Raw genomic sequence first — 128,959 nt, forward strand, 5'->3', positions numbered from 1 at the left:
AGTAAATAGGGTGGGTGGAATAGAAGGGAGGTAAGAGCGACGGAAAAGCGGAAATTGTGCAGATGGCAACATCTGACCCCAAATTCTCCTTAACTTCCTGGAAGCCCCTGCCCTACTTAAGCCTGGACATTCTTAAACCTCAAAAGGAAGGAAGCCCACATTTCTAAGGGATGAGTCACAGTGGCTCATTATTCTTCCTCTTTCTGCCCCTTTCCGTTTTTGTTCAATGTAAGAGTTTCCAGCTCTAGAATTTCTAGTTACCAACCCAATAACCTGAAGATGATTCAAGAGAAGAGAAAGTGACCGAAGGCCCTAATGTGCAACAAATAAATGGGACCATTGATTTCAGACACACTTTTCTAAATCTCTATGTTTGAAAAGTTCTAATTTAATAAGGCTAAGACAGTATAAATAGGCAGCAAGGCCATTTTAAGAATATTATTCTCCATCTTGCTTGGCAATACAGAGCTACTTAAAAGCACATTGAGACATTATTTTTTTAAAGAAACAAAACCTAAAACAAGTTCAACGTCCATCCACTTTGGAAAAGAGCAAAACTGAACAGCTTCTCCACCAGCCTAGAGATCTCTAGGCTTCTCCCCAAATTCCTAATTGGCACTTTCATTTGGAAATTACGGTCCCAAGTTGGATAACTCGGAACAGCTGATAACAGGAAGATATGCTCAGCATTAGCTTTGGCCAAAGACTGATAGCCCCATTTCCCTCAATTCTCAAACATGGCAAGGAACATTAGAGAGACAATGTGAAATAGCAAATATAATACAGTTGATTTTTCTTATTTTTATTACATTTATAAGTCTTCTCTAACTTCAATGTGTGGGGGTGTGATAGTTTATATCATCTTTCTCGCGGTATTCTACATAGAGGCTGGGTTTAAGGGAACTGTACTGCAAATATTCTGGAGAGCACTCAGTTTACAGAATATAGAACAACAGAGTTGGAAGGGACCTTGGAGGTCCTCTAATCCAACCCCTACTCAAGCAGGAGGCCCTACACCATTCCAGACAAATAGCTATCCAGTCCCTTCTTAAAAATCTTCAGTGATGGAGCTCTCCTTGATAAGTTTCCATACATTACTTCTTGTTCTGTCCTCAGGTACTTTGGAGAATACATGACAAAACACTTCACCAAGACACACAAATTCATTTGTTTAATTTTTGCCATTTTGCTATTACTTATTTACACTAATTTTCAGGGCCATAGCATGGTGGATTGCTTAAGAGAAAAAATATTCCTATAAAGACTTGCACTGAACCCAGGCAAATTAAATTGAATGCTCAAATTATCTTGAAGAGAGATGGTAATTATCTCTATTATCAAAATGTTCAAAGTGATTCAAGAAAGTCCAGCCAGAGAATCATTTTCCTGTGTGGCTCAGAAATGTCCCCTTTAACATAGGCTGCAATAAAAATGACCTTTTTAGGTACAACCAGCCGGGATTAATATGTACTTGTGTCATTGAGTTCTACTGGCTGATGAAGAAATTTCCATACTAGGATTCAACACCATCTATTTTGGGAGGAAAGCTACAGATACAAAGAGAAGTAGGTGAAAAGTTCCTAATTCACTTAAAATGTTTTTTTAATCTTCTTGAAATTCTCTACATGTTTTTGCAGCCCACAAGATGACCCAATGCTTGTATGAAGCAAAGACTCTTAACATATTGTAATTCACTCCTTTTAATTTTCTATTTAAAATTTTGATCTATATAAAATTAATTGCATGAATATCCCACACACCCCCCCCCACACCCCCTGTAGCACCAAAGTGTTTCTGTGGCAAAGGATTTGCTGGTGTTATCACCATTGCCTGGGGATGCCCAGTTGGGAGCTCCTTTGACATCTCCGTGAAGTTGCCCACTATAACTGTTACTGAAGGAACCTGGTGGCTCATGGAGGTTAGAACGCTGGGCTGATGATCAGCAGGCTCACGTGTGAGAACCATTGCTGGTGAGGTGAGCTTGTCATGAGCTCCAGCTGACCCAGGAGTTTGAAAGTGAGCAACTGCGAGTAGATTAATGGGTAATGGGAATACATCAAGATACCGTATTTTTTGGAGTATAAGATGCACCTTTCCCCCCAAAAAAGGATGAAAATCTGGGTGCATCTTGTACACTGAATACAGCATTTTTGGCCTCCCAAAACCCCACCTCCGTGAATTTCGTTTTTCTCAAAAATGGGTGCACAAAGGGTTTGGGTGGTTTGCAAAGTGCTCCTGGAGGCTGGGGAGAGCAAAAACAAGTGAAAAACAGGCCATTTGTTGCTTGTTTTTGCCCTCCCCAGCCCCCAGGAGCACTCTACAAGCCTCCCAAAGCCTACGCATGCCCAGGTCTTTGCAAAAAACAAGGTGTGCAGAGGCTTTGAAAGGCCTGCAGAGTGCAAAAACTTTTTTTTTAAAAATTACCTCTTCAAAATCTTGGTGTGTCTTATTCTCCGGTGCGTTTTATAGCCCAAAAATGCGGTAAATAATTGTTCTTGGTTTTAATGAGGGAAATTAGTAATGATTTGGAGGGTGAAATAGTCATGCTTCAGCAAAAACAGTAGCACAAATAAGTAAATAAGCTTTTTTCTGGCCACTGCAGAAATTATAAACCTGCCCCCCTCTCGAAATTTATTTAAGCTAAAAAATAAAAAAATAAAAATAAAATATCACCATCCACCGATGTAGTAATTATTCCAGTCATGTTATACCATGTGGCATAGCCATGTTGGTACTACCACTAATTTATTTTGCTTTCTGTCTGAGACCATGGAGTCTTTGATTAGTCAGGATATAGAAATACAGGTATAATCAGATCAAGGGTCTATAAGGTAGCTACAAAATGAAAACACATGCAAACACAGACCCCTGACACAGAATGTCAGCCTTGTGCAGCTTCCTAAGCAAACATTTAAGAAAAAAAAATCAAATTTGTAGACACTTTCAATTAAACAGCTGTTTCTGGGGATTGGCTTAAAAAAAAAAACCATCAGTCAGCTCACTTCCCCTTCAAATACCACAATTGCCATCTAGAGTAGTATCTTGCTTGCCTTGCCAAACGACAGAGCCGGTAACTCATACTGCAACATTTTTTGATGATTCGGTAGCTTTGGGCAAGCTTTAAAACTGCTACAGCAGCTAATCTTAGCTGAAAATTGGGATATATCTAGAATCAATAAATGTTAGGGATATAAGACTTCAAAGACTTGTATTACCATCTCCGCAGAATACCCTTTGGATGAATGGAAGCCCCATGCATTTTATCTGTGTTACAGCAGACAGCAAGTCTCTTCTGCCAAAGCTTAACCAAATTGCCAGAAATAAAGAATATACAGTGTGTCAGACCTGGAATTCATCTTTTACATTGGGCCTTCAGGCCTGCCACAATTTCTACTGTGGGGAAAAGGGAGGAGGGATTATATGGAGTATGGGTGATATACAGTCAAAATAACATTCTTTTCTCGGAGAGTCAAGGACATCTTGACCTGCAGCTGCCGATGGGGTGATTGGCAGGTATCTCCAGTTTTGGACAGTGCCTGATTGGACCATGTGATGGACATATAGGTGCAGGGAAGGGACTTGAACTTTCACTTGGGTGAGGAAAACTTGGAAACTTTCAGATTTGGGTTTTCCCAGATGTGTCAATATGACATCTCTAATTAAATGAAACTTTTGAAGAAACTCAAGCCTCGGAGTCTTCTTTTTTGGGGGGGTGTTACATGGAAGCATGACACATAGCATATTGGCAGATAAAATGCAAGTTGAAACTACTTTATGCTGGATGAAATAGTCCTAGACAGGGTTAGGATAAAAAGTACTGTAGCAGTAAAACTAGCACTGTTTATTTTACTTAAAAATTATAAAATTTTCTTTTGGAGAAATTTGCTTTTCTTGCCCAATGGACTATATCCTGCAAGAGATATACCATTCCACAACAGGAGTAATTGGCATTGGACACAGAATCTTATACTCTCACCATCTTACTTTCATTTATCTAAACTCTGATTATCGTGGAAAATAGATAACACAATGTGTAATACACAGTATCTCGAAAGTTGTGTGTGGATCTCTAATACCCTATTTGTTTTCAAAGTAGCCTAACAAAAGCAGATTTGAAAGAGAATTACATGAATTCAGTATAAAGAGCAAATGACATAATTGTCCATAAAACTTAGATGGTAAAGCCAAGTGCAACTATAAACTTAATGGGCAGCTTTCAGCAAATCAGTTATCCATTTATATCCGGTTAAACATGGCTAAGGAATTTTGATTTTCATTCCTTTGATGAAAGTTGGGATACAAATTGCATGTTTTCTAAACATTTTTCAGGAAAGAATTATGCAAATAATTTATGCATAATTTTTCATGCAATAAACACATTCATTACAGCATTTAATACGCATAAGAGTTTTCAGGAAAAATTTCCTGTGTAAATGGGTATGATTTCAATAAGCATTTCATCTCAAGATTCTTAATTATTGTTTTTGTTACTATAAATAATACAATATTTGATGTGAGTTAAAGGGAACCATGAAATTCCCACTTCTCATTTTTTTAAAACAATCACCTAAAATATATACTACTCTGAATTCTCAAAACCTGTCTGAAGAGAAACATTTTCATAGAAAAAAATTACCTTGGAAAATGTTTTGATCGACATTTCTGGATACAAATATTGACAATACAATGGGGCAAAAAAGTATTTAGTCAGTCACCAATTGTGCAAGTTCTCCCACTTAAAAAGATGAGAGAGGACTGTAATTGACATCATAGGTAGACCTCAACTATGAGAGACAAAATGAGAAAACAAATCCAGACAATCACATTGTCTGATTTGGAAAGAATTTTTTTGCAAATTATGGTGGAAAATAAGTATTTGGTCACCTACAAACAAACAAGATTTCTGACTCTCACAGACCTGTAACTTCTTCTTTAAGAGGCTCCTCTGTCCTCCACTCATTTACCTGTATTAATGGCACCTGTTTGAACTTGTTAGCAGTACAAAAGACACCTGTCCACAATCTCAAACAGTCACACTCCAAACTCCACTATGGTGAAGACCAAAGAGCTGTCGAAGGATATCAGAAACAAAATTGTAGACCTGCACCAGGCTGGGAAGACTGAATCTGCAATAGGCAAGCAGCTTGGTGTGAAGAAATCAACTGTGGGAGCAATAATTAAAAAATGGAAGACGTACAAGACCACTGATAATCTCCCTCGATCTGGGGCTCCACGCAAGATCTCACCCATGGGGTCAAAATGATCACAAGAACGGTGAGCAAAAATCCCGGAACCACACGGGGGGAACTAGTGAATGACCTGCAGAGAGCTGGAACCAACGTAACAAAGGCTACCATCAGTAACACACTACGCCACTAGGGACTCAGATCCTGCAGTGCCAGACATGTCCCCCTGCTTAAGCCAGTACACGTCCGGGCCCATCTGAAGTTTGCTAGAGAGCATTTGGGTGGTCCCGAAGAGGATTGGGAGAATGTCATATGGTCAGATGAAACCAAAGTAGAACTGTTTGGTAGAAACACAACTCGTCGTGTTTGGAGGAGAGAGATTGCTGAGTTGCATCCAAAGAACACCATACCTACTGTGAAGCACGGGGGTGGCAACATCATGCTTTGGGGTTATTTCTCTGCAAAGGGACCAGGACGACTGATCTGTGTACAGGAAAGAATGAATGGGGCCATGTATCGTGAGATTTTGAGTGCAAACCTCCTTCCATCAGCAAGGACATTGAAGATGAAACGTGGCGGGGTCTTTCAGCAATGATCCCAAACACACTGCCCGGGCAACGAAGGAGTGACTTTGTAAGAAGCATTTCAAGCTCCTGGAGTGGCCTAGCCAGTCTCCAGATCTCAACCCCACAGAAAATCTTTGGAGGGAGTTGAAAGTCCGTGTTGCCCAGCGACAGCCCCAAAACATCACTGCTCTAGAGGAGATCTGCATGGAGGAATGGGCCAACATACCAGCAACAGTGTGTGCCAACCTTGTGAAGACTTACAGAAAACGTTTGACCTCTGTCATTGCCAACAAAGGATATATAACAAAGTATTGAGATGAACTTTTGATATTGACCGAATACTTATTTTCCACCATAATTTGCAAAAAAAAATTCTTTCCAAATCAGACAATGTGATTGTCTGGATTTGTTTTCTCATTTTGTCTCTCATAGTTGAGGTCTACCTATGTCAATTACAGTCCTCTCTCATCTTTTTAAGTGGGAGAACTTGCACAATTGGTGGCTGACTAAATACTTTTTTGCCCCACTGTAAATAAAGGGAAATATTCTTTTGATACCTTGATGATAAACAACTGATGATGGAGCCAATTACTTAGAAAAAAAATCAAGTAAAATTGTTATTTCTTACAATAGTTTAAAGACTGGAACATTTTCCCTGTGGAAAAAAAAAGGGTAAAGCAAACCACTCTATTAACCTAGAAAACAAAAGCAAGCAAAAGAGAAAGCATGTTCTTTAAAATGCTTAAGATACCTTTTTTAAATACAAAACCTTACCTATAGTATGGGGAAGGAAATCTTTACACACCTCCCATACTGGAGAAGATGTAAATGCAGTTAACAGGCATCAGATCTAGAACAGAATGATTTCTACTAACATGAAATTTGCTCTCTTGCTTGCTTAGCTTCAAAAGTGAGTCAGACAAAGATTCAAATGCAGTACTCTAGCTATAACTCATGACAGTTACATGAAACAGCCATGTTCGCAGGTAAACTGTTGAGAAAGACAGTGTGAACTGGGCACTAGGGGAGCTGTAGTCTACCATATTTTGAAGGCACCAGATTGGGTAAAATTAAAATAAGGCTGCTTATTTTATAAGCTAAAATAAAGCCTATTTGCTGCTTTTCTTTTCACATCTCATACATCGTGGCACACTCTTCTGTCTTGATGGAATAATTTCTACATCCTGAAACCAATGACAATCAAAAAATGCAGAAAAAAAATACTTTTTTTCTAGAAATCTCAAGGAATTCCAAAATAAGGAAATGAAAATTGATTATTGGAAAGAATTACTGTTAATAACATATTTAATCCTTGGTTGTGGGGGAGAGGAAGAATAAGAGAGGCAGTAAATATTCATTATGTTACAAAATCCAGGCAGTTCAACTATTTGAATTTTAAAGTATCCATAAGTTTTGATGATCTCCCAATCACATTCTTTCCCAGCTGGGATCCTTGAGATGTCAAAAAGATTCCATTTCTTACTTTCCTTAAGAGAATTGGAAGATATTGTGTTGGGAAAAACTAGTCAAAAGTATGAACTTGTGTCGTATGTTTGGTACAATACTATTCTGTTAAAATATTGTTAGTGTAGGTTTAATTTGTTGCCTGCCAAATTCATTAAGTATAATACTTACTCCTAAAAATGAAATATTTTTTAAAAAAATCCTTAAAACAATTTTAAAAAAAACTTTCAAAATTCAGCCTGCCCCACCCCCACAACTCTTTTTTATCATCCATCACCTAGTCATGATTATATAGCAAATTAGTTTTACATGACTCGGTGAAGGTTGAGCACACATGAAACACAAATAAGTCCACAAAAAAACAAAGCAGACTAAGTATGCAGTCTGGATGTACAATTACACTTCAAAGTCAATGTTGCAGTAGGGATTCCCAGCTGTCATACTAGAAATGATTGATGATTGTAAAACATTTCCAATTTGAAGATTCTGTGAAAATAATTTGATGTTCTTCTAGCATTTTTTAAAAACATTTTTCATTGTCAGTTACCTAAATATCACAGCTGTTGCCTCATTCCATTATGTCCCAAATTTGCATGAACAAAGCTAAACCATGTAATCTAAGAGACCTAGAGCAGTGTTTCTCAACCTTAGCAACTTGAAGATGTCCGGACTTCAACTCCCAGAATTCCCCAGCCAGCATTCGCTGGCTGGGGAATTCTGGGAGTTGAAGTCCGGACATCTTCAAGTTGCCAAGGTTGAGAAACACTGACCTAGAGACCACAGGGCCCTGAAGGTAACTGACAAAACTGACTCCAGGTAAGGTAGCCACTGAGAGAATATATAATGTCTTAAACAATCTGAACACAAGGAGAAATCAAGCTCTCTCTAACTTCCTCTCTTTTCTTGAAACTGAAATTGCAAGGAGGAATTTAGGAAGCAAATGCATTTTAGGCTGGTACTGTACAGGTAGTCTTTGACCATAATTGAGCCCAAAATTTTTATTGCTAAGTGAAACATTTGTTAAATGAGTTTTGCCCCATTTTATGATCTCTTTTGCCGCAGTTGTTAAGTGAATCACTATAGGTGTTAAGTTAGTAACATGGTTGTTAAGAGAATCTTAACCCATTGACTTTGCTGGTTCAGGTGGTCACAAAAGGGGAATCACATAACCCTGGGACACTACAATGGTCATAAATGTGACTCAGTTGTCAAACATCTGAATGTAAATCATGGCATCATGGGGATGCTGCAACAGTTGTGTGTGTGAAAAATGGTCATGTCACTTTTTTCAGTGCCGCTGTAACTTTGAATGGTCACTAAATGCTGTAAGTCAAGGACTAGCCATATTTATTTTTTACCTACTGTATTTCCAAATCAGGCCAGACTAAAAGTAAAGGAGGCAAATGAGAAATAACGTGTGTGTGTGTATTTGTGTGTGTGTTTGTGTGTGTATATATACACAATATATATACACACACAAACACATACACACAAACACATACACACAAACACACACACACACACACACACTATAGCTGGAAGATATTTTGGACAGGTGAATAAAAGTGTGGAAGCCTGAGGAAAAACTATGGTTGAAATTTTCCCTTAGCCATAAAGGCTGTGTATTATTATCTTAAACCTTCATCAATATTACAAGGTTGTTATGAAAACATGGGAGAGTGAGAGAACATGTATTTCATCTTATGGTTCTGAAAGAAATATAGCAAATGCAATAATAGTTACTTTTTAAATTAATTGAACTAATAATGCATCTGTGCTTATCATTCTTCAACAGTGGACAGCCATGTAACACTGAAGAACTGATATGAAAGCAATTCAGAAGCCTGCAGTTTTTTGAAGAGCATCTGTTTTATCAATGATATACTATCTCTGAATACAGACATTCGACTAAGAACTGTATTGATTAATAACCGCTGACAGGCTGTTCTAATCTATATTCAAAGCTATCAAAAGGTAGCAGTTACTATCAAAGCACACTGTAATAATGGATTTATAGCATGAAGCAGCATTTCTTTGCACCTCTGAATAGTCTATCAATCCATTTCATTTTATTCTCGATTTGTATTACACATTCTAATGTGCTCCATTCTCATAAATCACCTCTATTTAAAACTTAACCTGCGTGATCAAATTTGCAGGAGGTTCATTGATATAAATTCTTTTTATTTCAATCAAAAATAAAACCCTCACTTCTTCCCAACTATTTGGCACTTGCCTCACATACCCAATATTGGCCTAAATTCATCCTTATGGGAGCGCGTTCCTTCTCCTGCTGGATACACACCTGTCTTTGCAAGAGCTGATTTCTGAGCTCAGACTCGACTCTCAGAACTGAAAGAGCAAACTCCAGCCAACAGGAAATGGGAGTTGAGACACACTGTCCACACATTATATAAAGGCAATTCCTTTCCTTAAGACTCCACCCTTCTCTCCCGTTCATACCTTGACCTGCCAATGGCAGTTTACTTACTTGGAGAGTGTAGGGGGGGTTTCGATCTTCCAGGCCGCAGAGAGGTTGGGGCTCACACCAATTGATCTGTGAACAGCAGGCCACCACCACCACCGGAGACCCCCCTCCTCCCTCCCCCCAGGGTCCCTAGTGAGCGTTTTAGACCCCCCACTTCCCCCAGCCAGGGGGCATAGCCGGTGCCCTCCTTTGAAAACCGGGGGGGAACCTCGGCAGACCAGTTGAGTAAGCAAGCTTCGTTTCCAAACGGAGAGACGAAGCCGGGCACAAGAAGAGCAGAAACGTCAGGGGACAGGCGGGAGCGGACAGACGGACCTGCTCCTTGGAGGGAAGGAGAAGCCGGAAAGAATGGGAACCTCCGGGAGGGAAGCTAGAACGGACTGAGTTCAAGGGTCACGAAGGCAAGGAGGTCAGGGAGGCCACTTCTCCAGGGAGGAGGCTTCGCAGGATCAGGAGTCACAGGCTGGACTCGGGGGGGGGGGGCAGAATGGAGGAGGAAGAGAAAGACCGTTCAAGCTTCTTCCCTGTGGAAAACCTCGGCCAGACCCCCGTCTGAAGACAAACCCCACCCCCCCTTTTCGGGCTCTCTTCCCCCGTCTCCCAGGCAATGCAGAGAAATCTGGCCCAAGGGAATGCCGCTCTACCACACCAGGACTCTATGGCCCTTCCGAAGGCTTTCGGCCCCTCTCAAGCCCGCGGAGTAGATGCGGCACTAGCGACGGCGGCAGCAGCGGCGCCGGGAGGACGGCCCGCAAATCGGAAGCGGAAGCCGATTTGGCCTGTTTCCGCCTCCAGGTGGTGCCCATTTCCGCCCTCATCTTTCTCCATGTTGAGTGGCCGGTTACTTCCCGCATCATAGAGAATCGGACCAAGCCAAAATGAGCCGGGACCAAAAAACAAACCAAACCACAAAGGGAGGGAAGAAAATACAAACGGTCGAATCTGGTAATATAGATTTTTTTTAAAAAAATAAACGTTTTACGTTTAATTGCACATAAAAATCTTACTTTTCATTTCTTCCTATGTATGCATTCTGGTTAGGTGGCAAAAAATCCCTATTTTTAACCACCACCACCCAAAAATCTCCGAAATAGCAAAACCTTTACTAAGAAACAATAGCCCAACATTAAAACATTAATTTCAATAAGTTTCCTCCACGGCAAACCCTGCCAACCGAAATGGCATTGTGTAAATTTGCAAGAAGTCAGAAAACATAGCTACTTGCAATGAGGCGCCGCTCCAGTAAGAGTCGTAGTTGTTCCTGTGGTTATTCTGCACTTCTTCCCAAACTCCAATTTATTAACATTGGTACCTACTCGCTCAAATGGTGAGCCCCACCCCAGGGAAACACCAATCAGAAATGCGGCCTGTGATGAGCAGTAACCAATCCCAAATCACCTTCTAAATTTTAAAGGAACAGCACTAGCATTTTCCTGCATATTAATATAAAGGTAAGTTTGGACTGGATCCATGAAGAAAATAACAATCTCTTGAGTCCCATCTTCTGCCTGTACCTATAAATGCAATATTTTGATAAAGGCAAGAGACTACTCCAAATCATAACTCTGAATCTCTTTTATTTTTATCTTACAGATTCAGCAAATTTTCCATTAAATGTAAAGAAAACTTAGTTTATTGTTAACATTAGTTTGTACCCAACCCATAAAAATCACCCCATTTGGCATGTTAAGTGGTAGCATATACTTCCCCCCCTCCCCCAAAATCCAATAGTCTGATTGACTACAAATATGTTTATTGGAGCCGGAGAATACTGGTTGAATAGAAAAGTTTTCCTGCTGTGTATGTAATTCTACAAACTAGGCACATACAAAAGAATGGTATAGCTGGAGTGATTATAAAGGATCTTGTAAGCATATATACATAGAAAATAATACAATGGAATTTTCTGCTTTAGATATTTTGTTAAAAGCTCGGGGCCCTGTCTAAAAATACTAATTTTCTGAGAAATCTAAAGCAAATAAAAATTATTAGTCATCTCCTCCCATTGCAGCCAAACTGAAGGTACAATCCTAACAAGTAACAAAAACCCACAATAAATTGAACCCATTCAATGAAAAGGGATACTGATATCAGGGAGATGAATGTCAACATCATTCATCTAAGGGAGGCGTGTTGTGAAAACCTGCCGAGATAAAGCTTCCCTTGGATAGAAATTCCAAATCATAGCTAGTTACATTTCATATTTGTCCCTAGGATTTCTTAAAGTCACTGACCTTTTAAAAAGCCAGTATAAATTTTGTTCTATTTAGGTTATAGCAACTGCAGCTTTAATCCTGGCTACCTATCTGTTAGGCCTGGTGATTAACATTAGTCCAGAAGATTAGATTTTTCTCTTAATTCTATTTCACATTGCTGTGCCTGTAAGGATAACATTTGGGAAGAGACGTTTTTCCTATTCTGAATTTCTTAAAAGCAGAATTTTTATAAAAATGCTATAAAATATATTTAAGAAAAACATAAGACAAAAAAATGCATGTTAAAATTCCATTGCTTTAAAGATTTATAGCCTTTATGTGCTCTACTTTAGCAGTCATAGACCTTAATAGGTAAGCATTTCCCATTACTTTGTTACTCTGCAGTAAGAAATATATTTGCCCACCTATAATTCTCAGATGATCAATTTGTCTAGCTTTCCTATTTGAAACTGTTATATTTTAAAAAAACCTTGTTTTCTCCTTAAAATTGTAATAAGAGTATCTGTCTATATTAATCTATTCCTAGTTTTAAGCAATTACCTACAACCGTGATGGCAAACCTATGGCACGTGTGCCACAGGTATCATGCAGAGCCCTCTGTGGGCATGCCAGCCCTCACCACAGCCCACTCTACCACGCATGTACACGCACCTCCCACCAGCCAGTCTTTGGGTCTATGTTGCGTATGTGAGGGGCGGGGCGCATATACAGGGACAGGGTGATTGCATTGCATTTTGGGGCCTCACATGATTGCCCCCATACCCAATTTTGGCTTCCAGGTTGGTGTAGGCGGCTTTCCAAGCCCAAAATTGGGCATTGCATTATGGGTGTGGGCACATGCTTTTGGCACACGACGACAAAAAAGTTAGCCATCACTGGCCTACAATATACTGTTTGTGGATGTACTTGTAATACATGTGAGAAAATAAATTTATATGATTATATAAAGTCTATCCAGTAACAGAACTAAGTAGCTCACCTTATAGTAATACCAGATGTTAGAGTATAAAATTAAGAAGCTATGGAAGAAGCTGTTTTCCTGTTTTCCCACTTCTATGTTCACAGAAACAAAGCAAAACAAAACTCAATAGAGGCACTTTCAAATAATCATAGCAACATGAAATTCCCTGTTAAGGTGAATTTAATATGTAATATCAATATGAGCACACATATCATCAGGCTGACTAAATTCAGCATTCATTAATTTAAAAAAATTGCAAATACTGAGAAAGGTCAACTAAGTTTTTAATTAGTTATTAATATTAGTTACTTCATATGTAAGCTTTGGTATTTTGGAGGCAGAGTAATTGCAAATGTTTGCATCAGTCCCTGTTGGGAATTTTCAAGGGTCATGCTGCAGTTGTACACATTCCAACACATTACTAAACTCCATTGAGCATTATAATCTTTAATTTACTATCCTGTTTTGTGAAAAAGTTCTAAGCTCAATTTTTTTTAGCTGAGGCAACAGTTTTTAAAAAGCCTTTACATAAACTACAGTGGCATGTTGCTAAATAAATCAGAATTCAGTAATAACTACAAATTCTGCAGCAAATAGTTTTAATCCTTGCAGCTTGAACAGATTGTGTAAGAGATCATGTTAATTTCATTATTTCTATTGCTAGTCATTGATATGGGCCACCATTATATTAGGCAGTGAAGTATTGCCATAGAAATGTTGGAAGGCTTATTCAGCAATTCCTCAGGATAAAGTTGTCAGCATGAATTTACCAGTCTTAACTATGCACCTGTACCTCTTAAGGGGAAGAAATAGTTTTGTGGAAAGGAGTTGAATGAAAATGATTTTTGGGAAGTTTATAGATCCAGAGTACCATGTACTGGCATTTCATTCAGCTCAAGGTTACCAAGAGCTCAGTCTCCTGTACTTTAAACCAATGGAACGCTTGTGCAACAACTTCTACAAATACAACATTGCACTGACCTAAGGAATACAAACTATTTGCATCCAAACATAGTCCCACAAAAACAGCATCTGAGAAATCTGTAGTCACAGATTTGTCAATTTCTACATTACAGAAGTAGTGTGCAGAATTCTTCTGGCAGAATTCAAAGATGGTAGATAGCCTAATTAAAAATAATAACTTCCATCTTCTATTCTTAAAATTCAACCAGCATTACACTTGTACAGGTAGTTCTCCTTTAATGATCATTTGTTCAGCAACCAGTTACACATGATACTTACAACTGGTTCTCATAATTGCAACCCTCAGAGCATCCCCACAATCATGTGATCATGATCCAGGTGCTTGATGCCTATCTTGTAATTATGACAATGCAACATTGTATGGTAACATGATTGCCATTTGCAATTTTCACTGCCAGCTTTTGACAAACTCAATGGAGAACTCAGCAGGAAGTTGCAAATGGTGATCACCTGATGTTGCATTTAATGCCAACTAACAAACGTGCCAGAACTAAGTGTTAGTCATGTGACATTGCATTTAGTGACAAATTCTGATTCCTATAACCATCATTAAGTAAGGATTACCGTACATTAATGATAGGTTTTGATATTGTTAGCATCTTTGTTGATAAATTTCCCTTTGAAAAGCATATTAAATCATCTTAATTTATCCCAAAGGTGCTTTTTCAGGAGGCAACTGGACTTTGTTTTTGCTTTTGAAGATGTTTCATTTGCATAGTTTTAGAGGGTTGTTGAAGCAAAAGGATGCAAATGACCAGCTGTCTGCCAGGACTATAAATCCTTCCATTCCCCATCATCCGGAGAGAACTGAAGAAGCTTCTTGGATGAGAATGGAAACGCCTTCAAAAAAAAAAAAAAAACAAGAAAGTCCAGTTGCTGCCTAAAAAAGCACTTTCAGGACAACCATGACCTGGATGACTGAGACTCTCTACAGACATCTTAGTTTACAATCAGAGATTTAAAATTGAGGAAGTTGCCCCAATGACACCAGGGAATTGGAAAAAAAAATGTTTAATTATGAGAGACAACACTAGAGAAATAGTTGTCCATACACATAGCGTAGAAGAAAGGAAAATACAACAAAAAACAGGCCCACTCTTTTGACAGCAAAACTCCTTTTAGCAAAAAATCTGAAACATCAGAGAAAGGAGGGGAAATATGGGATAAGAGACAACATTTGTACTACAGAGTAAACATCATTGGGAAACCAGTGGGGTGCATGGGTGGGTGGGCTGATGGTAGGTTTAGAAAAGGAAGGAACTGGGACAAATGGAAAGGGAGGGGGGGAAATACAGATTTTGGCCATAAAATATAAACAGGCTATGCTGCTAAAGGAGCCTCTCCGGCCAGCGAGTTGCCCCTGCCTCCACAAAAACCCTTCAAGGATGGTTCAAGGGCTGGGCTACCAGAAGTCTCGGCGATGATAGGAGTCAGGATCGCAGTACTTGGTCACAACGACCCGGTTTGCAAACTTTCGTCCAGTGAGGCCTTGCATGGCCTTCTGACAGTCAAAGACAGATGTGAACTCCACAAATATCTACAAGAAGAGTGAGGGGACAAAAGAGAAAACAATTAGTGGTACATTTTTAAAAATTGACAATTAAGGGATTCAACTCTGGGCCAGATCATACATATAAGGATTTGACTAGGAAAATAAATTGTAGCAACTGTACTTTTATTGTAATCTGATTCTCATGTTTCTTCCATGCATCCAGTCTAATTTTCTTACCATACTAAATTTGTAGCTAGCTGCCTTTATGAACTGATCACAACCTTACTAATCTTAAAGCTACTCAGTTTTACGCTGACTGATTTAAAACAAGCAACACTTAGCCAATCCTTAACAACTAAACATGCATGTAAGATCACCAGGGAATACCCAGTGTGCAAATGTCTGTGACGATCCAATATAACGGATGAAGCTTCCAGGATAGGAAACGAAACGTCTTATTTTTCCTCAAAAAATCATTCCAGTTGTCTTTTTCAAAATAAAAACCATTTTTGATACCCAGTCTGCAACCAAATGGCTTACTTAACAAAACCTCTACTGCCTTTTCAATTTACTTTATAGAAATGGGATACCAGAAGGTTCTGCAAAGGCAAAAAACATAAAACCATTCTTGGACACTAAGCCACACTTTTCATGAAATCCTGATTTGGATTCCCATAATTCAATTTTTTCATTCCATAGTAGATAGGTTTGTGCTTTAGAGCAGAGCCATCTGATTGAACCCTTCTATGTCCCATGTATACCTTAGAGCTCATGGAGCCAAATAAGAACAGAGGCATTCTATGTTAAGAGAACAATAGCTATCCCGCCAACCCTACAACCATTAAGTACCTTTCCACAGCCAGGAACCTCGACTCCATCAACAGGCCGGGGGATTTCAATGGATTTGACAACACCATACTTGCTACACTCATCACGGACATCCTCAACAATCTCTTCATATTCCTCATCATCCAGGAGTTCCTCAGGTAATACCATATTCATGAGGCACAGCACCTCAGTTGGATGACCACCCATCTGTACTTGTGAACTCATGAGACCCGGTACCTGTAGGGTCACTGGGGTCTGGTTTATTGTACTCTGGGGGGGTGGGCAGCAAGAGAAGAGAGAGAAAGCCACAGACAGAAGAATTCAGTGACACAACCATTTAAACTGTCATTTCCAAACACGCACCAAAATCCTGTATTTGTTTCTTTACAAGCTTTGATTTTAATTTCTGGAAGAATTCAGAGTATCTGTTTCTTCAATCTCAAATATACCAAACAGCTACTATTAATACTATTTTAAAACCAAATCTCAAAATCTGAAACTCTGGAAAGTGTTACTTCTCTGTCAACGAAATAACCAGTTTATGGTTTCTTATGACTGGTAGAAATAAGCAAAGCAGAAATAATAATTTCTGATTCTCAAAAATGTAATAACTTTTGGATATATACTGTAATTCTTCGGGTAGATATTGGTTACTTTGGAAACTGCTTTTTTAGTTCACCAGAAATCAGCATGATGCCCTATTCTTCTAATATATGGCTTCAATGCATCAGCTGATCATGCCAGCACCTATATCTTTATAAAGACACTATTTATTTCTGCAGGTATTTTCATTTTAGGTTTCAAATTATCCTGGGTCAATGTGCATATCCAGCTAAATAGGTTTAATATAAAAATAAGAATTAGATTCAGAAATAAATGTCATGCAAATATTTTATTATTACAACTCTCCTGTACAGACATACAGAAAATAAAGTCTATGCACTAGAGACCTTTATAAAAACTAAAAAGGCCGTTCACCATCTGAACAAAAGTCTTTTAGAATATCATGAAGCTTCCTGGAATACTCAATTAGAAATTGGTGGTAGCAGCTGAAGGGAGGGAGTGAAAGTGCTGGAAAGACAATGGGGATAGTCAAGCCAGGACAGCTGCACTGGGAGCTTCTGGGTAGAGGAGGAGAGAAAGAAGGCAGCACACACCAGCCTTGTCTATCTCATTTGGATTCTGTTTAGTCTGAAACCCAGAGGCAGTAAAGATGTTTTGATATTGCCAAGCCAAAGGTGACATGAAAGTCACAGCTGTTCCAAATTTGAAGAATTTCCCTTACTTCATGCACACATATTTCCAGGATAACCTAAAAGACTTGGGAACCTTGTTTGGCCTGAAATTGCTTCTCTCTCGTTAAGCAAGGCAAGACATGAGTAGTTCCCTTATGCCTGCAACCCTTAGCATTTGATAGTATTAACAAGATCAATCTTCTAACTTTCAGAAACCAAACCTGAAAAATACACCCTGGAAGGGTTTTTCCTTGGTACCATTTCTCCCTCATCCCAATCCCTTTCCTTCCTTACCAGAGTAGCATTCTTGGCTCCCACGCTGGCTCTCTGCACTAAAAGCTTCTTGTCACCCAGCTGCATGCCGTTCAACCCTGCGATGGCCTGCGAGGGCAAAACAAAAGTGAATCCAGACACTTCAAAACTTGAGCCTCTGAGGCCACCAACCATACACCCCTCTGCCCCAGGCTCTAAAACATCCACACATTCATACACAAAAAGTAGCTTCTTTTATGCCCCCTCCCCACCAGATTCCTACCTGAACTGCCCTGCTCTTGGATTTAATACCACATTTAGTTATTTACCTGCCGGGCCTCAAAATCATCATGTTTTTAAAAAATAGATCTTGTTGGAAGGGATTAAGATGAGTCAACAAGACTGTCTGCATGAAGGAGAAGAGCAAAGGTGAGATTTCAGCCTCAGCCAAATGTTGCCAACAAAGACAGAAAATTCTAAAAGGATGCAGATGAGACCACATATTTTTCAGAATGAGAATTCCACTGATTTGAAGTTGTCATGCTTTGGGAATTTACATTTTACCAGTTCAGCCCCAATAAAGAATTTAATATCATGTTTTACAATATTGAGAATTTGGTTTCCACACAGACCAATTTTAGAAGCAAGATTATGAGGCCAAATAATTTCCCAGCTACAATATAGAAACAGAGTTAAGTTATCAATTAAATAAAAAGCGGGCAAGCAAATTTACTAATCCTTTTCTGCACAGAAGAATCCAGTGGATGAAGGGCTGGTTCAGCCAGGGATGGAGCAAAATATGTATGAAACTACAACTTGGCCAAAATAATTCAAGTTATGATCTAGAACTTGCATTCATAACTGTGTAACTTCAAAATATACACATGGGCATAAATTTTCAGCATCTAATTTTCTGAGATAATTTTTTTTAGAGAAAGTAAGAGTATAAGACACAGAATCAAGATGGGGGGAGAGGACAGTTTTAAAAATGGTTATATACCAATGTTACAATTATATACTTGTCTAGTTAGAAAGTAATTTTCATTTATTCAGATGACATAATCCCACTCTTCTTTCCTTTAATGGCACTTGACCAGGATTGTCCCTTTTCCCCAAAAATGCTAAGTATAGCATTGTCTCAATATTTTATCTGCATTTAGGTCTTCTTGGCGCACATAACATCTGTTAGCATCTAATTTGTAAAGCATATATAAATTAGAAGCTATATCAACAGCAGAAGGGAATGGGTTGATGCGGCAGTTTCCAATTAATGTAGAAGACTTCATTTAAAATCTCATCCAAGGAGACAACTCAATAAACACTTCTTAAAACTGTATGGGCAAAATGAAAGTTGTAACTTGAGCTATACATTTAAAAATCTGTGGAGTTTATAAAAAGTCTAATTCTCCTGAAATATCAAGTATCTCTCTATCACGTTCTCTATTAGGTTAGCTAAAATAAACTTTATTTAATAGAGTTTCTCAGATACTTGCTCCTTCAGATGATTTCTTGAAGCAAGAGTCAAATTGGGATTATTGGTAGCATTTGATTTAATGTAAATGAAATTTCATTAGAAAATGTTTTCCATGTAATCAATAATGTCTTTTTATTGCATTACAAATAGCAATTTGAGGGCAACCTTAGAATGATCCATATGTTTATCTATGACTTTCGTGGGCCCAATGTCTCTGTAGAATTATTTTTCCAATTATGGCATTTATTTTAATATCTAACCAAAAGTAAATTACCTGAAGTTCAAGCAAGCTGTACTGCTTCCTAATATAATATAAAATATTATATATGTAATATAAAATTTAAATTTTTAAAAAATCAGAAAATCCTGTTAGCCTTTTCAAAGCCTGCAATTTGTGGGATATCACTGGGCTGAATACTTTCACTCCTCCAGTATTAATACAGGGGTTCCCAACCTGGGGTGTGAGATGATATTCCAGGGGATGGGAAAACCTGGGTTATGAAGTTTCAAAATTAGTGTATATGCATAATTATATGCAAATTATATGCACATAATTATTTATTTTTGTAATGGGTTTGAGAATATATCAGAAGTGTTCTAGGGGTGTGGGGTATAGAAAAGGTTGGGAACCCTGTATTAATACATGGATGATATTCAGTTGTGCAGCTCAATAAAGCAAGCTAGGTTATTCTGGTGTCTGGAGGCTCTGGGGAGGAACATGTCAAATTCAATCCTATCGAGAGTAGCTGTCAATATTTGGACTCTCCCAGTTCCAGGGATTTTTGATTCTGGATGGGATCAAACTATCCCTTTGTGGATTGGTGCACAATATCCAGTCTTCCTGGACTTGCAATTCCTGTTCAAGGAGCAGGTAGCCACTGTAAGCAGGAAGGTGTTTGCACAAGTTTTGGTTAGGAGGCACCTGTTTCCGAATCATGAGGCTCTCCTCACAGTCATGCACACCTTGACTATCTAGTGAACAGATTGTTACAATCTGCACTATACGAGGCTGCGCTTAATGATTAATCAGAAACTACAATTGGTCTACTTTGCAGTGACAAGCCACAACGGGCAAACATTATGCCCCTGTAACAAATCCCTTTGCTTTATGAGCTGGACTGATTATCAGTAAATTCAAGATGCTAGTTATTAACCATAAATCTCCACAAGGCATAGGTTGTATCCGAGAGGCCATCCATCTCTTACAGCATCTACTACTCAGATTTGGCTTGCTTTGGGTTCCACTGTTCAAGCAATGTTATCTTGCAGGAAATGAACTTTCAGTTACTGAACCTACCCTTTAGAACAGGATCCCCCAGAGATTCATACAGCTTTCACCTGACCCACCTTCAAGTGAACTCTAAAATCTTGGCTCTTTTCCCAGGTTAGGATATTGACAGGCCCCTTTGGCCTGGGAATAACACAGAAAATGTCTTATGTATGCTTTCTTGGGGCTACTGTTACTCTTTTTATAATATTGTTGTCTTCTTAATCTATGAAACCATTTTGGAGATTGGTGGTCTAGGAGGTTAGAGAGGTAAATATCCATCATTCTCAGATTTACAATCTGGTTTTGGATCTCATCCAAGATTTTAGCTTTTGCTAAAAACTCATAGCTTTCTCCTTGATGCAGAGAGACCAATAGAGGGGAAGGGAGAGCATGGGAAAACACACACTTCCCAAGTAGCATGTGGGAAGAAAGACTGCATGGGACAAAAAGCAGGTGTGGGGGAGGATATATTTAAAAAAAACATGTATCCATATATACTAACAATGGCACTCAATTACAAAGAAACACATGCATAACCCTGATGGAGATCAACCCAAAAACAAGAGCTTATGCTCTGCATGCAAAGTTACCACCGACACGCTCTGAACCTTACTGGGAATTGTGGGGTGTTTCCTCTCCACCACAGGTCCCCCCTCTCCAACAAGCCAAGGGGAATCTGAGGTGCTTTTCCTTTGTTTTATTGTTAAACTATAAATGTCAATACTTGCATTTTACAACTCCCATTGGAGTTAGCAAGCATGTCTGCTGGTTACGGGCCTGTTCCTCCTTCCCCCGCTGTAACACAAAGCTCAGCGGGAGAAAGGAAACATAGTTATTAGGGGTGCAGAACAGAGAATTTACTGGGGGTAGGGAAATGGGTGAAATGCACTACGGACCCGGCTCTTCCCTGACTGGTGAGGGGAGGGCTTCTTACCGGCTCTCGGTCGGGCACGGCGGCCAGGGTCTTCGCAAAAAGGCCGAAGCCTTCTCCGACTAACATTCGGGGAGAGTTGTTGTTTTTTTGGGGGGAACAAAAAGCAGAAGTGATCAGAACACTAACTCGATGGTGTCTGCCGCTAAGTCAGCAGCTGTGCTGTAAAGGAGAGAAAAGCTGGCACCCCCTAAAGGGGAGGAGGAGAGAAAAAAACACCCCACCTGCTCAAAGGACAAAGAACCCCCCTCATCCCACGGGAAGATCGGCGGGCCGCTGCAGAGCAAAAATGAAAAGAGGATGAACAAGGGAGGCTGGCCTTACCTGGTCTGTGACATTGATGTCCACGTATTCACAGAAGGCATAACCTTTTGACAGGCCAGTGGCACTGTCCTTCACCAGGTTGAAAGCCTTCAGTGGCCCAAAGGAAGTGAGCAACTCCTTGACCTGGTGGAGAAGGAAGAATCAATGTCAACGATTGTCATCATACCAATTAATCACCAAATCTTCATAGTAGCATGGTATTATGAAGAATTAAAGTAGTCTTTAAAGACTTATCTGGCTTTCGTAAGGTTATAAAAATTAGTAAATACCTCAGAAATATTTCCCATAAAATGCTGGATCAAACTGGCTATTAACTGGCTTTATCAAAGAATTACAGTGAGTACGAAACATGTCACAGCTGGTTAAAAATTAAGAATGGAGAATGAAACGCTTGCCCACGTTATCCTGAATCGTGTCATATTCCAAGACTGACCTGATCATCATTAAGATAGTTTGGCAGACCCCCAATGAACAGTTTATGAGCAGAATCTGGGACCACTGTGGAAACGACACCTAAAAGAAGGAAGCGGGTCGACATGGCAGGAAAACACATGAAATTATCCATATGCTGCATACAACATGCTAAATTTTCCTCTCTTTGTATATTATATAATCATCACTTTTAATTCACCAAAAGTCTGATAAACCCACCTGGCACATAAACTGATGGGTTTTCAGACATGCCAGGAAGTGGTTGATAATCATGGGGGCGTCTGATTTTCAGTGACTGTCCCTGGAAAATGATCCCATCAAAAGCCATGGCCTGTGTTGTTTCATCCACAGAACGGAACTGGAGCAGAGAAAAGGGAGGGGTTAGAGGGGGAATGGGGAAAACCAGTGTCATTGTCTCTTATAGAATATATGGCTAGTAGTATAAATCTTATAGTATAAAGAATATATGGCTACTACTCAGGATCAAGAAGCAAAATAGGCATCTCTAATTAAATTCTAGGCTTATATGAGGTCAGATGATCAGTGTCCAATTAGGAAAACAGTAGACTCTTCACAGTTCAATGTATATATCTTGCAAAATTTACAAGGAATGAAATTTTCACCAATAAACTTCTAGATTCTAGAATACTTAGAACAAGGAAGCTATTATTTTGTACACCCAAGGAAACATGGCCTAAGCTGAAGTGGAGATTTATGCATTTATCCATGAAGCATTTAGAGTAAATAAAATACAAAAAAATGAAGTTAGATGTCAAAGAAGCTCAAGAAACTCAGTCAGATGGAATTTAAGCTTCACATAACCACTACTTGTTTGTACAATGTTTTAAATGCAGACATTCAGCAAAGAGTACCATCAGCAAGAGATGCCTTTAATTGGAATAATTAAATGAAACAAGTTTGCAGCACAATTGGAGTGCTCAAATTAGTCCCAAATTCTAGAAAATAATGCTGTTAAAAGAATTTGACAACTGAACAAATAAGTAAGGCACTATTATTTCTAGAATGTCCTGTATCCAATAAAGTTCAATCCCTCTATCTCCTGGGTTTTCTATTTCATATATTGGAAAAGAATGAATATCTTTCCATCTGGTTTTGCAGTATTTGCATAAATTACTATTATAAATGTTTCCTCTCCTGCTATCACATTACTCTATGAAAATCTTTTCTAAAAACTGAATTTAGCCTTTGAATTAAATGTATTAACCTGTAGCAGGGTGGATTAACCTTACACCATCAACCTCACAATTCTGGCCACAATAAAACAAACAAAAAGAGAATAATAGCAATAGCAGACTTAAATACCGCTTCACAGTGCTTTACAGCCCTCTCTAGCAGTTTACAGAGTCAGCATATTGCCCCCAACAATCTGGGGAAGGATGGAAAGCTGAGTCAACCTTAGCTTGGTGAGAGTTGAACTGTCAATTTGCAGGCAGCTGGCAGTCAGCAGAAGTAGCCTGCAGTACTGCACTTTAACAACTGCACCACTGTGGTTCATATAACTCTTATAGAGCCTCATACAAAGCCAAGCTTTAGAACTCACGAACATGAGTTACAACTATGTTATATTTTGAACATTTAATAAGTCTACATGAAAGAAATAATTTTATGCATTTCCTTTGATTTCTCCAGAATCATAATCATGCGAGTAAATCAGTGGTGTTTTAAATCTGTCCTGAGTCACTTATAAACTCACCTCCAGAAAAGCGAAGTTCTTATCCTGGTTAATTTGCACAGCCAAGACAGGATTACCGGGAGCCTGAGTAAGGCCACCAAGGCGCATCTGGGCATTGAAGAAATCCATCATTGCTTCCTATTGAAATCATGGAAAGAGATGCAAAGAATAGATGTATGATACAAGCTGGAATGACAGCCTGGACCACAAATAGATTACAAAACAACATTTCCTACTTGCCTGCTATGATGGTAGCAAACTGTGAAGCTATGAGGATTGCAGTCCCATACAATATTCACTTAAAGAGAAATGGAAAACTCTTTGGTCTTTTTTTTCTTTTTGGTAGGGATAATTAAATAACAAGCAACCATATTTATTTCTCTGGTCATTTAGGTTTTAATACATCTCTCTCTATTAGATATAAGCACCACTGACCTGCAGTCAGGACTGCAAATAAATATGCTGCCCAGGGTCTAGTGGAGTAGCAGTGATAACAAATTTAATGAAATGAAATAATAACGCCCATTCCCATTTCTGAATGTCTAAATCAGAATTCAATGCTTCAGGCCAACAATGTTGATCAAATATAAATATCAAGAAGACAAATTTAGAAGATGCCCTGAGAAGAGATACTATATTAAACTGAGCAACTCACTGACTCAATGTAGTCACTTTGGCTCATAATAAAAAGCAAGAAATGATCTTTAAAAACAGCATCCCCTTATCTGTATCACATAGAGAAAAAGTTGAGCTGCTTTTTCTGTATATTCAGCACAGCTTCAAGAAAACATTTAACCAATTTTGGCCCTAGTTCTAAGGATGGATATGTCTCTATGCACCCAACTTCAAAAATATGGAAAGCAGTAACCCCAAATCAAACATTTTTCTTTTTAAAGACAAACACTAAAATGTGTGGGAAAAAGACATGATGTGATAGGAATATTTAGAATATCATTTCAGTCTAGGGCACAATCCCCATCAGTATATCTAGAAGCTACCAGTTCAGGGAAAGCAAAAATTCATTTCATGCGAATCATCAATGAAAAGCACCACAGACAGTACTCCAAAAGTTTGTAACTGAAATACAAATCATTAAGATGCCAAGTCATAATAAGTTTGAGCATGGCTGCATTTAATGAGGTTCAGTTGGCTCTCCCAACTTAAACTTCCAGTATTCCCTTTGCAATCCTCAAATTCAACGGCAAAATGTCAAATATGTAGTTTTGATCCAAAAATGGCAAAATAAGACTGGAAGTGGTGGAATTCCTCTATAGTGAGGCATTCCCATTTCCATTCATACCCCATCTCTTTAAAAATAAAAAAGAAGAAACAAATATTAAACCAGGATGCTTTTCTGGTAGTGTCACTGAAATTGAGCACTTTTGCAGCCAAAAGTTTCAAGGCTGAGCAGAGGTAACAGAATGAGCTAACAAGTACCTCAGTGATTCCAAAAGGGATATTGCCAACATAGAGACGACGAGCTTGTCGCGTCATTTGACTGCCGACTACAGGCACAGGTGTAGGGGTTACTGCCAGCCCATCTGGAGTCATGGTTGGTAGTAGGGCTGTAGCTGGAATTTGTCCCGCAGCTAGAAATGAAAAAAAAAAGTATACTGAAAGTTATCAGCTCTGATTCTCCTGATAAAAACATTATATATTGGGAAAGTCTTGATATAAATACACAGGATTCAGGATATGCAAAATATTCCATTATGAAACATGCCAATCCCAAACAGCCCATTTTGTGTTACAGAAGTGGCTTAAAATAGACATTCAGAATAGCTTATCCTGGAGTAAGAACATTTTGAAGAGCCTTAAACAATCTGTAGCAACAATGAGAATTAAGGTGTTATTAAAACGTATATGGAACGGTGAAGAAGAGAACTAGCAATCCAAACACTTTTCAAAAAAGGTAAGTGTTAATTTTGTTATTTCATCAGTAAAGAATAACTAGCTATTCATCAGCAAAGATCACAGCTATCTTTTTCTATTATGCACAGTAACCCATCAGCCCAAAATGAACCAGATATAGGAAAAACGTTCCCAAGTTGAAACAGAACTTTCTGACCACAACATGGATGTTATAAGGTCAAATTGGGGAACTCCTAGGCTGAGCCATTTTAGCAGCATTTCTGCCTTTAAAACCATGTGTTTATTTATTTACTTGATTTTTATCTTTATATCTTTATAAGAAACTGAAGGCAGCCAACATACCATATTTTTCAGAGTATAACCTTTCCCCCCCACCAAAAAGGGTGAAAATCTGGGTGCGTCTTATACACTGAATATAGCATTTTTGGCCACCTGAAACCCCAATACACACATCCCATTTTTCGCAAAAATGGAGACACAGAGGCTTTGTGAGGCCTGTACAATGCTCCTGGTGACTGGTGAGGGGAAGAACAAGCAAAAAATGGCTCTGTTTATCGCAACTAACAAGGCATGCAAAGGGTTTGGGAGGCCTGCAGAGTGCTCCTGGGGGCTGTGGATGGCAAAAACTTTTTTTAAAATTCACCTCTTCAAAATCTTGGTGCGTCTTATAGTCCAAAAATATTTCTTCCTCCTATTTTCCCAACAACTCTGTGAGGTGAGTTGGGATGAGAGTGAATGATCCAAAATCACCCAGCCAGCTTTCATGCCTTAGGTAGGACTAAAAACTCAAAGAATTTCCTATTTCCAGACCAGCACCTTAACCATTATATCAAACTTGTTCACTCATGCTCACTGCCTCTTCCTTCTAAGCAACATAGCTACAAAACTGCCAGTGTGTGGTTTAAGATTAACATTACACAGCTCTGCTGCTGAAAAAACAGCAGCCAAAATTAAATATGGATTTCGTCTAGGATTAGTAAAACCTAAATGTTTTGTCACATAAACCACAGAACCACCTCTAAGCCATACTCTGTGATTAATAAAATTACAGAAGTAGTGGTTAAAAATGTGCTTATTCTTAAATCACAAACAATGTTATGGCTATGACTTGCAGAGGTAGCAGATATGCCTTCAACTGACATTTAATAGTTTACGGTTTGACATACCATTTTAGCTCTTATGCACTCTTGTGGCACATAGGTACATTTCAGAAATGATCTATTAGACATGATCGTTCACCCAGCCAAGGACAACTGATGTCCTTTCCCTTTTTCCCATCCAGATTTATTTTGTTTACCATCTCTGTTCTTCTGTTTTATACTGTTTCAGTATTTCTAGTTTTAAAATCTTTTTAACAATTTACAAACCATACAGAGTTGCTGATAGCCAGCAGCTTTTCAATGTAATAAATTATTACCCCATTTTAAATTCGCATTATGGTATTTTTATGTATGGTTTGTAATATGATGGAAGGGCCATAACTATAATTATTGTGACTCAAGACACAAAAATCCAAAGACTAGTAAAAAGAATGTGAGATGGAAAATCTTTACCCACCAATAAAAGTTACAATATATTGATAGTCAAATCCATGGATGTTAACTCAACAGCAAGCCTTACAGAGACTGGTGAGACATGTTTTGAGGCAACATAGATGAGACACAAGGGGAGGCCCAGGTGCATGTGCAATGAACCAACTGGTGAGTAGGCCCATTTATACTCTCTATTACTGACCTGCTCATGGTTCAAACTGCCATGGAAAGGACAGAGAGATCACAACTGCTCACTTTAGGAGATTTTTTAAAATTATTCAAGTTGCCTAGCCCTGTTGTAAAACTGAGTGAATCAAGATGACCTAAACAAAGAAGAGCCTACCCTGCATGGCTTTATACTGCATGGGTGTAATGTGCTCAAAACCTGGAGGAGGGACATCCCAATACTTGCGGATTTTCTTCTTCTTCTCATGCCGAGGAGATCGGCTGTAGTAGGGTGCAAGAGTAAAAGGTTAGTTGGAAGAAAGAAAAAAAAACATATTTAATTTACTGCAATCTTAAAATTAAAATGAATTCCTACTGAAGTCTATGTTTATTCCCGTTGGGATATATCTTAATATCCAAGGTCAATGTTTATAATACAATAATCCCTACAATGAATTCTGATTCCTGCATTGCTTCCCTTAATTTTAGAGGGTTTTTTTTTAGTGAAGCCTCCTATGGCTTTTAGTTGCCCCTGCCAGCACCAGGAAGAACTGGCAATACTCACGTTAGAGGACCTGACAGGCTCAGAGGAGATCTGAAAAACAAAAACAAAATTGTTTTTTGTCCTTTCCTATTTAAAGCAGAAAAACATTCACAGATATTTAATCACAAATATTAATTTAATAACTGTCAATCTTGCATCCACGAGCAGAGGTGCAACCTAGGTAGGCAAATGAGCAGTCTAAACCACGGTGGCGCAATGGCTAGAGTGCAGTACTGCAGGCTACTTCTGCTGACTGCCAGGTGTCTGCAATTTGGCAGTTCAAATCTCCCCGGCTCAAAGTTGACTCAGCCTTCCATCCTTCCAAGGTGGGTAAAATGTGGATCCATATTGGGGGCAATATGCTGACTATGTAAACCACTTAGATAGGGCTGTAAAGCACTGTAAAGTGATACATTTGCTAAGTACTATTGCTAAGAAAAAAAATTCCAGAAAGAACTTTATTCATTTATTATTGTGGCATATTGTATTTCTAACTGGGTTTAAAAAGTGCCCAAGCACAAATACCTAGGTCATGTGTATTCATCACTAAAGACATTAATCAGTAAGGAAAAGTATGTTATTAATAATCAAACCACAGTGGTACAGTGGTTAGAATGCAGTACTGCAGGCTAATTTTGCTGCCTGTTGGCTGCTTGCAATTTGGCAGATCAAATCTCATCAGGTTCAAGATTTTTTAAAAATATTTTTATTGCAAAGTTTTTAACGTATTTATTAACAAAGTGTTGTCTAAATCTTTTCTTGTTCATCATCTCATATACACAATCCATTTTGCATCATTCTTTCCAATTTTAGCCAATTATTCTCTTTCCATATTTTTATCTTAAACTTTTCTTAATACATAAATATCTCTAATCTCCCTTAATTTCTAATCTCTTACAATAACATCAACTCCATCGCTAAATATGTTTTTCAAATTCTCCATTCCACTCTTTAACATTTCATCTTCATCTCTTAATTAAAATTGTCTTAAAGTTAAACCAAATTGCCATTTCACATTTCATCTGTTGGTCTGTTTTGCTGTAAGCAACATACATCAAATTCAATTTTAACATAAAAAACTTAATTAATTATCCACCATTAATAATGTTGTTATAATTCTCTTACATCTTAATTAACTATCCACCATTAATAATATTAATACAATTCCCTTTAATCTACTAATATGTACCTTATTTCCCTTTCTCCTCTTTAACCATTTGCTCTTGGTCTCCCAAAAATTCCACTTCTTATTAATTTTCTCCTTTTATCCCATTCTCTTAACTTTTTTTTCTTTTTATAATTATTATCTTTTCTTCTGAATCCTTTTTCTCACTTTTAATTTTATTGTTTGAGTAGTTTTCCCCAGGAAATTTAGTTTTCAGATAAATCACTATTCTGCATAATTCTAAATGGCAAAAGATTCTATGTGTCTGAGGTTTTGCCTAAGATTCTCTACTCAGTATAAAAATATCTTGTTGAGGATCCATACCTGCGCCTCCTGCGATCTCGTGAAACACTGCGCTGATCCCTGTTGCGCCTCTCACGGCTACGACTGCGACGTTTCCTGTCACGACTCCGTGAACGACTGTGGCTGCGTTTACGATGACGATTCTCTTTATCCCGTTCTAAAGGCAACAGGATAGAACACAGTGAGCTATCCAGTTGTTGCTTCAGAACAGAGAACATATCTCTTTTTGCCGCAAACCATTTCATTTCCCTAAAAGAGTGAGCTGGTGTTTTTTTGGCTTTCAAAGGAGAACATTTAAGAAAATAAACATTGCCAAGAAGAAACTGATACCATGATTGGATCATGTCTGTTGGATAACCATCTGGAATTGCTTAATTGCCCCTGGGAAATGGCAACAACAAATAGATCAAAAGGGAGAAATAGAGACATTTGTTTTAGAATTTCTCAAAGGTAAAACTGCACACAACTATCTTAACGTTTTATCTCCAAATCTAGCAAGCAGAATGTTTCTATAGTCTAATTTGGAAACCCTTGATAAAAACCTTGAGACACATATTCCCAAGAAGCAAAAAATGAGATAACCTAAATAAAATATGGTGTCAACAATTTGATTAATTTCTTTAAAAATTAAAACCAAGTAGTCTTTTGTTTTCTATTTTAAAAAACACCAAGGAAAATTTAGGAGACCTAATAATTCTGCAGATTTTTGAAACTTCTAAATATGAACACTACATTAAAAAACAAAATAAAACATGAGGAAAAATGCATCAAATGATATGATGTATGCTTCTAAAATACAGCAACAACTATAATTACAAGAATGCAGGATTTTATTTTGACAAAACTAACACTGCATTCCAATAGTTTGGAACTACTACGAGACCCATAATAGGAATAATATGGAATAGAATTAGCTATAAAACAATAGATCTTTAAACAAAGAACTCAAATTTTGGAGACTGATGCAGCTGTGCTGGACACAAACAATGTTTTAGAACAAGAACAAAATGCTATTTGTGTGGCCAATGAGACTGTTTTAAGATTCATTGGTAACAGGGTTACCATACAATACAGAAATTTCTATGTTAAAAACATTCATGCAAACCAGAAAGACCTAATGGAAGTGAAAATAGGGAAGCTTCAATTTTAACTAAGGATTTATAACATCGTTTTTAAAGAACAATATGACTTCTCTTCTATTTCTATATATTAAGTCATATAATCCAAACTACCAGTAGGTCCAGTGTTATCATTAGACCTACAGTACTAAACATTCTTATGCCTACCAAGAAAGCTTAAACAAGAACCCAGATTTCTTCCATTTGGTATATTCAAGATATCCAACATAGACCCGTTTAAAAAGAAATGGAGTGAATTCTAAAAAAACCATGGATGTTTGTATTTTCAGAAAGGGCAGCACTGGTTTATTTCAAAGGAAATCCATTCTGGAGAGAAGGGAGGCAGCTCTGAATTATACTGTGGAACAGTAGAACATGAATAATTTGCACTTAGAGCTACAGCATATCTTTTGATTCAATCCTAGCAAACAGGCAGTGCATGATAACAAATTTGGCTTAGGAGTCTGAATTACTGTGATTCCCACCAAGTGGAAATAGGTATTGTCAATAGGGAGTAAAATCAGTACTGTAGCCTAATCCAAATATTTTGATTGATACTGCTAAGATATTATGAAATGTTGTCTGAAAGAAGCATACACATATTGTATACAAATAGTTTCAACTTACAACCATTCATTTAGTGACCATTCCAAGTTTCAGTGCCACTGAAAAAATGACATATGATCAATTTTCAATGGCATTGATTAGAATGGCCATAAGTCAAAGTCTACTTGTATACGACATGTATATCTTTCTTTCAGAAAACACTTTATAATATCTTACAATAGGCTTTCCTTGTATCAATCAAAATATTTGGATTAAGCTAGTCAATGACCTTTGCATTGTCCTGGGGTAATGCAATCACCATTTGTAACCTTCCCAGCCATCTTCCGACAAGCAAAGTCAACAGGGAAAGCCAAATCACTTCATGATTGCAACTTCAGTGATACAACTGTGGCAAAAAGGGTCATTAAATGAGGCAAAACTCATTTAATAACTGCCTTAATGGAAATTTGGGGCTCAATTGTGGTCGTTGGTTGAGAACTATCTGTAGTGTACAATATTTCTTTTTTTTTTTAAGAGTTGTTATTTTTTTTTTTATTGATTTTTTTTTTTACAAATACAATCATGGAATTTATTTCCCCCCTCCCCCTAAATATATATAATAATATATATATTATTATATATATATAATAATATATAATAATATTTCTTGTTTAAACCTCTGGCATCTCCAACTCAGAGAAGGCACCCTCCCCCATCTGAAATCCCCTCAGAACTGCATTTATGGCATGTTGTATAAATCAAGTCAGGTTGGAATTTATAAGCTGTGGCTAAGGAAACCAGTTGTTCAAATTGTAGTAGGACAGCCCCAAGGTGATGTGAACTATCCAGTTTATCCCTGGTGCAAAAGAACAGTTGTGCCACGGTAGATGCAGTCCCACACACTCAACCCTCGAATGTAGGCCTAGTAATGCTGCTAGTTCTCAACTTACAATCCAGAGATAGGATCCATTTTTGTTTTAATGTTAATATTCTTCATATGAAAGTGGAGAATTGGAAGAAGAGATTGGGCAACCCTTTTGTCTGAAATGGTACAGCTTCTGCTTCAGCAGGGGGTTGGACTAGAAGACCTCCAAGGTCCCTTCCAATTCTGGGATCCCTCTGGGATCCTGCATTCAGTTTTGGTCACCACGATGTAAAAAAGATGTGGAGACTCTAGAAAGAGTGCATAGAAGAGCAACAAAGATGATTAGGGGACTGGAGGATAAAACATATGAAGAACGGTTGCTGGAACTGAGTATGTCTAGTTTGATGAAAAGGACTAGAGGAGACATGATAGCAGTGGTTTCCACAAAGAGGGAGTTAAACTATTCTCCAAAGCACCTAAGGACAAGAAGCAATGGGTGGAAACTAATCAACTAAGAAGCAACTAAGAACTGAGGAGAAATTTCCTGACAATTAGAACAATTAATCAGTGGAACAACTTGCCTCCAAAAGTTGTGAATGCCCCAACACTGTAAGTTTTTAAGAAGAGATTGAACAGCCATTTACTTGAAGTGGTGTAGGGTTTCCTGTCTAAGCAGGGGGTTGAACTAGAAGACCGCCAAGGTCCCTTCCAACTGTTATTCTATTCTATTCTATTTTTTATTCTATTGTACAGTTGAGCCCCCAGGCCACATGGCCATAGTAACGCAGAGAAGCAGCTGCCCGCGGACCTAGGAAGCCAGGCCACCACTCGCTTCCCTCTTCCACCATGGCGCCCCAGGAAAGAGGCCGAGCAGATGTTGCCCAATTTGCAGCTAGCCCCGCACGCTCCGCGGATCGCCTTTCTTCCGCCCTTCCCAAGCGCCGGCCTTGACTACCCGCTAAGCTCCAGGAAGGGGAGGGGGCGCTCCACGTGCGTTGTCCAACTCTGGATACCCTCCCCCCCCCACTCCCGAAAAACTGTGGGCTTCCCCACTGCACACCTTTCCTTCTCCTCCTCCTCCTCCCCGTTCTCCTTTTTAAACGTACGCCGCCAACGGTCCCGGGGAGCGCGCGGCCTCGCTTCCCCCCCCCCCCGCGAACCACCTCGCGCCAAATTAGGCGGAGGGAGGGGGGATAGTTAAAGAAGAGGTGGCGGCCGGGCGCACGAGGATACCCAACCCTTCTCTTAAACGGGGCCAGCCGATGGGCCGCGCCGAAAACCAGCCATGTGGGAAGAACGGAACGGGCAGCGGTGAAAAGGGGAGAGCCGCCGCCGCTATACCTCGTACTTCTTTTTTTTCTCCGTCTGCCGTTGAACCCGAGCGACTTGCTTGCCCCGCAACCACGCTGGCTTACCCTGTTTGTTTTCATTTAGCTGCCGCTCAAACTCGTCGAAGTCCGACATGGCTAAGGAGGAGGAGGACGTCCCTCGATCCGGCCTAGCTACGGTCGCACGGTGGTGGCGCTTTCCAGCCCAGGTCCTCCTCACGCAGTAGGCCGCAACAGCGCCTTCTCTGGGAGTTCGGCAACTTCCGGTGGCTGCTTCGGATGTGAACGGAAACTCTCGGCTATCTCCGGAATGCCTTTCGAAAAGCGACTGGCTTTCCCCGCTGTCTACTCCCCTCCCACGAATCATCACAGAAGCCCTCCGGGAAAGGCTGCCTCTCTAGGAAAGTTTCGGATTCCTACGGAAAGACTCGGATCCTCTTTGTAACGTCATTTCCTTTGTCTTAAAAACTATCGTACGCCTGACGCATGCCTTTGTATTCCCGCTTAAAACCAAAAAAATTAAAAAGCCATGGCTCGTTAAAAATAAAGTATTTCCGCCGGATGTTGCTCGAGTGCTTCCAGGGCATTTTTGTTTTACAGTGCGCTTGTGCGGTGGTTGAGCTTTAGACGTCAGTGTACAAAATAGCGGAAGAACGAGAGTTGTCTTTTTCCCCTCATTGTTTTCAATTGTGGAATATACTATAAACTCTGAATAATTTCACATGCTGGCCTTACATAGCACACTGTCGTTAAAAAAAAGACGAAGATACCTAACGCTGCATGGATGCAGCTATATTTGCAGGCATATTAAATAACCTACATTATATGATTCCCTCCTCCTCTCCAAATTCGGTGCGTGTCGAGTGTCAAGCGAATTCAGAAAATATGGTTCATTTTATCTTGTTTAATAGCCTTGTTTAAACATACGAGCACATACAAGGATGGAAAGTTAAAATGTAGACAACGCACATCAGGTAGATTTTTGTGTTAAGGTTACCAGGTGGCCCTGAACTTTTACCAAAATGCTTGCAGTGTACGAATGCAATTTATAAACAGTATTCTTTCTAGGCCAACTGTTCTAATATAAAAAGCACTGCTATTTCCCCTCTTTTCACAAGGATCGTGCTAATTAATACTATAGGCAGATAATTGATTGGTTTTTATATGAGGAGGTCCTTGGTGCTCTATGAGCTTGCTTGTTTTCTTCCAGATGTTTCATTATCCTAACTAGGAAACATCATCATTGTTTCCTATATTTGGTTTTTATATTTTTGAAGGGGAGCAGACATGTTCCTGAAGCTTGTGAAACCTGGGGGGTTTCCCTGGAAATCTAGCTTAATTTTGTCTATAGCACCACCTTGTGCTACTTTATGGTGCACTTTCCTGCATATTTTCTTAAGAGAATTATATTTTCATCCTTTCATTGAATTTTTTCAGCATGAAAGTTTCCCCTTTTCTTTATGAATGTTTAGCAAATTCAAAAATATTACTTATTTCTTTTTTTCTAATGCACCACTTATTGTCAATTGTTTCTTGAACTTACTATGCTCTAATTTTAAACATATTTTCAATCGTTTAGGAAACTTTGAAGTGATATATACTATTAAACACTTTTAAATCCCATCTTTGTACAAATTTAACTGGGAAAATAACCAGTGTTCCCATCTTCCCAAGGGAAAACCAACTGAACAAGTCCAAATGTAATCCAGGAACTCTCGGAAAATGAAGGAAATTGGATCTCTCCACTCTAATAGCTCATACATTTGTTTTCCCATGCTATATATTTGTCCCATTTTGTAATGTTATACAAGGTTATGTAAAAAAATACAAAGTGCAGAATGTTATATCAAAATGTTCTCTTTAATTTAAATTGTGTTTCAATAAAATGTTTAATATTTTCTTTTTAATTTCTTTTTTTTAACACAGAAAAAACATTGGAGAGAAAGAAATTACAGGCACAGTGAGAACAGTTTTCTAATTATACTGAATAAAAAGGAAGCGGCCTCAAGGAATGCAACATATAATTCAAGTCCTTGCATTCAACTTTCTCACTAACATACTGAGAGAGGCAAAAAATAGTATAAAATTGCCAGCAGAAAAATCCAGTTGTGAGCTTGGAGTAGGACAATAGCTAGGGAAAAGGTTTAGGCAATACCTTCCAAAACTAAATGTGGTAAAAAAAATGTGGTAGGGCACAGGGTATGAATATTTTGGGGAGACAATAGGAAAGCAGAGGCAGCTCAATTCTGCAATTCTTCCAATCATAGTAACACTGTAGAGAAAATGGAATAAATGTAACCACAACAGCAGCAAAAAAGGGAATTGGTGCAGTACCAGTAGCACCTGCTAACAGCTCAGGAAACACAGAAAAGGTTTTCAAGGAAGGAGAGGTAAAACTACAGAAGTGCGTTATGCAACTTTATCTTCCCTCTTCCAGCTTAGAAATGAATAACTTCTATTGGTCATAGTGATTTGGCTCTCACTGAGGCACTCTCTTAGGTTACTGTCATTTAACCTACTATAAATTATTAGGTGGTTTCCCTTAAGGAAAGGCCAAATCATCCTAACTAGCAAAGTTGGGGACGTACTGCTTCTGAGAGAGATATTTTTGCAAACTTTTACCATCTTGTTATATCATTTATTTGACATACCGCAAATGACATTTTGCGGTTTATTTTTTTTAATTTAAAAAATGTGTGGCTTTATATTTTATGTGCAAGGCTATAATTACCATCAGTTAATAAACCAACAGAGCCACAGTGGCGCAGTGGTTAGAACGCAGTACTGCAGGCTACTTCTGTTGCCTGCTGGCTGCCTGCAGTTTGGCAGTTCGAACCTCACCAAGGTTCAAGGTTGACTCAGCCTTCCATCCTTCCAAGGTGGGTAAAATGAGGACCCGGATTGTTGGGGGCAATATGTTGACTCTGTAAACCGCTTAGAGAAGGCCGTAAAGCACTGTGAAGTGGTATATAAGTCTAAGTGCTAATGCTAACATGTTAGCTGTTTCAAGTTACCTGTGCAACAATTACAACCAATCAATCTATCCATGATGTTATTGATTGTGGGATGGGACACATCATGGTTGTTAGCTCCTTTGTCATTGTTTTTCCTCTAGCCAAACTCTCAGGAGGGAGAATGAAAACAATCCCGCAGCTGTGGGAAAGCCTTTAAAGATGGAAGCATAGATGGGCAGATCTATAGTCAAATAATAATCCTAGGAAACCACTTCCAGACCCTTTTTGTAAAGATACAATGGCCCTACCTGTGAAACAGTGGATTCATTCAGTATTTAAACCTAGGAAAAGTTGGGAGATTGTTGGGCATCAGGGTAGAAAACTCAAGGAAACCCTGTGAGAGTTTGGTGAGAATTTGGCTCTCCAATATTTCGCATCTTCAGGGCAGTTGTTTGTTGCAGCAATGATCATCTAGGTTGGAAGAGAGAAAGGCCAAGTGAATCACACCTGGCCAGGGAGATGGGATACTCAAGAGCACTCACCTGGGTTACCCGGCTCAATTTCCTCCAAATCACAAAGGTGTGATACCACACATCACACTTTTATTTTAATAGGGATAATGGATGGGGTCGGAGGGGGCAGGATGTACAGAGAAAGAGAGCTCAAAGGACTGGCAACATAGGTTCCAGCAGTACTTATGTTGCTCCAGGAGAAGATTCATCGCTTGTAGCATTCAGCGATTGGCAGAAGTTGCTTGGGTGGCACAGCAGGAGAAGGGACAGAGTTGCCAGCAACTAAGCCAGGAGAGTCCATTTTCGTCTTGAAGCGGTAAGTGATGGGCAGTAGAAGCTTGCTTTTCTTGAGGGCCTGGACTTTTTTGAGTGTCTCATCATCTAGCGCCATGAAACATCGTCGGGAATATTCAAGCAGACGTTCCTTAGATGGGTCAAACTCACCCACTTCAGCCAATTTTTCAGGAGCAACAATAAGGAGCTCTGCTATGGGGGTGGTCAAGGCCACAGTGTTACGATCCACCCGATGATGTTCAAAGGCCCGACTCATGCTTTGCATCTTCTGGAAAGTGCACAGGATCTTCTTATAGCGGCAGAGGACTCCATCCACATCCTTGACTGTATGGCAAGTTTAAATTCAGGTGGCCAATACCATGGAGGATGGAGACAAACAGCAGTGTAATTGAACAGCAAAATGCAGAAAGAGAACAGCAGCGCCCCATGAACACCAGACATCATGAAAGCCAAGATGAAAGAAATGAAAAATTAAGGCAAGAAAGCAACAAGTTAGGATGGAGAAGGCAGATAAGGACATGATGTGGAAGGGTTATAATAGGCCATATACATCAGCAGCACAGGCAAAGCAAAGGGCAGAAAATAAATCAGGCATCAGGTTAATATATACATTTGTAGTTGAAAACATCAACAGATATGAAAAGACAAAAGATAGGGACGGAGGATAGGTTGCAAAAAGAAGGAAAGAAAAGTCAAGCAGGAAGCATATATCACAATTTTCAAGATCAGAAATAGTAGGAAATAAGATGGTGAGCAGTTTAGGGATGGGTCAAAGAAAGAGGGAAGGGAAGGGCAAGATGAGGAAGGGAGGGAGAGAAGAGAATAGATTATATCTGTTTACCAAGACTTGAGGCTTTGATAGGAGAAGATTTGAATAAACTAAATAAAAATTCCCTGTTTCTATACATCTTAACAAGATATCTCTTACAAACATTTTAACGAAAGCTTCCACAATACCTGGCACGGCCCGTACTGGTTGAGGCTGGTTGAGAAGAATGTAAAATGTCTGAGATGCTCGGCTGTCTATCCTTGCAATACTGTAGAGCAGGGCTGTCAAACTAGCAGCCCAAGGGCCAGATGCGTGGTGCGCTGGCCACACCCACACACCGTTAGCAAAGGGGGGGAAAGTCCTGATATGTCATGTGATGATGCTGTGATGACCCAAGTTTGACACCCCTGCTGTAGAGATCCTTATTTTTCACTCTAGAATCTCCTTTCTACTTCTTCCTTTCTTTCCTCAAAATAAAAAAGATCTATATCTATCTATCTATCTATCTATCTATCTATCTATCTATCTATCTATCTATCTATCATCTATCATCCATCTATCTATCTATCTATCTATCTATCTATCTATCTATCTATCTATCTATCTATCTATCTATCTATCTATCTATCTAGAGAGAGTGTTTGTTCCAGCATAACTCTGAAACACCTCCAGCAATTTCAACCAAATTTGGTACACAGAGGATTTAATCTCTGGAGACAAATACTGGAGGGGGGGTGGTAAAACACCCCTAAAACCTCTTGGGATGTGTGTTCTGTTAAGATACAGCCTGTTGTACCTTAGATTTAAATGTATTACATTTAAATCTAATTTCAATTTTTTTTTATTTTTCTTCTTCCTGTACCTTTTGTGCTAGATTTTTTTAGATTATGATGGCAATACTATTTTATCTTCTACTTGCCTTATATAAACATCTCTGGATGCCTTTTGACCATTTACTTCTTACTTAAAAAAAAATAACAAGAGCATAATGAGTGAAAACTGTTAAGGAATTAATTTTCTATTAGGAAGAAGACCCACTTTTGATGAAATTGAAAATGAAAGTAATTTTATTTAGTGAGACTAGTTAAACATCCACTTTTTAAAAATAGATTGTACGGAGAGAATGCTAAGGGGTTACCAGTAGAGAAAATAATTCATTTATTTTGATTGTAGGATATACTAAAACAAACACATTTTAAAAAATTAAAAAATCCAGCCCAGATGGGTAAATAAAAGAGTTTACTTGCCCTTCTAGTTCCAAGTAGGTTTTTTTTGGATCAAATTGGAAATGCTACATACTTGACAATTATTATTTTATTATACAAGTAATCCTCATGTTACAACCACAATTGGGACTAGCGTTTCTGTTGCTAAGAAAGGTGATTGTTAAGTGCTTCACACCTGATTTTATGACCTTTTTCGCCATGGTTGCTAAGCGAACCACTGTGGTTGTTAAGTGAATCACACAGTCGTTAAGCGAATCCAGCTCCCCCCCCCCTTGACTTTGCTTGTCAGAAGTGCCTGGGAAGGTACTGACATGACCCCTGGTCACTGCAGCCGTTGTAAATACGTGCCAGTTGCCCAGAGCCTTAATTTTGATCATGTGACAATGGAGATTGTCAGTTGGTCTTATCTGAACTGCATGTCTTGAAGATGGCATGGGAGGAGTCACAAATGGGTATTAACACAGCCCTTTTGCCCTGGAGACTGAGGTAAATCTTGAGGCCACACCTCCGTTCCTCCTCTGACCTCCCAGATTAACCAATGGGTCGTTGCAGAGCACCTGGAAAGGAAGGGACAGAGAAAACACACACACATCCTTCCTGTCTGGTCCCTGACTGACCACTGAACTAACTTAGGTCCATAGCGCGGGGTGCCCTAACGGGGGAGGGGGGAAGTGACTACTCCCACGCCATCTTCAAGACATGCAGTTCAGGTAAGACCAACTGACAGTCTCCGAAGTGAGGCATGGGAGGAGTCACAAATGGGACATACCAAAGCTAGATGTCCTTGGGAGGGAATCAATGGGCCTGAGCCCCCCAAGAGTCCAGGACTCCCTGAAGAACCCTCCTCCCGAAGCCTACCTCTGCGGAGGCGTATGTGTCTAGCCGGTAGTGTCTGATGAAAGGCGAGGGAGAGGACCAGGCAGCAGCCTTGCAGATCTCCTCGATGGGAGCCTGAGTGGCCCAGGCCGCTGAGGTGGCAGCACGTCTGGTGGAGTGTGCGGTAATGCCCTCTGGGACCTGCAGTCCGCGTGCCTCGTAGGCCTTGGAGATGGCCGCTCTGATCCACCTGCTAATGGTGGCCAGGAAGACCTTGGCTCCCCGGGTGGACGTCTGAAAGGAGACGAAGAGGGCCTCTGAGTGCCTAAAGGGCGCCGTGCGCTTCAGGTAAATGCGTAGGGTTCTTCTGACATCCAGCCGATGCCAGGATCTTTCTCTATCCCTGGAGGGCTGTGGACAGAAGTCTGGCAGAACTATCTCTAATGCCCTGTGGGAGAGTTGATCTTGGGCATGAACGCAGGATCCAGTCTGAGGACAACCCGGTTATTTAGGATAACCGCTGCTGGAAAGAGCGTTAAGCTCGGATACCCTCCTGGCTGAGGTGATGGCAACCAGGAAAACTACCTTGAGGGTCAGTAATTGGAGAGAAACCTCCTTCAAGGGTTCAAAAGTTGCCTCCGTCAGGGACTGGAGGACCGTGGGCAGGTCCCAGGTCGGGAATCGATGGACCACAGGGGGTTTCAGATTTGCCGCTCCTTTGAGGAAACGCCTAAGGACTGGGTGCTGGGATAAAGGCGGAGCGTCCACCTCACCCAGGACCGTGGAAAGGGCAGAGACTTGTCTCCTAAGGGTGCTGGGGGACAGACCTTTTTCCAGATCTTCCTGCAGAAAGTCCGAAACCTGGGGCATGGATGCCGAAGCTGGGTCGATGTCCCTTGCTCGGCACCAATCCGCGAAGGCGACTCAGGAGGCGTTATAGATATGTGTGGTTGAATGCCTCCTGGACGCCTCAATAGTCCTAATGACCTTCGTGGAGAAATGGCCCCCTCTTAGTTGTTCCCGCTCAATCGCCAGATGGTCAGATGGAGCCACTCTGGGTCCGGATGCTTCAGAAACCTCTGGTGCAGGGACACCTCCCCTTGTGGGATCCTCCAATGGAGAGCTGAGGACAGACCCACCAGGTCTGCTAGCCAAGGATGACATGGCCAGAAGGGAGCCACTAGAACCATCTCTGCTCTCTCTGTCACTAACTTCCTCAGAAATCCGGGGATGAGGGGAAGGGGAGGAAAGGCGTAGAGGAGACCGGTCAGCCATCTGCAGCAAAGCTCATCTGTGTCTATGGTGCCTCTGGACAGGAACCTTGATATGAAGCTTGGCAGCTGGGCGTTCGCTGGAGTTGTGAAGAGATCCATTGCCGGACGTCCGAACCTCTTGCAGATCTGTTGGAAGACAGTGGGATGGAGTTGCCACTTTCCGTTGTCGACTGTCTCCCTGCTGAGCCAGTCCGCCTGTTGGTTCTCTATCCCGGAGATGTGTTCCGCTCTGATCGATCGGAGGTTCCTTTCCACCCAGTTACCCAACCGGAGGGCCTCGTTGCGCAGGGCCTTGGCTGCCACGTTGTCTGTTAAGACCAGGACGTGGTGATCGGTCATTGTAGTCTTGAAGTGGCGTAGAGCCAGATGGATGGCTCTGAGTTCCAGCCAGTTGATGTTGTTGCACAGATCTGTTGGAGTCCAGTGGCCCTGGGCCATCTGGGATTCCAGGTGCGCTCCCCAGCTGAACAAGCTTGCATTTGTTGTGAGCACCTTCCTCGCTGGCTCCCTAAAGAGTGACCCCTTGTTTAGAGCTGGGGTCATCCACCAATGGAGCGAGAGAAGCACCTGGGGCAACACTCGAACCTTGAAGCTGGCGTCGCTCGTCCCGGCTCTCTGGTGTGGAAGCAGGAACCACTGGAGCTCCCTGGCGTGGAGACGGGCCCAAGGCATGATCCCTATGCAAGAAATGAATTTCCCGAGGAGCCTGGAAAGAAGAACTACAGGGACAGAGCGTAACTTACGGATCTCCTGAATCAGCTGAACAATGCTGTCCCTACTCTCCCGGGAGAGGAAGACCTTGCCAGACATCAAATTTATGATGGTCCCTAGGTGTTGGAGCCTGGTAGAGGGGACTAGATGGCTCTTCTCAAGGTTGATTGAGAACGCCAGGGACTTTAGAGTGTCGATGGTGAGGCCCAGATCCTGCATGGCTAGGAACTGCCTATCCCACTGTCTGGGAAACCTGGGTGCAGGGTACCTCTGATTCTGGAAGTCCGACTCAGGTGGGCGGTACTATGCTCTCCTAGGATAAGGAGCCTGTCAGTGTTCTGACCGTCTGGTCGTGGCCGGGAAGACCTTATGCTTATTCTTGTCCTCCACCAGAATGGGGTCCAGCGAAGAACCGAACAGTTTATCCCCGGTGTAGTCTGCTCCTGCCAGGTGCCACTTTGCGCGGGATTCTGCCTGCCAGTGGCGCAGCCACAGTAGGCGCCTGGATGCGACAGAGGATGACAAAGCTCTCGAGGAATACTTTACCGCGTCCAGTGTGGTGTCCGCCGAAAACTGGGTGGCTGCCTGCACCTTGGAGATGTCCTGCAACAGTCGTACGTCTGTGGCCAGGGTCCTGTCTCTTAGCTGTTCCAACCATAGCACTGTGGACCTGTTAAAAAAGGAGGCAGTCGCGGCCGCCCTAATAGCCCAGGTTATTATCTGAAAGGACTTACGCCATCTCTGCTCTCTTGTCCTCTGCCTTGAGACAGTTAGATATGTCTCCAGTCACCACCACAGAAGATGAAGCCAGGCTAGTGACTGGAGTGTCCACTGGAGGTACCTGTAGAGCTTGGGCGAAGGTAGCATTGAGGTTATAAAATCTATGTTCATTGCCCCCTGGGTTGGGAAAGGACCCTGGCTTAATTTATTGTGATTTAAGGACCTCTAAAAACATCTCTGGAGTAGGAATCTCCTCCTTCTCCACCTGGGGTCTGTGAAAGGGCCCCCTCTTGTTCCCCCCGCTCGTGCTGGGGGTGGCAGTCGCAGGACTGGGCTCTAGGGGAGTGTCCAGGTCTGCCGTGGCTCTGGCCTTACACAGTAAGGAGCTAAACAAGGAGGGGGGAACAACCTGGTAATATTGGGCACCTCAGGGGCCTGGGCTTCCTCATCCTCTGAAAACCCCACCTCCTTCAACTCCCCTTCCTCTAGCTTCGAGGCCTCACTGGCAGTGAAGGGGGAGGGTGACCTGGATTCTCTGGGAGCAGAAGATCTGGGACGATCCTGATGACCCCTGGGGTGATCCCGGGAAGACTTTGTTCTGGAACCCTGGGACTGGTGCTTCATCCCAGAAGCAATCCCCTGCGCTATGGCCCTGGCTAAGACCTCCTGGAAGCTATCAGGAAGCTCTGGGAGGGATGGGTGCAGCTCTGGGGGTTGTAAGAACTCCCTTGAGTCTGGTGATTGAGGTGCCAGCTGGCGCCTGGCAGGGCTGGGTGCCCTGCGCCCAAAGGGGTCTCCCCTTGCCTCTGAAGAATGGGCAGGCGATAGGGGGGCGATATGGAGCTGTGCCCTCTGCCCGAGCCCCTTGGGGAACCTGGGGATTCAACCCAGGCCTCTTCCAGAGTAGGAAGCTGCGGGGGGAGCGAGATCTGGAAGGAGATGGGCTAATAGTGGCCCTGAACCTTCTCTTAGAGGCCCTGGTTACCGGAGCCTCTTTACTAGAGCTCCTTCCTAGTGGTTTTGGGGGTGCTTCTCTTGGCAGGGGAACTCCCTCTGGTGACTGGGGGAACTCCCCTAGAGGTCCCCTCGCCTGGGTCTGAGTCCCCTGGAGACCTAGGCCCGGCACCCCCGCTCCTTGCCGCCTCCGCCATAGTACTCACAATTACACTGTTCACCACTTCCTGTCTCCTTGCCGGCCTCGGTTCGCTGTGCGCGTTGCCTCTTCAAAGGCTCCATATTCTTCCGATCTCTGCTGCCGATCCGCGGCCGAATGTCGGCCTACCACCGACTCTGGGCCCTCCCCGGATTGCTGGCAGTGTTCAGGCCCCTGTAGCCTCTTCCAGCTTTGGCGGTGTCTTCTGAGCACTCTCGGCGTCCATAGAAGGTAAGCCTGTCACGCGCTCTCTCACATGCTCCAAGATAGCGGAGATGCTAAGATGGCAACCGCCAACCTGCAGCCTGATCTCCTCCGAAGCTCGGGAATGTTGGAAGATGATCCTTGCTGGTTCCTCGGTCCTCCAATGCCTTGCAGAGGTCTCCTGGAAGGCGTGCAGCCATCTCATGCGGACTTCATGGCGCGGAGGCTTCCTGCCCTTTTACGCGGCCGTCTGGCCACTTGGGGCTCGTGCTAGCAAGCGGTGAGGCTTTAGATGCTAGCGGCGCTGAGCACAGATGAGGAAAGGTGAAGCAATCCAAAGGTAAAGAAACCTAAAAATAACTTGGGGGAAAAAAAACTTAGAAGTCTTCAAAGTGAGGGAGAGTCAGGAAAACACTCCTTCTGGGCTGGAGACTGAGGTTAATCTGGGAGGTCAGAGGAGGAACGGAGGTGTGGCCTCAAGATTTACCTCAGTCTCCAGGGCAAAAGGGCTGTGTTAATACCCATTTGTGACTCCTCCCATGCCTCACTTCGGAGATGCTACATGCTATGATGGTCATAAGTATGAGGACTGGTCATGTCATCATTTCAAACGGTCTCTAAATGAATGGTTGTAAGTTGAGGACTATCTGTATAGTAGAATAACACTAACAGCAATACTATAACTTAGTGTTGCTCAGTCTTTCTATGCTGGCTGGGGGATTCTGTGAGTTCATATACATGCATCTTAAAATTGATAAGGTTGAGAGACAATGCTAAAACCTTTGATGCCAAACCTTTGAAGCCTCAGTACTTACCTCTCTGCCTCTCCCGGATTTTAGGCTTGGCAAAGCGTCGGTGGTTAAACCCTGCTTTGAGTTTCTTGTGTTCCACAGAACCTCCTTCTTCTGGGCTGGTGGCCATCCAGGAGCTCATGCTGTCATCATCCGTCATGTTCCCATTTCGGCTCTCCAATATTTCGGATCTTCGGGGCAGTTGTTTGTTGCAGCAATGATCATCTAGGTTGGAAGAGAGAAAGGCTAAGTGAATCACACCTGGCCAGGGAGATGGGATACTCAAGAGCATTCACCTGGGTTACCCGGCTCAATTTCCTCCAAATCACAAAAGTGTGATACCACACATCACACTTTTATTTTAATAAGGATAATAATCAGACTATGGTTCTTCCTGCGCAGCTAGATTCAGCGTCTATCAACCCCAATCAGAATGGCTCCTGATTGGACTACAATGCACACGATCCCCATTATCTAGAGCAGTCTTTCTCAACCTTGGTTGCTTGAAGATGTGTGGACCAGAAGTGGGTTGCTACCTGTTCGGGCAAACTGGTAGTGGCAGTGGTGGGAGGCTCGACCTACCTGCCCGGACGCTTCTGTGCATGGGCAGAAGCGTCGCACGCATGCAAGCAAACCCATAGTGCCGGGATTTGCAACCCACCTCTGGTGTGAACACCTAGAATTCCCCAGCCTGAACACCTAGAATTCCCCAGCCAGTCTCATGTCTACTTCAATGGTCAATCCCTATCCTAAATTGTCCCCCCCCCTTTCTCTTAAGAGCCAAAGTGTCTTGGCACTCATCTTCCACCCCTCACTTTATTTCAAGATTATTCTTTCCAATAAAGTCTTTTCCACTAATCCAGCGAAACCACTCCACTAGCCTCCAGAACATTTACCAGCATCCAGGCGGGCTGAAGAGATGAATTTGTCTAGCTGGCAGCGCAAGAAATCTCGTTCTTCTTCCAGATCTTCAATTCTTTTCTGCAGCCAAGAGTTCCTTTCCAATGCCATATGTAACTGGGTCTTCATATTGGTCACCAGAGTCAATGAAGGAGCTGGCCTCTCTGAAACATCCAAGACACAACAAGAGGCATAACATGGGGCTCCAGTCATACAACATGCTGAACTGGGTTTGTGCAAACCTCTAGGTTAGGTTGAAACAGTTTGGCAGTCCCTAGTCCGGTGTCTTGTTGGGATATCCAATCATTCTCTTAGAATGCACTGTGAATCAGGCCACCAGGTTTAGCCGTGATGTGGTTGATTTGTTTGGATATAATACGGGGGTGGTTAAAGTTTGTGAACCCTGTCGAATATTCAATATTTCTGCATATATCTGATAAAAAATGTGGTGTGTTCTTCACACACGTCCTAAAACTACAGAGACTTCACTTAAACAGAGAGTCAAAAACATGCTACTGGTTCATTTATTAATGAGATAATGATTCAAAGCTACTTTTCCACGAGATAATGAAATACAGAATTAACATAGGCAGTCTGCAGATTCTCTGACAATTCCTGGTAAAAAAAACCCTTTGTAAAATATCAGATAAGAGCAGTGTTTGCTTAATACATTGAACCACAAAGTAGCCAACCACACTGCAGCTTAGTCTCTTGTGCAAATTTCTACTTAGAAACCACGTGCTCTGTTAGGAAACTACAGTCTCTTGCAACTGCAAGGATTATGTAAGACAACACTCCCTCCCTATTCCCCAGGTTTATAGGAATCCATTAGGCCTATGCATAACTAGTCCTTGGTTAACAGCAACGTAACAACTAGCCTTTTGTTAACAACCATCACTAAGCAATGCAGTCATTAAGCAAGGCATTACATGACCATGACAGATTTACAATCTCATTTTTGCTAAGGCCACTAAGCAAACTATCGCAGATCGTTAAGTAAGATGCCGCCATGATCATCTACAGGATGCCGCCATGATCATAAAAGCCCACCCGTTGCAATTTAGCATATGAATCTCAACTACGCAACCATGAAGACACTACAACAGCAATGTTCCCTCTAATTTTTTTTCAGTGTGAGCGGAAAAGTACAGTGTTTGAGCTGCACAGTTTCATGCCTGAGCACCCAAAAGAGCAACAGTTTGAACTGCTGTCACGTCTGTTGGACATTTGCGCAACATTCCAAGCGTCAAGCGCCAATTGCGAGCAAGGTTTCAGCCTGATGAATGCCAGGCATGAAAATGTGCCACTCAAACACTATACTTTTCAGCTCACACTGGGGAAAAAAGGCTCTCTGCTCAGCTTTTACATTGTTAGACTGGCTAGAGGGAGACATGGCACCAACAGCCGGGGTCCTGGCATTTTGCAGGCAACCTAAATAGGAGGGATGCGGGGGACCCCCTACAGGGTAAGGCTGAGGAGTATGTCCAGTTCTTGGCGGACAAGGTTGCTCGGTTTCGGTCGGACTTGGACTCCACCTTTGCAGATCCAGCCGAGACACAGGGGGATAACTTGGCAGACCATCTCTGGGCTGAGTTCCAGGATGTTGCCTCAGGGGATGTAGACAAGGCCATACGAGCTGTGAGTGCCTCCACCTGCATACTGGACCTGTGTCCCTCCTGGCTGGTTGCCAACAGCAGTGAGGTGACACGAGGCTGGATCCAGGCGGTCGTTACTGCCTCCCTCCGGGAGGGGCACTTCCCCGCCGCACTTAAAGCGGCGGTGGTGAGACCCCTCCTGAAGAAACCATCCTTGGATCCAGCCGTTCTTAACAACTACCGTCCAGTCTCCAACCTCCCCTTTGTTGGGAAGGTTGTTGAGAAGGTGGTGGCCTTCCAGCTTCAACGGTCCTTGGAGGAAGCTAGTTACCTTGACCCCTTCCAGTCCGGCTTCAGACCTGGTTACAGCACAGAAACCGCTTTGGTCGCATTGACCGATGATCTCTGGAGAGCCAGGGATGGAGGCCATGCGTCCATCCTGGTTCTCCTTGACCTCTCAGCGGCTTTCGATACCATCGACCATGGTATCCTTCTGCGACGACTGTGGGAGGTGGGGGTGGGCGGCACTGTTCTGCAGTGGTTCTCCTCCTACCTCTCGGACAGGTCGCAGTCGGTGTTGGTTGGGGGGCAGAGATCGTCCCCGAGGCCCCTAACTTATGGGGTGCCGCAGGGCTCGGTCTTATCCCCCCTACTATTTAACATATACATGAAACTGCTGGGCGAGATCATTCAGAGGCACGGGATAAAATACCATCAATACGCGGACGACACACAGTTGTATCTGTCCGCCCCGTGCCAACTCAATGAAGCGGTGGACGTGATGAACTGGGGTCTTGAGGCCGTTAAGAACTGGATGAGAGCCAACAAACTGGTGCTCAACCCAGACAAGACCGAGTGGCTGTTGTGTTTCCCTCCCAATAATTTGGCCAATGTTCCATCACTCAGGCTGGGGGGGGTCAAATTTTACACCCCTCAGACAGGGTTCGCAACTTGGGAGTCCTCCTGGACCCACAGCTGACTTTCGACCATCATTTGTCAGCTGTGACCAGGGGGGCATTTGCCCAGGTTCGCCTGGTGCGCCAGTTGCGGCCCTACCTGAATCGGGAGGCCCTCACAACAGTCACTCGAGCCCTTGTGATCTCTAGGCTGGAATACTGTAATGTGCTCTACATGGGGCTGCCCTTGAAGAGCATCCGGCGACTTCAGCTAGTCCAGAATGCGGCCGCGCGAGTGATTGTGGGCGCACCGCGGTTCGCCCACATAACACCTATCCTCCGCGAGCTACGCTGGCTACCTGTTGATCTCCGGGTGCGCTTCAAGGTGCTACTTACCACCTATAAAGCCCTCCATGGTAGTGGGTCTGAATACTTGAGAGACCGCCTTCTGCCGATTACCTCCCTCCGTCCCATCAGATCGCACAGATTGGGCCTCCTCCGAATTCCATCCGCCAGTCAGTGCCGACTGGCGACTACGCGGAGGAGAGCCTTCTCAGTAGCAACTCCGACCCTTTGGAACGATCTCCCCGTGGAGATTCGTACCCTCACCACCGTCCAGACCTTCCGCACAGCCCTTAAGATCTGGCTATCCCGTCAGGCCTGGGGATAAGATCCCAATCCGCCCCGCCCAAATGCTGAATGAATGTTGTGTTTTACTGTTTTATTTTATTTTATTCACAATTTTATGTTTTGTCTTGCACTCCCTCCCACGAGTTGTAAGCCGCCCTGAGTCCCCTCAGGGAAAAGGGCGGCCTATAAATGCCAAATAAAACTCTAAAAAAAACAAACCTGTCCTCTCACATTCCTTTGGAATGCAACCCATCACATTTGAATTAGATTTTGCCAATTATCCTATTAAAAGATAATCCTATTATTCTAAAATATGACTAACTCAATATTAAAAACTGTAAATATTTAATGCTGATAAATAATAGCAGTAATTGTTATTTAGTATGATTAAAATCAGTATTGATATATCAATATAATATCTATCAAAATTGACAATAAACACTAAAATAACAATACAAATATATAATTTGGAATATAAATGTAATAAATATAATATATAAATGCAACATAAATGTAATAAAATAATTTATCATGAAACTCTCCCCCTTTAAAGTAGTAAGATCAATTAAATAGTCTAGCAAGTTTGGACTATATGCTATGTTATGTTACTTAAGAATATATATATCTCAGAATCAGATACAACATCCACATCATTTCCAACTGAGTCAATAAAATCATATGCCATGCCAAAACTATTTTAAATAAAGATATGAAATTAATAAAGTATTGCATTTATTTTTCAAAATGAATGTACAATTTTTTATTATTTAAGTTTTGTACCCCATCTTTTCATCTTCAACGTATTCAAAGCAGCTAACAGATTTTTTTAAAATTGAAATCTACTTAAAAACTGGTGTTAATCTAATTCAAAAAGCCTGGCTAAAAAGGGAATTATCCTTTTCTAAAACCAAAAAAGAAAGAAGAACTGCCGCAGGATTGTATTCCGTAGTATTTAATCAATGCATAGCTTTCAAATGTAATCCAAATTATATATCTAAACAACATTATAAATCATTTAAATATCAGAAGATTCGAGCATTGTTTTTTCTGATCTCTTGGCAGAAAGGATGTGTACTGGCATTTTATGGAATTTAAAATGATTAAGTCCATGACACAAATTGCACAATAGGAAATCCAGGCCAGAATGCATTTAACTCATTGTATCACCAGGGACCAGAATTTAGCAGGCCCAGGGAAAAGCCAGTTTATAGCTAAATTTGATACCATTAAAAATTAAATAGGATTAAAATCTGTGGTTTATAATTTACCTAATTGTGCCATGTAGTCCACCCCACTCCTTTCGCCGGCGTTAGCCCGCTGCACCAAGGGGGCATGTAAGAGGGAGGGGAAAAAACAAGAGGAGATACGGCCGCAGCTAAGCATGCAGCAACCTCGACGTCTAAGTGGGCGAGTCCACAGCATTCGCACCCGCACATCTGAGACAGGGCATAAAAAGGGAAGAAACGGCAGGGAGGAGATGACTGGAGCCAGCTCTGTTTGGGGCGCCGGCTTGCACACAAGCGCGTCCCCCAGCGCAGGGTGGGGAAAGGCTTTGTTGAAAGATCTGAAGCACTGCAGTCCGTATCCAGCAAACGACTGCGCGGCAGTGGGAAACTGCTGCGCAATGTTTACTTGCTATGTGCGCGGCCGCGCGGCCGCGCACCTTAGAGGGAACAGTGTACAACAGTCATAAGTGCGAGGACCAGTCGCAAAGTTATTTTTTCAGTTTTGTAATAACTTTGTATGGTCACTAAACAGAGCATTGTTACTATCTGTGTTTGGATTCGGTCTCACAAAAAAAAAACACTTCTAATTGCATCTAAATAAGTGCTACCTTTGTGCCTTCACTCACCACCACCCCCCATAGCACTTTCTGGAGAAAGACTTATCCTGGCTACACAGCCTTGGACCCAAGATACCCCAAGTACCCTTTTCTACTGCAGTTTCCTGATGGTGATAGTGTAATTTTTCTTAGCAATTTTCCAGACTTGCCATAATCAGGGAGGAAACAGAAGGGCACTTTTCAGTTCCCAGTGACTGAAATGGATTGCCTTGAAAGGGGGGTGAATTGAAAAATGTTAGCAACTGGATAGGTGTGGCCATGGTGGGCATAGCCTACTCCTCCTCCTGCACCATGGGGAGGGTGTTTTCACCCTTCCCAGGCTCCGGAGGATTTCCCTAAGCCTCCAGGAGGGTGAAAAAGGCCTCCCTGGGTTCAGGAAACCGGAAATGGGCCCATTTCCGGATTTCCAAGAGGCCCGTTTTTCTCCCTCCCAGAGCTTCCACTTGGGCCCTGCACTTATCTCTCATGCTGAATGGGCCGCGTGGAGACTCCTGGAGGGCCGGGGTCAGACGATTCTTGCAACAACCGGTTCCGCAAACCGAATACAAAATCAACATCCGGCTTGCCTGAACCAGCTGATTCCCACCCCTGCTCGAGGTCTTCTGCCTACGTGGTCCAGGAGAAAGATAAAGGATGTTTATTTGCTTATAAGGGGAAGGTGACATTGTTTCTTACCATCAAAATTTTCTAGGGTGCTCAGACCATAGTATAACTCTTGCTGCGTTTGCGTCTGGGACTCCATTTGGCATGGCTCGTCCAAACGTAAGGCTAGTTCACAAGTTTCTTTATTCTCTTTCACTGTAAACATAAATAATGGGGTGGGGAAGACATGTAAGAAATACACAAGGAATACACAAGGTTCAACATGCTAAACCATGGCTTGTTCAACTACAGTTTACTCAATATATCACATGGGACTTCATTTACATAATATTTCAGGCAACAGCATACACATCTTAATAATAGGTTCCCATAACCCTCAAGCCAAGCAAATAATATTATGGCTTAGCCCGGGGGTTAAATTTCAGCACAATTTTGTTTGAACCCATGAATAGTTCATGAAGTCCTAAGCAGAGGCGAACAAAAATATTTTTGGTTAAAGGCTTTCACAAGCAGCTAAATGAAAGACAGTTCCACTGGCAAGAAAATAAATGCAACTATGTAATAACAATTCATGTTTATGGGACATGTTGGGTAAATTATGAGGAAACTGTATAGAAGTGGTGATACTTTATCACTCCTACGTTTTTAGCTCTACAGCATGATGATGATCTGAGATTCTACCACAAAAGGAAAGAATTTTCACTATACAGATGCTATTTCTAAAATCGTTAAATTTAGAAATATCCTCCTGATCAGAAATCTTTTGATAATCCTTGCAAGATATATGACATGGGTTCCTCAACAGATGCCCATTTCTTTAAAAAAAAACCACTTAGGACTGGTTTCCTTTATTATGCTAAGTCATAATGCCTCTTTTCCAAGCCAGAAGGGGTGATTTTACGTGTAGCTTGTGAATGATAGCTTGTGGGTTAGGCAGGGGATGAGAATCCAGCCATCTGCAGTTTACCGTAATGATTATTAAGCAAATCATGGCTCATTGTGATGAAGAAACGCAATCAATTTTCTTACTAGGAGCTCCATAGGTATCTAATCAGCATATGCAGAAGCCAGAAATGGGCCTATCTGGATTTGATTTAGTGCAGCATAAGAGCAGTGAGTTGGAAGCAGATTTTCATCTTGATTTTAGTAAAATGCAAAGCTAGCTAACATGCGTCTGTCTCCATTACTACTCCATGATTATGAGGACTTTGCCTCAATCCCAGCACAATCCGCCAGCCAATATACACACCTTGCTTTGCTCCAACTCCGCAGTGATCCCTACCTACACCTGCTTGCTGGCGGTGATTACTTTCATTCATCGTCCTCCTCTCTCCCCGAGTGAGATGAGTATTTCCAACCTAAAGGACGGAATGGAAGCTATAACTAGGGCTATGAATCATACATCCCTCCTTTCTCTATTCTTAGCAACCTCTGGTCTAGATTTTCATTCCAAGTCAAGCCCAAGTCAAGGAGTCTGAAGGTCTCCCTTCAACAAAATTCCCCAGCCATCAAGGAGTCGCTTTCAGGAAATCCTAAATCCATGGTGGCACACTGTCCCAAATGGTTACTTTTCGCAACTGTTGGTCTGACATTTTTAAAGATCAGAACTGCATAGATGGGAAGGGAAAATGCATAGACCTAAAAATAGAAGTGGTAGAACTTTCGTAGAAATAACAGCAATGGTAGAACTGAAACAAAGAGGCCTATGCTTCCTTCTGAACAGAGAAACTGTTGTAATTCCCTAACAGGATCTGCATTCCCTAATTCCCGCAACTAGTGGAGTTACTTAAATCCAGACTGGAAAATCTGTGGTTTTCCATTTGTTGTTAGATTATACAGTTCCCATCAATCCTAACCAATTCACATGCTGCTGAGTCCATTAAATGGAGGCCAGCCCAACATCATCTGCAGAGATTTAGTTTTCTGGGTGACTTTGGGCAACACCAGGAGACAGTGAGTTCTAGTCCTGCCTTTGCCAAAAAAAAAAAAAAAAAGCCAGCCGAGTGACTTTTGGAAAGGTCACTCTCTCTTAGCAAAACCACCTCACGTAGTGGTTGTTGTTGTGGGAAAAATAAGAGGTGGAAGGTACTGTATTTTAGATATGTTCACCACTATGAGTTATTTATAAATATAATAAAATCAGGATACAAATAAATAAAAATATAAATTTGATAAATAACAAACAAACAAAGCAGGCCTCTCCCCTCCCTCCTCCCCAAAAACCCTTTACAATATTTCTGCTTTTGTTTTTTACACCATTCCTTCATTGATCTCAAAGCAGTAAGCACTGTTCACATATACACAATTTCCATTTCAGTACACCACTGTGTAGGAGAGTTTACACAATGGTCACCTTTGCACATCATGTTCTCATGGTATGCTTCATTCTGCTTTGAAGATGATAGAGGAATCTAACTACTAACCAGGGTTGGGCTTCAAAAATTTTAGCAAGGGGTTCTCTGCCTGGTTGCTGGGTAGGTGTGGCCATGATGGGCATGGCCCAGTTGGCCTTCTGCACCATGGCGGTAGATGGGCGTTTTTGCCCTCTCCGGCCTCCAGAGACTTACCTGGTGCCTCCAGGATGGTGAAAATGGCTCCAGCGGCCTTCTGGATGTGGGAAACTTCAAAAACTTTGGTAGGCCCATTTTTCGCTCTCCCCGAGCCTCCACGCATGCCCTGCGCTTACCTGCATCCAAAATGGGCCTTGTGAGGACTCCTGGGAGGGACGGGGTGGGCAGGGCCAGCCAGGAGTAGGATTTTGGGGTTCTCCGAATGGCACAGATCTTAGCTAGCGGTTCTCCCAAACTCCTGCAAACCCCCAGCAACTCACCCCTGCTAGCTCAAAGTCAGCTTGGGAGTTTTATGCTCAGTGGAGATCTCTTTTAGGGCCTCCTCATTGTCCATTGCCTCACTGTGCAAATAGAGTATAACAAAATCTCTACCTCAGTCGGTGTAATAGTTGGAGATCTAATATTTTTCATACAGCTCCTTGCTTAGGGCTGTGAAACCAATTTTCTTGCAGAAAAGATAATTCAATAGGACCAGCAATTTGATCATTGTGAGGTGACTGCAAAATGAAACAACATGATTTTATGATTTTACTTCAACTTTCTGTATGCATTTCGCTCCAGAAAATTATAAATGTAAGGACTGGTTGCAAAGTTACTTTTTCATCACCATCATAACAATGAACGGTATTTAAATAAGGTGGTCATTAAATGAGGATTTCCTGTAAAGGGTTTGATTTGTAGGGACCACATGGAAACATCTAATAGTACTGTAGAAAAGTTTGCTTGTCTGCCACCTTTATTATTTTTATATTACTATTATTATACAATTGTATCACAGCGGCCAGTTGTTTCGCCAGATTTGGCATTGGTTACTAGTCGGGCCCCGCCCAGGGGCCTAGGACGTCGTAACGTATTTTTGTAATTTCGTAATTTCCAAGCAGTGCGGCTTTTTGCATTTGACTGATGGTGATTTTGTCAATTTTTAACTGTTTTAAATGTAATTCCAGTGCTTTTGGAATAGCACCCAGTGTGCTAATTACCACTGGAATTGCCACTGCTGGTTTGTGCCATAGTCGTTGAATTTCGATTTTTAAGTCCAGGTATTTTGTGATTTTTTTCACGTTCCTTCTCGGTGACCCTGCTATCACCTGGTATTGCGATGTCTACGATTGTGACCTTATTTTTCTCAACCAATGTGATATCTAGTGTATTATGCGCCAGTATTTTGTCCATTTGTATATGGAAATCCCACATGATCTTGACCATCTGATTTTCGGTGACTTTTTCAGGCTGATGTTCCCACCAGTTTGTTGCTGTTTTAATATTATAATTTTTGCACAAATTCCAATGGATCATTTGTGCTACTGAATTGTGCCGCAATTTATAATCAGTCTGCGTGATTTTTTTACAGCAGCTGAGTATGTGATCAACAGTTTCATCAGCTTCTTTGCAAAGTCTGCATTTGGCATCATCAGAGGATTTTTTGATTTTGGCCTTAATGGCATTTGTGCGGATAGCTTGTTCTTGCGCAGCCAGGATTAGTGACTCTGTTTCTTTCTTTAATGTACCTGTTGTTAACCATAACCAAGTTTGTTCACTGTCCACTTTATCTTTTATTTTTCCCAGTATTGTATCACAGTGGCCAGTTTCGCTGGATTTGGCATTGATTACTAGTCAAGCCCCACCCAGGGGCCTAGGATATCATAATGTCGCTGAAATTATTATTAATAATAATTTATTGATTAATAATTAATAAATTTATTAATAATTAATTATTAATCCAAACCAATTAATAATTAACTGATCAACTGTCTTTCTTCTCATCAAATAACTTGTCACTCATCAGTATCTTACACCCACACCCTTCCTCTTCTTTGCCCACGGTCACAGGATCAAAATTTAGGTACTGGGCAATCAATATGTATTTATGATGGTTGCAGTATCCACCAGTTATTGATCACCACTTGCAATCTTTCCAACTGGCTTCTGATAAGCAAAGTCAATGAAGAAGCTGGATTTGCTTACTGACTGCTTCACAGCAATAGGAGTGATTTGCTTAACAATTATGGCAAAAAAATAAGGTTGTAGAATTGGGTGTGAGTCACTTAACAACTGGCTTGCTTAGCAATAGAAATCCTGGTCCCAATTGTGCTCGTAATTCAAGTTAGCTGTAGTAACTTTCAAATTAATGAACACAATCAAAATACATCATTAGTTCTTTTTCTATAAGCATTGTAATACTGCTTTGTATTGCTTTATATACATAAAAACTAATAGCATAAAAAGCCTCTGAATAAACCAAATTAGTAGATTTTATGTTAACTTTTTCCAAGCTACCCCTTTCCCCACTGCACATGCATTTTTGTTGTTAGTTGTGAAGTCGTGTCCGCCCATCGCGATCCCATGGACAATGTTCCTCCAGGCCTTCCTGTCCTTCACCATCCTCTGAAGTCCATTTAAGCTCACGCTGGACTGCTTCGGTGACTCCATCCAGCCACCTCATTCTCTGTTGTCCCCTTCTTCTTTTGCTCTCAATCTTTTCCAGCATTAGGCTCTTCTCCAGTGAGACTTTCTTTCTCATTAGATGGCCAAAGTATTTGAGTTTAATCTTCAGAATCTGGCTGATGTCAATTTAAAAGTCAAAAGCAAGCAATGTCAGGAGGTGAGGCAGTTTTGCAAGTGCTAGCGAATCAGACTGGAGTCAGAAAGTTATTTTTCAGCAGTATCTGGGATCTACCAAGGGGACTTGGGGCACACCTGTGAGAAATCTATAAGGTACACCCAATTAGTCCAGCCTCTTCTTCAACACATTAATTTATGCCCCACGCTTAGCATCAAACCCACCCTTCCTTACAGCACCCTCCTCTGACTCTGCATCCCCCCCATACCAGCAAACTCTTGGTACAGCATGAGATGCCAATCAAGTGCCCTGAACGGGCGAATCCATAGCAACCCTCCCATTCCCCCTCTCTCCATTAAAATCAGGCCTTTGGCAAAGAAAATCCAGAGTCCATTACCACTACTCCAAAATGGCCCCGGCTGTTGCCCTGCGATGAAGAAGCCCTCCCTTCTTTTCTCAACCCCCACTCCTTCACATCTCGGAGCTGACGTGCCAGGACTTTGGAGATGCCAAAGGACCACCGCGCGCTCCCGCCGGTGCGCCCAGGCGCTCGGAGCGCGACAGGTTGGGGTGTTCGCCGAACTGGTCTCGAGGGAAGCCCGCACCGCTTCTTCGAAGCGGAGATGATGCGGAAAAGCGTCGAGGGAAACCGACCCGGCGATTTGGCAACGGGCCGACCTGCAGCCCCGCTCCCGCCAACCCCCAGCCGCCTGAACTTTTTACCTTCCTCGCCCGGGTGCCCGCATCCACAGCTGACCATCCCAAGCCGGAGCTTCGGGTAGGCGAGCGGCGCTGGGTCGCTCCTGTAAAGTGCGGCGTGAAGAGGAGGAGCCGAGGAGGAGCAAAACGGCCTTAAGCTGGGAAAGTTGGGGGTGGTGTTTGTTGTGTGTAAATTAAACCTAAGCGAGAAACCCAAGCATCTCTACGACGGTGGCAAAGATCCATCGCCCGGTTCGGATACCTCCACAAGTGACTCCCGGCATGTGGGAATAAGCCATTAAGATCTCATCTCACCTTCAGCACTGTATTTTCCACTTAAACATCCAGCTTGTCAGAAATCAAGAAAGGCAGAGGAGACCAGAAGGCTGGCTAAGTATGGAACCCAGTGTGGAGATGCCTATTTCCTCAGAGAATCAAGGAAAGGCAAAACTTCTATTTCTGTAGAGAAGCAATAGCAATAGCAATAGCAGTAGACTTATATACCGCTTCATAGGCCTTTCAGGCCTCTCTAAGCGGTTTACAGAGAGTCAGCATATTGCCCCCAACAATCTGGGTCCTCAAGCAGAGGAGGATGTCTTTAGGTTACACACCCAAGCAGTGCACTAGAAACCAGGCCAAGTTATTTTTATACAATTTACCACAGAAAACAAGAGAGAGTTGCTGATTGGTTACATATTCTCACACAGCAAATCCATCACATGAAACCCATAATTGACGGTAGTAAATCTTATTCGTTATCACATCAATCGACTATCCTGGATATGGATTTTTGTTATGCTAATGATAAACTTTGCTCATCTCTGGAGCCTTGTCCAGATGCCTCTAACCACTGCTTCAGATAAACATGTTACCTTCCTTGATTTCAGTAACAAGATGTCTTAGCTAAGTATCAAGGGTCTAGTCTATTTTTCTATTTAGTCGGTCTTTGACTAACAACCATTCATTCAGTGACGCTCAAAGTTATAACTAAAACTAAAAAAAAAGTGCTCTTACAATAATTTTTCATACTTATGACTTTTGCAGCTTCTCATGGTCATGTCAACGAAATTTGGATGCTTGGCAACTGACTCATATTTATGAAGGTTGCAGTGTCCAGGAGCCATGTGCAAAGCCCCATCCGCAGGATGCAGGCAGCATGGAGAACCACACCCCCTCCGGTCCATGGAAAAACCTCTTCACGGAACTGATCCCTGGTGCCCAAAAAGTTGGGGGCCATTATCGTAAAAGACTGAAGGCTGAATGGGGAGGGAGGCAAAACTGTTTGTATCCATTTAGAAATATGTGGTTCTCTTCTGTGTAGGAAGCTAACTAATCAAGCTGCCTTAAAGGTTTTTGCCCTTATGGTGGCTATACAGGTAATTTAATTACTGAAGAAGAAACAGATTCATGAAAATCACCTATAATTGCCTGATAACCACTATTCAAGCTGAAAAAAGCTAGAAAGCAGTACGTTTTTCAGGATGTGACAATGCTGCGATCTGATCATTTTCAGCAATTAAGGGAAATCTGTGAACAAAAGTATGAAAGTTTGCAATCCTAGGTTATTTTATTTAGAACTTTCTATTAAGCCTAATAAATAACAAGCACTGAATATGATGTTCTCTAGTTAGATATTTAAACATCTGCAAGCAACCAAGCTCAGAGAGCACCAAGGACTCCATAGTTTAACCCTGAGCTACAAATATTCTTTCCTGTTATTAAGTTTAGCAAGTGTAGTGTGGTTGTTATGGTCTAGTACAGGGGTGTCAAACTCATGTCATGGCGGTATCATATGACGTATCAGGATTCCCCCCCCCCTTCACTTAACCAGGCGTGGGCATGGCCAGAGCGTGACGCATCTGGCAGATGAGCTGGGAGTTTGACAGCCCTGGTCTAGTATTATAGGTAATCCTCAATTTATGACCAAATTTCTGTTGCTAATTAAGACAGTTAAATAATTTTTGCCCTATTTTACAACCTTTCTTGCCACAGTTGTTAAGTGAATTACTGCAGTTGTTAAGTTAGCAACACTGTTAAGTGAATATGGCTTTCCCATTGACTTTGCTTGTCAGAAAGTTGCAAAAGGTGATCACGTGACCCAGGGAATTGTCATAAATCTGAACCAGTTGCCAAGCATCTGAATTTTGATCATGTGACTATGGGAATGCTGCAATGGTTGTAAGTGTGAAAAACAGTCATGTCTTCAGTGCTATTTTAACTTTGAACGGTCATTAAATGAATATTTGTAAGACAAGAACTACTTGTATAAGACGAAGATGACTCAGGTTCAAATTTACTCTCAGCTATGGAAGCCCTTTGCGTGAATCTTTCTTTCTCAGCTCAACATATCTCCCAAAACTGCTGTTTGAGGGAAAACCCAGAGGAGAGTTCTAAAAAAATTATCTATTTACTGGTGATACCATCTAGTTGATGTTTAACTAGATGGCAAATATAGTCTATGCCGTATTATTGTGCCCTAATGCCTAACTGTTCAGCTGTTCTAGTCCCGGTCCCAGAGTTTTAGACTCTGGTTCTAGGTCTTAGTTCTAATTCTAATTCTAGGCTGCATTAAGAGAGGAATAGTTTCAAAATCCCATGTAGCACCACTTTATACTGCACAGGCGGGATCACATTTGGAATTTTTGGTCACCATAATACAAAAAACATTTTGGGACTAGAAAGAATGCAGAAAAGAGCAACAAAGATGATTAGGGGACTGGAGGGTAAATCATAAGATGAACGGTTGTGAGAACTGGAAATTTCTGGTCTAAGGAAGAGAAGACCAGGTTTGATGTGAGAGCAGTCTTCCAATATTTGAAAGGCTATCACAGAAAGGAGGGGGTCAACTTATTCTCCGAAGCACCAGAGGGAAAGATAAAAAGATGGAAGCTTAACAAAGAGAGATCCAACTTAGAATTAAAGAGGAATGTCCTAATAGTAAGAACAATTCATAAGTGGAACAGCTTGCTTCCAGAAATGCTGCATCACTAGGGGTTTTTAAGAGATTGGACAGCCATTTGTCTGGAATGGTATAAGACAGCGATGGCGAACCTAGGCCACACATGCCACAGGTGACACACAGAGTACCTTTTTGTGGACAAGCATGCCATTGTCAGCAGCTGTTCCAGGTTTCGGTGCACACCTGCATGCCAGCCAGCTGGCCAGCTCACATGCATGCTCTGGAACCCAGAAGAGAGCAGCTGGCCAGTGCGCATGTGTGCCAGACCAGCTGTTGGGCATGCATGTGTGTAATGGAATCCAGAAGAGCAGCTGGCTGCCGTGCGCATATGCATTGGTCAGCTGCTCTCTTCTGGGTTCCGGCGTGCAAGCACGTGCTCTCCAGTTTTAGCAAAACGGTGCCAGAAAGGTTAACCATCAGTGGTATAGGGTCTCCTAACTGAGCAGGGGATTGGACCTCCAAGATCCCTTACAACTGTAATTCTGTTCCCTAATTTTAGTTTGATAAAATAGGTCTGGAGATCTTTCCCTATGTTTTAGGCAAAAAAATATATGGTAGTGAGGAGAGCTTCAAAACAGACTGACTTGATATGAAACTCCCATCGCAACTGTCTTTTTCGGACAATACAAATATTAGGAGGGATTGGATGGATTTGAGTAGAAGCAAAGTCTTGAAGGAGAGAATAAATTACTAAGGAGACAACTGGCAGGTTTAAAAACCAACATGCCTGGGTTAACTTTGCATTTGTCTGTAGAGATTCTCGGTCATTCAGGTCATGGATGTCCCAAACGTGCTTTTTTAGGAGGCAACTAGACTTTCTTGTTTTACTTTTGAAGATATTTCACTTCTCATCCAAGAAGCTTCTTTAGCTCTGATTGGAGGTAGGGAATGGAAAGATTTATATTCCTTGCAGACAGCTGGTCATTTGCATTATTTTAGAGGGTCTTTGAAGCACTTGGAGGTTTATCTGTGTCCTCAGAGTCACCTAAGTAATGCTCCTGGTTCCTGCATGTTTGCATTTGTGCTTAGAAGAGAAACGTTTTAGGAATAGATAAGGGACCGCGGGATTTCATCCCGAACAGAGAATTCCTGGCTGGATAAAAAAAAATCATTCAAGAGGAGGGGGGAAAATATCCCAAAACCTCTGCCAGAATGGGTAACTCTCCCTGCGCTGGAAGGAGCCACAGCCGGGATACCTTTATTCTTACCACCTCGCTTCCTCTATTAGGATTCGCGGACGCTTAAGAAAAGATTGCGCATAAAAGAAAAAGCCCGTTTCTTCTTCTCCCCATTCCCCAAAAGGTAGAGTAAACGGAGAGGGGATCTGCGCGGGAGGTGAAGTGGGGAAATTGGAATGACTGGGATTCGGGAGCGGTTGCTTCACTGGGAGCAAGCATTCCCACCACCACCACTCCATTCCGCCTGGCTTTTTCCCAATCCTACAGGAAGAATGTTTACCCGGGAACCGCTTTAGCCTGAGCCGGTGGGAGAAACTGCTGCGTTTCCGTCAGGACATTTTACGCTGTGACACTCACTACTCCTCCTACTCCTCTTTCTCCTCCTCCTCCTCCACCCTCCAGCCTTGCCCACCCACCTCTGGTCTAGGTACATCCTCCACCCTCCTTTCCTTCTCCTCGGGGGTCTTCTCCTCTTTCTTTCTTCCGATTTGCTCTTGAGTTCTCCTTCCTTTTTCTTTAGGACTGGTGGTCCCTCTCTTCTATGAGACACTAAGGGGAGCTGATACCTTGTTCTGAATATTATATACCCATTATTGATTTTGGGAAGTAGGGGAAAGGTAGGTGACAGCTGCCATACACAGAAGGATTCGAGATCTCTCTCTTTCTCATCACAAAAACCCACACCGGTAGCGCTGAACGGGTCTCCTGGCCGCTTGGAGATGGAGGTGGTTGATTTTAAACTGATATTGGGAGCCCTGTGCTAAACTCTACCAAGTCTTTGGGCGAATAATCAGCTTGGATTCATCTGCCAGGATGTTTTGGCATTGCTTGCCACCGGCTATGCCTGTTGGGTAGGTGCTCCCAATCTTGAATCCTTTCTTAAGAATCATCTTTATCACTATAACTGTGCTTTGGATAACTTTGCTGCTTCTCTGGATTTGTTGCTTTGGGATTGCTGCCTGCCCCTGCCAAAAATGTCATTGCTGTCTTTTTCTTTGTGAGTCTTTCAGGCAGGGCATGTTCTGTCAGACACATCCTTAAGAAGAATTTGGATTTATATTGCTCAGGGTTTTGCTTGGATCACTGCCTGCCTCTGCCAGTTGACTTTGTCATCTTGATAGGTGGCCCAAAGACCTCACTTACCTCCTCCTGGACATTACAGCGGCATTCTTCTACAGGATAAAAGCACAAGATGCATGGTGGCACCAACTGCACCATGCTGTGAAACTTAGGTACAGGGATGAGAGTTAAGAACAGAGATATTGAATATCACCCAAGCAGGGTAAGTTTAGAGCCTGTTTAATTCCATCTACGTATGCATCTACGTATGGTAGCTACTATTATATGGGAGAGAAAGGTGGAAGTGCATGGACTTCTGCCAAAATCATTCTGTGGAATTTAATAAGCTAGTCCTCAGGCTATAAATGACACCTAGGCTAGAAAAGAAAAGCTGCTGCAAATGCTAATTGGAGAGGTAGCAATTGGTATGTAATATTCAAGGAGGAAAATCATGGGGGGGGGGGTGTGTGCAAATTGGCTTGTCCCAAAAATGGGGGATCTAAGATCCAATTAACCTGCAATTTCTGCTATTTAGCTCTTCACTTCTTCCAATCTATTCAATCCTCAACTGGCACTGGATGCTTCTCCTTGAAGCCTTATAAATAAAATTCTGAGCTTCCATGTTCAGAAGTAGTTTAACTCTGAACAGTAAAGGAACACTGCTGCTTTTGTGATTTCCTCTGCAAACCTCCCAAAGCATCTGGTTGGCTAAGAAGGAAATGAAAACCTTCAAACAGAGAAGAAAACAGATAGCCACAAATTTAAGAAAAAAATCCTAGGAAACATCTGAGCACTCTGACTTTCCAGTTGCTGCTGCCATACAAAAAGCCCAGCATCCGTATCAGGAACTCTTTGCTATTTCCCTAAATGTTTTTAAAGATTGCTAGGTGCACCACTTTTCAGTAAGTTATTTTTTGTAATTCATGTGAAATGTTGATGTGTTAGCCAGTATATATTCTTTAAAAACTAGAATAACTTTTTTCTGCACTTCTTAGTCTTTTTCATTCTTTCCTTAGTAATAGAGAGGTGGATTTTTTTGACCCTTTGTTGACTCCTGGCAACTGCCCTAGAGAGACAAATTCCTGCATTTTTCTTGATAAGATTTCAAAATGTCTTGCCATTGCCTGCTTCCTAGGTCTGAGAGAATGTGACTGGCACAAGTTCACCCAGCTAGCTTTGCAGCTAAAGCAGGACTGAAACTCATCATCTTTCTAGCCTTATGCCTTAACCAGTAGACCAAACAGCCTCATAGTAATAGGAGTAGGGGAAGTGGTGGTTTGATTAGTTAAGCAATTACAACTTTACAAGTTGTAGTGTATATAATGTCTCTTGCCTCATTCTGAAGACCACATTTCCCCTATCTGAACCTTGCAAATCATCCCTGAGCCAAGATAATCATTGGGTTGGCCACTCTGAAATCAGAATATTGGGGCTTTGTCCTGACCCAGCATTGTTGTTTTTATGTGTTAACACACCTGGAAAGTGCCAAATTGAAGAAGGCTATTGGAAATAATTAATTCTCACCATGTTAGCCCGCCCTAGCCTAGTCAATCTTTATTAAATATCTTGTTTTGCATTTCTTTTATTACTGTTGACATGAATTTTATACATCTATTATATGGTCCAGATTTTAAAGGGCAAAACCTGGCTATCATGGATGATAGGATTAAGATGTTTATTAAATACAGTAAATATATATGTATTATTTAGGGTTTGATCGGGAGTCTTGATGTTTGTAGTGTTTGTAAATGTTTTGTTCAGGTGTTAGGTGCATTGATTTCTCAGAATTCTGCTGAATCACATTCCTAAGTGAAGTGAAACAAGACAAGGTCAGTTACTTTGCTACCAGGTAAAATAGTTTGCTGCTATATAGAATGCATGTTTCCAGATCTAGTGTGTCCAGTAGGCCTTTACTAATTAAGTATGCTTAGGATTGCAGTCTTGCTAGCCCTAGCAGTTGAGACTACAAACTTTACACATCATCAAAGAAATAATAAATTGCAGTTTTGCAGCCTAATCCTGTGCTTTTTCATTCAAAGATAACATTTACGTTGGGAAAATCAGGTTTTGAAATGTAATATCCAAAGTACAAAAGGAGATAGTAGATTTGGATTTATTGCCAAATCAAGTGTTCCTTAGATATCCTAGGAAAGTTATAACCATAAAGATACTTAGCTGGAGTAATCTCCCTGAAAAGAATAATATCTACTTCTAAGTAGACATGCACAATTTTGGGATGTCACTGGATTAATGGCTGAAAAGTTTAATTGACAGGGCCTAAAGCACCATCCAAATTGCCCTGCTAAACCTCATTAGCAGAGTGAGTTCTTTTAAACAGCCTGGATTTAAATATAAAAATGCTAAATACAACTGAAAAAATGGTTCTGAAAGCCTCTGTGAGGCAAAATGTATTCATCCCATATTTAATTCCACTCTGCCCCCAAAGAGGAAAACAAATGAGCAGAATATTTTAAGCTATATCTCCTCTAGTGATGACATCGCTTGTCATGCCACCATTGGCAGCAAGGAAAGAAAATACTCACTTCTGCTCTGAGCCATAACTTGGCGTAGTTTTGGTTTGATGAATAAAGTACAGTTGGCCAAGGTCACCCCTCTAAGCCAAGTGCAAACAAATAACGTGGCATATTTTGTGTGAGATGTGAATTCAGTCTGAGAATCTATCCAATCTGCAGAAGCAGAAGCGGATGGGGGCCCGGATCCACCTCTCGTCCCAGAGTGCATGGTATGAATGGCCTGCTGGGGAGAACGGGGGTCGTGGGAGTGGAGGAAGGGTCTATGGGGATGGGGACGGGCTGGAGCATCCTGGTTACGTTTGGGAGGAGCAGGTACGACGGGAGCTATAGGGCTAGCCATTACCGGGGAAGGAGGGTTTGCTATGTCACAGCGATCCCTCGTTCCGGCCCTGATAGCTCAACTCAAGGACCAGGTGGCAAGAGAAGTCAGGGCCCTGGTCTCGGGTTGCTGTTGCTAAATGCCAGGTCTGTGATTCATAAAGCTCCCCTCGCCCAGGACTTAATATTAGACGAGGGGGCAGACCTGGCATGTATTACTGAAACCTGGCTGAGCCACGAGGGAGGAGTCCCCCTCTCAGAAATGTGCCCAGAAGGGTTTCAGGTGCTCCACCAACCATGACATCAGAGAAGGTATTTGGTATTTGGTATTTATTCGATTTGTAAGCCGCCCTATTCCCCGAAGGGACTCAGGGCGGCTGAACAAAAACCAGGGGAAGGGGAAAAACAAATACAGAAAGTAAGACAAACAGGACAGTGATACAACAATTTAAAAAGCACAGCTAGCGCAGCAGATTCGAGTAGGGGGGGGGGAACTCAACCCCAGGCTTGCTGGGACAGCCAGGCCTTAACGGCTGTCCGGAAGGCCTGAAGGGTGGCGAGGGTCCGAATCTCCACGGGGAGCTCATTCCAAACGGCCGGAGCAGCCACAGAGAAGGCCCTCCTCCGGGTGGTCGACAGCCGGCATTGGCCGGCAGATGGAATTCGGAGGAGGCCTAATCTATGGGATCTAATGGGTCTATGGGAGGTAATTGGCAGGAGGCGGTCTCTCAAGTACCCAGGTCCAATATCATGTAGGGCTTTATAAGTAATAACTAGCACCTTGAAGCGTATCCGGAGACCAATAGGCAACCAGTGCAGCTCTCGGAGGATAGATGTGACGTGGGTGTACCGTGGCGCACCCACAATCGCACACGCGGCTGCATTCTGGACCAGCTGAAGTCTCCGAACACTCTTCAAGGGCTGCCCCATGTAGAGCGCATTGCAATAGTCCAGTCTTGAGGTCACAAGGGCATGAGTGACTGTTGTAAGATCCTCCCGGTTCAGGTAGGGACGCAAAGGGGTGGGGGAATGGCAGCTATTATCCGAGAGTCATTAGCTCCTCGTGGGATCCCTGCTCCGGAGACTGTCGGGTGTGAGTCCCTTCTGGTGAAGTTGGACCTAGGAGGTCAAGTGGGCTTGTTTCTAACGTACCTACCTCCCAGCTGTGTTACAACAGCCCTGCCTGCGCTCCTAGAGTCAGTAACCGGACTGGCGGTTGAATTCCCCAGACTGATAGTACTGGGGGATTTCAACCTGCCATCTCTTGGCGAACGCTCAGATGGGGCGCAGGATTTCATGGCTTCCATGACAACCCTGGACTTGACCCAGGTAATTCAGGGTCTGACTCATACAGCGGGACACACGCTCGACCTTGTGTTTCTCTTGGGGCAGTGGAGATCTGGAACTGAAGGGCATGGAGATCTCGCCCTTGTCATGGTCAGATCACTTCCTACTGAGGCTTGATTTTCGGAAGCTACTCCCCCACTGCAGGTAGTTGGAGCCGATTAAATGGTTCCGTCCCAGGCACCTGATGGACCCATTGGGATTTCAGACGGAGCTTGGAGAGATACCTGACTCCCTTGCCCACAATCCGACAGAGTCCCTGGTCGCTGCTTGGAATACAGCGGCGGCTGGGGCACTAGATCGGATTGCGCCTTTGCGGCCTCTCCATGGCAGTGGATCCAGGAGGGCCCCTTGGTTTACCAAGGAACTCCGGGAGATGAAGCGCCAAAAGAGATGCCTAGAGCAACGCTGGAGGGCTACTCATTTTTTCGCTCTTATTGCGTCTGCAGAATCCCGCCCGGCTGCCCTGTTTAGGGTAACCCGCTCCCTCCTGAAAGGAAGGGATGCGGGGAACCCTTACAGGGAAGGGCTGAGGAATTTGCTCAGTTTCTGTCGGCAAAGTCACTCAGATTCGGATGGACCTGAACTCCATTTGGACAGTACCAGTGGAGATGCCGAGGGAGGGCCTTGATCGGATTTCTTGGAGTGAGTTCCAGCTTGTCACTCCTGAGGAAGTGGACAAGGCCATGGGAACGATGAGTGCCTCCACCTGCTTACTGGACCTGTGTCCCTCCTGGCTGGTCTTGACCAGCAGGGAGGTAACACGAGGCTGACTCCAGAGGATTGTGAACACCTCTCTGCAGGAGGGATCTTTCCCGCAACCTCTGAAGGATGCGGTGGTAAGACCCCTCCTTAAGAGCCTTCTCTGGACCCAGCTATCCTTAAAAACTACCATCCAGTCTCCAACCTCCCTTTTTTAGGGAAGGTTGTTGAGAAGGTGGTGGCCTTTCAACTCCAACGGACCTTGAAGCAGATTATCTAGATCCCTTTCAGTCGGGTTTCAGGTCTGGTTACTGCACCGAAACGCTTTGGTCGTGCTGACGGATGATCTCTGGTGGACATTCCTATATCCTGGTGCTCCTTGATCTCTCAGCGGCCTTCAATACCATCGACCATGGTATTCTTCTGCAACGACTGGAGGAAGTGGGAGTGGGAGGCACCGTTTTACGGTGGTTCTCTTACCTCTCAGGCAGGTCGCAGTCGGTGTTGGTTGGAGGACAGAGGTCGACCCCTAGGCGCCTTAAATATGGGGTGCCGCATGGCTTGGTCTTGTCCCCCCTCCTATTTAACATCTACATGAAGCCACTGGGTGAGATCATTCGCCGGCACGGGATTAAATATCACCAATACGCGGACGATACCCAGTTGTATCTCTCCACCCCGTGCCAACTCAGTGTAGCAATGGAAGTGATGTGCCAGTGCCTGGAAGCTGTCAGGGCCTGGATGGGAGTGAACAAGCTTGCACTCAAGCCTGACAAGACCGAGTGGCTATTGATGTTGCCCCCGAAGGACAGTCCAGACATTCCATCGCTTAGCCTGGGGGGTGAAATTTTACACCCCTCAGAGAAGGTCCGCAACTTGGGTGTCCTCCTGGACTCGCAGATGACACTAGAACATCATCTGTCAGCTGTGACCAGGGAGGCTTTTGCCCAGGTTCGCCTGGTGCACCAGTTGCAGCCCTACCTGGACCGGGAGGCACTTCAAATGGTCACTCACGCCCTCGTCACCTCAAGACTTTATTACTGTAACATGCTCTACATGGGGCTACCCCTGAAAAGTGTTCAGAGACTACAATTGGTCCAGAATGGCCGCGCAAGCGATATCGGGTGTACCTAGATACACCCATGTTACACCTATCTTCCGCGAGCTGCACTGGCTCCCTATCGGTCTCCAAACGCACTCCAAAAGCCCTACATGGCCTAGGAACCTGATATCTGCGAGACCGCCTCCTATCACACACCTCCCAACGGCTGATAAGATCTCACAGGATGGGCCTTCTCCGGGTAACGTCGACCGGACAATGCCGGCTGGCAACTCCTCGGGCGAGGGCCTTCTCTGTAGCTGCTCCGCCCCTGTGGAACGATCTACCCCCAGAGATCCGGACCCTTCCCACTCTCTCGGCCTTCCGAAAGGTCACTAAAACCTGGCTATTCCGGCAGGTCTGGGGCTGTTGACCTCATGAAACGAGGTCCAGCCCCACCTAGATTGAGTGTATGATGTGTTGCTTTTTAATCTGTTTTCTCTTTCCCTATTTTTAACTTTTTATGTTTTTAATCTTGTATTTTGTAAGCCGCCCGGAGTCCTTCGGGATTGGGCGGCATATAAATTCATTAAATTTACAATTTACAATCATAATGTAGCATTTTCTTCACCCATTCCAAAAAACACCTGTATTAAGATGCTAATTTCATTCGCTTAAACTGCTTAATTTTGTATATTTGAATGTCAGCCACAACTGTTCAACTTGTTGACATGGATATTTAATTAAAATTTCATAGTTCTACCCTTAAAACGTTTGTGGCTGTTTCTATATGGCTGTTTTAAAAAAAACTATTAACATATCATTACATTGCATAGGTTAATTGTTGCAGTTGCTTTTTTCTTTTTACAGACTTAGTACTGCGGACCAAGGAAATCACTCACATTCTCATACAAAACTTATGGAGCTGCAGAGACATTCCAAATCTATAAAGGATCCTCATAAATTCTCAGAAACGTTGGATTGCCTGCAAGAACCCAAAAGCAATGTGGGTCAGCATATCAACCTGGAGATGGGGGTTGAGGGAGAGGATGCCCATTCTTCACCTCCTAAACTCTCTCGGCCACCAGCACCTTCTCCTAGCGGCACCCTTGTCCAAAGTTTGAATAGCTTACCGGGAGCAGACAGGCGGGTACACGCTCCGGGTGTGACTACAACAGGCCTCGACCAAGGAGAAACCTCTCGACTAGGACATTACCTGTTGATTGACAACCAGGGGATGCCCTACACTGTACTGGTAGAAGAAGGAGTGGGGACACCTGCGGGCCCTGAAGGGGGTGGGAGTGGGGGGACCTTGCGCAAGGTATACAGCTGCCCTGTGTGTTTGCGAACATTCGAGTACCTGTCTTACCTCCAACGCCACAGCATTACTCACTCAGAAAGCAAGCCCCACATCTGCCGGGCATGTGGCAAAGCTTTCAAGCGCACTTCCCACTTGGAGCGTCATAAGTATACCCACTCGGGCCGGAAGCCTCATCAGTGCCCCATCTGTCAGCGCCGTTTCCGTGATTCTGGAGAGCTCTCCCATCACCAGCGGGTGCACACTGGCGAGCGGCCCTTCCAGTGTGAAGCATGCCACATGCGCTTCGGGGAACGCAACACCCTCCAGAGGCACATCCGCCGGAAGCATCGACTGCAGCTCCTCCCCACGCCATAAAGACTGGCCTTTGGGGCGGGGGGGGGGGACTTAATTTGGCCTGAAGACCTATCTAGGAAAGTGTCATCCAGGCTCTGTTAGCTTCCATGCATTCAATAATAATCCTAGCCTGCTTAAATCTGCCTGGGCTTTATCGATCCGATATTTCCACATCTGTCAACACAATGACAACTTGTTCCATAGGAAAAACTGGAGTGCAGAATTTCTCCCCAGTGTGCTAAAAATTGGCAGGCATGCTGAGAGCAGCTTGACAAGATTTGACATGGACCTACTTTCTCTTGCCAACGAGGACTTGGTATGATATTTTATATATACTAGAGTGTATCATGCCTGTATGTACCTCCCCCCCACCCCCGCCAGGAAGATCCTTTCCCTTCTGCTTTGTTCCCAAGCATCACTGTTACCTTCGCCCGTATAGGCAGTGCACACCTAGCATGGATACAATGGCTGAACATCACTTCTCCACCACGTGCACCGTAGTGTGGTTGCATTTAGCTTCAGTGTTCTGGTAGGAGTCTTTTTCTTGTGCCAGGCCTAAATGGCAGGGAGACTCCAACAGGCCCTGGGTAGACTTACCCATACTGCATAAACACTGCCTTTATTATCTATGCCCCAAAGGCCTGTTTATCAGATAGACCAACATTGCATGCCTATTTAACAATGCCTCTGTAGAACTGGCATTTAAATCTACCACCCGCTAAGCATGGAGGTAGGCCTCCCTTTCCATATATTGTTCAATACCCAAACAGCCTGGTGGAAAACTAGGTCCTTCCTATCCATTCTAGAGTTTGTATCAAGAGTCCAACTGGTGTGGGAAGAGATGCCAAACTGGACAACTATGAGGATACTTTTTTCTTCTACATAGGATTTGAAAGAGAATGGAGGTTTTGTCCGAGTGAGCGATAGAAGAGACTGGGGGAAATGTCAGCTAAATTTATGGAAAACAAGGATTTGGCTCTCCCTTTATGATAATGTGAAAGTACAAAAAAGTGAATGGAGGTATGCTTCCCTTATAGTCCCTTGGGTGCTGAAATTAGGTGAAATTATGAAGAATTTGAATGATGTTTGCTTATTGAGCCTCCCCCCCCAGCGTTCCTCTCAAAATTCACTGCTTTAAGACATCTCCACTTTTCTTACAAGCATAAAAACCCAGTGTGGGAACTGGGGCAGCAAAGGATAAAATATGGGCTATTTCTTTACTGTCATATCTGAGCACTCTCTTATTTTGAAACTCTCAATTGTTTTCCAGTGAAAATTGGTATTACAGAATCCCTTCCCAAAGGTTTTTAGTTCAGGCTTCAGATAGTTTAGTAAGGTAGTCCTCAATTTATGACCACAATTGAGCCCAAAGTTTCTGTTGTTAAGTGAGACATTTGTTAAGTGAGTTTTGCCCCCTTTTATGACTTCACTTGCCACAGTTGTTAAGTGAATCATTGCAGTTGGTAAGTTAGTAACCCAATTATTAAGTGAATTTAGCTTTCCCGTTGATTTTGCTTGTCAGAAAGTTGCAAAAGGTGATCACATGACCCTGGGATTCAGCAACGGTCATAAATATGAACCTGTTGCCAAGCATCCAAGTTTTGATCACATGATCATGGGGATGCTGCAAAGGTCATAACAGTGAAAAATTGTCATGTCACATTTTTCAGTGCTGTTGTAACTTTGAATGGTCACCAAAGGAATTGTCAAGTTGAGGATCACCTGTACTTTGTTCCCTTGTCTAGTCCATTTTTAAAAAAAATGAAATTAGGTGGTGCCATTTTAACTCAGCTTTCCAAATAATTTTGGGCCAAAATCTTGAGTTTACCTCTGAATTAAGTGTTTCCAATCAGTATCCTGGCTGGGAAATCCCATATATTTTCATTTTGCTGACGTTGAGAAACACTGCGGTAATTCCAGGAGAATAGCAAAAAAAAAACCTTGCCACATGAGCTCAACCACCATATGTGGATTGTAACAGCAAAGAATATTTATACTGCCATCTAATGGCTGACTGCAGTACTGCAGACTTGATAGGGTAGTTCTAAAGACTGGTTTTGGAGAAATATGGGATGCTGTGGTTTCCTACAATATTTTCACAGGTTTTAGGGTCTGTTTCCCTGGTATTTTGATGGGTGTGATGTGAGGCTAGGGGGAATAAGCAGGATAGACTGTTATGCAGACATGTGTTGCAAAATGTCAGATGGACTGGTATGTAATCAGGGAGATGCTGTGTCCACGTTTCCTCTACTTAATGTTGTATATTTGACTTACCTCTGTTTTTGCTCTCTTTTTTAATTAAAAACAATTCTTTGGGGTTCTGGTTCATTTTCTTGTGCTATTCAAATAAAGTCATACTGTGTCATCTCTGTCTTGTTAATCTGTTGCCTAGAAGTGAGCCTTTTGCGTGTGGATGGGCACAAAATAAAAAATCATAGAATCATGGGTTTGGAAGGGACCTTGGAGGACATCTAGTCCAACTCCATACTCAAGCAGATCTTATGCCATTTCAGTGGCATTTCAATCTCTTCTTGAAAGCCTCCAGCAATGTAGCACCCACAACTCCAGGAGACAATTAATTGTTCTCACTGTCAGGAATTTTTTTCCTTAGTTCCAGCTTGAACCTCTCTTTAATGAGCTTCACCTGTTACTTTTCTGTTCTTCCTTCAGGTGCTTTGGGGAATAAGTTGACCCACTCTCTTCTCTGTGACAGCCCCTCAAGGACTACAAAACAGCTATCATGTCACCCTTAGTCCTTCTCTTTGTTAGACTAGATCTCCGTAGTTTCCGCAACTGTTCATCATACTGTTTATCCTCATCCATCCTTACAGTTGCTCCAGAGAAAGCCATAAAGCATATTTGTTGCTCTTCTCTGTACTCTTTCTAGATTCTCAGCATTCTTTTTGTATTGTGGTGACTAGAATTGGACACAGAATTCCAAGTGTGGCCTCATTAGTGTAGTATAAAATGGAACTTCACATGACCTTGATACTGCCCCTCTGTTGATTGAGCTCAGGACTGCATTTGCCTTTTTTGGCAAGTACAGTATACTGCTGGCTCATACTTATATATGGTCCAGCAGGACTCCTAGATCTCTCTCTCACAGGTACTACAGTTGAGTCAGGTGCTCAAGTATTCTTGTTGTTAGTTGCAAAGTCGCATCTAACCCATTGCGACCCCATGGACAACATTCCTCCAGGCCTTCCTGTCCTCTGCCATCCTTTGGAATCCATTTAAGCTCAGGCCTACTGCTTCGGTGATTTCATCCAGCCACCTCGTTCTCTGTTGTTCCTTTCTTCTTTTGCCCTCAATCTTTCCCGCATTAGGCTCTTCTCCAGTCAGTCCTTCCTTCTCATTAGGTAGCCAAAGTATTTGAGTTTCATCTTCAGGATCTGGCCTTCTGAAGAGCAGTCAGGGTTGATCTCCTCTAGGACTGATCAGTTTGATCACCTTGTAGTTCAAGGGACTCGCAGGAATCTTCTCCAGCACCATAGTTCAAAGGCATCAATTCTTTGTCACTCAGCCTTTTTTATAATCCAACTTTCACAACCATACATTGCAACTGGAAAACTTTTTATGCACGCTGAACTGGCAGTAATGCTGGTAGCAACCTACCCCTGGCCCTAAGAGAGAACCTTAAGGTATCTCACTGCATACTTCACCCCATGTAGATCAGTGACGTGCAGTGAGGTTTATGGCTGATGAGGCAAGCGGGCAAAAGCCCCCCTATGTCTGCTGACTTCGGTGGGGCTTTCAGCACTGTGTCTGCTACAGCGGTGGGGCTTCAGCAGGGCTTTCAGAAAGCTGCGCTGGGGCTTAGTTGCGGCTTTCGGAAAGCCGCTCCAAAGCCCCAAAGCCCCAGCATGGCAGGGCTTTCTGAAAGCCCCGCCGAAGCCCCAAAGCCCCGGCGTTCAGATCTTCACTTTCCGACTGCTTCGTGCTGCCGCTGCGCTCTGCCGCCTCGCTCCCGCTGCCTCTGATGAACAATCCTCCGCTTTCTTCAGCTCGGACAGAGTCGGGACACCCAAGCTGCTGGCAGTGGCGGCGGGGGCCACCTGAGTGGCCATGATCCCCCCTCCCCAGCCAGCCAGCCAGCCCACCCACCCCCACCCCACCTACTCCCTGCCTGGCCAGCCAGCCGGCACCACTCTTCTCCTCCTCCTCCCTGCTCAAGTGGCGGTGGGCTCCGCGGGATAACGGGTTATCAATCCTCCCCCAGTGCGGCAAGCTCCAGTGGGCTGGATGCGGGTGCGAGGGGCCTGGCCCTGCGGTGCCTCCTCGCTCAGTTGCAGCTGGCAAAGAAAGGGGAGAGGAGGAGGAGGAGGAGGAGGAGGAGGAAAAGGGGAGGAGAGCAGGACGGAGCTCCCGGTGGGGGGAGAGGAGAAAGGGAAGGGGGGCACAGCGGGCAAAAGAAAGAAAGCACCAGCTCACCAGCAGAGGCGGGCAAAAGAGGTGGGCTGCCCCTCTCTTCCCAAACAAGGCTTCCCCTCTCTTCTCAAACAAACTCTCTCAAATTGAGAGAGTTTGTTTGAGTGAAGTGAAGAAACAAACACACGCACGCACACACACACACAAATTACTTACAATAAAAAATTACTTACAAATTACATTAATTTTGAACTCCTCCCCCTCCCTCCGACCCACATACCTTTTCCAGTTGTTTCACAATCACAGAGGATTTCAACTCTGCTCTTGTCTGCCATGATGAAAATGTAAAAAATGTAAAAAGAAAAAGGCAAGAACTGCTGAGGTCAGGCTAGATTAGCTGCTGCCAGAGCCTCCAATAAATGACTCTGCTTAACTGTTTAAAAAAAAGCCTCTAAAACCATGCCCTCTACAGGAGGAGGTGAAAGAACAACATGCCTCATCTACATAAGGGATTTTTCAGCTTTTAACCCTTGCTTAACTCTGCTCGAGTGATCATAAAGATAGACTAAATGAGGCACATGGTTCTCTTGCCGCCTCCTGCAGAGGGCATTTTTTAAGAGGCTTTTTTAAACAGTTAAGTACTAAGCAGAGTCATCCACTGTGACTCTGGCAGCAACTACCTCAGCCTTTTTCCTTTTAATTTTTTTTCTTTTCATGATGACAGTGGTGAGGCCCTGCCTCCCCTGCCTGCATGTCCCTGATGTAGATGTAGTGCAGTTGGTCAGCCAATTGTGTATCCATCTGCTAGATAGTGGTACTGTCTATTGCACATTGTTCTATCTCACCAAGAAATAGATGGTGGTTTACTTTTTCAAATTGAATTGAATTGAATTGAATTTATTATATTTCTATGCCGCCCTTTTCCCAGAAGGGACTCAGGGCAGCTCACAACCCAAGTCAGGGGGGGGGGGGGATAGGGGATACAAATAGAGGGAAAAAAGACATGGACAAACAATATCACAATTTAAAAACAACTCAACAGGCACACCATTAGAGCGGGGACAGGAACTCATCAGCCCCAGGCCTGTCGGAACAGCCAGGTTTTAAGGGCTTTGCGGAAAGCCTGAATGGTGGTGAGGGTCCGAATCTCCATGGGGAGCTCGTTCCAAAGGGCCGGAGCAGCCACAGAGAAGGCCCTCCTCCGGGTGGTCGCCAGTTGGCATTGGCCAGTGGTTGGAATTCGGAGGAGGCCTAATCTAATCGGTCTATTGGAGGTAATTGGCAGCAGGCGGTCTCTCAAGTACCTAGGTCCAATACCATGTAGGGCTTTATAAGTGACGACTAGCGCCTTACTGTCTTACTGTAAACAAGGGATTTCTTAATTATGCTGGACAAACATTGACAAATCAACCAATTAGTAAAAGAAAATATTTAACACTCTAAACCAGCAGAGTTGCTTATTTTATAAGCAACTATAACTATTACTTTGGGGGATGCTGTAGGTGATTACAAAATGATAAAAATCTTTTCAACATTTCATCATTGTCTAATGATCCAAGATGGTGCTCCAGGAGGGGATGTGGATCATGAAATCTGGCATGTCTTGAGGATCAGAGTATTCACACAATAAGAGTCTGGAGTCTGAACTATCATGATTGCAACAAAGGTCAAAGAACATGTGAGTAGATCGATTCCTTGGAACATCTCTGGATAAGGCGAGGAAGGAGATTGCCCAAAATGTGCTCTGGCTGGCTACTCCCCACAATCAGATCATAGGATGGTTTTCTGCATTTTTGAGTATGAAGATGATAGGACAGTGTTTCTCAACCTTGGCAACTTGAAGATGTCCGAACTTCAACTCCCAGAATTCTAGGAGTTGAAGTCCGGACATCTTCAAGTTGCCAAGGTTGAGAAACACTGTGATAGAATTAGTCATCTTGATCTGTGGTGAAGACTTTCTGTGGTGAAGACTTTCAGAGGAAATTATGTTTGCAAATACTGCCTTTAATCCTGGACCAAGGAAAACTTTAAGCATAAGAATTTAAAGAGTGAATTAAACAACAAAATAGTAAATAAGAGTTTAATCTTAGAAAGTTATAAACAGAGTAAGTGGCCAAACAAAATTGCAATATTGAAACTTTTACAATAAGATTTTAAAATTATTTATAAAATACAAACAGTGGCTTGTAGGAAATAGATCCTGTTTTGCTTTTTTGTAAGACACAAACAATATATTTCAAAACCTGAACATTAGAGGGAACTAAAGATTTTAGTTAATGAAACTATAATAGGCCTGCCATGTTGGTTACAACAATACAAATACTGAGGAAGACTTTTGAAGAATGGGATCAGTATCCACTATATCAACAATGCAGTAATTAGGTCTGGTTCTATGGATAAACTATGTCCAAATGATATTACTGAAGAAGTGTCAAATGTGGACCAAATGTTATATGACAAGATAGGGATGATATCGAAAGTAGATAATTATTTAGAAAAGGGAGTTTCATTGGATCTACAAAAGAAACAGACTGTTTTTTAAATGTTAAAATGCAAATGATAAACCAAGAGAATGACCTGGATATTCTACTGTATTTACAGAAGGATCTTGTTAAAGCCTTTGAAGAACTCCGTATGAAGAAACAAAAAAGAAATTATATTAAACCCTGCAACAATATTTGAGTAATTAAGACTCTTAGAAATAAAAGGAAAGAGTATAAAGTTGGTTTATTTGATCAAGGTTAAAATAAGATATGTTGTTACCTTTCCTGAACTTTCCTGAACTTTCTGCTGACACCAGGACTGAAAATATGATGTTTTATGGATTTGTTTATAGATAAGTGATGGGATATGAGATAGAGATAAATATCTGTAACATTCCATTCTTTGATTGTTTCAGCAACCATGTTGTTGAGGCACATCAGATTAACACCAACTTTTAGTTTGAGAGTAAAGAAGCAATACTATAAAATTGGGACAACTAAGCACTACTTTAAACTTCCTTCATGTGTCACAAAGACATGGCAAAACATAACATCATGACATGTTTGCACTGCAGCTAGGAGGAGTGAGATTTGTCAAATTTATTCTGCCATAGAATAAACTTTGCATGGATTAAATTATCTGTATCCTTCCTTTGCCATCAAGTAATTTGGATTTTTGCATCTCAGATATGATTGCCCTGCTCTACAGAATTGACTTTGCTGAAGGGGCAGGAAAACAGTTGTTCTCTTAACTTTTGTTATATTTATTGCACTATGAAAGTCTCCTTTGAGCCATCAGATATGAAAAAATCCACATCACCATTAAATGACCTAACTGAACTACATATGTAAACTTATTTTTGTGACCAATTGGTGATCCTCCGGCTTGCTGCAACATAACCCTAATGTAGAAATGTTAATCCTAGAATAAATTTAGGATTCAACTGTAATTTACCTTGTGTTATTGTTCCACTGAAAACCATTGTATTTAAACCAGGGGTGTCCAACCTTGGGAACTTTTAAGACTTGCGAGCTTCAACTCCCAGAATTCTGAGAATTGAAGTCCACAGGTTTTAATGTTGCCAAGATTGGACATCCCTGATTTAATGTAAACTTAATGACAGTGTGTATATATGTATGTATGTACGTATGTACGTATGTATGTATGTATCAGTGGTGGGTTTCAAAAAAATTTAGAACCTCTTCTGTAGGTGTGACCTGCTTTGTGGGAGTGGCTTGCTGGCCATGTGGCTGGGTGGGAGTGGCTTGTCGGCTATGTGACCAAGTGAGAGTGGCTTGACAGTCATGTGACTGGGTGAGCGTGAATAACTTGTAAAATGTGGTGAAACTCACTTAACAACGCTCTTGCTTAGCAACCAAAATGTTGGCTCAGAAACTCTGGCATTTGAAGCACACAAGTCTTAAAGCTGTCAAGTTACAAGACTCTTGCACCCCTAACCCTTTAGGGGAAAAACCCAGTGGTGTTCAAACTTGACAGCTTTAAGATTTGTGGACTTCAACTCCCAGAATTCCTCCTCCAGTCATGTTGGCTCAGGAACTCTGGCATTGAAGCATGCAAGTTTTAAAGCTGTCAAGTTACAAGACCCTTGCACCCCTAACCCTTTTAGGAAAAAACCCCAGGGGTGTTCAAACTTGATAGCTTTGACTTGTGGACTTCAACTTTCAGAATTCCTCCTCTCACCCTTCATTTTGATGATGTGTGGATGGAGTGGGGGGGGGGGGGGGAGAGAGCTGGAACTGGTCACTGTAGATTTGTGGAACCTCTTCTATAGAAGAGATTAGAACTGGCAGGAACCCATCCCTGGTGTGTGTGTGTGTGTGTGTGTGTGTGTATAAATGTATGTATGTATGTATGTATGTATATGTGTGTGTGTGTATATATATATACACACACACATATACATACATACATACATACATACATACATACATACATACATATATATATATATATATATATATATATATATATACTGTTTATATATATAAACAAAAACACACACGCACACGACTGATTCTCGCGATTTTAAACGAGTGTCTTGTGCCTTTAAATTGGGAGCGGGGGCGGGGGGAGGAGACGATGTGGATTTGCGTTTTTGACGGCCGGCAAAAATAAAGAGGATTGACTCTGCCATTCCCTTTAATTTCTTTTTTTTCTTTTTTCGTTTTCATTTAAAGGGAATGCGCGCGCATGGGAAGAGAACGGCAGCCCAAGAGAAGAGAAGAGAAGCGGGGCGGGGAGAGCTCTCTCCAATCGTTTGTCCACGGAGCGAAGGAAGCCGAAAGTTGCGAAGGGCCCCAGGGCAAAAACCTTGGTGTTAAAGTGAATGGAAAACAGGCAAAGGTGAGATTCCATCCTAGAAGTGGGTATGCAGCCGCCGGATAGGTTCCGGTGTTCTGCCCAGGGATGAGTAGCAACTTCCATGCCTCGGGGGGGGGGGGCACACAAAGAATCCAAAGTGAATTGGGGCGGGGGGGGCAGCGAATCCACCTTGTAGTAAAGGAGGGGGGACTCCCTGGCTTCTGGCACCTGGCACGCAGCCAGCCAAGCTTCGCGCAAAGCTTCACTCGCGCAAAGCTTTGCCAAGCTCGGGACTATTGTTCTCTGCGCTCTCCGATTTCACAGCCGAAGATTTCGGATTTCGAGGTGGGGAGGCCGCCGCCGCTTATGTCCCTGGCAGCCGGGTTCGAACACCTGGTTTCTGTGCACGTAAAGGCTGATTGAAGGGGGGGGGAGGAAGCGAAGGGGGAAGAGGGGTCCTTCGGGAAGGTTGAAAGAGACAGCTCGAATTCCTGGATTTCCGGAGATTCCGGCTTCCTTGGGTAAGGGAGGAAATCTCAGCCAGTTTAAGTAGCAACTGGAGGTATAACTGGACGTTCAAAAGCTGATCTAGTTAAAAACAGAATCTGCTCTCCAGTACAGTTGTATGGCATATCATAAATATGCTAGCAATATAAATTAACGTATTACCCAGTATATTTATAGGGCGTTCAGAGGTTCTTCTGCTGGTCCGTTTTTCTGGGTTGGCAGAGAGGGAGGCTTTGTAGCTCAACCTGCTTCAACCTCTAAGAACTGGGGCACAAGGAAGACCCATAAGTCAGCTCTGAGTCAGGACTGTAGCCTGCTGGCAGAGAATGATAGGAAGTGTAGTGCTGGTGTCAGTTGGCTTAAGGGAAGCTTAGCAGGGATTCTCAGCCGGTTTCTTGGTTCATGTGTGAGATTTTTTTTTTTTAATCTTACCTCAGGGTAATGAAGCAATGAAGTTCACACATTGCATAAGCTTTAATTTGATTTATTTGGTTTTGGCATCAGCCTAAACGTATCAGCCAAGCCAGTGGTGGGACACAGTCTATGACTGTGCTGAAATGCAAAAAGGAATTTACTTTCTGCCAACATATAGAACACCATGTCCTAGATTTGTCTGGTGCTTTTGCTTCTTATTGCTGACTTAAATTGGAAACATATATTCTAGTAGATGTTTGATTTCTCCACAATGGTCAGTTTTTTGAAAAAAGGTCAGGGGGAAAATGCCCTTGGGTTACATTTGACTCCTGGGAGATCAATGGGCACAACCCCACACAATCACACAGTTTTCCTGGCAAGTGTAGACATTACTTGCCACTGTCTTCTTCCGATGTGCTAACCTACAGCTCTGGGTTTCCCTGATGCTCCAACTATTAATTACGATTAGGTCAACTTTTAATGTCTGAACCTGGACAAAGACGGTGGGGTGCTGTCAAGAGCCATGGTAGCGCAAGGATTAGAGTGCAATACTGCAGGCTACGTCTGCTGATCACCAGCTGCCAGCAGTTTGGCAGTTTGAATCTCACTAGGCTCAAAGTTGAGCCTTCCATCCTTCCGAGATGGGTAAAAGGAGGACCCAGATTGTTGGGGGCAATATGCTGACTCTGTAAACCGCTTAGAGAGGGCTGTAAAGCACTGTGAAGCGGTATATAAGTCTAAGTGCTATTGCTTGAGCAAGATGTTTAGCCAAGATCCATTATTTTGTTACGTGTGGATCATCAGACATTAGGTGCCATGGAGTTATTTTGGGTTCCCAGTAACCACAGGAATCTTCTCCATAGATATCCTCGGGCCTAGGTCAGCAACCTGCGGCTCTGGAGCCGCATGTGGCTCTTTCATGCCTCTGCTGCAGCTCCCTGTTGCTCAGAATATGTGCCAGAACCGCCAGTGTGCGACACCTGCTGGCACGCAATTTATTGAGCTACCCCCATTAGGTTTTGTGGTTCCCGGTGTATTCTTTTGTGTGGGAAACGGATCCAAATGGCTCTTTTAGTGTTTAAGTTTGCCGATCCCTGGCCTAGGTGAATGAGTACAACAGCATGCATATGAATGAATGGGGAGATCAAATTTGGATGCCTCATTTCTTGCCAGAAAAGCTTCTTACTCCAACCCTTTTTTTTCTAACACCAGGAAACGGTTTCCACTACCCCCCTATTCTCTCTGTGAGCCCCGGTTTCCTTTCCATTTGTTCCTGCTTGGTTCTTGCAGTTTGTGTCTTCTTTCTGCCTCTTTCAGGAACAGATGCTGGGGACCAGCCAATGGAGATCCAGCTAGTAACAGTGAAGGAAGAGATTGGATCTGTTCTGCCCCCTGTGTGCCAGGAAGACCTGCCAAGCCTTGATGGGCCCCAGGAGCAAATCCAGCAGTGCCAAGGGTGCAGAAGCCTCCTTTTAGAGCCTCAGAGCTGGTTGTCCAGCAGTATTGACGCTCTGGTGCTCCCCGTTGAGAGGCCTTACAGCTGCTCTTTCTGCCCTAAACACTTCAAGAGGGCTTCAGACCGACGTGATCACGAACGGGTGCATACCGGCGAAAGGCCATATGAATGTGGCATCTGTGGCAAGCGCTTCACTCAGAGCTCAGTATTGTCTGGCCACTTGCGCATTCACACCGGCGAACGGCCTTTCCACTGCAGTGTCTGCTTTAAATCTTTCAACAACGGCTCCAACTTCCGCAAGCACCAACGCATTCACGGCCCACCATCTGGGTGTAGTGAAGGGAGAGTTGGTGGGAAGGACTGTGATTCTTTGTCCGGAAAGAAACCCGCGCAAACGAAAGAAGGAAAGGGTGGCAGATATCTAAGCCGTACCTTTCTGCCAAAGCAAAACGGCAGTCAGCCCGTCATAGAGTTAAGAGAAGGCAAGAATAAGGCTGATCAAAACCTCCCAGGTAGGCAAAGTTGCTTTTATAGCACTAGGTTAAGCCTAGAGGACTATTGCACCAGCAGCCACAGACAACCAGGTGGTAGCATGGCTGCATTCAAGAGGACGGGACTGCAACCGGATGATGCCAGTCTTGGTATTAACCTTGCTATAAGGCAGGGCAGCAGAGATGGTCTTAAGGCAGATGCTCTGAAGCAGGCAACTGATAGCAATGGGCATGCTGGGGAACTGGGTCCAAACACCAATTGCCGCTACAGCCAAAAAGCCCTTCCCAATGGCCACAGTTTCAAACAACAACTGCCAAAGGCAAGCACTGAAAACCCCACAGAGGGCTCAAGGCAGAACAGAGCAGGGGGAAGCCACACTCAGGAAGAACAGAAGCAACTGGTCGACAGCTGCCCTGGCAAGTTACAGCTAGAGAGTGGCAGCAGTTGTGGAAAAGGCTTCTTGCCAGTTGGGGACAACAGGGTCTCTGCTCACAATCAGAGGGGCTTCGGAGTAAGGAGGCCAAATGGCCTCAGAGGGCTCAAGCAGAGCAGAAGTGGAGGTACAGAGGTGAGGCAGAACGGTAGAGGGGAAGGCGATGCAGGGGGACTAAGTGAAAAAAGCAACACTTTAGTTTCAGAGCCAGAGGAAAACAATAGCCAGGGAGCTTCTCTCAGTGGCCTTAGAGAAAGAGAGCTGACCCAAGAGAGTAGCACCTATGGAGACTTTCAAACATGTGCCCCAGAAAAGTTGAGTGGTCTCAAAGTAGAACCGCTTACGTGGCCCAAAGATGGCATAGCCTGGGAAGGTCCTGCCTCAGAAATGGATGACCCTGAAGGACCTTCTCCCAGTCTGAAGGCTACGAGATCACCTTGGCAATTGGAGAACCTTGATCCATGTTCCATACCTTGCAATGCTTGTGGGCCTCAGAGATGCCACTCTTTGCAGGATCAGCTTGGAAGCACTGCTCAGCATAGAGAAGGTAAGGAGAGGCCCACCCCTTTTCTTTTCCCAGTTCATGAGTCCTCTGATGGACATGCACTGCCTACGCTCGAATTCAAGCCGTTTCTCTGCTTTGCCTGCCCCAAACAGTTCCGTCGTGCCACAGACCTGAAAGAGCACCTGCGAGTGCACACCGGCGAAAGGCCCTTTGGCTGCAGTGTCTGTGGCAAGCGGTTTACACAGAGCTCAGCTTTAACCACTCACCGGAGACTGCACACTGGGGAGAAGCCCTTTGAATGTGCGGTCTGTTGCCGCCGTTTCAATAACTCCTCTAACTTTGCCAAGCATCGTCGAATACATGGGCCGGACAGCATAGGGCATAGGAATAAACCAGTGGAAAAAGAGCTCTGGAAGGTAAAACCAGATTGATTTTTGTTTTTCAGCAGGAATTCCTACATTGAAAGGTAGAATGAAAAACTAAGGATGAAATGTGTTATTACAATACCGAATGCTGATTTTTAGTTAATAACTGGTTACTTGAGAGACCGCCTCCTGCCAGTCACCTCCCAAAGACCTATTAGATCCCACAGACTAGGCCTCCGAATTCCATCTGCCGGCCAATGTCGGCTGGCGATTCCCCGGGGGAGGGCCTTCTCTGTGGCTGCTCCGGCCCTCTGGAACGATCTCCCCGTTGAGATCCGGACCCTTACCACCCTTCCGGCCTTCCGCAAAGCAACGAAGACCTGGCTGTTCCGGCAGGCCTGGGGCTGTTGAACTATCCAGCCCGCTTCGAGGTTATGACTTGTTGTATTTTAAATTTCTGTTTTCTATTTTTATTTTTGTACCCCCTCCCCTTCTGATTGTTAGCCGCCCTGAGTCTTCCGGGAATAGGGCGGCATACAAGTCAAATAAAACCATAAACCATAATTTTCCAGACAACTCAGTGCCTCCAGGTGTTTTGGAAACTCCATGTCTATGAACACCAGCCAGCATGTTCATAGTGGGCAATTGTGCCCCAAATTGTTGGAAAGCACCAGGATGTTAGCTGGGACCTGTCATTTCATAAGCAGGTCAGTTGTACCCCACTTTTCTTGACTTACTGCTCAATAACAGCAAACCAGGCACTGGAGATTGCAATCAAATTACAATTTCTGATTCCAGCTTGTGAATAGCCATAGAAGCTTAAAATGCAAAGGCAGGAAGGAATATGCAGATCTATAATACATTTAGGTAACCCCATCCTGGGTTCGGTATCAGGCTTGAATTGAGTCACAGGGATCAGAACAGTTCCAGTTAATGTTTGGCATCATCTATAAATCAATCAAAATCATGTTTTGGCTTGGCATTACAGGAACAGACGAAACTTGAAAAATTAGAATATTGTGCAAAAGTTCATTTATTCCAGTAATGCAACTTAAAAGGTGAAACTAATATGAGATAGACTCATTACATGCAAAGCAAGATAGTTCAAGCCGTGATTTGTCATAATTGTGATGATTATGGCTTACAGCTCATGAAAACCCAAATCCACAATCACAGAAAATTAGAATATTGTGAAAAGGTGCAATATTTTAGGCTCAAAGTGTCCCACTCTAATCATCTAATTAAGCCATAACACCTGCAAAGGGTTCCTGAGTCTTTAAATGGGGTCCCAAGTAGGAATCACAATATGGGAAAGATTGCTGACCTGACAGTTGTGCAGAAAACCATCATTGACACCCTCCATAAGGAGGGAAAGCCTCAAAAGGTAATTGCAAAAGAAGTTGGATGTTCCCAAAGTGCTGTATCAAAGCACATTAATAGAAAGTTATGTGGAAGGGAATAGTGTGGAAGAAAAAGGTGCACAAGCAGCAGGGATGACCATAGCCTGGAGAGGATGGTCATTCAAAAGTGTTGGGGACTTTTACAATGAGTGGACTGAGGCTGGAATCAGTGCATCAAGAGCCGCCACCACCACACAGACGGATCCTGGACATGGGCTTCAAATGTTGTATTCCTCTTGTCAAGCCGCTTCTGAGCAACAAATGTCAGAAGCGTTTTACCTGAGCTAAAGAAAAACAGACCTGGTCTGTTTCTCAGTGGTCCAAAGTCCTCTTTTCTGATGAGAGCAACTTTTGCATCTCATTTGAAATCAAGGACCTAGAGTATGGAGGAAGAATGGAGAAGCACCCACTGCAAGATGCTTGATGTCCAGTGTGAAGTTTCCAGAGTCTGTGTTGATTTGTAGAGCCATGTCATCTGCTGGTGTTGGTCCATTGTGCTTCATTGTCCAGGATCAATGCAGCCATCTACCAGGAGATTTTGGAGCACTTCATGCTTCCTTCAGCAGACGAGCTTTATGAGGATGCTGACTTCATTTTCCAGCAGGACTTGGCACCTGCCCACACTGCCAAAAGCACCAAAACCTGGTTCAATGACCATGGAATTACTGTGCTTGTTTGGCCAGCAAACTAGCCTGACCTGAACCCCATAGAGAATCTATGGGGCATTGCCAAGAGAAAGATGAGACATGAGACCGAACAATGCAGAAGAGCTGAAGGCCGCTATTGAAGCTTCCTGGTCTTCCATAACACCTCAGTAGTGCCACAGACTGATAGCTTCCATGCCACGCTGCATTGAGGCAGTGATTGCTGCAAAAGGGGCCCAAACCAAGTACTGAGCACATGTGTATGCTTATACTTTTCAGAGGTCCGATATTGTTCTATGTACAATCCTTGTTTTATTGATTGCATGTAATATTCTAATTTTCTGAGATGGTGGACGGGGTTTTCATGAGCTATACGCCATAATCATCACAATTATGACAAATCACGGCTTGAACTATCTTGCTTTGCATGTAATGAGTCTTTTCTCATATATTAGTTTCACCTTTTAAGTTGCATTACTGAAATAAATAAACTTTTGCATGATATTCTAATTTTTTGAGTTTCACCTGTAGTTCTCCACTTAACAATCACAATTGGGACCAGAATTGCTGTTCAGTGAGTCGTGCCCAACTTTTGCCAATTGTTAAGCAAATCACTGCAATCGTTAAGGGAACCTTGTGGTTTTAGACAAATCTGACTTCGTCTATCCCCATTGGAAGTCATCTGGGAAGGTCGCAAATGGGGATCATGGACACTGCAACAATCATAAATACATGCCAGTTTCCAAGTGCCTGAATTCTGATCACGTGGCCATAGGGCTATTTGCAATGGCCATAAATGTGAGTACTGGTTGTAAACCATTTTTTTCTGTGCTGCTGTAGCTTTGAATGGTTGCTAAACAAATGGTTGTAAGTGGAGGACTACCTGTTTATTAAAGTGAAACTAATGAACAGAAGCCTTAAAGTTTGTACCAATGCCTGTGAAGTTTCTAAAGTGGGGCACAGAATGGAAAACAGACTTGGTTAAATTGTGGGATTGCCTATATGCCCTTCTTGCTAGCTCAATGGACTGTGTGCTCAGCCAGTGTGAGTAACACAAGATGCCGTGCAAACTCACCTAACTTATGGTAGTCAAGTTAGTAAAACATGGTTCTCTTAATCATAAGCTAGCATGCTAGAAAAAAATGACACCTACAAATTTAAAGTACCTGGGAAGTGAATAGTTTGTGTTGAATTTCTAAACTTACTAGCCTGGGCACAAGTCCCATGGAATCAAACTGGCCTTAATTCTGACTTTATATTTTATGTTGGCATGGAATATAATTTTGCAATACATGTAGCTGTTACAATCCACTCATTTTAATTATGACTGTATTTTCAACTAGGTATAAAAGTATTTTAAGAATATGCCGCAAAAGATTTAAGTAAATAAAAACTTCTAACATTATGCCAATGAAGTAAACTCTGTGTGTGTGTGTGTTTGTACATGTATGGGGTGTCTCTATTGGCAAATATCCAAAGCCAAAATATTTACTGACATTCTACTTTGTACTTTTTAAGAGCCATAGTGGCACAGAGGTTAGAGTACAGTATTGCAGACTACTTCTACTGAATGCTGGCTGCCTGCAATTTGGCAGTTCGAATCTCACCAGGCTCAAGATTGACTCAGCCTTCCATCTTTCTGAGGTCATTAAAAATGAGGACCCAGATTGTAAAGCACAATATGCTGATGCTGTAAACTGCTTAGAGAGGGCTATAAAGCACTGTGAAGCTGTATTAAGTCTTAAGTGCTATTGCTATTGTAAATCAAAGCATGTCAGACAAAATAGTTAATATCTACACAATTGATTTACATATAAATTTGAAAATCTATATAAAAAGAACTGAATGACCTTTAAAAAATTTAATTGCTATGTTGCTACCGAACATATTTAGCTCAAATTCTCTTATCAATTTGAATACCTTTTTGTTAATTGAAGTGAAACTGACGTTTTCCATTTTTAAAGGAACTTTATAAAGCTCTATAAACTTGTTAAGATAAAATTATTTCTCAATTCTGCATTTTCTCACTGTTCTTATTTAATATAAACATTTTAAAATGTCCATGATGGATTCTCAACTACTTTCCACATGAATTGCACAATGACACTGGACAATGTCCATACTATTCTACTAGTCTCATGATGTAAAATATATCAAGAAACCCCATTTCAATCTGTATCCTCAAATTTTTCTGCAACACTTCATCTCATCCCATTATTGATTTACAAGAATAGATGAGCATGCATAAATGTTTCTAAACACTTTATTTTCAATAGTAATATGATTTGCCTTATTTAAGAATAAGGAGATGCAAAAGAGGCTTATTCTCTGTGGTGTCTGAAGCTTCTCTCACCTGCAGGAGTGGTTTTGAGCAAATAAAAAATATGCTCTGATTTGCTGGAGAAAATAAGCCAAATCTCAAAGAACAATAAAAGCCCTTTTTCTCTGCAATAGAGAAGATATATTTGTACCAGGATTACCTTGATCTATCTAAGTAAATGCAGCTTCCTTTTGTTTTTTTACACAGGATAGCAATGATTCAAAAGTGTCTGCTATTGCTGCTTTACTTTTTTTCTTCTTTATTTCTTTGAGAATTATAAACCTAGTTATTCTGTGCTAATTCTAAGAGTATACTCACATTGTTTGAACATCAGCTTGTAACACAACCTGGCTTAGCACAAACAATATCCAAATTCTTTTTTTTTTAATGTTTGTTTAGTCTGTACATTGTAAATCAGACACTTAAAATGATTGCTTGGCTTAAAACACAAAACACATTCCCATTCCCCCACCCGACTGAGAAACACACGCTGTACAGTTCCCAAGGGGTACAATGAGGGAAGAAGAGACAGGTTATCATTTTAGGTGCATTAGCTATGTGGACAAGAATGGGGTCCTATACATATTTTAGTACACATTATCATAGGGACATAAACCTTGGCATTAAAAGAACTGCACTTCCTGCACTCTGGCCAATGGGAAAAGGAGGGGAGGTTATTAAAAAGAAGTATTTATATAGAAATGTATTTATATATCTGTATTAATATAAAAAGTCATTAGCTAACATGATTGCGATGGGTTGGGTCCTATCAGTGGCGTACTCTTCACTAGTTTGGGGATGTTCATGTCCATCTCCCTCTATGGGATGAGAAAGGAGAGTACAGGACAACAGTACCAGTCAGAGAACTATAGAATCCATATTCCTCAAAGAACAGGAGGGTTGAAGAAGTTCTGAGAAGATGGCTGTGTATCAGGTAGCATCTCAAAAAGCAAAATCGGGTCTGATGCCAGCAAAAGATGGAATTATCTTCCCTGCCTTCTGCTTCATAGTTCCAGGATGGAGCAAACAAAGCCAAGGGGATAGTTGGGCATCTGTAAGATATCCAGCATCCTAGTCCACGAACAAAGGCAAGGCAGTAGAGTACAGTGGAAAAGATGGTTGATCCTTCTTGATTACATACTCCAACCAACTGGTTCTTCAAAAGAACTCTATTTCCCAGCCACAGACTACTTCATCTCAACAACTCACCATTCCCTTAAAAACTCTTCCCGCATAACTCTGTCCATGGAATATTGCCTTCTAGCCCCTTATTCTGGACTAGTCCTCATACCTTCTATATCAACAGTTCTCAACCTTTTCTTCATCACGGACCTCCCTTAAAATACCTTTTGTGGCCACGAATCATGGCCACAGACCTCCAAGCCTTAACTCAAGATTTAAAATCATAGCATTTCTTCAAGCGTTCGCAGACCCCCTTTGATGACATCACAGGCCAATAGGGATCCGCGGGCCACAGGTTGAGCACTACTGTTCTACATAAACTAGAGATTCTATGTATTTTGTCACTAATACATTTTGAAGTTAAAATGAATTGTACCTGCCAACAAAACCAACAGAGGAAAGAGATTTGGACAAATCAAATGGTTCCTAGGATGAGGAACGGATGCAAATAATCCTGACATTAAGAGTGATCAGATATGTCTCTAATAACAAACACTCTGCCCATCCACCTTTTAAGTATTTAGTTTGCTAGAAAAATAGAAAGGGCAGCTATTTTGCACTCTCAGCTTCTTCTCTTTGTCAACTATACATTAAGAGTAAATATATTTCCACTTTTGCTGTTTTCCAAACATTCAGATTGTAAGTAACATGAATTATAAGAATTAGTTAAGGTCAACTAATTCCTTTTAAGAAAGATCATAAAAATAAACATATTTGGATGGCTGTCCTGTCTTCTGACTAGGAAACAGGTCACCATTTTGAATTAAGCAAGACCCTAGCCAAATATGTTTGCACCAATTCTATAACTGAAGCAAGCATTTCATAGGCATACACAATCATAAAATTTGTGTCCCATATTCTAGGCCTGCCATTTTAAAGAAATTCTTTAGAAATCCTGTGTCCTTGAGAAAAAGACATAAAGTTCGTGATTTTGGGAACACAGTATGTTTTTTGATCAACTTTTGATCAAAAAACACAGTATGGTTTTTGTTTCTCCATTTTATATTCCACTGTCCATTTGGGAAGCTATTATGAAGCCAGTTAACAGGAACATCATCTATTGATTAGTCATGGTGAACTCATCTTTCCCCCCCCCCCCAATATGAAGGAATGGGTGATATTAACCAATAACAGCATTTCCTGTAAGAACAAGTTCCCAGTTTGACAAGTTGTCAAGGCGGCTTCTAAATTATATAGAATTCAAAAATACTTAGTCCAGGAAAGCACAGATAGTACATATGAGAAGGAAAACTAATACAGATAGTCCTTGACTTACAACAGTTCATTTAGTGATCGTTTGGAGTTACAACAGTACTGAAAAAAGGAACATGACCATTTTTCACACTTATAACCATTGCAACATCCCCATGGTCATGTGATCAAAATTCAGATGCTTGGGAACGGACTCATTTATGACAGTTGCAGTGCCCCAGGATCTTGGGATCACCTCTTTTGACTTCCTGCAATGGGGAAGCCAGATTCACTTAACAACCATGTCACAAACACCTGCAGTGATTCATTTAACACCTGTTTCAATAAAATGGGGCAAAACTCATTTAGCAAATGCCTCACTTAGCAATAGAAATTTTGGGCTCAATTGTATTCGTGAGTTGAGGACTACCTGTATTAAACTCAGTTCTATTTGCAAATTATGAAGGCAGGGAAGAAAAACTCTGAGGAAAACGATTTATGTAAAAGACAGGCTGACGTATAATAGCCACCACAATTCACTGAATTTCAGTGACAAATTCAGACCTTTTAACTATTTAGTAAGAAGATAAAACAAGAAAAAGAACATCCAGTTGCAATCACTTCTGGAGATAGAAAAGGAACCGGTATGTTTCAGACAGATGCTAATCTAACTGGGCCGACTCAATGTAGAGAACATGATTTGCCCTCCCCCCCTGTGCTCAGCCAATAAGGAAATTGTCTGGAAGGCTGGAAAACATTTTAGTCATCTTCTCGTCTCTTTTACCATCTTTGCACTCTTCATCATACTTCTATATTTGGCCACCAAATTCTGCGGCAATTCCTTCAAGAAAGTATTTGTAATGGTGCCTTTCACAAATACTGCCACTATCCATTATCACCCCTCCCCGTGTGCTCACTGAGCATAGAGTGTGGTTAGCTATTGTAAGCCAAAACTTCTGGGGGTTTGGGGGAAGGCTGCCTTAAGAAATTCCTACACTCAATAAACTCCAATTTTTATTCTCTTTATGCTCAAAAAGCCTTTGGCAACTTTTCCCCTTCTAGGCACTGGACAACCAAGTATAAACAGTACAACTTTGGATCCTCATAATCATAGATTGCCACTCACCAATCTGGGAACTATGGGTGTGAGCAAGTGGGTGGTAGACCAAAAGCAACACTAAGCAGCTTTGAAGCAGCCATCTGGTAGAAGAGATGCTTTCACTTTGCTAGACTGGAGAGATGCTGAAATTACTTTCTATTGTACCGTCAGCTTGGGTTACAAGAGGGGAAGGAAATGGGAATTACCTGTTTGGTGTCCACAGTACACAAGGGAGCCTGTTTTTAGAACTCTTTGGTTGCAGCTAGCAAATTAGTTTCCTCTCCAGTCTATTTAAAGGTGTGCTCTAATGTCTACAATTTGCTGGAGGAGGATTGAGGGGGAAAAGTTATTGGGGGGAGTCAGAGACTTTGCAAAGGATTTTTTTTAAAAAAAAAAAAACTCATGCCCGGGTCAGCATTCTCCACTTCAGGTGCAGCGAGGATCCAATCAGACTGGTGTCAAGTATGTATAAAGGGGGGGCTTTGCATTTCTTCAGATTTGATAAGGTGCTTCGGAGTGCTTGGGATAATGAACACAACACCCGTTGGTGACTTTTAGACATCTCCAGCAGTCACACAATCCCCCGATGCTGTGTGTGTGCTTTGAAGAACCTTTTTGGAGTCAAACCTGAAGCATTATATGAGTCTAATAACCATGGAGTTACAAGGTGAGGGCAGTTAGCTCAATGAACTATGTGGATACAACATGTTTTACTAGGAAAGGCTTATGGATCAAATCCCCAGGGAAAGCAGGAGAGCAGCTGAGCAGCCAAAGCACTGTGCAATCCTGGTAGACCCACCAATTAAGTTTATTTTTCTCTCACACAAAGTTTTATATCCAACTTTCAGTGGTGGGCAGAAGAAAGGCTAACATTAGGGAAGGCTAACAATGTACAGTCACAGCTCTCATTCCAAACCCACATTTCATTTTAGGGCTCAAAGTAAGGTATTATTCACACATGAGTTCATCTATATTAAGTCCAACAAATTAGGAAGAGCGTTGAGAACAAAGGAAGATTGCTAATCCAAGGGGGAAGGAGCCTAGCCTACTTCTGTGTTTCCCCTCTATTCCTGATGGGCCAACTTGAACATTTAGAAAAGCACACAATACAATTATCCTGGGATTTTGCTCATTCAGGGATGCATAATGGGAACAATAACAATTCCAAATGCTTTTTAACATTCAGTGCTCCCTAAATGTGGAAAATGGCATGCCAGGGAAGCTTGGCTAGAAACCTTCTGGGCTCAACTTTTCTTTTGTAGGTAAGGTTTTTGTGAACCTCCAACTGCATCGGGAACTGGTACTGTTCTGGAGGCAAGAATATAATAGAAATGTTATGGCACAACAGCATTTAGACAACAGGTGCCACATACTAGACAATTCAAGCAGACTCCGTTAACTTTCTACTGTCCACAGCCATGTCTCACTACCTTCCCAGGTCTTAAAAAAATTGAGAACTAGCCTATTTTCTTTATACATATGAAGAAAGGACACTAATTAAAGTCTTTCTCTTAGAATGCAAGCAAGGCTTACCTAATACAGATTACATAGTTGAGTTTACACAAGATTGATGGACATTCCTCAAGTGCTGTATCGTGGTCCTTCCTGTTTTATTCCCAAATGAATGAATTAGGTCTAATGTTTCTCTCTAGGTAAAGGGAATTACAGGAAGCACCAACTCTTCTTGTGAACTGGAATGCCATACAGTTTCCATTCCAATGGAAAGAAAATGGAAAGAAAAAATGTCATTCTACCATAACCTCATTTGCTCCTATTTGCTCAGAAACAGGAAAAAAAACTTTCATCCCCCCAAAACACTGTGGCCATGCTTGACAGGCAAAGGTCACTTCTATGATTGCTATCTCCAACTCACTTTCCCCAGGCAATTAGTATAAAAATTCAGAGTGGTCAAGGTATTCTGTTAGAGAGCTGAAATCTAGCAAGTAACTGGCGGCTACCTCTTGTTAATTACATACCCTATCTTTACAATTCATTCTTGCCTCTATCTGGCTTGTCCTGCTTGTGACTTTATGATTTGATGACTCTTCCAAATTAGTGCCCAACTGGAGCATCTCACTGCTAACAAGCACATCTTAGTTTCTATTCATGGAAATGCCTTGCCATCGTGGCTCACAGAAACCTGGAACTAGCTTCACATCCCATCCTACAGTACCAAGATACGGACCACCCATATTTTTTTTTCTGCTGCTACCATTGCAACATTAGGGCTGTTCCTTATGAGCCCCCATGGCAGCGAAGCGCTCCATCTTGTGAATGTGGCGGTGCTTTTTGAGGCCGTAAGTATTGGAGAAGGCTTCCCCGCAGGTGCTGCATTTGAAGGGACGTCCTCCCTGATGGGCCTGGAGGTGTTTGCTAAAATACTTGGGGTCTTTGAAGAGCTTGAGGCAGGCCCCGCATCTTAATTCACGCTTAGCATCATGGGAGCGTTGGTGACGCAGAATGGATGATAGGTAGAAGAAGCTCTTGGAGCAGCGGTCACAACGGTAGACTTTCTCTCCCAGGTGGACCCGCTGGTGCTCCAAAAGGTTGCTACGGTAGCGGAAGGTCTTGCCACAAGTAGGGCAGCGCTGAGGCCGGGCAACTACGTGAAGACGCTGATGTTCTGCCAGGCTGGATGACTGGGCAAAGCGCTTGTTGCAGAGGGCACACTTGTAAGCACGTTCACCTGTGTGAACCACTTTGTGTTGGCGCAGGTACCATGAGCGCAGAAAACCACGTCCACAGACAGCACAGCGGTACGGGCGCTCCTCGGTGTGGCAGCGCTGGTGACGCATGAGAAGGGCAGCCTCCCAGAAGCGCTTGCCACAGACTGGGCAAGAGAAGTGCCGCTTTTGCAAGTGTGTGCGACGATGCAACAGCAGGTCATAAGCTCCAGCAAAACTTTGTCCACAGACTGAGCAGGCCAACGTGCGACGCACCAGGTGCACATACTTATGAGTCACAAGTCCCAGGAAATGCTTGAAGGTCTGGCCACAGATAGAGCAGGAGAAACGTTCTCCACTTGGCAAGGTCGGATGATCTTCGTAAGATGATATGTTCTCACCACTAGCTAGCCCGTTCTCTAGTGGTGCGACAGCAGCTGCTGTTTCATCTGGTGGTATAAGTCTCTCAGGAGCAGCTTGGTGGACAAGTTTGTGCCACATGAGATTCTCAATGAAACCAAAACATTTGCCACAGACATCACAAGGGTAGGGCTTCTCGGCCACGTGGACCTCCTTGTGGCTCATGACATGAAAAAGATCAGGAAAGCGCTCTCCACAGTCAGAACAGCCATAGGTTAGCCCCTCAGGGGGTGGAGGGAGAGAAGGGCCCATGGGGGTCAGGGAGGGCCCCATGGGTGGTAAAGAACAAGGTAGCTGTAATCGGTGAATCTGTTTGTGCCGAGTTAAGCTTTGAGGGTAACCAAACACTTTCCCACATATTTCACATTTGTACGGCCTCTCTCGAGTATGCACTACGTGGTGTTTGCTGAGGTGAAAAGATTCACGGAAACGCTTCCCACACACAGCGCACTGGTGAGGCTTCTCACCTGTGTGGATCCGCTCATGACGCTTCAGTGTCTCCCGTCGCCCAAAGCCACGGCCACAAATCCCACAGCAGAAATTCTTGCCTGCCGCTGTCCCCACCAGCAAGGGGTGGGCGCCCAAGAGGCCATAGGATGTTGGCTTGGTGTCTCCCTCTGAGCCTTGTGGGTCTTGTGGAAGGAGGTAGGCCCCTGGTGGCAGATAAGACAAGGTATTAGTGCCATCCTTGGACAGCTGGGCCCCCTCGTGTTGGAGCTGCCGATGGCGTAGTAGATTCTGGGGAGCCACGTAGCCCTTGCCGCAAATGTCACATTTGTACTCGGGTCGTGGAGGTAAGCTTCCAGGAGGAGCGTGAGTGGCCTGGTGCTTGAGGAGGTAGGAGGCATCCCGGAATTCTTTGCCACAAACCCCACACTGCACTCGCAACAGGTCTGAGTGTGTCCGCACGTGTCGTTTCAAGCTCTCACGGCGATTGAAACTCTTCTGGCAGACGGAGCAGGAGAATGGCTTCTCACCGGTGTGGATAATCTGATGCTGGTGAAGGTGACTTGGCTTTTTAAACACTTTCCAGCAGAGAGAGCAGGTAAAAGGACCTTCAGCTTGTGCTATGGCAGCACTGAGGGCAGACGCGGCTGATCCTCCAGATGGTGCAGCCACTGATTGAGGGTTGCCGCTTTGGGAAGGAGGCTGGGCTGCTCCTTCAGCACCAGGTGCTGCTGTTATGCTGGCGGCGGCGGCGGCAGCCGCTGCAGCCACCACATTGGCAGCTGCTACATTGACGGCCGCAGCGTTGGCAGCGGCTGCATTAGCGGCTGCAGCGCTGGCAGCAGCAGCAGCATCCTCAGTGTCTTTGTGACAACGGCGATGCCGGATGAGGCTGGAGATATGGTTATAGGTACGGCCGCAGGTGGTGCATTCGTACGGCCGCTCGCCTGTGTGCACCAACATGTGCTGCACAAGATGGGATGACTGCTTGAATGACTTCTGGCACACACCGCATGGGAAGCGGCGATCAATGAAATATTTCAGTCGGCGGAAATAGTTCTTATCGTCTTTGCCTGCCTGACTGTCAGGGGTTACCGTGGCTGCAGCTGATGGGGGAGCCTGCCCACGTTTCAGGCTGCTGAAGAGATGCTGGTGGCCAGAAAGGTCTACTATGCCCCACTGAGGAGTGTTGTAAGCTGCTGCAGCAGCAGCTGCTGCTGCTGTACTGTCAAAGAGAGGCTGACCTGCTGTTTGTACCACGGCTGGAGTACTGTATGGCTGCTGCTGCTGTTGCTGCTGTGGGGGTGGAGGTGGTGCAGGGCCCCCTGGTTCAGCTTTCTTGACTTGAATGGTACCAGATGAGGTGGCTGAGGAAGACGAGGATGGGGCCTCAGCTTTGGGTTTAGATGTGCCAATGGTGGCAGCAACACGGTCAAAGTGAGCAGGTGGACCAGCTGTTGGTGGCTGGGCGTATTCATACTGTGGCTGTGGGCAAGGCAGGGCAGCAACGGCTTTGGCGTGTTCGTGGTTGTAGGCCTCCATAGGTTCAAAGCGCTGGTGGTTCAGGAACTCCAAGAAGTCAAAAGGGTAGCTCTGGAAATGCACACCCTCATCGCTTGCTGCATTGGCTTCCATCTCCACCCGGGAGGGGGCACTGCCTAGAGAAAGGGGAGAAAGACTATAGCAATATGTATATGGGATGCAGGTTATCCATATCAGCAGCTGCACAGTGGCATGTGTTTTTTCTTGTAATGTCAGAGACGCAGTGAACGAAAATGTAATAGACCTAATTTATTGTCCACCGGAAGATATTTTGGCTGACCTCATGACAAAGCCAATGAATATATAGAAAAACACAAGTATCTTATGGAACAATTTGGTTTAAATGCTGTCCAGTTATATTAAGAGATTTAAAAATTTAATAGCTGGAGCAGTGAAGGGTTGGACAATGAGTAAGAACACAGTTATAGCTAATTGGTTAAAGAGAGTGGGCCATCACATGAGGAAATCTGAGCTATAATTGGAGTAAAGGTTTCCCCCCCCCCGCTTGTTTCCCATGTGGTGTGTGTGTTTTTGTGTGTGTGTGTGCTCTCTGTAATTTACCTGATATTCCTGCCGTGTTGATTTACCTGACATTTGCCTATTATTTACTGTAAATATATTTATTTATACAAAACTGCAAGTTTGTGTCAAGGTCTCTGACTCCATTTGGATGCTGGTTACACAATTCCCTCACATTTTTCTTAAGAAAATTCAGTTTCTATTTGTCCCATACAAAAAATTGGGAATCCAAAATTATGAACATGTGCATCTATTTAAAAAGTTACCATTGGAGTATATTGTTGGTACCCACTTATCTAGTGCGGTGATTTTTATCATTTGTTTGTAATATATTTAGATGTAAGTGCATACTAATTAAAAACCAACAGTGGAATACAAAATGTGTGCTGTACAATTGTTTGAGTTGAAGAAATGTTACAACAAAAATTCCCGTGGGTACTAAGAATTAAAACAAATATCACCACAGAACTTTCATATATCAAAATTGCAAAGCTAATTTTACCATGTTTTATATCTCAAAACATACTTCATAAATATCTTCACAATTATATCTATTTCTCCTTTTTTCCAAGTTCATGTAAAATATTAGAAAAATGGACTAGAACAGCATGGAAAAGTTAGATTTTAATTTAGTATTTTGCTGTCTTAAAAGAAAGGTATTAATCCATTTAATTTCAATACAGAACTACATTTTAGATGTGGCCTCAGCTTTTTTCCCCAAAGGTCTTGTTTAATTACCAAGAATGATGAGAATGGCAGTCCAAAATCATCTGGAACGTTCTTGTTCAGTCATGAAGCAGAAGTTTAAGATAAGTAATACACTGAACAAATGATTCAAAGGCAGCCATGGAAAACTGGAAAAGATGCAGAGGGCTCATTTAGAGATTTCAGAAACCTATGTCTCCTATTTCCCATAGTTGCTACAATATGTCTCTGGAGATTCTCAGTCATCCAGGTCATGGTTGTCCCAAAGATGCTTTTTTCAAGAGTTCAGTTGCCTCTTGAATAAAGCACCTTTGGGACTGTCTATACAGTATGTTTTGCAAAACAGCATCTTTGTATAATAGGAATAGAACTGCACTCTTACATATAGAGCGCCACAAATGTTACCCTTCCATTTTAAAAAGCTGAGGTATACTGATTTTAATTGTATTTGTTTCAGGACATACTTCAGTGGCATTCCTAAAAGATCTACTATCCCAGGAGATTTATTAGCAATGTATGTCTTTAAATCAAGGCCTCTTTATACTACCTATTAAATGATTTCTATGACAGCTAACAATGATTATAAATGAATACAGTTAATTATACAAAATAGTGTATTTGCCTATGGATGGGACAGAAAAGCCTTGCCTTTTCAAGATTCATTCCTATTAAATCAGCTTTGCCAAATATGGTATTGTCAAATATGCTAGGTTAGCAAATCAAAATCCAGTCCAATTTAGTGGGCATCACAAGATAATAGAGGACTGTGGCCACAATCCAAAACAAAGGGATTACATAAAGATACTACACACCCTAGGTATGCATTCAAATGGGCTGTACAGTACTTTGAATTTGATTTCAAAATAGTGCTCTATTTTATCAGCAACTCTTTTAAAAGAAGTCACCTCTTTTCCAGGAATCACATGATAACTACAGAGAGCAGCTATGCAAGTCAGGAAAGGTGCAGATAGATTCTATATTTATGCGTCTAAATATTTTCTCCAAATAATTTCCAAAATGTTCCTCAATCTTAAGTGGACCTTTTTAACTATTGCATTTGTCCATGAACTGTATGGCAAATGATTATTTCTTACATTTCTGAGGTACTATACAAATGATCCCCTTGCTTCATGGAGGAAATAAATTATGTTAGAATTAATTTGATAAGCCATTGATAAGCCATCTTTACTCATGTTTGTTAGCCTTAGGATACAAAATAAGTCTTTTTCTTTGGGAAAAGGCTTAGGAGATAACAAACGCCTCATGTGTCATTTATATGGAGCAAGCATAAAAAAAGCCATGGCCTACAGTAGCATTATACATATCTGTGTTCTCACCATTTACACATTGGTGTGCTGCATTTCTTCATATATATATAAAACATACTACATATGTTTGCATGCAACAAGTGGCATGCATGGATGTTGTCACATGCAGTGATTTACGTGTGGCTTTCATGCTTCTTGGCTACATGAATAGCTTGATCTCTGAGCTAGATGGAGATATTTGCCAAAAAAAAGAGAGAGCTAGGCAAAGCAAAAGGTAGATTACACAGCGCAATGAAAAAGAGTAAAAAAGTAGCAGCTCTGTGAAGGTTATCTATTTTGCCTTGCTCAATGATTCACCTTCAACACTTTTTTCAGTTAATTTTCAGTTAATTATACTTAATTTAAACTTTACTGTAAGCTATGTCAGGGCTTATGTAAATAGAAAGGAGGGCTATACATTTTAATTTAGCTTTTATTTAGTTATTTAGTCGCAAGAAATTAAGATCCCAAATTATCACTTTCTTTACCTTTTCTGCACTTAATGAAAAATAAGGTTGAAAAATGTTGTCATCCAGCTCCATCCCACTTTATCAACATGGATGAATGAATCACATTTTTTTCCTATTTTAGCAAGGTATAATGCAAATGATGAAAGTTTGGAAATCAATTCCTAGGATTCTCAGATAAAAGAATATGGCACAACAAGGAGTGAGAAAAGGCCAGTTTCCTGAAAGGGAGTAGTCTATTACAAACATCTGTGTTTAATGTCAAAAAGAAGGTGTACTAAAGGCAAAAAAATAAAACTAAAGTACCTAATGTTGTACTATACATTAATATTAGTAACGGTGTGATTCAGTGATTAAGGAATTGGACTGACATCAAGTTCAAGTTCAGTGAGTTAAACATGCAGTAAATGGGTAAGAAGGATGTATTGAGTATTTGGGCCATTTTAGCTAAAGAGTAAATGAGAACATCTTGCATACAGCAATGTAAGACAGAGCCAATCTAGTTAGTAAAAACAAAAACATTGCAGTGTACTTATGTACTTTTCTGACTAATAAGATATGTAAGAAGGAGTTCAAGTCTACAATCTGTTACAAAGCAGACAGAAAGAACATGAAACAATAACAAAGATAAGGTGGGCAGAAAAATAAGAGCTAATACATTAAAGCTAATAGAATGTTGCAAGAATGTCTTGTGGGCTGATTAGAGAGGGCTATCTTCCTGCAACCTGTTACTGAAATATCCAAACTAGGGAGGTGCTGTTATCTTCATAACTAGGCTTGTGAAGGTCACCCATCTGAATCACTGAAGAGCCAATACCATAGCAGAAACAGGAAAAACCTTAGCTTTGTTGCCTTGAATTATATTTAAGTGCAAATCCATTCATTCCTAGGAACCGTTAACATTTATGTGAGTTGCAGTCCAATGCATCCAAGCATTAAGATGGAGAGAGCTGCTATAGACAAAAAATAATTTTGTTAGACCCAAGATCCAATTAGATATGAGGTGCCATTCTAGATTCTTAGAAATTTTTAAAGAACTGGCAGACAATTAAACAACAACAACAAAATATGGAGTTCAGGTAACATTTGAGGCAAGTAGCAAAATCATAACTTTCTGGATGAAAGAGACTGTATAATTCATTTACAGGCTGATTGAAGGTATATTTATGAAAACATTTATTTTATGGGAAAGAATATGGAATCTGGCCATCTTTTCGACGCCTACGGCGAGGCGCCCTTTCGTGGCTCCGGGTGGCTTTAAGGATGAAATGAGAGGACAATAGTTTATTGTGGAGGCAGAATTTCGGGGCTCATCTAGGGGAAAGTTGTGCTATAAAGGACTATATAGCACAACTTTCGCCGGGCGGGTGGGGAGAGACGACGACAAAAGCGCGGGACTTCGGTTGAGGGTGGAAGCCAGCTCTTCAGAGGCGAGGACGGGGCAAAAGGGAGAAGACGCGAAAAGGGCGCCAGCCTGGGCCGGAGGGGGGGGGGTAAACCAGGATGGCAGAATAGCCGGGGTGGGGCTGTTCAAAGGGAGCGGAAGTTAATCAAACCCGCGCGCTGCGGTTGTTGCTATCTGCGCGAGGTTTTTTTTTTTTTTTTTTAATATCTCGCCTTCGGGATCCAGGTACGGAGGGGAGGGGGGGGGAGAGGATCGAAGGGCCAAGAGTGGGCTCCATGGTGGCACTCACCGGTGTGTGGCGCTGCCCCAGCCTCCTCCGCGCCCCAGGCAGGGGCTGGTCCTTGGGTAGCAAGATTTAGAGTGGGGGGAGATGTCCCCTGGCCCTTCCCTTACCCCCAGGATACGCGGGGGGGCGTTTCTGCTCCCTCACGGGTGGGGGCAGGGGGGGGGCACTGCCAGGCTGCAACTCACACAGGCCCAGCCGGAACCGGAAGTTTCCCTCCCCAAGCAAAAGCACTGTTTCCTGCTCTCTCCCTCCCCCCCATACCCACAGGCCTCTGCGACTTATATTCCTTTCCCTTCCCTACTCCACCCCCCTCCGCCTGCGTCGCTTCCCAGAGCCCCACGCGCTTGCCCACTCGCCCTCCCTCTCTCTCCCCCACGCCCCGGAGCTTCTGAGTCGTCGCGAGAGCGATTATTATTATTATCCTTTAAAAAAAAAGAGGAGGGCGTGAAGGGGTGGGTGGGACGCACATCCACGCTTTCCTTCTGGGCTTTAAAGTAGATTGACAGGGAGAAACCTCAATAGGTACAGCTTCTTTTTTTTTCGTCCTGGCATGGAAATAAAGAAATGAGTAAATGCAAGTTCTGTAACTCTATCCTTTGGATACCTATCCCTAAAATTACGGGGCTGTGCATTAAATGGCTGGGAGCACGACTATTTCGGCTTGTGTCTGAGCCGCTGTATCTTAATACCATCGCCACCTTATTATTCTGTAATTATTTCCTAATAAATACTGTTGGAACAGTTTATTGCCAAATAGGATGGACTAATTATATTCTTCCTGTTTGCACAGATAAAAGGTATGGTAAAAGTGATAGGAAATGAATCAAAACATTTAAAAAGCAATAGGTTGGGACAGATTACACAGTAAACCCAATGGGTTGTGTAACACCTAACACAGTAGGATAGTATTTCTTAAAGTGTGATTCTAGGGTTCCTGGAGTTCACCAAACCCCTCTTGGGAGTCAGGCAATCAAAATTATTTATTGGCCTGTAATGAAAAATAATAGGGCAGTAAATGCATCATTTTTAAATTTTTTTAACTTGGTAAATATAACCTGTACAAGCAAGAACTCTTTTGGGGTCCTCCATAATTTTTAAAAATGGAAAGGGGTCCTGAGGGAAAAATGATTAATAAACATTGCAGCAGAGTATAGAATATCTTGCAAATTGATAAGATATATAAAATGTATTTATCCTCAAGCATATCACCTACTCTTCACTATCCACATTCAAACTCTGGAGCCAAATCTTTATTTTGTAGGTTAGGCAGATTATTACAAAATATCAACTCCCACATAGTGGATGAGTATCACTTTTACAAACACATATCTGATGCTGGCTATGTGCTTTAAGTACAGGTTAGCCTTAATTTAAAATCATTCACTTAGTGACTGTTCGAAGTCATGGCACTGAAAGAAGTGACATATGACTCTTCTTTCACTTATAATCATAGCAGCATCCCCATTGCCATATAATCAGAGTTTGGGCACTTGGCAACCAGCATCTATTTACAATGTTTGCAGCATCCCAGGCTCATGTAATTATGATCTGCATCCTTCCCAAACTGCTTCCAACAAGCCAAATCAGCGGGAGAAACTGGATTCTTTTTCACAACCATGTGATTCTCTTAACTGCTGTGATTTGCTTAACAACTGTGGCAAGAAAAGGATATAAAATTGGGTGTGTGTCGCTCATTTAACCACCTTGCTTAGCAAATGGAAATTATGGTCCCAATTGTGATCATAAGCTGAGGACTATCTGTATTCCCAAAATACAGGGGGATGAACCAAGGAGGAGCAAATGGTATGGATGTGGACACAAATTTCATCCATGTATAACTACAAAGTAGATCTGATTTTTCTTAGTACTTATCATAATAGAAAATGAAATAGAAGAGTTTACATCAGGGCATGCACTTTACTATGTATTTTAATACAATAACTTTGCTTTGGAAATGATTAATTGTAAATACAGACAAGATTCAGGAGTTGCTTGGTACCTCCTTAAAGTCTCATGTTTTATCTTCTTGAATTAAACAATATGTTGCATATAAGTACCCCTATCCTGTTTGTTAGTCTCAGGGTGAGAAATCACTATGCCTCATTTACTGCCAGTGCCTATGATAAAGTAGAATAAAAACTGTTGTGCTTAAAAATTCTGACATCATTGTCACATTGTTTGAGCACATGGAAATTGATATGGCACCTTTAAAAAAAATTAATGCAGGGCAAAACATTTTTTTCAGACAGAACTGAAATAAAGGCCAAGAAATAAAACATTGAATACAGTTGTAGATAAAATCTACCTTCTACCTTCTAACAGTTACTGATGAAGATGCAGTTTCATTAGCCCAGTGAAATTCAAACTGGCTGTAAAGCAACGAGAGGAATTCGTCAATCAAACAGGTGGAAAATAAGGGGGAAATAGTGTGAGAAATGTATGTATTCTTTATTATACCAAAAGGCCCAATGTACTTTGAAGGAATCTATTAGAAGAATCTCTATTAGAGGAAATAAAATACTATGTTTACAATTTATAAAACAAGCATATGCATGTCCTGTGTTTTAGCATTTCTTTATTTTCTTTTTGCAGGAGGTATATACACACATGGTTTCTCTGCATATATTAACAAATGTTTTAGGCATATTTGAAATTTATTTCATAGATTGTAAACATATAACTTCATCTCTTTTTCATGCCCCTGAACAACAGGTATATCAACAGAAAGCTGAATGCCTCAACACTATCGGATAAAACTTAACAGGCATTTTGGAACACACAGTCAACAGAAAATCTAACAAACTTCAGAAACACAATGCCCTATAAAGGAAGCTCACGTTGTTCACTTCAAAGCCACAAGATGACAACTCCAACTCATAGATCGAAAATCTATCCAGCAGACCTCTGTCAGATGACAAAAAATGCCATCCTCACACACAACCTCAGTTTCAACACCAAGGATGCAGACCCAGTCTATTTCCTAGCTAACTTTGAATCCATATTGAAAACAAACAACCTCAGTTACGAGACACAAGAGGACCTCAGGCAGAGAATCATTCCCAACATGCAACGAAGCAAACACAATGAAACATTCAACCAGAAAGAAAAGAAGGTGTTAAAGAAATTGCGACAAGATGAAAACACTGTCATCCTACTGGCAGACAAAGACAGACTGACTGTGATAATGGACAAAACCGATTATATCAACAAAGTTGAAGATCTGCTGAATGACACCAATAATCAACATCCAGATAATCAACAACGATCTAATGCACATCACCCAAATCATGACATACCACGTAACCAGCCACAACATGGAAACAAACTTTGCCATACATCAAAGGAATGTCAGAAATGGTGGTCAGAATTCTACAATCACTGGGAATAATGGTAGCTCACAAACCACCATTCATACTCCAACAAGTGCTGTCCAAAACCAAGGACAAAATACTGAAGGAAGAGAATAGCAACATTGTCTACAAGCTCAAATGCAACAACCGTGGCCAATTCTGTGTCGGCAAATAGGATGAGGATGTAATTCGGAAAATCTTAGATTGTCCTGAGATGGACAGACTAAAAGATAACAGACTAATAAAAGATAAAGAAGACACAGAATATTACTTGATACGGAGTAGGTTTATGAGTAGTTAGAGATAAGAGGTAGAAATTAGATGCAGAAAGATTATGAATATATGAATTAAATACAAAGATGGTTTATAAACTATAACCAATATACTTAACAAAAGTATAAATAAGGTTATATAAAAAGAAATTTAGTAAAAACTATTTGGTCATATTATTACTATTATTATCAGTATATAAGAATATTTTAATCTTTCTTTTTTTGTTCTTCTTTTGTAAATGGTATACCCTGACAATACACTGTATTCAAAATGTTTATTATTATTAATTATTATTATTATTATTATTATTAATAATAATAATAATAATAATAATAATAATAATAATAAATAGGATAACAACTAAAAATGAGAATCCATGAGCACTGACTAACAATCAACTGGTATGATCACAAATCTCTGCTTTTTTAAATATATTTTATTTATAATTTTCAAAACAAACACAACACAAAGAATCCTCCTTTTTTACATATTGTAGAAAGTGTATCAGTTGGTTACAAAAAACGTTTGTGGTCTCTTCCACAGTCATCAATCATAATTCATATTAACACAAATATTTTAACTCAGATATTTATACATATTACCATAATCTCTGCTCTTTTTTTAAATAATTTTTTTATTTATAATTTTCAAAACACAACACAAAGAATCCTCCTTTTTTACATAGTGTAGAAAGTGTATCAGTTGGTTACAAAAAACTTGCGTGCATCTCTTCCACAGTCATCAATCATAATTCATATTAACACAAATATTTTAACTCAGATATTTATACATATTACCATCATCATACCTCCATTTTCATTTGACTACAATTGTTTAAACATCCTTCATCATAAAATATATCAAGGTTTAAAACATAACCACATACTGGCATTTCACTTGCTATTTCTAAAATCCTCCAATAACACTGAATCCTTATGGCCTATTCTAGCTAAACATCCATAATATCTAGTAACAAAAAATTCTAGTCCTCCTTACCAAATCACTGTTTACAATTTACATCCAGTTTTCTTATGTTGTACCCATACATATATATTTTCCTTTGTATCACTATCCCTCCTTTATTTGACTATGTCCTATATCATAACATTTCCCCCCTTATAATCAAATTTTAATTGAATTTAACTTAGTTCTTTTTTTATTAGCTTTTATATATAACCAAAAAGATTTCTAATTTTCCTTTCATGGGTACCATTCAAATATTCATATCCAGTTATTATTTATCATAACATTACATATGTATATATTATTATCATTATCAATTATTTATTTGACTATATCTATTGTCACTAAATTTCATTAAGTTTAACTAGTTTTAAATTATGCACTTCCATCTATCAACCTGTATCTTTCTAGTAGCAAAACAGTCTCATGTCTTCTGCCATTTGTGGTATCAGTCTTCTAATCATATCCTTAATCAAATTTGTATGGACTCCTCTTAGCAACTCATTGCTTATTAAGTCTCTCATGTAATTTTGATGCCCTTCTTCTGTTTCCTTAATCAGCTCATCTTTAATTGGTGGTGGTGGTACCAATGATGTTGCTAATAAAATTTCCCTCTTTAAATCCATAAATTCTTTTGTTTTTTCTTCTTCTGTATCTTGCCATCTGGGGTAGAGTTCCCCTCCATTTAATTCATGTTTCAGTGTTCCACTCTTTCCATTTCCAGACACAAACCAATCACCATAGATATCAGTGGATTTAATTTCTTTATGGTCATTTTCCTCTTCGGTTTTTAGGACTCCAACCTCCACTTTTTCCACTTGATAAACATCTCCAACTTCTGAATCATATTTTACTGTTAGATGCTCTAGGTTTTCCAATTTCTTCTCTGTTCTCTCAAATGTATTTGATAATTTCTGAATTTCTAACAATATCTTTAGCAGGCTTAAATTTTCTTTCTGCTGTTGAAGTTGTGCCATTATCTCCAGCTGACAAACACTGCTGCTCTGGCTTAGAAGGTTTTTACAAGATTAAACATAAATTCACAATGTAGTCTTATTTTCACTTTTCTCTGGTTAAAGATATACTTCAAAGGAACATCTGTATGCTTTTCTTATCACTCTCTATAAACAAACAAACAGTGAGAACTTGAAGTGCCAAACCAGAATAATCAGTGAGGAAAGTGTTTTGTTTCTAATACATAAACCTCCAGCCTCCGAGCAGCAGCGTTTTTCTTTCCCTCTGTTGTAACAATTTTCTTTGTTTCCTTTTGTATCTTTTTTATATTCCAAGTTAAACAAAAGCCAAATTCTTGAATGGGTTAGAGAAGAAAAGGGGAAAAACACCCACAGTAGCGAAGAAGTAGAATTTTAGTCCATAGGTTACAAGAATAATAAAAGAAAAAAATAGAAGAAGAAAACTTAATCCATTCGTTTTAAAAGGCTTGCATAAATTCCATCCATGAACATAGCATTTAAAAAGTAAGATAACCCACTGTCCAAAACCATTCAAAGCTTAATTCCACCGCTTATTTCTTCTGTTCTCAAATTCAAATTAACTAAGTTTTTTATAGGCAGTCTCTTTTAAAATGGCAAAAATTCCTTGCCAGCTGGAAACACTTTCTTTTTCTGTATCTTTCCATTTTGGAGCTGCCCCGACTTCATCAGCCGAATGGCTGGATTTTTTGTCACCGGCTTGAAGAACTTCTCTTGGATCCATCAGGGACTTTGTGATGTCCCTGAGTTCAGCAAGATGTATTCTTCCTGTTCACCATCTCTGCGGGACGGTTTAGGTCCGATTGGACCACCCAGCGGCAAAAGTATCAGCTGCAGTCTCGTAGCATCGAGACCGCAAGTCCGTATCGTTGCGATGTTGGCTCCTCCTCTCACAAATCTCTGCTCTTGACCCATGCTGGGATCGAGGAGCACCAGTTCAACTGGGACAGAAAAAAATCATTGGCCATGCCACCACAAGCCAGGCATGCGAATTCATCAAAGTCTGGTATTCAACGAATAGGTCAATCAACAAACATATCAATCTGGAACCAGCCTAGAAGCCCATATAAGGAGCTGGATCAATCGGATGACCAACCAATGACAGCACTGGCCACTTCTTCATGTGGTGATCTTCACACTACGCAACCAATTGACCATGTCACCATTTAGGATAGATAAAGGCAGAAGGAAACTGAAACAAGAAGCTTTAACTGAAGTCCTGTTGAAGATGTTGCCTAGCCTGGCGACAAAACATTCAGAAACCAAACAGCATGCTCAAAGAACAAACCACCGCCACCTCTACCACCCGAATTACAAATATTTTCCATCATTTCCAAAACAGGTATTCTTTCAAAATTTGCTGGGTTTTTGATATAATAAATAATATACTTTTTCCTCATACCAGTTTTTTTTTAAATTTTCTACCTGTTCTAAAATTCATAAAAATCTAGGCATTATATCAAGAAATCTGGCATTTCAAATTGAAACATGCATTAACTGGCACTATGTCTTTTTCACAGAGAAAATCTGTGAGGAATTTTATTATGTTAATATTTCAGTATTTACAGTAATTGACTGTTAAATCCTCAAATTAGACTCTCAATGCAGCATATGCAAATAATGTGATTATAAATACAAATAAAAGTATTGTTTACAATCTATGAAATAAATTTCAAATATGCCTAAAACATTCATTAATATATGCAGAGAAACCATATGTGTATGTATCTCCTGCAAAAAGAACATCTCATTGCTATATAATGTTGAATGTTTATTTTATTTATATGCCGCCCTTTCCCCCCGAAGGGGACTCAGGGCGGCTCACAACTCAACTAAGGGAGGGGGATACAGACAAAAATTAAAACAATGCGCAACAATACATAATTTAAAACACACAACAGTCATACCATTCGAGAAGGGGGTAGAAGCTTTTTAGCCCCAGGCCTGTCGGAATAGCCAGGTTTTGAGGGCTTTGCGGAAGGTCTGGAGGGTGGTGAGGGTTCGAATCTCCACGGGGAGTTCGTTCCAGAGGGTCGGAGCGGCCACAGAGAAGGCTCTCCTCCGAGTAGTCGCCAGTCGACACTGGCCGGTGGATGGAATTCGGAGGAGGCCTAATCTGTGGGATCTAATCGGTCTAGAGGAGGTAATTGGCAGCAGGCGGTCTCTCGAGTACCCAGTACTTTTGTACAAAGAAAGGGATTATAGAAGACTAAAGGCAGCTGTCACTAGATTTAGGGCATCTTTATCTCAGTTCCTTTGGTAAAGAGTTGGGCAATTTTATGGTGACCAATAATCACATATATGCATTTGGGAAGAGTCTGAGCATATGAAAAGGGCATAGCTACCTCAAATAACTTGTTTGTACAGACAGTTAGGATTTTGTTTTATTTTTAATTTCAGGCCTTGTATTAATTTTTATCTATTTCTTAATCCAAAATTGGAGAAAACTGGTGTGGATTTCAGCAATTATAGTTTGTGGGGGCTGCAAGTACCACAAAAATGGGACTTGGGAATGGGACGCTGGAGCATAGGATTCTTATTTCTGCTTTAGGATATGGTGGCTGCATGTCTATTACACCAATTGGTGACTGGAGCATCAGGCTTGCATCTACTACTGCTCTATTACGTGTGTGTGTGTGTGTGTGTGTGTGTGTGTGTATGTGTGTGTTTTCATAGATTTTCACGGGTATAGGTATGCTGGTCTTGTTGTATTCGGATCTTTTCCCATGTAAGATTGAGATTGTTTTGATCTCGCCGAAATGTTGCCAAGACAATCTCAATCTTACACGGGAAAAGATCCGAATACAACAAGACCAGCATATACATACATACAAGACCAGCATATACATATATACATACATACCAACTTTATTATATATACACACCAACTTTATTATTTTTACAAAATCCAGCATATCCTCCTCCTCCTATTTTCTCCACAACAACCCTCTGAATGGGTTGGGGGCTGTGAGATAATGACTGGCCCAAGGTCACCCAATTGTTTTTCATTGCTAAGGCGGGACTTGAACTCACTGTCCCCTACTTTCTAGGCCAGGGGTGTCAAACTGGCGGCCTGTGGGCCGGATGCATCACATGCAGGCTACGCCTATCCCAGCTCCACCAGTGGGAAAAACATCGCGCAACGTGACATGATGGCAACATGATGCGGCAAGTTTGACACCTGTGTTTTAGCCTGATATTGTAATCTTTAGACAATATGTAGTGCAGGAGTAGGTAACAAAGGTAGGGAGCTTCTGCCAGGGCAGGTCACTTTCCCCTTGGCTATCGTAATGGTTTCTCCACCAACATAGTGCTATGAACAAGAGCATCAGAATAACAGAGTTGGAATGGACTTTGTTGATCTTCTAGTGCTCAGCAGGAGACCCTATACCATTCTGGCAAATGGCTTTCCAGTCCCTTAATAGTGGTAAAGCACCTACAATTTCAAAAGGCAAGCCATTCCATTGATTAATTGTTCTCATTGTCAGGACATTTTTCCTTATTTCTAGATTGGTTCTCTCCTTGTTTAGTTTCCATCCATTGTTTCTTGTCTTGCTTTCTGGTGCCGTGGAAAATAGGTTGATCTCCTCTTCTTTGTGGCAGCCTCTCCAATATTGCAAGACTGCTATCATGTCATCTTTAGTCTTTCTCTTCACTAGATTAGACAAATCCAATTCCTGCAACAATTCTTCATATGTTTTAGCCTCCAGGCCCCTTCATCTTTAAATCTTAGTCTCTTTTTTATGTAAGCAGGTCTCTTCTGCTATCAGAAGGAAACCCTGCAAGGATGCTTTTTCCTCCTTTAAAAAAAAAAAAAACAGGAAACATTGACTATTTCACATCAAAATTCAAAAAGAGCTCAAATAGAGAATGATCCTTGAGGACGGATTGGACCAGCTGCGGAACAGATGTCTTGGGCCACTTTTTTGAGAAAGTGGCGTGAATGAAGCCATTTGCAGTGTGTTGCACTAAGATGAGTGCAGAATCCTGCATCCATTATTTTGTTTCTCTGCTTTTTGTCTGAACATATTGCTGCAGATAAGGGAGAGACAGAAAAAAAACAAAACACCAGGAGTGAGATAGTATTTTTTAAAACCCTCCTGCAGCTTTCACAACACCCAAGGCCTTGAGGCCTTTTTTAACAAAGATTCTGCTTGGAACACATCAAACTCCGTGCTCAAGGTGGTCTCCATGGCAACAAAGATAACTTGGAGGCCTGGGCAACGAGAGCCCTGGAGGTAGTTCAAGGCAAAGCTGGACTCCATTCTTCCCACTCAGATGCTGTCTGCTGTCTGTGTGTGGGTGTGTGGGTGTTATCTTCATCTCTGGTGGTGCTAGCCCCAAAAACAATTAAAGGAATTGAGCTTTTATATGCTCACTGCTGGAAAATGTGAAAAGTTCATTTGCCTTATTTACTGGTTACAGAGTAAGGTGCCAGTGCCAAAGACAATTCCTTGTGGTAGAATATAAAGTGGTATAATTTCTCACAGAGGGAATTTGCACCTACTTTCCCCTTCCCTACCGTACCAAGTGAGAATAGAAATGGCCTTGATAACTGCCGACATAATCAGCACTGTTAAAATCTTGACGTTTTATACACAAGAACATGATTTGGGCCCTCCTCACAAAATGGAAAGATGAGAGAGCTTTTTGTGAATAGACGTGTGTTGCATGGCTCATTTGAATTTGCTGGTTACGTGATACGTAAGAGTACCTCAACATACAAATACATACTGTGTGTTTTTGAGAAGCTTATTCGTACAGAATTCTCCCGCTTCCTATTTTGTATTTTCAGCTTTTGGTACAAGAAGTAATTATGACTTCAGATGGAGTTTGGAAATGTAAATAAATAAATGAAGAATTCACACAGTTCTTGCTATATAAATTGCATATGTCAAGTCACTTCATAAAGCCTTCTAGACTCAAGGACATTTGTTTGATGCTACAACTCCTATAACTCCTCCTTTATCATCACTCTAGGTCCATTTCAGACAAGCATTTAAAAGTAACCTAAATCTTTCTGACAGCCATTCTGCGTTATGAAGCATTTGTGGCTCACATTGTGAATTAGTGAACTATCACTCTGTTTTCAGCAAACAATAATCTGAAATGCTTTGCCGTGCTGTGGAAATGAAATCACCAGAGCCACTGCAAAGAAATGGCTTGTAATATTGAACAAATATCACACAAGTTCAACTCAAGTTCTTCCTGCATATATTACTGTTTAGGTGCAAATAAAAACTTGTTAAAAAGGAAAAAGCATTGGCACGAACAACACACATCTATGGATAAAACGGAGATTTAGTCTGTAAGTAGGATTGCCCACAAAGAAGCGTAACAGAAAATGACAGCTATTTCTAATCAAATATTATAGACAATATCTGTCTGACCTTACATACAGGAATGTTTGCTATTCAGTATTGTGCATGAACAAATTTGAGAGTCTTATGAAATGCAAGCCTTAGAAGGAGAAGAACCTATCCTTTAGAAAAATATTGCAGACCAATATTTGCATTACCAAACACATATACATTAAGTACAGGTTTCATGGTTCAGTATTCTTGTTTCTATTTTGCAGAAATTACCTCTTTCTTGTATCAAAAGCCTAATGCTTTTAATAAAGGTAAAAGTTCCCTTCACACATATGTGCTAGTTGTTCCCAACACTAGGGGGCGGTGCTCATCTCCGTTTCAAAGCCAAAGAGCCAGCGCTGTCCGAAGATGTCTCTGTGGTCCTATGGCTGGCATGACTAAACACTGAAGGCGCACAGAATACTATTACCTTCCCGCCAAAGTGGTCGCTATTTTTCTACTTGCGTTTTTAGGTGCTTTCGAACTGCTAGGTTGGCAGAAGCTGGAATAAATAACAGGAGCTCACTCCGTTCCACAGCGCTAGGGATTCGAACCATTGAACTGCTGACCTTCCTGATTGTCAAACTCAGTGTCTTAGCCACTGAGCCACCACGTCCCTTAAATGCTTTTAACAGAAGAGTCCAACTCTCTCTCAGAAAGACTGAGCTCCTACACTTAGAAACACAATGCTGATATCTTGTTATAATTGGCATGCACATCGTCTCATGGAAATGAAATGGCATTATCAAACATACATTTGGTCCAGGAAGCCATAAGTATATTTCGACCAAAGTCAAAACACTTCCATCACCATTTTTATTTCTTTACTGTTACTTCATGATTGGACCGCTGGCGGCAATTATCTGAAATGACTAGACAGCCCTTATTTTTCAGTTTTTACATATCAAAGACTGTGCATGTAAACTTATAGCCCCTAGCTTGCTTTTCTTTAATCTGCTTGTTAATGTTAAAACTTAACATTATAGAGAAGATTTCCAGGGTTTTTTGAAGGGGACTAGGGAGCTATTTGTAATGCAAAGCTGCTCAAAATTTTGACTGCAAATATTCAGCAAATAACACCCCAATGTTTCCCGTTACATAAAATGTAAATATTATTTGCAATTGAAACACTGAGAATCTCACAGTTTGTGACAGCTTTGCATAACTTCTTGTTTCCCTTCAAAGAATCTTGGAAATACAATTCTGTGAAAGGGCTAGGGTAGGAATTTATAATACCTTGGCAACGTTTACCTCAAAGGACAATCTTTCAGATCTTTTTAGGATGAGACATGACAATGTAAATTAGTGCTTCCATTGAAGTGCTAACATAAACTGCCTTGCTCATTCTTTGCCTGAATACCATCATTCTGGATTGGATGAAAACAGTTATATAAAAGTTATTTTGATTTATTTCAATGAATTCAAAGTTTGTGTAAATATCCAGCTGTAGAGAAAAGACAGAGAGAGAGGGGGGGGGGGAGAGAGAGAGAGAGAGAGGGAGGGAGGTTAAATCCCTCATCTTGATTAAAGTGGAATATGAAAAAAGGGAAAAAGACAGGACTGTTTTGCATATGTTAATTCATTAGTGCTTGCAAACAGAATATGCCCCGTTGCATCGATATTGATTTTTAAGGAAAACAAAACAAATAGCAGCTTAGGTGTGTGGACAGGGCAATTCATTTTACAGAGGATCATCATGTATCAATGTTTTGTTTGGTACAATTGTGAGAGGAACACAACTCTCTCTCTACCAATTATTCAGGAAAGCACAGGAAATTTAAGAAAACAGTATTCTCGGTTTCATTTCCACCTACGAAAGAATTAAAAACATGAAATGTTCCCCTATCTTCAAAGCAGCTCTGGATATCGTGATACAATGTTGAAGGGGGGCAACCTCAATTCCCTGTCCCCAACAGCCTTCTCTAGTCTTTGGTGATGCCCATACAGTGCTATTTGAAAGGCTTAAACACTGTAGAACAGTTCTAGAAGATACTTCTGTTACTTTCATGTCCTTTCTTACAGAGAAAAAGTTTTAATCCAACAGATAATGGCAGAACAAACTTATTTAAAGATCCTTCAGTGTCTGTCTCTCCCACTTCTTCATATTTACGGGAGTTGAATCTCAGGTTTGTCTTTGTCTTTGATGTGCTCCATCTGTAATATCTGTGTCATGGCTCCAGGCAGGCTTCCCACCTGCCTTTCTGAATCTTCCCTCCAGTGATTCCCACCCTCAACCCAGTCTTCCACTGGTTCACTGCTCCAGCCACTCCCAATCTCCTCTGTGGCCCAGTCCCCACTCCCTACCACCATTTCTGATTCCCAGTCCCCTGCCGTAGTCCAACTGCCCCCTCCTTCCTCCACAGAGCGCTGATAGTAGGTCTCACGGGCATGTTTCCGCTTGGCATGCCGACGGAGGGTATTCCGTTCTGTAAAGCGTAGTCGACAGATCTGGCATTGATAGGGCTTCTCCCCAGTATGGACCCGCTGGTGGCGCAACAGTTCACCTGATTCCCGGAAACCTTTGCGGCAGACGGGGCAGCTGAAGGGCCGCTCACCAGTATGGATGTGCTTGTGCCGCTGAAGGTGGGAGGAACGCTTGAAGGCCTTGCCACATTCGCGGCATACGTACGGCTTACTCTCTGAATGGGTGATGCTATGGCGCTCCAGGTCAGACTGGTAAAGGAACGTCCGCAGGCAAATGGGGCAGAAATACAGCTGTCGTGGTGGTGGAGCAGAAGCCAGCAACTCGGGCTCTGAAGACTGCATTTGTCCAGCCAGCTCCACTTCCTCTCGCGACACAGTGTGGGGCACCCCTTCTGCATCAATCAGCACCAGGGATCCCTCGTCCGTGGCATCTCCTTCTCCTGCTGGACCCAGGTGCTTAGAATTTGGAGTAGAGGCTTGTGTGTTTGACCTTCCTCCCCTATGTCTAGTCAGTGCAGAATGCAACTTGGGACCCCACAGAGCAATGCTGTAGATCTCGGGCGGCCTGTCTTCTGTAGCCACTTGGTCCTGCGTGACATCACTGCTGAGTGGGCCCTGCATATAGTGGTCCCAAGGCGCTGGAGGGCAACTTTCTATCACCTGGTTCTCAAGCCTGTTGCCACCACCATGGTTTTCCAGTCTCGGCCAACTACTATCTCCTGGCACCAATACCCGAGCCTCTGCCTGCAGCTCCGCTGGATGCCCATCACCCCTGCTGACATGCCACCTGTGAGATGGCTCCATTGGGCACCAGGAACAAGAGTGCAATCAGCTACAGGGACATCGCTGCAGAAATGGGAGAATAGTAAGAGCTATGAGGAAGTACGCCCACCCATAAAATGTACACAATCACTTTAACACACTGTCATGAGAATACATTCAAAATAATCCATCCAGAATTAAAGTGGTAAAAAAACACCAAAGCAGCTAAAAGCCCAGTAATACCAAATGTAACTAAGGCTCAGTGGGATTTACTTTCAAGTAAAACTTGCTGAAGACTCTGCCAGATCATGCCTTGTAAACTAATACACTTAAAATTCTTCAGCCTTTTTATGGCATGATGCTTGCTCCAAAATGAGTTAAAATAAAAACTAAATCTTTTATTATTTATATGTAGAGTTCTTTCAAAATGTCTAGAAAACTGTTGGCATGGCAATGCATACAAGCATGGATATTACTGCCTGGTATTATGTGTTCAGATATTTTCTTGTAAATGCAAATATCTGTGCGTGAATATTTGCCTTATAAGCTGAACTCTAAGCACCTGCAGCACATGGACCGCAAGGTATTTGCATGAACACCTGTGATTTGTTGTTATAACCACAAGAAAGATTTTGTTTATCATACAAGCTAATCTGGAGGACAGTGGTGGTTAAAAGTGCTAGATTAGAATCTGGGAGTCTAGTCCTACTTCAAGCATGAAAGCCAGTGGGTGACTTTGGGCCGGTCCCTGTTTCCCAACTTTGGGGGAAAAAAATATTGGCAAACCACAACCAAAATATTTACTAAGAAAAGTGCAATACTTTTTCTTGTATTCACTAAGAGCCAGGGCTGATTTGAAGAAGCATAACATTTGTACCATAATTTTGAATTATCATTTTCATAATCGGTTTGTACAAGAGAATGGTTGATTCTTTTCCCCTTTTGAAGGGTGCTTATGAGTAAAGTGAGGATCTAATCACTGTAAGGAAGTAGAGCAGAGAGCTACTTCAAGTAAAATGCAAGGAATACAAGCCCCATCATCCAGAGGCAGGAATAGAGGCAATTTGCAAAATATATTTATATAACTCTGGCTTACTTTCTTCTCTTTACACTGCAAAGCTTGTCCACATGTTATACTTTGCAAAATGTATCACACTTTTGCAAGTAGAATATAGTAGTTTACAGATGCTATAATGGTGTAGACATTAAATTTGTGTCCTAATTCTTGAAAGTTCTAATTCTCAGAAATGTTTGGAGGGTACCAACTCTTTCCAAATAGCAAAGATTGTCATTTGCAAAGCTTCTCTTGTCATATCTGGTCTTTGTACTGTTTAGGTCCAGTCCTTGTACATAGCAGATGCTTAGGAGAATCTGGGCCAATAACTATCTTTCAGTCCAGCCTACTTTGCAAGGTTATTGTGAAAGTAAAATAGAAGACTCTCCTTTGCACCAACTTGAGCTTTTAAAGGAAAGACAGCATATGCATTTTTTACACAGTTTTTAACTATCTATTAATACCTCAGATGCTAGTAGTGAAATACAGCCTAGAATTGGAAGTTGCATTCAATTTGAAATGTGTCAGATTTAACACTTAATTTTAAACATTTCTGTCATTTTAAGAATTTAAAAAAAAACAATCTTTCTTAATTCTAGGTGATTAATCTTAAATCATGCTGTGAAGTTTTGAAATCCATTCCTTTGCACTTTTCTAAAAGAGCAGACACTAAAATCCCGCATGATCTATGACTAGAAATACTAATGTGGAAAGACAAAGATAGTGAAAGAATGAAAATAGGGAACACAGGTTGCAAATGTTCCAGTCAGTGTAATTTTGAACAAGCAAGCCCCTTCCACTTTGCACCATCAAATATATTTTTGTCCACAATTTGCCAATCTACATTTTTCCTACACCTGAAAAGGCAAGGAACACATGCACTACTTTCAGCTAAAATCATGTGATCAAGCTTCTGTCACAGCTGTAGAAAATTACACACTTTCATTGCTTAACCCAAACTGAGCCCTTGTAACAATCGAACCAATAAATGTTTTAGACTTCCCTAAGAAATTCCGGAAGGACCCCGAGTGCTGTTTTGGTATTCCTCCCCCCCCACCATTAGACAGTAGAGAGCACCTCTGGGCATGTGCCGAGTCCCTTCCTTTATCAATTGAAATAGCACAAGCCAGCCCTGAAACACCTGCAACTCAGTGACAAGAAAGACAGGTTTAAAAAGCACACTGATGTAAACATACAGGAGAAGGTTTCCAAGCAGTCTTGATCCGTGGTATCCCATAAAAGGGGGAAATGTCCTATTAAAATTGTATTTTACTTTTTAAAGAGAAATCTATTTTTCTCTCTATCCCTTATTCTTCCAACAGTGTCACCAAAAGCAGAGGATTCAGAGCCATGAGACCATTTCTCTTCCATCACAAATATCCAAGATCTCTCTTCCCTTCCTCCTTGCGCCCCCAGCCTGCGGATAAGCGGTCAAAGCTTTCAGAGCCCCCCCCCCCCCCCCCCGCAATTCTGCCTTGGGCTATGCTGGCTGAAAGGAAGGACTCTACCCACCCCACCTAGAGGACCCGAGGAGGTGCAGCTAATACCTGTTTTGCATTGTGATCTGAGGCAGTGAAGGGTTTCAATGGGCCGGCAGCGGGTGGGGAAGAGATGAGCGTCTGCTGGAAAGCCTCTCAGCCGGCCGCTGCAGAACAAAAGAGGTTGGCTGGTCTTATCTGGGCATCCGAGAGGCATTCGGACCCAGCCGGGGGAGAGCACGATTCCTACATTCAAGAGCGGCTCCTGGGTCCTAGTGCTACTGTCTGGTCATGAGAAGAGGACACCAGGAACTGCAAGCAAGCTCATAGTTATGGGTCCCCACAGTGAGGGCTGTTGTCACCTCGTGCCTTTGAGAGAAAGTGGTTCGTCTGTCCAGTTACGATTTTCCACCTTAGCTAGCCCTGCTTTGGAGAGGGTGATTTAAACACTAGTTAATACATAGAGACTTAGAATAACTTTATTGTCACTTTGAATGTACACTAATCGGCATACATTAAACTGACATTTTGCTGCATAAAGCTCTCAAAGGATCACCACCTCCAATATACACTACATAAACATGACAAAATAAATAAATACAAAATTATGCATATACCCACATATATAAAATGTCAGTGATGGCTAACCTTTTTGTCGCTATGTGCCAAAAGCCTGTGGACACATGTGAACAGCTCCCATGGATGTGTGCACCCATAATGTAATGTGCATGCAATACACACACACACACACACACACACACACACTGTGCCGTGCCCCCTACACATGCTTGCACGACATCCCTGCTCTCTCCCCACACTATGCACATACGCAGCAGAGAACTGAAAATCAGATGACCTGCGGGAGGCGCATGCGCATGCCCAGTGGAGCTGAGCTGGGGTGACAGCTCACATGCCTGCAGTGAGGGCTCTGCGTGCCACCTGTGCCATGCGTGCCATAGGATCACCATCATGGTTATATGACATAGAGAATAAAATGATAAATTTGGCTAACAAACTCATAATAAAGACAAACATATCCAACAAGGGGCCTAACCATCTTCAGCGGGAGTCGTATTTCAGGCTAGTTAATCTGGCAGGTTAGGTGAGATCACCTATGCAGTTAATTATTCAGTGTATAGGCATATGTAGCCAATAGAACTGTAGTTCGCAGGTCACCAAAACGGAGCTAGGTTACTTCTGCTGAACCATTACAGGATTTCTTTGTTCCCGTATCCTGTACTCTGGTTTGAAAGGTATGGAGTTGTAGCCTTCCAGGATCATTGAGCAGGAGTGGACATAAAGATTAAGTAAAAATGGCAGCCCACTGCATATTCAAAAGCAATGTGGCATCAATCATGCAATTGGAGCTTCCCTCATTTATTATATTCTTAGATTTTTATTTCACCTTTATTGCTTTATATGTAACTCAAGGCAATAAGCATGTCATTGTTGTGAGTTATTTGTAAAAAAATAATAAAGGTGAGATGTAAAATAACTTCCTCCTTGTCAGGGTTCCAAGTAATATATCCATTGCAAGCAAAACTCTGATATTTATTTCCAATAAATTATATTTATTGGAAATATCATATTGGCACATATCTGGTCTCTCAGTTTTCACCTAATTAAAAGTGAAAGACACCTCCCCCTCCCAAATCCCAAACAGTCACATAGCTCAACCAGTGCAGCATCGGCTGATCTGGTAACATCACTCCTCCTTCCTCTGGCCAGGTGTGAGAACATCACTGGTTCCCATGAGAAAGTATTTTATTTTGACTACACAACCCCAGCTATCTGGCTCATGACTTTTTAAGTCCCGCTTGTGAATGCAGATTTAGCATTATATTTCTTAAACAATTTCTCTGTTTACTGTAAGACACCTCTGTACTGGCTTCTCTCTTTTAAGTGTTATGGATAAAGTTGATTTTTAACAGTTTCTGGTGCGTCAGATGTGAATGCATTCCTTTGCAAAAGAAAAACACCACCTGTGCTACCCAGCCTCTTTTCCTACAATGACTGTATCAACATTGTGCTCTAAACATTTGGCAGTGATTATTGATGAATTATAGTACAGTAGCATGCTTTAATATTTTCAAAATAAACACAATAATATAAGAATATGTTCAGTTCTTTAACAAAAATACTCTAAAAGTTTAGAAAGCTGAAAATTATCATAGCATGTACAGGTAGTACTCAACTTATGACCACAATTGAGCCCAAGACCTTTCTTGTCACAGTTGTTAACCATTGCAATTGTTAAGTTAGTAGCACGGTTGTGAAGTGAACTTAGCTTTCACATAGACTTTCTTGTGACAAAGTCACAAAAGGGGATCAAATGGCCCCGAACACTGCAACTGTCATAAATATGAATCAGTTGCCAAGTATCTGAATTCTGATTATGGGACCATGGGAATGCTGCAATGGATATAAGTGTGAAAAACGGTCATAAGGCACCTTTTAGTGTTGTAACTTTGTCACTAAATGAAGTATCTGATCAAGATGGGAAGAAAAAGCTACAGACCTTTAGCATTATAACTGAAAGGGGTGAACTAGGGTAAAATATACAAGTAGTTCTCCCTTAGTGACCAATAACTCCATTGCTAAGCAATGCAAGTGAAATCCTATGATTGCAATGGACTTACACCTTCACTTCTCTTTTTGTTAAGTGAGTCACTGTAGTTTATTGAGCAAGGCATCATGTGACTGCAACTTGCAATTTCATTTTTGGCTTCTCAATTGACTCAGCTTGTTGGAAGTCAGTTATGAAGTGTGCAAATGGCAAACACATGATCTCGGGGACACTGTGATGGTTGCAAATAAGAGGACTGGTTGTAAATATACATTTTCCCACCATCACAACTTTGAACTGCCATTAAACAGGACAGACTTAAGTCTGACTGCCTGTAATAGGATTATCTTTCAGGGATAATGTTTCAGGGATCTATACCATGACAGTGAAAGTTGAATCTTATTTTTCCTATAGTCCATACTGTTCGATATTGAGACTGGAGCAATAGGCTCCACCAAGGTCCTCCATTACAGCAGGAAAATACTCAGAGCTGATCGGCTGAGCCATCTGGCAGCTCCCTATAAAAGGGCTAGCTGTCATACAGGCCAGTGCTGGATCTGTATATAGTTGCTGAATAAAGAGCTGTTGCTGTCACTGAAGCCTGAGTCCTGTCTCATCTGTTCACCCTATCTAACACTGGTGATGTAGGTGGGATGCAGGAGTAAGGCGGTCCCTGGCCAAAAGCCTCAGCAGCGATTTGTGGTTGGTAATGAGTTTGAATTCCCAACCATACAATACTCATGGAACTGCTTGATCCCTGCCACCTCAGCCAGTGCTTCCTATCAAACTGGCTATAGTTCTGTTTTATGGAAAATAGGGTCCTTCAGTAGTAGGCGATTGGGGCCTCGGTACCATTGGGCAGACAGTAGCTGAGGACTGCCCCTACGCTGAAGGGTGATGCGTCACAGGTCAAAACCAAAGGGAGAGTCTAGTGGTACTGAACCAGGAGGCTGTCCACTGACAGCAGCCGTTTGACAGCAGCGAATGCTGCGGCTTCAGATCTGCCACAGGTCCATTTGGCTTTCTTCCCCAAAAGTCGAGGCAAAGGTTCCATTATAGTCGCCTTCTGTTGCAAGAAGACGCTGTAAAAATTAAGAAAGCCAAGGAATACCTGTAGCTCAGTCTGGTTGTGAGGTGTGGGGGCGTCCTGAATAGCCTTAATTTTGGAATTTGTGGGGTGTATCCCGGAGCCGTTTACCAGGTACCCCAGGAATTCAACCTTGGGCATTGTGATTTTATACTTCTCTTTTTTCACGCTAAGGCCCTTTTCCCTACATTTGTTTAGGACGAATCTCAAGGTGGCGCAGTGGTTAAATGCAGCACTGCAGGCTACTGCTAGATCAGCAGGTCAGCGGTTCAAATCTCACCGGCTCAGGGTTGACTCAGCCTTCCATCCTTCCGAGGTGGGTAAAATGAGGACCCAGATTGTTGGGGGCAATATGCTGACTCTCTGTAAACCGCTTAGAGAGGCCTGAAAGGCCTATGAAGCGGTATATAAGTCTACTGCTATTGCTATTGCTCAAGCGTTTGAAGAGCTGTTCCTTATTTGCAGCAGATATCAGGACTACTCCTCATATCCCCTGCAAAAGTTGTTCCATGACACTTAGGAATAGTCCAGGGGCTATGCTGACTCCAATCTGCAATCTAGTGCATTTGCATGCACCCCTGTGTGTCATTATGGTTTGAGCCTCTGTGGTAGCACCATCTACTGGCAATTGCTGGTAGTCCTGTGCCAGATCTAATTTGGTGAGTATTTTTCCTGGTCCAAGGGAATGAAGTAAATGCTGAACAATAGGTACCGGGTATGCACTTTGCTAGACTGCTTTGTCAGGGTGCACTTATAATCTGCGCAGTTGCAGATCGACCCATCAGGCTTAACTGGGGTCACTATAGGGCAGTGATGGCGAACCTTTTTGTAAAGGCATGCCAAAATTGTGCGTGTGTGCTCACGCCCACAACTCAATGCACCCCACCCACCTGCATATGCGTGTGCGCCCCCCCATGCATGCACACATAACCACCACCACCCCGCATAGGTTTCTCCGCAGCCTGTGCATGGAGGGAAATGTCCTTCGGTCTCATGCAATGGTTTTTTCCTTTCAAACCAAAGGCAACAAACTTCATCCTTGCTATCAGATGACAAATCACGTTTGATGTTCTCGCGATGTACCACGACAGTTCAGTGCACGTTTTTTGGGCTGCCATGCTTTTGCAGCATTTCTGTCAACTTAGTTGATTATTCTGTTGCTTTGGCTTCATCCAATGTAATCTGTAATGTGAGGTTTGTTTTTGCCAGCAGCCTCTGCTGCAGGTTAATGTCTCTCACCCCAGATTATTCGATCGAGCAGCAACTCGTACAAGTCTCTGAACTCACAGTACGCTGCGAATTTGTGAAGCACAGCAATGTACTAGTTGATGGTCTCCCCTTCTCTTTGGTTGCACAAATTGAATTCATGCTGCCGCATGAACATGGATGGTTTAGGCTCATAGTGCATCTTGAGCATATTCGGTAGCATGGACCATTTTCGCCCCCCCCAAAAAGGAGAGAAAAAGAAAAAAGGAATCTGATAGCCACTGCCACTCTAGCCTTCCAAGCCTCTTTTGTGCGTGTATGTATGTGTGTGTATGTGTGTGTGTGTGTGTGTGTGTGTGTGTGTGTGTGTGTGTGCTTTATTTGTGCTGATAAATAAATAAAGGGAGACTAGTATAGATCTATTTCAAGCTATTTAGCTCTCATCAGCTAGCCATACCCTTACTGGGATTCGAACCTGTGCTGTATTGCATCTTAGGCAAACGTCTTAGCCATTAAGCCACAGGTCTCCTCCTTATCAGCTGAAGCCAGGGAAGAAGGTATATATTTAGTGTCACCACCCCTGGTAAGCCCCAATTATGGGAGGAAGCTAACTGCTTCCATCATCTGTCAATCAGCTCATCACAAGAGTCCATCACGACAGAAACCCAATATTTTTACTGTTGCCTTTGTTATACTTGTTATATATATATAACAAGTTCTTTTGTACTCTTTAAAGAAGAAGGGTTCTATCTTTTTCTTTCCTTTTCCTTCCTTTGCCAAAATATTTTTGCCCTTGACTCTTTATCAGATTTTGTAATCAAGTTGCAAACCCTTCAGTTACAAAGTCAGTGAGATCAAAGAAGAAAGAACAAGATATATTGTTTTTTAAAAAAAAACCAACCTCCAGACTCTGACCTTCTGTCTTTTTCTTTACCTCCCCCTTCCCACTCCCATTTCGGGCTGTTTCTTCAGAGGTTTTCCTGAAATCAACACACTGAATTTTCTGGGCCAAAAGTCAATAGAATAGGAATAGGAAAGGGAATGGGAATAGGGTAGGGTAGGGTAGGGTGGAGTAGAGTAGAAAAATAAAACAGAAAAATAGAATAGGGTAGGGATAGGGATAGGAAAACGAAAGAATGGGAATAGAAATACAATTAGAATTAGAATCAGAATTCTTTATTGGTCAAGTGTGATTGGACACACAAGGAATTTGTCTTCAATGCATAAAATTGTACATGAAAGCTAATATAATATAACTAAAACATAATGGATGGGAAAAGAACACAAGCAAAATATGTTTTGAATCCTATACTTAAGGTCATCTGCAATTGCTCTCTTAGATGTTAGATCTGTCCTGCACAGTACATCAATAGTTGTAACATTTCTGATCCTTACTCTGCAAGATACTAGTCCTGTGAGGCAGGCATGACCTCCCTTTAACCTCATCTCGTTTTTTCCCCATCTGTGTTGTTTCACAGGTACTCATCAACATAATGACCCTAATTAGGGTTGTAAGTCATGATGGTCATAAAGCAGATCACCACATGATCAGGCCCACCTTTACAACCTTTTCTGCAGTAGTTTTCAAATGATTGTGGTGGTTGTAAAGTGAACACTACAGCTGTTAAACAAACCAATTGAAGTAAATGTTATTTTTTGGTCAAAAACATAAAACACAGTCGCACAATTACAAGATGATGAGGGATGCTTGCTAAGTACCCCAAAAACAGTTATGTGACTACAAAGGAGCACCTGTTGGAACTTCAGAGACAGGTTATATGATAAGTAGCTTTGGGGAGAGGGGAAATCTGTCATAAGTCAAGGACTACCTATATGTTGGAATTCATTCCGAGTGTTTGTGTGCAGGGCAGTTTCTGCTGTCTGAAACACACATACACAGGGATGCAAAAACATCGCACCAGAAACATCTTTCTGGCCTAACGGTCATAACTCACTATGCAGCCTCATGTAACAAGAACTATGTGAGCCAGCTACTCCCACACATGCCCTTTCTCCCCGCTATGCTGTGCTGTAACTTTCTATTCCCCCTCTCCCCCTCCCAATGCCATGCAGCTTGTAACCTTCTGTTCCCCCTTTGCCCACCCTTTGCCATGATGTGATTTTCTATTGGTTTATTTGTAGAATGCTGTGAACTTTTCATTAGTTTACTTGTACCGTGTGTGATTATATATGGCTTTTGATACGCTCCTTTTTGATGACGCTGTAACTAACTTTTTCTAATAAAAGAGCTCTTCGATGACCATTCGAGGCTTTAGCTCATCCCAAGGAATTCTGTCTGGTGTTTTCCTTTTGATTAGGCAAGGACACATGAGCAGCCCTCCAGTGTGGCGACAACGCCGCACCTATATTGTTCTTTCAATCATTATTTTCTTGCACTGTGCTATCAGCAGCTGTTCCACATTCCCACCCAATTCTCGGCTCTATTGTGACTCATACAGGTAGTCCTTGACTTACAACCACAATTGAGCTCAAAATTTATGTTGCTAAGCAAGGCAATTAACTGGGTTTCCCCCCACTTTTGGACATTTTTTGTCAGTTATTAAGCAAAGTTGTTAAGTGAATCAGACATTAAGTAAACCCAGCTTCCCGCATTGACTTTGTTTATTGGAAGCCAGCTGGGAAGGATTCATATAGTGATCACATGACCCTAGGAAGCTGCCACTGTCCTGGATACATGTCAGTTGCCTTAATTTTGATCATGTGACCATGGGGCGTGACCCGTCAAAACCGCGGTCCACTAAAGAGCGCCCGATTAAAGCGCGTACCTGACGTCATCAGCAGCGCGACGAAAAAAATTAAAAATAAATTAAATTAAAATAAAATTAAAGCAAGCCGATTCACATAAAGGTAAGGGTTAGGGTTAGGGTTAGGGTTAGGGTTACGTTAAGCGTTAGGGTTAGGTTTAGGGTTAGGTTAAGGGTTAGCGTTAGGTTAAGGGTTAGGTTTAGGGTTAGGTTTGGGGGGGTTAGGGTAAGGTTTTCGCTTTAATTTTAAATTTACCGCTCACAGCGCGATGTTTTCGTCACGCTGTGATGATGTCACGTACGCGCTTTCGTCGAGCGCACTTTAGTCTACCGCGGTTTTGTGGTGGAACCGCCATGGGGATGCTACAATGGTCTTAAGTGTGAAAACTGGTCAGAAGCCACTTTTTTCAAGGCTGTTGTAACTTTGGATAGTCACTAAATAAATGGTGCCAGTCATGGGCTACCAGTGTACAATGTACTGTTTGATGTTGTGATGGACGCAATTTACAACCCAGATTCAAAGCTCCAGGCTCATCCAGGAGAGAGTAATGAAAAACAATGCATGGAAGGTTCTTGGCCATATAGGGGGAAGTGAAATTAAAAAACCAATTAGTAAGAGACGACATTACGCACTAAGAGGTTTTGAGCTTTAATTGAGAAGCGCTGCAGGAAGATCTAGTTCGCAGGTGTCAAACTTGCCACATCAGATTGCTGTAGTGCAACGTTTTTCCCCTTCAAAGAGCTGGGTTGTGCGTGGCCTGCGTGTGACACATCTGGCCCATGGGCTGCCTGTTTGACACCCCGATCTAGTCACTTCACCATCATTTCCTCCCCCCCCCCCCCGTGCTGCATCTGACCTCATCTCTGAATAGACCAGCCATGGATGGTGAGAGATACTTATTTTCAGGTGGATATTTAGAGAACCCTTATGAGATTTTTCTTTCCCCCAATTTCCCATTTCTCTTCTTTCTTTCCTATGCCCTTCCCCTTTTCTGTTCTCTCCCTTCTATAGGCAAGCTAGAGGCTTACAAGTTGCAACAATGGTTGAGTTCGTGTAAACCTTTTGAGGTTTTATAGTTAAAAAGAAAAAAAGCTTGATTGTGGAAAAGGTTTTGCTCAATGATGTTAAGCTGATTTTGATTTCTATTTCCTAAGTGCAAAGAAACAAAACTAAAGATTCCGAATCACTGAATCAGCAGAGGAAGTCACATGAGAAATTGAGCAAGTTTTTTTTTTTTACTTTTTCTTACTGGAAGACATTTGGGAGAAGACTGTACTGAAATATAACATTACATTTAAAAGATATGTATGAATGAATCTATGTACGTACGTTTACACAGATTATCCTTGACTTGCAATAGTTCATTTAGTGACTGTTTGAAGTTGCAACAGCACTAAAAAAAAAAGCGACTAATGATCATTTTTCACACAACTGCAGCAGCATCCCCATGGTCATGTGATCAAAATTCAGACACTTGGCTACTGACTCCTATCCTGTATGTGTGTGTATCATCACCATCATTTTAGTCATTGTCTATCTCTATCTACTGTAGGATGATGAAGGCCTCTTTTGCATGATTCCAACCAATACAGTCTTGAGCTTTCTTTTGCCATTTGGGCCTGTAATATTTTATGTCGATTCATCTTGTTTTATGTCTCTTTTATCAAGTGGGATCCATTCTATGACTGCCTTGGTCCAGCTGCCATCAGTTCTTCTTGCTATGTGACCATTTCAATTCTTTTACTCTCCTGACGAGACAGTGCGGGTCTTTCTATCTTGTCTCGTAATGCCAAGCGTGTATCTTTCTATGTCTCTTTGCGCCACTTGTAGCTTTTGTATTGATTGTGAGGTTAAGTGTCCATGTTTCGCCAGCATGCGTTAAAACAGGCAGCACACACTGATCGAAAACTTTCCTCTTCAGGCATATACATACATCTTTATATAGCAATATTCCTGGTACAGTTCATGTTGTTCCTGGAATTTGAGTTGATTTCACGTGGCAGGATACTTAAGAAAACCGAGAGAAGGATTTCCTTGTGTAGGAAGTTAAAACCCACGCCTCTCCTAGAAAAATGAAATATCTTGGGAAATATTGAAAATTTGAAAAGGCAGAATATTATATTTCCCTGGATCAGAAATAGAGAAATATGTTTTTAGGTAGGAAACAGGCTCACTCTTAATAGCCCCCACCTTTGTCAATGGGCCATTAAAATGTCTGAACCAGTCTATTCTACATAACAAAGATCTCCCCCTTCAACTCCAGGGTGATGGGATTAAGGCATGATAGTGTTAGCCTTTACCCATCTCACCTCAGGGCACCTGGGAAGCAGCAATGCTCAACCAAACCTGGACTCAATATACAGCCTAGAGAGTTGCCCCTGCATGGCCCCATGGGAGTCTGACAACCAATCAGAATACAAGCTCAAGATCAAAGGCCAGAGAGGCCATAAATCCAGGAACTTTCAGCATCTCTGCCTCTTTTCTTCTTCACCCAACATCTGGAAGCATGTGATCCCCCTTTTCTCTTCAGGAGCTCAAGCCATGTGATCCTGTTCCCCATTAAACCATCTTTCCAAGCAGCCTCCATGTCTCCAGTGTCTTTCCCCCCTCCTTGGAGCTGGACGTTTCTTCCAACACTTAGAAAGCCAAGTCCATCTATGTTCATCTAGAGAAACAGCAAACATAATTTGCTTGTGGGAGTTTCAAAGCAACTTTCAGCAAGTTCTAGATCGGGGATTTCTAAACTTTTTGCCATCACATCTCCCTTTACTGTAGCCGTAATGTATATACCTTCCCTACAAATCCACACAGCAAAATGGACGCCACAATAAAAACATGGAGTTCTTGGTGCTCTGTGATGAAGGTGTTACTTGGTTGGATAATGAAATATCTGCAGCAAAACAACCAGCCTCAGACAACTCCAAGGACCTCACAGTTCTACTCTGAGCTGCAGATACTCTAAAGAAAACAATAATATGAAACTTTGGAAAAGATGGATTGATGTAATTGAAAGTTTCTTCAAATCTCCCCTGGACTCTCTGCATCTCTTAAAAAAGAGGCAGACCTCACTGTTCTAAATGTTTGAATATCAAATTTCAATACAAGGTCCTCAACTTACAATCACAATTGAGACCAGAATTTCTGTTGCTAAGTGTGGAGATAGAATCATGCCCAGTTTTACAATATTTTTCGCCATGGTTGTTAAATGAATCACTGCAGTTGTTAAATGAATTGTACAATCATTAAGTGAATGCAGCTTCCCCTTTGATTTCACTTGTTAGAAGCAGACTGGGAAGGTCACATATGATGATCACAAGACCCCCCCAGGATGCTGCCACCATCTTAAATACATGCTGGCTGTCATTCTGATCATGTGACAGTGGGAAAGCTGCGATGGTTGTAAGTGTGAGGACTGATTTTAAGTCACTTTTTTCAGTGCTCTTTTTAACTTTGAACGATTGCTAAATGGATAGTTGTAGTTCGAGGACTATCCTGTAGTTCCAAAGTGTGTGGGAAGACATTACTTTAACAGGACAGACATGAAGAGTTCTGTCTAACCCTGCCCTCACTCCCTTCTAGAAGAGAGGACGTTCTGAGCCCCCAGATACAATCCCAAGAATCCCCTTCCATTGGCCATGCTGCTGGAGCTGCTAGGAATCCAATCAGCCTTATGAATCCTAGCAATAGCCCTTAGACTTATATACCACTTCATAGTGTTTTACAAGCCCTCTAAGCAGTTTGCATATTGTCAGCATATTGCCATATCCTCCTTTTTTAAAAACCAAACTTGAAAGGATGAGCCAGCCTTGACCCGCAATGTGATTCTTTTCATCTTTTCTAAAAGTTTTTACTTTAGCAAGCAGTATGAATGCAATATGTATTATCTCCCAGGGCCATTCCCCACCTAATGCCCATCAATCAAGGTGATCCAGCGATAGACAAATCTGGCTTTTGGGTGGGGTCAAGATAAACCTGAACACTCGTTATTTTATGTATGGGTGGT

At 42.2% G+C, this 128,959-nt stretch overlaps 6 protein-coding genes across 21 annotated transcripts in view; 2 read left to right on the top strand and 4 right to left on the bottom strand.

The window, feature by feature from the left end:
• The window catches only part of EPN1 (epsin 1), a 54,862-nt gene extending 43,851 nt beyond the window's left edge, over nt 1-11,011 (bottom strand). For 6 of the 7 annotated variants that reach the window (XM_032234670.1, XM_032234666.1, XM_032234669.1 and 3 more), the window contains exon 1: nt 9,708-10,181. The gene's annotated coding sequence lies outside the window, so the exon portion shown is untranslated. Of the gene's footprint in view, nt 1-9,707; nt 10,182-10,925 lie in introns of those variants that run through there. The other variant, XM_032234664.1, reaches the window with a different exon arrangement.
• Nucleotides 11,012-14,860: 3,849 nt separating this feature from the next.
• On the bottom strand, nt 14,861-33,709 carry U2AF2 (U2 small nuclear RNA auxiliary factor 2). The gene is made up of 12 exons (XM_032235377.1): nt 33,322-33,709; nt 29,399-29,534; nt 27,931-27,960; nt 27,544-27,647; nt 25,234-25,385; nt 23,818-23,934; nt 22,323-22,461; nt 22,105-22,184; nt 21,672-21,794; nt 17,715-17,801; nt 16,207-16,455; nt 14,861-15,402 (listed from the first exon to the last, which is right to left on the bottom strand). Exons 1-12 carry the CDS (start codon nt 33,599-33,601, stop codon nt 15,268-15,270), a joined length of 1,632 nt encoding a protein of 543 aa, XP_032091268.1. The 5' UTR covers nt 33,602-33,709; the 3' UTR covers nt 14,861-15,267.
• A 2,539-nt stretch (nt 33,710-36,248) lies between these two features.
• Nucleotides 36,249-57,091, bottom strand: CCDC106 (coiled-coil domain containing 106). Of its 6 annotated transcripts, none has more exons than XM_032235445.1 (8): nt 56,979-57,091; nt 53,693-53,811; nt 52,375-52,483; nt 51,198-51,320; nt 49,948-50,115; nt 45,555-45,722; nt 44,683-44,883; nt 36,249-37,318 (listed from the first exon to the last, which is right to left on the bottom strand). In XM_032235445.1, exons 1-8 carry the CDS (start codon nt 57,013-57,015, stop codon nt 36,906-36,908), a joined length of 1,338 nt encoding a protein of 445 aa, XP_032091336.1. In that variant the 5' UTR covers nt 57,016-57,091; the 3' UTR covers nt 36,249-36,905. The 6 variants fall into 6 exon arrangements, with proteins under 6 accessions (XP_032091336.1, XP_032091337.1, XP_032091339.1 ...); XM_032235446.1 differs by lacking the exon at nt 56,979-57,091 and adding an exon at nt 54,068-54,084; XM_032235448.1 differs by lacking the exon at nt 49,948-50,115 and having other exon boundaries at nt 56,979-57,088.
• A 4,419-nt stretch (nt 57,092-61,510) lies between these two features.
• On the top strand, nt 61,511-70,739 carry LOC116520888 (zinc finger protein 581-like). 5 transcript variants are annotated; one of them, XM_032235337.1, is made up of 3 exons: nt 61,511-63,052; nt 64,844-64,893; nt 68,958-70,739. In XM_032235337.1, exon 3 carries the CDS (start codon nt 69,007-69,009, stop codon nt 69,760-69,762), a length of 756 nt encoding a protein of 251 aa, XP_032091228.1. In that variant the 5' UTR covers nt 61,511-63,052; nt 64,844-64,893; nt 68,958-69,006; the 3' UTR covers nt 69,763-70,739. The 5 variants fall into 5 exon arrangements, with proteins under 5 accessions (XP_032091228.1, XP_032091230.1, XP_032091227.1 ...); XM_032235339.1 differs by having other exon boundaries at nt 61,511-61,942; XM_032235336.1 differs by lacking the exon at nt 64,844-64,893.
• Nucleotides 70,740-80,515: 9,776 nt separating this feature from the next.
• LOC116520886 (zinc finger protein 20-like) lies at nt 80,516-83,167 on the top strand. The gene has a single exon (XM_032235334.1). It carries the CDS (start codon nt 80,958-80,960, stop codon nt 83,151-83,153), a length of 2,196 nt encoding a protein of 731 aa, XP_032091225.1. The 5' UTR covers nt 80,516-80,957; the 3' UTR covers nt 83,154-83,167.
• An 8,545-nt stretch (nt 83,168-91,712) lies between these two features.
• On the bottom strand, nt 91,713-114,841 carry ZNF865 (zinc finger protein 865). The gene is made up of 3 exons (XM_032236269.1): nt 113,842-114,841; nt 100,688-100,786; nt 91,713-96,111 (listed from the first exon to the last, which is right to left on the bottom strand). The coding sequence occupies exons 1-3, from the start codon at nt 114,839-114,841 to the stop codon at nt 93,146-93,148; spliced, it is 4,065 nt and encodes a 1,354-aa protein (XP_032092160.1). The 3' UTR covers nt 91,713-93,145.
• Between the last annotated feature and the right edge of the window lie 14,118 nt (nt 114,842-128,959).

This window comes from Thamnophis elegans, chromosome Z (genome assembly GCF_009769535.1).
Source record: "Thamnophis elegans isolate rThaEle1 chromosome Z, rThaEle1.pri, whole genome shotgun sequence".
Lineage (NCBI taxonomy): Eukaryota > Metazoa > Chordata > Lepidosauria > Squamata > Colubridae > Thamnophis > Thamnophis elegans.

Excerpts from the sequence above, each read along its gene's own strand:
- LOC116520886 (XM_032235334.1), top strand. The coding sequence starts at position 80,958 with ATGCATATGAATGAATGGGGAGATCAAATTTGGATGCCTCATTTCTTG.
- CCDC106 (XM_032235445.1), bottom strand. The coding sequence starts at position 57,015 with ATGGTCAGCTGTGGATGCGGGCACCCGGGCGAGGAAG. Across the intron at positions 51,321-52,374 it reads CGGAGTTGGAGCAAAGCAAG|TGAAAGAGAATAAAGAAACT; the intron begins GTGTGTATATTG and ends TTATGTTTACAG. Across the intron at positions 37,319-44,682 it reads AATCCGGGAGAGGCAGAGAG|TCAAGGATGTGGATGGAGTC; the intron begins GTAAGTACTGAG and ends CTTGCCATACAG.
- ZNF865 (XM_032236269.1), bottom strand. The coding sequence starts at position 114,841 with ATGGAGCCATCTCACAGGTGGCATGTCAGCAGGGGTGATGGGCATCCA. Across the intron at positions 100,787-113,841 it reads AGTGGAAGACTGGGTTGAGG|GGAAGGGCCAGGGGACATCT; the intron begins GTGGGAATCACT and ends CCTGGGGGTAAG. Across the intron at positions 96,112-100,687 it reads TGGGGCAGCGCCACACACCG|GCAGTGCCCCCTCCCGGGTG; the intron begins GTGAGTGCCACC and ends CCCTTTCTCTAG.
- U2AF2 (XM_032235377.1), bottom strand. The coding sequence starts at position 33,601 with ATGATTCGTGGGAGGGGAGTAGACAGCGGGGAAAGCCAGTCGCTTTTC. Across the intron at positions 27,961-29,398 it reads CGAGATCGCAGGAGGCGCAG|ATCTCCTCTGAGCCTGTCAG; the intron begins GTATGGATCCTC and ends TTTGTTTTTCAG. Across the intron at positions 22,462-23,817 it reads AGAACTTCGCTTTTCTGGAG|TTCCGTTCTGTGGATGAAAC; the intron begins GTGAGTTTATAA and ends TCTCTGCTCCAG.
- LOC116520888 (XM_032235335.1), top strand. The coding sequence starts at position 61,905 with ATGTTTTGGCATTGCTTGCCACCGGCTATGCCTGTTGG. Across the intron at positions 61,943-68,957 it reads CCACCGGCTATGCCTGTTGG|ACTTAGTACTGCGGACCAAG; the intron begins GTAGGTGCTCCC and ends TTCTTTTTACAG.